The sequence below is a fragment of the Pseudophryne corroboree genome, chromosome 2 (assembly GCF_028390025.1).
Source record: "Pseudophryne corroboree isolate aPseCor3 chromosome 2, aPseCor3.hap2, whole genome shotgun sequence".
In the NCBI taxonomy this organism is placed as follows: Eukaryota; Metazoa; Chordata; class Amphibia; order Anura; family Myobatrachidae; genus Pseudophryne; species Pseudophryne corroboree.
The window spans coordinates 892,574,672-892,718,850 of NC_086445.1; positions in this window are offsets into that span (position 1 = coordinate 892,574,672).

The window sequence follows — 144,179 nt, forward strand, 5'->3', positions numbered from 1 at the left end:
AGAAGGGAAGGGAGGGGACGGGGGAAATGGGGATCAGGTTGGCTGGGTTCTGAATGCGTGTGGGTAGTCTGGAAATTTGGGTGGCGGGTGATCTAGCAGTGAGGATTGGTATGGGACAGGATCGAGGAGCCATAATTCCTGCTCAGTAGTGTTGTTCTGAGGAAAAGTATTGAATGGAGTGGCTGTAATAAATGTCCCCTGACTTTTGGAACAGTTGGGCCACACAACAGGTCCAAAACTCTGCCTACCTTAACACACACACACAACACCTTGCCAGTCTGCCCCATCATCTTCCTCGCATTAGTCGGAACTGGGGCAGACTGATTGTTCAGGTTGGCAGAATAGCAACTTCAATGGAGCAGATCAGGGCGGACAACACTCAAATGTTAGCAAACTTGACAAGAATAATCGATGAGCAACAGCGGCAGCAACAAACACTAATACAAGTAATACTGCATAACCAAGTGGTGAATGAAAGTTTGTCGCGAATTATTGCCAGCCACACTGCCACAAATATCCAACTTAACGCGAGTATACACAACCTCAGCCAAAGTATTACTGTGATGGCAGCCCAACAAGTCAGCTCAAGCTCCGGAACGACTACCCCAAGCCAGACCCCAGTTACCTCCCCTGTTCGACGCTCAAGCAGAACACGGGCCAACGACCCTGGTCAAACCTCTGCACCCAGCACACACAAAAAAAAATGAAGGCTGCATGAAATATTTGGAACACAATAAATTTTAGGCAATTGTATTCCCAGAAATCCCTGTGTCCGTGCAAATCATTTTAAAAGACGCAATGTATGGTTTAATGGGGTAATGAGTGACACTGTAAGTAATTCAAATTACAGTATAAATGTGCAGACCAGTATAAAGAACAAACAGTAACGCAACAAAAAAAAAACACAAATACAATACATTTAATAAAAGTGGTTAGTCAAGGTTAGTTAAAAATAAACAATACTTACCGGAAAAATAACGCAAAATAACTTCTTGCCTTACCTGCCTCCCTACATCTGTACTCACACTGTCACCAGATGTTTCTAACTCCTCTGCTTGCTGGCTGTTTTCTTCAGCAACATGTGGAAGATGTTGGTTCAAACAGAGATTATGAAGAAAACAGCAGCAGAACACAATCCTAGTCACCTTTGAGGGACTATACAACAAAAGCCCAGCAGATTTATCCAGACACCGAAACCTAGATTTCAGCACCCCAAAACATCTTTCTATCACATTCCGCGTAGACTTATGTGCATGATTGTAACTGTGTTCAGCAGGAGAATCAGGTTGGGACAATGGAGTAAGGAGCCAAGAGTAGCAGCCATAACCACCATCACCTGAAATACAGATATATGCAACATTAGTACATGTGTATGATGATTAATTACCTAAATAAAAAATAGGAGTTTGAAGTTAACACACATACACACAACACACTTGGAACATACCCAGCAGCAAGCCATCAGGCATTTGTCCGTCTTCAAATTTATCAAAGAGGGATGACTGACTGAGGATGAAGGAGTCATGGCAGCCGCCAGGGTAACCTGCAACCACACTCATAATTTTTAGATTTGCATCACAAACCACCTGGACATTAGTTGATTGGCTAGAATGCCGATTGGTAAATATATATTGCCTGCCCCTAGGTGGTCTCAGCTCAACGTGTGTGCAATCTATGGCACCCAGCACTTTGGGCATGCCAGCAAGCTCATAGAAAGCTACCCTGACTGCATGCCACTCCGACTCCTGGGTAGGGAAGCAGATAGAGGCATCTATATGGGGTTCCAAGACATCCAAAACCTGAGTGGACATTAATAAATATAAGGTGAGTGTCATGATCTGTAATCAATACAATACTGTGTTGTAAGACCTAACAGAAGCAACACTTAGACATAGACGTGTATGTATATTTCAACTCACCTGAGTCAAATATTTGGAAAAGGTGGGCTGGGAGATACCAATGACGTCGCCTGTCACAGCCTGGAAGCTCCCAGTAGCCATAAAGTGCAACACAGCCAGGAGTTTGTGCAGGCCTGAGACAGAGCGAGAGCGTGCTGTCTCAGGGTCTAGGCCCAGTTTGACAAGGTCATACAGACAGAAAATGTTGTTTCTATTTAGCCGAAACATCTGTATGACCCTATCATCAGACAATGCGTTTAAGTTTAAACGCCCCCTAAAAAAACGTGGCTAGCGCAGCCTCCGCGGCACCTGTTCAACCTGCTGACCATGTTGACTTACCTGGCCCAGATTACTTGAAGACTCATGGAGCAGTCTCAGGTATCCACCAGCAACCAGAAAATCTGTAGCACACACAACAGCAGCCATTTCAGAGTGAGAGATTTTCAAAATGTGCTTGGGACTGTTTTATAGAGATGAGCGCCTGAAATTTTTCGGGTTTTGTGTTTTGGTTTTGGGTTCGGTTCCGCGGCCGTGTTTTGGGTTCGAACGCGTTTTGGCAAAACCTCACCGAATTTTTTTTGTCGGATTCGGGTGTGTTTTGGATTCGGGTGTTTTTTTCAAAAAACACTAAAAAACAGCTTAAATCATAGAATTTGGGGGTCATTTTGATCCCAAAGTTATATTAACCTCAAAAACCATAATTTACACTCATTTTCAGTCTATTCTGAATACCTCACACCTCACAATATTATTTTTAGTCCTAAAATTTGCACCGAGGTCGCTGTGTGAGTAAGATAAGCGACCCTAGTGGCCGACACAAACACCGGGCCCATCTAGGAGTGGCACTGCAGTGTCACGCAGGATGTCCCTTCCAAAAAACCCTCCCCAAACAGCACATGACGCAAAGAAAAAAAGAGGCGCAATGAGGTAGCTGTGTGAGTAAGATTAGCGACCCTAGTGGCCGACACAAACACCGGGCCCATCTAGGAGTGGCACTGCAGTGTCACGCAGGATGGCCCTTCCAAAAAACCCTCCCCAAACAGCACATGACGCAAAGAAAAAAAGAGGCGCAATGAGGTAGCTGTGTGAGTAAGATTAGCGACCCTAGTGGCCGACACAAACACCGGGCCCATCTAGGAGTGGCACTGCAGTGTCACGCAGGATGTCCCTTCCAAAAAACCCTCCCCAAACAGCACATGACGCAAAGAAAAAAAGAGGCGCAATGAGGTAGCTGACTGTGTGAGTAAGATTAGCGACCCTAGTGGCCGACACAAACACCGGGCCCATCTAGGAGTGGCACTGCAGTGTCACGCAGGATGTCCCTTCCAAAAAACCCTCCCCAATCAGCACATGATGCAAAGAAAAAGAAAAGAAAAAAGAGGTGCAAGATGGAATTGTCCTTGGGCCCTCCCACCCACCCTTATGTTGTATAAACAAAACAGGACATGCACACTTTAACCAACCCATCATTTCAGTGACAGGGTCTGCCACACGACTGTGACTGATATGACGGGTTGGTTTGGACCCCCCCCAAAAAAGAAGCAATTAATCTCTCCTTGCACAAACTGGCTCTACAGAGGCAAGATGTCCACCTCATCTTCACCCTCCGATATATCACCGTGTACATCCCCCTCCTCACAGATTATCAATTCGTCCCCACTGGAATCCACCATCTCAGCTCCCTGTGTACTTTGTGGAGGCAATTGCTGCTGGTCAATGTCTCCGCGGAGGAATTGATTATAATTCATTTTAATGAACATCATCTTCTCCACATTTTCTGGATGTAACCTCGTACGCCGATTGCTGACAAGGTGAGCGGCGGCACTAAACACTCTTTCGGAGTACACACTTGTGGGAGGGCAACTTAGGTAGAATAAAGCCAGTTTGTGCAAGGGCCTCCAAATTGCCTCTTTTTCCTGCCAGTATAAGTACGGACTGTGTGACGTGCCTACTTGGATGCGGTCACTCATATAATCCTCCACCATTCTATCAATGTTGAGAGAATCATATGCAGTGACAGTAGACGACATGTCCGTAATCGTTGTCAGGTCCTTCAGTCCGGACCAGATGTCAGCATCAGCAGTCGCTCCAGACTGCCCTGCATCACCGCCAGCGGGTGGGCTCGGAATTCTGAGCCTTTTCCTCGCACCCCCAGTTGCGGGAGAATGTGAAGGAGGAGATGTTGACAGGTCGCGTTCCGCTTGACTTGACAATTTTGTCACCAGCAGGTCTTTCAACCCCAGCAGACTTGTGTCTGCCGGAAAGAGAGATCCAAGGTAGGCTTTAAATCTAGGATCGAGCACGGTGGCCAAAATGTAGTGCTCTGATTTCAACAGATTGACCACCCGTGAATCCTTGTTAAGCGAATTAAGGGCTGCATCCACAAGTCCCACATGCCTAGCGGAATCGCTCCGTGTTAGCTCCTCCTTCAATGTCTCCAGCTTCTTCTGCAAAAGCCTGATGAGGGGAATGACCTGACTCAGGCTGGCAGTGTCTGAACTGACTTCACGTGTGGCAAGTTCAAAGGGCATCAGAACCTTGCACAACGTTGAAATCATTCTCCACTGCACTTGAGACAGGTGCATTCCACCTCCTATATCGTGCTCAATTGTATAGGCTTGAATGGCCTTTTGCTGCTCCTCCAACCTCTGAAGCATATAGAGGGTTGAATTCCACCTCGTTACCACTTCTTGCTTCAGATGATGGCAGGGCAGGTTCAGTAGTTTTTGGTGGTGCTCCAGTCTTCTGTACGTGGTGCCTGTACGCCGAAAGTGTCCCGCAATTTTTCTGGCCACCGACAGCATCTCTTGCACGCCCCTGTCGTTTTTTAAAAAATTCTGCACCACCAAATTCAAGGTATGTGCAAAACATGGGACGTGCTGGAATTTGCCCATATTTAATGCACACACAATATTGCTGGCGTTGTCCGATGCCACAAATCCACAGGAGAGTCCAATTGGGGTAAGCCATTCCGCGATGATCTTCCTCAGTTGCCGTAAGAGGTTTTCAGCTGTGTGCGTATTCTGGAAACCGGTGATACAAAGCGTAGCCTGCCTAGGAAAGAGTTGGCGTTTGCGAGATGCTGCTACTGGTGCCGCCGCTGCTGTTCTTGCGGCGGGAGTCCATACATCTACCCAGTGGGCTGTCACAGTCATATAGTCCTGACCCTGCCCTGCTTCACTTGTCCACATGTCCGTGGTTAAGTGGACATTGGGTACAGCTGCATTTTTTAGGACACTGGTGACTCTTTTTCTGAGGTCTGTGTACATTTTCGGTATCGCCTGCCTAGAGAAATGGAACCTAGATGGTATTTGGTACCGGGGACACAGTAGCTCCAACAAGTCTCTAGTTGGCTCTGCAGTAATGATGGATACCGGAACCACGTTTCTCACCACCCAGGATGCCAAGGCCTCAGTTATCCGCTTTGCAGTAGGATGACTGCTGTGATATTTCAGCTTCCTCGCAAAGGACTGTTGAACAGTCAATTGCTTACTGGAAGTAGTACAAGTGGGCTTACGACTTCCCCTCTGGGATGACCATCGACTCCCAGCGGCAACAACAGCAGCGCCAGCAGCAGTAGGCGTTACACGCAAGGATGCATCGGAGGAATCCCAGGCAGGAGAGGACTCGTCAGAATTGCCAGTGACATGGCCTGCAGGACTATTGGCATTCCTGGGGAAGGAGGAAATTGACACTGAGGGAGTTGGTGGGGTGGTTTGTGTGAGCTTGGTTACAAGAGGAAGGGATTTACTGGTCAGTGGACTGCTTCCGCTGTCACCCAAAGTTTTTGAACTTGTCACTGACTTATTATGAATGCGCTGCAGGTGACGTATAAGGGAGGATGTTCCGAGGTGGTTAACGTCCTTACCCCTACTTATTACAGCTTGACAAAGGGAACACACGGCTTGACACCTGTTGTCCGCATTTCTGGTGAAATACCTCCACACCGAAGAGCTGATTTTTTTGGTATTTTCACCTGGCATGTCAACGGCCATATTCCTCCCACGGACAACAGGTGTCTCCCCGGGTGCCTGACTTAAACAAACCACCTCACCATCAGAATCCTCCTGGTCAATTTCCTCCCCAGCGCCAGCAACACCCATATCCTCCTCATCCTGGTGTACTTCAACACTGACATCTTCAATCTGACTATCAGGAACTGGACTGCGGGTGCTCCTTCCAGCACTTGCAGGGGGCGTGCAAATGGTGGAAGGCGCATGCTCTTCACGTCCAGTGTTGGGAAGGTCAGGCATCGCAACCGACACAATTGGACTCTCCTTGTGGATTTGGGATTTCGAAGAATGCACAGTTCTTTGCTGTGCTGCTTTTGCCAGCTTGAGTCTTTTCATTTTTCTAGCGAGAGGCTGAGTGCTTCCATCCTCATGTGAAGCTGAACCACTAGCCATGAACATAGGCCAGGGCCTCAGCCGTTCCTTGCCACTCTGTGTGGTAAATGGCATATTGGCAAGTTTACGCTTCTCCTCCGACAATTTTATTTTAGGTTTTGGAGTCCTTTTTTTTCTGATATTTGGTGTTTTGGATTTGACATGCTCTGTACTATGACATTGGGCATCGGCCTTGGCAGACGACGTTGCTGGCATTTCATCGTCTCGGCCATGACTAGTGGCAGCAGCTTCAGCACGAGGTGGAAGTGGATCTTGATCTTTCCCTAATTTTGGAACCTCAACATTTTTGTTCTCCATATTTTAATAGGCACAACTAAAAGGCACCTCAGGTAAACAATGGAGATGGATACTAGTATACAATTATGGACTGCCTGCCGACTGCAGACACAGAGGTAGCCACAGCCGTGAACTACCATACTGTACTGTGTCTGCAGCTAATATAGACTGGTTGATAAAGAGAAGATGTCTATGTAACTATGTATGTATAAAGAAGACTGAAAAAAATCCACGGTTAGGTGGTATACAATTATGGACGGACTGCCTGCCGAGTGCAGACACAGAGGTAGCCACAGCCGTGAACTACCGTACTGTACTGTGTCTGCAGCTAATATAGACTGGTTGATAAAGAGAAGATGTCTATGTAACTATGTATGTATAAAGAAGAATGAAAAAAATCCACGGTTAGGTGGTATACAATTATGGACGGACTGCCTGCCGAGTGCAGACACAGAGGTAGCCACAGCCGTGAACTACCGTACTGTACTGTGTCTGCAGCTAATATAGACTGGTTGATAAAGAGAAGATGTCTATGTAACTATGTATGTATAAAGAAGAATGAAAAAAATCCACGGTTAGGTGGTATTACAATTATGGACGGACTGCCTGCCGAGTGCAGAGACACAGAGGTAGCCACAGCCGTGAACTACCGTACTGTGTCTGCTGCGACTGGATGATAAATGATATAAAAAATATATATATATCACTACTGCAGCCGGACAGGTATATATTATATATTATATAATGACGGACCTGCTGGACACTGTCTGTCAGCAGAATCAGTTTTATTTTTATAGAATAAAAAAAAAAAAAACACACAAGTGAAGTCACACGACGAGTGTTTAACTTTTTCAGGCAATCACAATATAAGTATACTACTAACTATACTGGTGGTCAGTGTGGTCAGGTCACTGGTCAGTCACACTGGCAGTGGCACTCCTGCAGCAAAAGTGTGCACTGTTTAATTTTAATATAATATGTACTCCTGGCTCCTGCTATAACCTATAACTGGCACTGCAGTAGTGCTCCCCAGTCTCCCCCACAATTATAAGCTGTGTGAGCTGAGCAGTCAGACAGATATATAATATATATAGATGATGCAGCACACTGGCCTGAGCCTGAGCAGTGCACACAGATATGGTATGTGACTGACTGAGTCACTGTGTGTATCGCTTTTTTCAGGCAGAGAACGGATATATTAAATAAACTGCACTGTGTGTCTGGTGGTCACTCACTATATAATATATTATGTACTCCTGGCTCCTGCTATAACCTATAACTGGCACTGCAGTAGTGCTCCCCAGTCTCCCCCACAATTATAAGCTGTGTGAGCTGAGCAGTCAGACAGATATATATAATATTATATATAGATAATAGATGATGCAGCACACTGGCCTGAGCCTGAGCAGTGCACACAGATATGGTATGTGACTGACTGAGTCACTGTGTGTATCGCTTTTTTCAGGCAGAGAACGGATATATTAAATAAACTGCACTGTGTGTCTGGTGGTCACTCACTATATAATATATTATGTACTCCTGGCTCCTGCTATAACCTATAACTGGCACTGCAGTAGTGCTCCCCAGTCTCCCCCACAATTATAAGCTGTGTGAGCTGAGCAGTCAGACAGATATATATATAATATTATATATAGATAATAGATGATGCAGCACACTGGCCTGAGCCTGAGCAGTGCACACAGATATGGTATGTGACTGACTGAGTCACTGTGTGTATCGCTTTTTTCAGGCAGAGAACGGATATATTAAATAAACTGCACTGTGTGTCTGGTGGTCACTCACTATATAATATATTATGTACTCCTGGCTCCTGCTATAACCTATAACTGGCACTGCAGTAGTGCTCCCCAGTCTCCCCCACAATTATAAGCTGTGTGAGCTGAGCAGTCAGACAGATATATATAATATTATATATAGATAATAGATGATGCAGCACACTGGCCTGAGCCTGAGCAGTGCACACAGATATGGTATGTGACTGAGTCACTGTGTGCTGTGTATCGCTTTTTTCAGGCAGAGAACGGATTATAAAGTAAACTGCACTGTCCTCACTAGTAAACTCTCTCCACTCAGTCTCTACACTTCTACAGTAACAGTACTCCTCCTAGTCAGCTCCAGTAAATCTCTCTCAGTCTCTTATAATCTAAATGGAGAGGACGCCAGCCACGTCCTCTCCCTATCAATCTCGATGCACGTGTGAAAATGGCGGCGACGCGCGGCTCCTTATATAGAATCCGAGTCTCGCGATAGAATCCGAGCCTCGCGAGAATCCGACAGCGTCATGATGACGTTCGGGCGCGCTCGGGTTAACCGAGCAAGGCGGGAAGATCCGAGTCGCTCGGACCCGTGAAAAAAAACATGAAGTTCTGGCGGGTTCGGATTCAGAGAAACCGAACCCGCTCATCTCTACTGTTTTATAGGGCCAAACATTCAGGTGTGACTAATGGATAATTGAATACACATGTAAACACGCTTATCAAAAGCAGGTCTACTTTTTTTTAGCACTTTTTTACGATTTGTAATTTTTCACGACCGCAAAGGCATTTTCACGGTACACAATACAAATACGAATGGTTAGTAAATGACCGAGATTCATACCTAAACAGCCGCGTTTGACCGATGGTGTATTGATTTGTATTTTTTTACTAGAACTTCCAAACAAATACGAATGACCTCATCACTACCGTAATTTGTGCTTAGTAAATGCCCGAGATGACACTTTGAAGAAAAAACGGCATCTCGGTCAAAATCGGGACCTTAGTAAATATACCCCATTGTTAAAATCTGCACTACTAGAATTTACTTACAGGCACATCTTTGATTTGGTGTTTCTCTTTTTCTCACATTGTTGCTTCCTTGTAAATGACTGTTATCATACTCTGTACATTCAATAAATAAAATAAGATAATAAAACTCAGCCATTGTGTTCCTTTTCCCCGGGTCACTGCTGATTGGCTGGCTCAAAAACACTTGGAGATGATGTAATATCCAGGCGTAGTGTGTAAGCAGCAATGACCCAGGTACTGGTGGTAGTGTGAAAGGGGTAAGTATATCTGAAGCCCCGGTTCTAACTCCTGTTCAGTATCCCAAGACAAGCATGGGTTGTAGCCGGGGCTTCAGTATGAAAAGGATATAAATGATATTAGACAATTTAAAAATATATTATCAGCCTCCTAAGGCAACTCTCAGTTATCAAGTTGAGATGTGTTCCCAATTAATGCTTAGTGACTATGACATTTGTAGTTGTTATGTGACATTGCCAGTAAGCCATTACTACTATAACAGAGTTTCTAGTTAGCTTTGTAACAACATCTCATTTCTTTGCTCTTTACTGTTTAAAACATAGCAGGGAATCACAACAATTGCTTCACTACTAATTTTTTTATTTAGGCGGCAGCCGTTGCTTGTCTCCTAATTAAAGGCACAGAATATTCACAATGTATATTATCAAGCAGCGTTATTCACATTGCACCAATGTCTAATGTTTTCATGCTGTGGAATGTTATCCTTAAGATTGCAATATAAGAAACAGAGAAAATGCGGGTTGATAGCCTTTCGCACACCTAATTCATCTATTCATTAAAAAGCATTTTAAAAATAATTATATGACATTTCCCAGTAATGTCTGAAGTTATAAAGGTGTTTGTTGCAAAGATGAATGCTGAAGAATGATCAAGAAAAGCCTTTACCAGCACTGATTGGTGCCAATTTCATCATTATGATTCATTAAAATAAATATTGCTAGTGATAAGATTTTCCCAGACAATCCCCCTTTTTCCTGCAAAACTGTCAGTGTTTTATTTATCCCATAAGTCAAACTCTTGCTGCACTAACACAGGATAATTATGGATATATTCCTATGTTTATTTGACTTTGTCTCCCAGAAGGAAGAATTGAGAGGATTTGTTAACTTGAGTTAACTTGATCTCACATACGTGTCCTTATTGTTCATTTTAAAATTATGGCATCCCTACAAAATACTATAACCATTGAAATATAATGGCACTAATTTCTGTTTCATGTGAAGACACGAAATTACCTGGACATTTCATGACAATTGCATTGTCTACATATTATTCATACCTGTGCCTTTTTCCAATTTTTTTTTACATAATATAAGGTGCAAACTCCATTTTACACTGTTCTATGACTTTCCATTTGTATAATGATTTTGTTGTAATTGTTTTCAAAACAGTAACATATCAAAAAGTTAGAAACAAGAGACCAGGTCCACCATACAACCACTGGAATGATAATAAACTGTACCAGAAATTATATCCAAGGTTCTTGGCATAAAATTGGCCAATATTGTGAGCCTACCCACTAATCTTTATAATTACTGTATATAGCAAGTCAGTTGAGGGGTGAACTTTTGGGGCATGGGGCTCATTTGTTTACTCTGGCTTGACCGCTTTGGGGCCTCACCATTTCAAAAAAAATGTTAATACCTATAGCACTATGTGTTTGTTTTTTTTAACACTTTTTAACATCGATCAGCTAACCTCGCCTTTTTAACACTCTGATATTTTACTGTTGTCCTCTTTCTAACACTCAGCAGCTACTTTAACTTACATAACACTCTGATTTTGACTGCCATCCTTTATTTGTGTGGTGCAGTGGTAGGGTTTGGCTGGGGTGGTTTGGGCGTGCCCTGTACCCCAGAGGTGAACCCCTATAATGTTAGGGATCTGTCCGATGAGGTCATTCTGATGATTGGTGGGCAGGCTCATAATATTGGCCAATTTTATGCCAAGAAGAACCTTGGATATAATGTATGCTCCAGTTTATTATAATTTCAATGGTGCACCTCTTCTCTTGTTTCTATGGTGTGGTACTAAGTGCCAGCTAGGTAGCACATACCATTATAAGTAGCCAGTAGCCAGGGTGTACAGTCCAGGCCATGGCTACTTATATTTTTTTTATATATATTTTTTATTTATTTATTTAAGGAGATTCATAAACTATGAACCCTTGATAAGCAGTTTCAACATGGTTCCACGTCTTCTTTCACTCCTTCCCAGGCACCGATCAGTAATTTAAAAAAAACAATTAGATAAAGAATAAAATATAAAACTATTAAGTAGAAAAAAGAATAAAAAAAGTAATATACTGTATGTATTTTTGGACAAACCATAAACCTAACCATCAGAAACGTGGACCTGTGTAGTATCTGTTTAAAAATCAGAAGTCAGGGAACAAAAGAAGATTTTGAAGAAAAAAACTAAGTATGAAAAAGAGCATTTTATTAATTTTATCTTTTTTTGCAAATGTATTTCCCATAAATAAAAAATGTATCTGTCTCATGAATGGCAGTTACGAATGTGTGCTCATACACTGTCTCTTCAGTCATGCCAAACAACCCCTCTTGGCACACCAGGTACCGCACAGAGCGTCTTTCTCTCTCAAACTGTGCATCTTATTTGCATACATAAAACAACTGGAAGCTACAAAACTACAATGATCAATTTTAAGTGTCGCATTTGTACATATGTGTGCGAATGAGTCTGAATCTTGTCTCATCTGAATGAAGTGCTAAAATGTAGAGGCAGCAGTATTTTCTCTCACCAAGCTGTGTTGAGCTTTGTACCGAATGTGTTTAAACAAATTCCTGTGCAGTTAAAGTCGCAGTCCAACATCTCTAGATCACTGTGAGTGGTGTTTCGCTGCATCTGCACAAGACACTTTCTTCAGGCTGCACCCACTCTGTGGAATGCCCTACCACGCACAATAAGACTCTATTCTAGTCTCCAAACCTTCAAAAGTTCCCTGAAAACTCAACTATTCAGACAAGCTTATCAAATTCCAGAACCACTCACATTACTGTACCTTCATAAGCTTTTCTATCCAATTATATACCCACTGTACAGTCCACACATATCCTCACATATTTACTCTATCTTTACTTTCCCTTCCTCCCGACCCTGATTCATTATTGCTGTGATGTGATATCATGCAGCCCACCAAGAACCTTTGCAATCTGGTGGACAACTATGCAATAGATAGCACCTATCCTCGTGTATCAATGCCTATTTCCCCATAGATTGTAAGCTTGCAAGCAGGGTCTTCCTACCTCTATGACTGTTTGTTATTAACCAGTTTTGTCTTATCATTGTATCCAGTTGTAGAGTGCAATGGAATTTGCTGCGCTATATAAGAAACTGTTAATAAATAAACTAAATAAATCTGCGATGACAATAAGATGCAAAATTTATCTTGCACCAGATATCTTGTGCCGTATGGTGGAAAAGACTCTAATTGTACGATGACATATCTATTTGTGGCTCTTCCTAGTCACACAAAATGGTTGCAAGAATTCACAATCCTTTAATTAGGGAGTCAATGACTATAAATGCTAGACCTACCTGTGGCACATTTCATATAGGTACTCTAATGCATCTATTAGCATAACCACAGGCTTGTAAAAAGAATTTTATCAAAAGTCCTGGCATACAGTACTACAAAGGAACCTGTCAAGTCTTATAAAACATAGTACCATAACTTTCTAAAGTCATACATGAAAACATATTGAAAACACAAATCACCCAAATTCTCTTTTTGTCTGCAAAATTTTGTATTTTGTCCACTATTAATGTTCTTGACAACTGACCTAGACAGATGCATATGTCATGCAAACAGAGGGTTGCATTATATACTGCCACCGATCAGTATAAAACACTAAAACTATCAATAACTAATTAAATTGTATCAAGGCAATATACAAAATGTTAATTATCTAATATTAAAATTGTTACAAAGGACTTTGTTTACTTTATGTAACACATTTTCACACACATCTAGATAAGAAATAGACTTTTCTTCTCTTCAAAGTGGTAAACATATTTTAAAAACTGTAGATCTTCATTTCTTATATATATGATAAAATGTGGGTGTGGTAAGCAATATTTGGCCTGCACAATCCACATGTTGCATACCATTTTCATGGAACATTGGAGAAATATGAACAAAGGAATAATAACACATCTGCTATTAATTCATGTTACACAATGTAAAAATTCCTCTCTGAAAAAGATTTCTGTAACAGGACTAGAACAGATTAAAGATAAAGGATATACTGGTGCCGGCTGTTGATCCAAATAATTGGGACTGTAAAACAGTTTAATAAAATATTCAACAATTTATTACACATATAAGAAATAAGATAAAAAGCTGTCGTGACTCTCCAACTGTACTAAAAACAGTATTTTTTTAGTACAGTTGGAGAGTCACGACACCTTTTTATCTTATTTCTTATTTGTGTAATAAATTGTTGAATATTTTATTTAAACTGTTTTACTGTCCCATTTAATTGGATCAACAGCCGGCGCCAGTATATCTTTGGGCTTTCCAGGGGTTGACCTCCCCTATACAGGCTGCCGTTGACCGCGCACTCATAAAATTTATTTTCTTGTACTAGCACAGATTAAACCCACACCCAGAGGTGGAGATAGGTTTTGGGTGCTATACCGCAGGGAGGCATACTGGATCTATCGGCTAGGCTCCCTATTCCCAAATGGCATGAATGATACAATTGAGTTAAACAATATAGAGTTGCTTTTCCTCATATTATTGATACGTTGTGCTCAATTTTGGATTTGAAGTTATATAAGTCATCTCTCTACTCAGATTGATGCATCATTAGAGTATCTTCTTGGCTGCATTAAAAAAGTAGAAAGCTAATGACTCAATAAATTTTGAAAATCAAAAGATAAGAGAGAGTTCTCTAACTTTCTTTATGTATTGTGTTCCAAGTAGAATTTGGACATATGTATATGGGTGGAAATGATCCACCTATTTCTTATGCCAACAACCTCTCTAATATCATCCTTTAAATAATATAACAAACTGTATATGGTTATATTCTATGACTGTTTTACAAAGTATTCTTAGCAAAATAGGAATATGATGGTGGGCGGAATCTATCCACCTAAGATTTATGTCTATGTCCTTTTGGATATCTCCCTTGAGAATGGAGTCTGAAATCACTGGAGGTTCGGAATGCTGGCCGATTTCAGAATTTTTTTTAAAAGGCCAATCACTTACAAGGCATGGTTTTGCCTTGTAAGTGATTGTCCCTTTAAAAAAATACTCCAAGATCGTATGGAATCTTTTTCTAATCTCTTGTTTGTATTTAATTTATTTTTTATGATTTAATATATTTGTGTGATATATGTACTCTGATTAATGTATGTTTTCATTTCCATGAATATATAAGGTAGCGCTGAATTGAAGAAGTATGGCAGCGTTAAAGTATGCTTCTGCATACAAAAAATAAATATCATGACAGTTTTATAAAGTTTTTTGCATTTACTGTATGTACATTATACAAATAATTATTTAAAAATACTAAGAAAGCTGCTACTGAGAATATGGAATACATACCACTAACCATGAAGAGTGGTGAACCACAAATTGGGCTTTGGAATACAAAATGGGCAACTGCACATGTGTAGACCACAAAGAATGAATAAGAGGCTTGAACGGATCCCAAAATGCACATGTGCAAACCGCAATACAATGGAATAAAGAGCCTTCAATAGGAAATGGAGATGTGCATTCTGAGGGCGCCGCTGAAAAGCTGTGGAGGCAGAGAAATGCATTCTTACCAATTTTGAACACCAGGTGGATCCTGTATATAACACATTCCTGAGGAGTCTCTGCAGTAAGTTTGGACCTTGTTCCCCCAGAGATGGCTGTAAATTAAAGACTGCACCAGCAGCCGGGAGGTTATTTTTGCTACAATACTCTGACTCCATTCAAGGGGATGTGGTAAATTAAATCTTTCATTCCATTTGCACTAAGATTGCTATTTTGTTTATTCATCATGACCATGATGGACTTTTTACATCAAAATAAGTAAATATATTTTACACTAAACCACCACTATAACAACCTAATTACTATGAATGGGAGACTCTTGCTTCTATAATACTTACTCCTGCTAGAATACAAATAGTAGTCAGCCATTTGTTTCTGCAAACAAATGAAATCCACATTTTACATTCAGTTTACATTCAGTCTGTGCATGAAAGACTCATATCGCTATTACTGCTGCTAGTATATTATTATCAGCTTGTCTTTTATTTGCATCTTTAAATAAGAAGGACTTACAGTCTACGCATTCAGTTTTTGCTATGAGTACACAACTGATATTTTCATATGAATTTTTATGCCAGTTGGTGTTATAATATTATATTTTGTATGATTTTTAGATTGTGTAAAAACATTTTTTCTTAAAATGTATGATTGCCAGCGCCATCTCTTGTATTTCTTAAAAGTTTTTTTCTAATGTGGGTTGAGTAATCCCTCTAATTGGAAAGCAGCAGGCAATCAGGTGATTGCACTGAGTAACTGGCGCCAGGCCTTTGGTGTGTTTTTTTAAGATATATTTACAAAGCCTTCCTGGTCGGTTGGAGGTGAAAACTTTAAATAGCACTGGCAGTCAGAGTAAAGACCAATGTGCTTTATACTCACTGTGAGTGCTGGTTTAAATTTCACCTCCAACTTGTCAGGAAATGGTAGCTTGCAAAGCCAATGCTTCATAAATAAATCCAAAGATGTTAGTGAATTAATTGTTTATACAATTTTATATATATATATATATATATATATATATATACTCCTCACGCTGATCCAGCACTCTCCTCCCCCACTGGGTACTGGCTCCGGTGCCCTCCTCAGGGAATGGGTACCCTTCTATATCCTCAACAATCAGGCGGCACTCAGAGGCTGAATAAATGGTGAAAACGTCCAGTGCTTTATTACAACGTTTCAGGGGTCAAGCCCCCATCTTCAGAAAAACACACTACAACAGTGACAATACATGTGACAACCTTTAAATAACTCACCCCTCCAAGAAACGCCAGCCTCCGGGGCGAAGGCGCCGCCCGCGGCTCCGGGTCCCGAACTTCCGGCTCCGGCTCCCTCTCGTCACAGGAAGTCGCCCCCGCCGGAAGTCACTCACCACGCAGTCCGGCGGCGCCCCGCAGTGGCTGTTGGCAAGACAACAATTTACACGTCACTATGGTAACCATATACAAAAACAAAACATCACCCTGAGAAACAACGGGATCCCGCCTGCGGGCATCCCTGGTGCAATTTAAGACAAATGTATAATAAAACACATTTGAGTACGTATGATGTGCTAATTAACTATTAAGACACACCTGAACCTACTTTGTTTATAAATAACAGATGTGATACATAGTGAATAAAAGACATAAAAATGCATCCATTTCAAGTCCAACCTGTATATCTTGACATCTAACTAATAATATGCTAAAAAACCACTTGGGCACACTACTAACTACTGTGCTAAATTCAAAAAATTCTTAATACACTGAATAATATATTCTACGGAACCTCTTATGGAACCCTCCACGTCAAGCAGTATCTCATGATCAATGAGCCTCACGCCATCTACTTTACTACAAAGCCATCTAGGCATGTCATCTAAACTGCATATATGACAAACCTATAAAAAACAGTTCAACCCCAGACTATCATTTAATCCTTTCGGGTAAATGGTATTTAGTTTGTAAATCCACCTGGATTACAATTGTAGGAGCTTTTTAGCTCTATTGCCCCTACATAGTGATGCTGGGACCTGATCCACTATTTTGTAGTGCAGAGAGGACACAGCATGCTTGTTCAGAGCGAAATGGAGTGCAACAGGTTGCTCACTATTACCCGATTGCAGCGCCGCCCGGCTGGCCGAACGATGTTGGGCCATCCTCTCCTTGAACTGGCATTGTGTTTTTCCAATGTAATAAAGACTACATGGACAAATGAGCACATAGATTACATATGTTGAGTGACAAGTGAGTGGCCATCTTATGGGAATCTTTTTCCCTGTATGTGGATGGGAAATGTGATTCCCTGTAAGCATAAAGCTGCAGGTCGTACAACCAAGGCATTTAAAACACCCTGGTTTACGACTCAAAAAATGTGAGACTGCTGGGCTGCTTTTAATTCCCGTTATGTCACTTTTAACCAAAAGATCTTTTAAATTGGCACTACGGGTGTAGCAAGGCATGATTTTACTCTGACACAAGGTGGGTAGACTAGAGTCAGAAGAAACCAACGGCCACCATTGTTTCATCTGTGTGCATGTCCTCTTACTAGAGGTGTTGAATTCATTGATCCAATGGACCCTGTTCTCTCTGGGCCTTACAGTCTTGCTCTCCAATAGTTCCAGCCTACTCTTCATTAAAGCCTTTTTCCTCGCTGTCTGTAATAGCTTAAGGGGGTAACCCCGCTGCAAAAATTTCTCGGTCATACCATTAAGTTGTAATTCCAACTCCTCAGGTTTGCTAGTGATTCTACGAACCCTGAGGAATTGTGAGAATGGTAGACCCCTAGTAGTGGCCGGGGAATGGAAGCTGTCAAACCGCAGCAACGTGTTGCGGTCTGTGGGTTTAGTATACAGGGTTGTCTGAATGCTACCATCTTTAATCATGATTTTAATATCCAGGAAACAAATTTCCTGTGGCTGGATGGATAAGGTTAACTGCGTTACAAAATAGTGGATTAGGTCCCAGCATCACTACGTAGGGGCAATAGAGCTAAATTGGAATCCAGGAGGATTTACAAACTAAACACCATTTACCCGAAAGGATTAAATGATAGTCTGGGGTTGAACTGTTTTTTATAGGTTTGTCATATATGCAGTTTAGATGACATGCCTAGATGGCTTTGCAGTAAAGTAGATGGCGTGAGGCTCATTGATCATGAGATACTGCTTGACGTGGAGGGTTCCATAAGAGGTTCCGTAGAATATATTATTCAGTGTATTAAGAATTTTTTGAATTTAGCACAGTAGTTAGTAGTGTGCCCAAGTGCTTTATAGCATATTATTAGTTAGATGTCAAGATATACAGGTAGGACTTGAAATGGATGCATTCTTATGTCTTTTATTAACTATGTATCACATCTGTTATTTATAAACAAAGTAGGTTCAGGTGTGTCTTAATAGTTAATTAGCACATCATACGTACTCAAATGTGTTTTATTATACATTTGTCTTAAATTGCACCAGGGATGCCCGCAGGCGGGGTCCCGTTGTTTCTCAGGGTGATGTTTTGTTTTTGTATATGGTTACCAAAGTGACATGTAAATTGTTGTCTTGCCAACAGCCGCTGCGGGGCGCTGCCGGACAGCGTGGTGACGTGACTTCCGGCGGGGCGACTTCCTATGATGAGAGGGAGCCGGAAGTTTGGGACCCGGAGCCGCGGGCGGCGCCTTCGCCCCGGAGGCTGGCGTTTCTTGGAGGAGTGAGTTATTTAAAGGTTGTCACATGTATTGTCACTGTTGTAGTGTGTTTTCCTGAAGACGGGGGCTTGACCCCCGAAACTTTGAAATAAAGCACTGGACGTTTTCACCATTTATTCAGCCTCTGAGTGCCACCTGATTGTGGAGGATATATATATATATATATATAATCCAGAGATGGCACTCCGTAAATAATCAAACATCCGATTGGTTAAGCAAAGATTCAGAGCTTTAATGCGCTTTTGTCAAGCATAAAGAACAAACAGTAACTTACCAATTATAAAGACAGTCCTGTCCTGCCACCATTACAGCGTCAATTCCTGTTTCCGGTCACTGGCAAGTTGGACCGCAGGAGATGATGTCTCTGGCATTTTTAATTACTTGTGTAACCACTTTGAAATGTCCTATTCATAATATTGATCATGTTATATGGACTCCATATTGATGACCTAGATTTGCTACAGTGTATTGTTGCACTTTAATTCTTTTTGACACTTTGTACGTCTGAACACTAAATTTTGCTTGTTCTATTGTTATGTATGTGTGTGACGTCAGAAACTCCCGTGCAAAGAATGGGTAGAACAGCTAGTAAAATATATTAGTTACGCAAGCAAATCATGCAAAGAATGCAGCTATGCTACAGTGATGCAATTTTAGTAAAATTAAGAATTACAACTTTTGGAAAAATATACTGAACAATAGATATACCTCAAGCATATCAAGTGTATATAAGCATTGTGGATTATGTCCCATGGGTATCCTAAGAACACATTCTTGCTTTCCAATGAATACTAGTCTCATTTCCTTCTCTTGAAACCAATTACTCAAGTCCTCCTTACGCCACTATCCACATCTCCAAACTTCAAGTGGAGGGGTCCTTTCTCAAACATATGGTTAAGGCTCTTAAACTTTGGAAATTAGATACAGGGCAATCATGTGTCCCAAAACCTACTCCAGCAAAAAAATCTACCCATATTGCCAGTTCGGTGCCAAATAAAAGTTTTAGAAGCAAATTCTAACCTATCATTAAGTTCAAGAGGAGTAGGAATTACTGCTTGAGAAAACAACTATTAAGAGTTACATATTTGCAGGAAAAGTACTGGCTTTTGTTGCCACAGTGCGCTGGATCCCGGAGCTCACTTACCAAGCAGAGACAGTGGGGGTTAATTCAGAGTTGATCACATCAGCAAATTTGTTAGCAGTTGGGAAAACCCATGTGCACTGCAGGTGTGGCAGATATAACATTTGCAGAGAGAGTTAGATTTGGGTGGGGTTTTATTTTTGTTTCTTTGCAGGGTAAATACTGGCTGCTTTATTTTTACACTGCAATTTAGATTTCAGTTTGAACACACCCAACCCAAATCTAACCTTCTCTGCTAATGTTATATCTGCCCCCCCCCCCCCCCCCCCCTGCAGTGCACATGGTTTGGCCAACTGCTAACAAATTTGCTGCTGCGATCAACTCTGAATTAGGCCCAGTGTGATTTTAAGCATAATTGCCCAAAAATTACTATGCTGTGTCTTAGTGAGCTGCAGCTCAAAGAAGACATCTTTCTTTAAGTCTTTTATTTCAATTTAGATCATATTTCAAGAGAAGACTGTGTTTTTGAGAGCAGTGTATATTACTATACTTATTGGGTCTAGTGTCCCAGTCAGCTGCATCCCAAAATAAAAACGTGCAAAAAACCCCCCACCTTTTTTTTTTAGTTAAAAATAAATATAAAGTCTTTTACTAAAACTGCACAGTCCCTCATTTCCCTATCTCATTATATGTTCACTTGGTGTGATGGCAGTTAGATACAAGTTCAAGTACAGTAGGTACTGTTTTACTTTCCACAATTATCCAATTCTATTGGCCAGAGGCCTGTGATTTGCTGGTTGGAGAAGTGTATTAGCTTATTAATTATCAATTTCTACTTTTTACAATTATCAATTTTTATTGGCCTGAAGGTCTCTGATTAAAGAAGTTTTTTATTAACTTATTTAATTAATTAGAAATTTCTACTAGGCTGTTATTCTGGTTTAAATAATTTGTATTGTCTTAAGGCTTGTAATTTGCATTAAAAAACTCACATTTGGAAGCTTGGTTTTTAATATATTGTTACATGTTTCCATGTTACTTTTGTTTATAATAATCAATGATTTAACTACCATTAAATACTATACAGTTCCTCCAGTTTGCTGTACGGGCCTTGAGCCTGTCATTTGTAGTTTGGCATACATTTGATGGTGATGTACTGTAGTTTTCCACTAGACTTTACTTTTGCAGCAATCACCTGTACTGGTCTGAGACCTGTGTTTGCTGTTTTGAGAAGTGTGCTGGTAATATAATATATTTTCTACTAGGTTTTCACTTTTAGGCTATTAGTTCTTGAATAATGAAAACATCCTATAGGTTTGTGTAGTTTATTTACCTGCCATCCTGCTGTTACTGCTGTACCACTATGTTTCATAGATATGCTATATTTTTCTAAACTGCCATGTGTTACTGCTGCAGATCTGTGAGTTAGTTTAGCTAACCAGCTTGCTGCAGACTTTTGTCAAAATTAGTGTGAGGTGGTCTGGGAAAGTATGGAAACAGTGTCTGACTGAGGCATGTAGGGCCCACCGGGGGAATGCAGTGGTAGGGGCCCATGTTTAGGGGTGTGGCCAGTCCACAAAGGGGGTGTGGCCTGCCACCTCATTGGTTTGACTAACCATTAGAAAGTTCAATGTCTGGGCCCCGTCATAAATATATACAGTACATTCGTCTGCTGCATGCATGATAATGTGCCAGATTAATAACAGATTAATAACAGCAATACACCATAGTACAGTATAAAGTAACATATGCATTTTTCATAATTCAAGTGCAAAGTCTGGAACCTGATCCTTAGAGCAGGAGGTGGGCCCCCAGGCAGTGGGGCCCACCAGTGGTTTCCTCTGTACCCCTGTGGGCCAGTCCAAGCCTGTATGGAAATGAATGCTTTTGATGTTAGTAATACTGTAGGAACAATAGAGTTCCAAATTTCATGATTTAGAACCAAAATTAAAACACGGGGGTCTGCGCACACCTCTATTAATAAATTAATTTAATGCTTGTGATTTGAAACTCAGCATCAGCCCCATCCAGCCTTTCCCCCACAAATCAGACCATTGGAATGCCAGATGCAATAAATAACATTATACAAGTTAAAGGAAAGTATGGGCATATGTAATAGGGTTCAAGTTTGCCAGTTGTGCGGGATGCCAACTTAAGACTTTTTTTAAGCAGAAATCATTTGCAAGGAAAACCATGCATTGTAAATGATTGTCGCTTTAAAAAAAAGTCTGAGATCGACTGGCATCCCGCACATCCAGCAAACTCAGACCCTATTACATATGCCCCTATATGTTTTATGTGAACTAAATATCTTGAATGTGGACAGGAGTAGCTGGGCTAAGGGCAGGTTCGCCATGAGCTGGTCCAATTCTAAACATCTTAAACTGTTACCAGGTACAGTATTTTTACATTACCTGCTGTCACTTGGATAAACTGTGGATTTTTATATATTATAAAAGCTGAGCCTCCTTGTAATACATCCCCCTTATCTTGCTTTCCAAGTGGAGGCTGTGCTTTAAATGTTCTCATTAAATAAAGGGAGCAAACCAGAAACATCAGCAACAAGTAAGAAGATGTGTAACGGTAGGAGTGAATGTAATTGAGTGAATTGAATCTTGAGGTTCGCAAGGTTAAGCATGCAATTACATTTAGTGGCAATCAGCAATAATGCATAAGGGTTTTCAAGTTTTTTCCCATCCATTTGGTCTATAATGGATCTAGAAAGAAGAACATTTTATTATATTTTATTTTCAATAATTAATAAAGTGATTAACATATGTTCAGGGAATTTTTAATTAATGTTTATTTAAAAAAAACAATTCTTGTCTTAATTTTTTGGTATAGTAACCAAGTGTTACGGACAACAGGCCATAATCTGATAAAGCTAAATATTTATCTTACTTAAAACCCTTTAAGAGGTCAGAGAACACAGTACGCTATTGACGTATGGAATACCGTAAGGGTACGCACGTTGCGTAACAATCGCTTAGCCGTAGTCGAGACGCTCAAGCGTCACGTTCGCTCACGGCCAAGAGATCGCAGGCAGGCACGCTATTGGCTGCCGACTAACGTAATGTTTCGCTATAGCGTAGCGGACGCTCGGGACCACGAGGAGATCACCAGCGGCGCTAACGCTCACAATGTTAAACCTTTATATGTAAACCATGAACAATGTATTATACAGGAAAACCTTAGTGTAGCGATAGAGTGTAGATGCAACACAGTGTAACCTTATTAACTTAAAAGCTGTTCGAGCGTCACCGGCGCTCTGAGAATACTTAACACTATAAGAAATACACAAATACCGGGCTTAGGGTCTAACGCCTTATATGAATGTTATACTTGAAAAAGAATAATACAATACAAGTCATACACTACAATATAACATAGACTAACTAACCAGATAACTACACAGGAAATACAATACAATACAATTATGTTTAAGGGAAAATGAGAGAGAAAGAGGAGGAGAGAGAGAGAGAGAGAGAGAGAGAGAGAGAGAGAGAGAGATATGGCTCACAATAACAATAAAGACAATATGATTGCGGAGAAAACTTACGCACAAAGGGAACGATCGCATGCGCCTTTCTGAATATCCAGCTCCCGATTATCAGTGATGAGAACCGTTGAAGAGAGTGAGCTGGATCAGGTCGGCTTGTCTATTTATGCCCCACACACAATACAATTCAATGGTCCCTACAATCTCATTGTTCATTGGACACAGGAATTCGTCTTTGCATTATAACAAAAGGTCATAGGTTGATTCATACAGGTGGGCTGAGTCTATTTCCAACTGCTCAGGTGGGTGGGAAACTAGGTTTCCCGCCGCATGGATAAGTAAGTGCAAATAATAGTAAATGGACATAAACTTCTTATGTCCATAACTATTCGCACGAGCGATTAATCCGCTTCAAACCAACACCGGAATATTGCTAATTAAATACTCTTCCGATGGATACTAAACACCACTGTATGACCCATGTCTGACCCTTCGTATCAAACAAAGAGGGATCTCTTTGTCCACGAACATGCTATATTAACTAAACTTTCAGAATCTATCAAGGGGACCATGATCTACAAAATACATTATATAGTTAAATATGTAACGAACGAGTCGCCCGCTAGACGCACATAAACTTTACCGTAAATGCGCACACCGTGCGCCTGCGGGTGCCCGCAGCGGCGAGTATGCGCACGCACGGCAGGGCTCATGAACGTGCAACAGGCACTCCATGAGGTGCAAATATGGCAGTGTGTAGCGTGATATTTTTCTGACTTTGACAGTCCACCCTTTGGCAGTCAACAATAACTGCCACTTCCTAAAACATTTCAAAACGAGAAAAATATATGTCAAGTGTAAATACATTTCCATGATTGGGTAAGGGAGGAGAGAAGAAGGTGTGAAAAGGGTATGACCTAGTGAGATAGCAGAAGCATGTGTGTATGAATCCATGTTTTGGGGGGTCATGTATCATCGTGCCGTACGTGTTCTAGATCAAGCTTTGAGGTATTGCGAAGTATACATTTAAATTCCTTCTTATCCCGCGGTACGGGTCTGTGGATGGGCTGTCAAACTTTACCGAGCTCTTTTCGGATTTTGGTTGCAACAAAATGGGGGAGCACATTTTAGTTGATGATACATGAATGGGGGGATATGTGATTGCTGATATCTGTGCCTGTATTCCCTATCGACTATGTGTGTCATTACCTGAAGGTTGTAGAGATGAAGATAAAGAACAATTATGGTAAATGCAGTGGTATTCTATGTCAGGTTAATGTACATTTGTCGGTTGAAGTCTTGTTCGGTGTCTGTTGAATGCAGTCTTCTTTGGGCTTTTGCCAAAAAGTGTGGGCAAAAGCTTTGTCAATGTCCATAGACTTACAAAAGTGTTGGGCTAGCGTAATTTTAAAATTTCTAGGGAAACTGGGGGTCTATGGCATAGTTCATCAAATATCTGTGTATAAGGTTGTCAAAACTTCTTCTTTAATCCATCAGTTGTCTGTATACAGGATCATCAAATTCCTTGTCCAAGTGGGTCTTTTTACCTTGGAGAAAACGGAAAAACAGGTGAAAGAAACGGACCGTATAATCGCATTTTCATCACATCATTGTTTCTACCGTTGGGTCATAAATCAAATCCATTGGAATTACAATTTCCTCACTCCTTAGACTCATTACCCTGGTACTACGTTTGCACTTCGTTAAAGCCTGAACGCATCTAAATATCAAGCCAATCGTTATGACAACACCTAAGATACATAGGAGAAACTTCCCTACATCCATTATGATTCCTTGAGCCCATTCTCCTAAACCAGAGAACCAATTTCGCGGGTTCAACCATGACACCCAACCAGTCAGCTCATTACCCACAGCAGCAAGGGTTAGATTGTGTCTCCTGCGAAATTCCCACTTTAATTGGAGAATATCGTCCATCTTTTGGTCTATGACCTCGACCGGGTCCTCGGTGCTATTCGTAATATATGTGCAGCATTTCACGCCGTACTGCGTTGCCAGTGTGGCACAATATCCACCTGTTACTGCCGTGAGATAATTAAGAACCATTCTATGCTGAACCAGTTCTGTTTTATAAGCTTGAAGCTCTCTTCCAGTATACCTAAAAGTGTCATCATACATTTCTGTGATATTGTCTAACAAATTTGCAAGCGCAGATATGTAGCTATAGTTCAGCACTCCTCTAGCGGTGCGAGTGAAATCTAGCGCAAGTAGAACCTGAATCCCGGTGGATTCATGGATCATGTCAGAGGCCGAATGCTCTGTCCTTTCTGTCAGTTGCCTTTTAACTACGTGCTCGTAGTGGGTTTGAGTATAAGGAGCTGGGGCACCACGGTGTATATCTTTCATTTTGGCATGTGATACAGTCATTACTTCAGGCAGTACTTTTCCAATATAACACAATCCTTCAGAGTTTGGGGCAAGCCACTTATACGCCTTCCTCCCGCATATGAAATATGCATCATCGGGGAGGACATATGGGACAGAGTAGGACATAACCATATTACACATCCTCCATGTGAAATCTCCTACCCCTAATTCTCCCATCTGTCTAGTACACGTATCAGTTTGTACGATGTGTGCACAGTATCCTGGTGATACCTCTCCAACTCTCGTAATCCTACTTCCTAGGGTATACCTATATCGGAAAGATTTTTCACTACTGGCTATGTGGCGTATAAGCTCTGTATCTGTAGGCATTCTATCTGCTCTATATGAAAAGGTCATGGTTTGGTTACTCCATGACACTTCCCAATTTCCCGGCTTTCGGGGATTGGTAATGTTAAAACATATTAGGGATCTATCCACATGATATTGGTGGAGCTTCAAACTAGGAGGACTGGAGATATTAAACCTCCTGTCCACCGGTCTCCCACCCTTTAGCTCAAGTACCTCCCCTACCGTTAAAGGAAATGGTACTAGTCCTGATTTGCTATGACCTTGAGGTACTTGAGAGCATACCCAACAATCTGTTTGATTTAACACACTACCCACTAAGGAGTGATAGTCACTCAAGGGATGCCGGTCCATGTGGATATTAAAACTGGATTGGCATTTCTTAATGCACCCATCCTCAACTACATTGTCACAGATACAGTTTTCTTCAGCTAACAATCCTTCACAATTCCTTCTATTGTCAATGCTATCGGATCGTTTTCTGATACTCGCCTTTACTTGTTGATTAAGTTGTTCTTGGAAAACTACGCCTCCATCTTTGTCATCAGAACCCATTCCAGAACCTCTCTCGACCTCCATGGTACTCTCGCCGGAACAGACTGCTCTGGTCAACATCATGGTCAACAGGAAAATCCGGATTACAGTCTCTTGGGGCAAGTCCATCTTATAGGAGGAAACTGAGAAGAATGAGAAGGGGGAAAAAAAATAATTGAGGGAGAGGGGATGGGAAGTGGAGAAAAACAATAAAAGGGAACAGGGAATCGACAACTGCTTTTGATCTTATGATTTTCAATGCTCAGGTGCCGCCTCAGTCCTCTTGGAACAGACACTCCAGTGATACAACTTCCTCTACCGTCTGTTCCTTATCACGGGACCTCTCTGGCAACCTTCCTACAGTGGGATGAATGAACCCAAGTCTCTCTCTCGGCAACCTTCAATGCTGTAGTGCTAGTCAATAAGACTTGGTATGGTCCTTCCCATCTGTCAATAAGGCAACCTGAGCGTAGAAAATTCCGTATCATTACATAATCCCCAGGTTCAATGTCATGACAATTACTATCTGGTAAATCAGGAATCACCAACTTCAAATTATCATTTTGGTTCCTTAGCTGTTTACTCATGTTAATCAAGTATTTTACAGTCACTTCATTGTTACACTTCAAATCATCCTGAGGGTTAATCATAACATGCGGTTGTCGACCAAACAAGATTTCAAAGGGAGACAGATTAAGAGGGGACCTGGGAGTGGTTCTGATGCTGTATAGTACAATGGGTAAAGCTTCTGGCAATGTCAATCCTGTCTCTGCCATAACTTTGCTCAGTTTATTTTTAATAGTGCTGTTCACTCTTTCCACCTTCGCACTCGCCTGGGGACGGTATGGAGTGTGCAGCTTACTATCAATTCCCATCAACTTACACATTCCTTGAAAGACATCACCTGTAAAATGGGTACCCCTATCACTTTCAATTATTCTAGGGATACCATATCTACATACAAATTCCTGCACAATTTTCTTAGCAGTAAACATAGCGGTGTTTGTGGCCGCAGGAAATGCTTCGACCCAATTTGAGAATACATCTATACAAACAAGTACATATTTCAAATTTCGACAAGGAGGTAATTGAATAAAGTCAATCTGTATTACCTGAAAAGGGCCGCCTGTAGGTGGGATATGAGATGGTTCTGTTGGTATTGCCTTTCCGATATTCTTTCTCAAGCAGGTAAGGCATGACATTGCTCTCTGACTCGCATGAGATGAAAATCCTGGGGCGCACCAATATGCTCTTACCAACTTGCACATTCCCTCCTTGCCCAGATGAGTCAGCCCGTGTGCTGCCTCAGCTAAACATGGAAGATATGCTCTGGGGGCCACTGGTTTACCTTGTCCATCCGTCCAGAGTCCTGAGGACTCCTGGCCATATCCCTTTGCCTTCCAGACTGCCTTTTCCTGTGTGGAACACAAATTTTGCATTTCACACAGCTTCTGTGTGTTGATGGTATTAAATACCATCAGTTGTGTGGTGTCTGTCTGTCTGGGTGTACCAGCTGCTAGCTTAGCAGCTTCGTCTGCTCGGCTGTTACCAAGTGATACTGAGTCCTGGCTATATGTGTGTGCTTTACACTTGATAACAGCCACTCTGTCGGGTTCCTGTATCGCTGTTAGAAGCCTTTTGATGTGAGCTGCGTGCGCTACCGGTGTACCAGCTGCCGTCATGAAATTTCTGAGGCGCCATAGGGCTCCGAAATCATGGACTACCCCGAATGCGTATCTAGAGTCGGTGTAGATAATGGCTGACTTGCCCTTAGCCAATTCACATGCTCTGGTTAGGGCGACCAGTTCAGCAACCTGGGCTGAGTGAGGTGGGCCTAGCGGTTCAGCTTCTATGGTGCCTTGGTCATCTACGACTGCGTATCCAGTACACAAGTCTCCCGAGTCTGACTGTCTGTGACAACTACCGTCCGTGTAGAAAGTAAGATCTACCTCTTCCAGTGGGTTGTCACTGATGTCAGGCCTTGCCGTGAAATTTTGGTTCAAATATTCCATACAATCATGTGTGTCCTCCTTTGTATTAAATCCTCCTTCCCCACCACTCTCATCCTCCACCCTTTGTGCCTGTCCAGGCACACCTGGGAGATATGTTGCAGGATTTAATGCACTGCATCTCCTTATGGTGATGTTTACGGGGGCCATTAGTGCCAATTCCCATTTGTAAACCGCGCTGATGAGACGTGCCTGGTTTGGGCAGAATTTAGCAAGGCTGACACTGCATGTGGTGTATGAATTGTGAGGTTGTGACCTAGCACTACATCTTCGCTTTTTGTTACTAGCAATGCTATCGCAGCAACGCTTCGCAAGCATGTGGGGAGGGATCGCGCTACCGTATCTAGCTGAGCGCTGTAGTATGCTACCGGCCTGCTGGCATCACCATGCTTTTGGGTTAGGATGCCTGCCGCGCAACCAGCACTTTCTGTTCCGTACAACTCAAAGGGTTTCCCATAGTCTGGCATACCTAATGCTGGCGCCTGCGTTAGGCACTGTTTAAGTCTCTCAAATGCCATTTCGGACTCGTCTGTATGCGAAATCCGATCAGGTTTGTTTGAGGAGACCATCTCCTGCAAAGGTAACGCTAGAATGGAAAATCCTGGGATCCAGTTACGGCAATACCCACACATTCCTAAAAACGTTCTGATCTGTTGCTGGGTTTGAGGCAGAGTCATGTCTCTAATTGCTTGAATTCTATCAGCTGTCAGGTGTCTCAGTCCTTGTGTTAGACAGTGTCCCAAATATTTTACTTTAGTTTGGCATAATTGTAACTTGTCTTTGGAAACCTTGTGTCCTGTGTCTGAAAGATGAAACAGGAGCTGTTTCGTATCCTTCAGGGATGCTTCCAATGAATCTGAACACAGTAGTAAATCATCCACGTACTGTATCAATATTGATCCACTCTCTGGTTGGAAAGACTGTAAACAATCATGCAAAGCCTGGGAAAATATACTTGGACTGTCTATGAAACCTTGTGGTAATCGAGTCCATGTGTATTGGACTCCTCTGTATGTAAATGCAAACAAATATTGACTGTCAGGATGTAGGGGTACCGAAAAGAAAGCGGAGCAGAGGTCAATAACAGTGAAAAATTTCGCAGTGGGAGGGATCTGCATAAGGATGACAGCTGGATTTGGCACTACGGGGAACTGGCTCTCAACTATTTTGTTAATCCCCCTTAGATCCTGCACTAGCCGGTAACCCCTCCCCCCACTCTTTTTCACAGGGAAGATGGGACTATTGGCAGTGCTGGATGTTCTTACCAGAATGCCCTGTTGTAGCAAGCGCTCTATTACGGGATACACTCCTAACTCCACCTCTGGCTTCAGAGGGTACTGTGGGATTTTTGGAGCTATCCTACCATCTTTTACTTGTACAACTACCGGAGCTACGTTTGCCATTAATCCAGTGTCCTGTCCATCTTTAGTCCAAAGTGACTCTGGTATCTGGGATGTCATTTCTTCTACCTGGGAGGGAGTCCTATTTGTCATAATGGTATGTGACATTAATTTTGATGGGGAGTCTAACATGTCTCGCACTTCCTGAGCGTGATTCTCAGGTATGTCCAAGAATACACCTTCAGGAGTACAATAAATGACGCACCCCATTTTATACAATAAGTCTCTTCCCAGGAGATTAGTCGGTGCCGATGCAGCCAGCAAAAAGGAATGCTTGGTATGTAAATGCCCTATTGTAATCTCGGCTGGTTTGCTAACAGGGTAATGCTGGACTACTCCCGTTACTCCCATGGCTGGAATTGTCTTACCAGTGGTTCTCATGCCCACTGTCGAATTTATCACTGATTTGGCTGCCCCCGTATCTACAAGAAAGTTTAATGATTTACCAGCTACATTAATTGCAATTTCGGGTTCACTTCCAAGACTTGCAATCAATTTTACTGGCTGCAGATTACAGGTATGGCCACACCCCTATTGGGTATGGTGACCTCCCTGAATCCCGCTGGCAGCAACTACTTGAGAAGGGGTTAACTGGGAACTGCCAGAAGCTTGCCAGCCTCCTTTTGGGGGATATCTTTTTGTTTCCCCTGTATGTGGCTCATAACTCCGTCTCTGTGGACCCTGATCCCAATGTCGTGTGTCATGTCGTGGTCTAGGGGGTTGGTATGAGTTTTGTGAATTTTTCACTCTACAGTCTCGTGCCATGTGTCCCTGTCTATGACAAGAATAACAAGTTACCACATTTGACTTACCCACAGGGTTTGGTGATTTATACAAAGGCTGCCTTGTGGTCAGGGCCTGTATACTTACGGCCATTAATTTATCACCTTGTAATTCCCTGTGTCTGGTGATATTCCGATCGTGATCAATAGCTGCCTCTCTCAAAGTAGCCACCGACAGACCTCGCCAACATGGTTGCGTGGTCTGTACCCTTGTCTTTAATGCTTCTTTTAAACCATCCATTAGTACAGATACTGCTACTTCTCGATGGTTTATGTTTGTTTTAATGTCCTCTATGCCTGTGTATTTAGCCATATCTAGTAATGCCCTGTGAAAATACTCTGCAGCTGTTTCTGACTTCTTTTGTTTAATGGAGAATATCTTGTTCCATTTAACTACAGCTGGGAAATACTCCTTTAACTGTAAACTTATCCTTTTTACATTATCTTTGTTGTACACATCTGTAAGAGGTACATCCTGATCCAATTCACAGTCAGCTAAAAATTGAGCTGAGTCGACATTGGAGGGTAAACAAGCTCTCAGCAATACCTGCCAGTCTTTGTTATTGGGCTCTAAAGTGTTCCCTAGGTCTCTGATGTATTTCTGGCTAGCAACCAAGTCTTTCCTAGGGTCAGGGAATTCAGACACTATGGTTCTTAATTCCATTCGGGAAAATGGGCTATACATGGCAATGTTCCTAATGGGAGTGACTCCTGTGGTGTCTGTTTTCCCATTTGGAACAGCTATCACCCTAACAGGATTAAGTCTAGCAACATCATTCTGTGTAGATTCTACAGCCTGTGGTGAAATGGTTTCAGCATAGTGTATGGTGCCGTATTTACCCGTAGATACGACCTCACCTGTCCCTCCGCTAGGGGCCTTTGTTACTAATCTTAAGGGTTGGGCCGTGCCTACTGTAGTTTCTGATATGGTGGCTGCTAGAGAGAGCGCCGATATTGTTGCCGATTCGTCCTCTTGATCACACTCCTGGGGAAAGTTCAAAACAGGGTACAACTTGCACGGGTTAATACTTGCATTGGTTAACTTATTAACATTTACACAGTTGCTAAGTGTTTGTTTGTTACACCCTAGTGCGTCATTCTCCGCAACCAATTTCTCTCCCGTTATGTAAGGTGGCGGTGGTGCCGTGGCTACCAGTTTCCTGATAGGATTAGATCCCGCCGCCTGAGCCAATCCTCTCTGTATTTCACCCTCCTGTTGCCATAACTGCAAATAATCATAATGTTTGATCCGTCTCTTTGTTGATTTAATGAGACATATCCTCCTCCTTAGATTTTGTAACACTTCTGGGCTAAAGCTGCCTACTCTTGGGAACTTCTCCCCGTCATGTACCGTCATTCTCTCCCATTCATCACATAAAACTTCTGTGTGTGACCCGTATTTCTCACACATTACATACCTTGCCGACCCGATTGGTCGGTTTACTGAATCAACCTGAACCGAGGTTGATCGCCCCCTACCTGAACAATTGGCCCCCATAGTTTGAAGGTGTTGCTTTCTTCAGCCAACCCTTACAAAAACCAAAAATGTTCACGATAGGCTGACGGTGGTGGTTTACCGAGTACCCCACTCACTCGCCCACGCCGACCAATACGACCTACACACTGTCCTAGTGCTGGCGTACTCGACCCAGGGCCCCTGCGACCTGAACCGCTATTTACTGGAACATGTGAGGGTGATCCGCAGAGCACTTACTCTTTCCAGTAACTATTGGTTGCTGGATAGTTCCCAAGTGACTGGCGAACCTCCCTTAAAATAAAAAAAAATTACACAAATCACGTTAGAATGTACAAATAGCGTTTATGACCCGTTTCGTACACAAATGGCACTGGTCAGATTACTAACTAATGCACACAATTACGTGCGGTACAATCGTTCTGCACATAAGCAACTAATCTTATGTGCGGAGCGACCAGTGGAATCGAAAATTTCGGCTGCGAATTCCTTCAGCCAGAGCTTTATGGCCTATATGGGTTCCGCACCAACTCTTCTTGGTGTTGTGCTACTTTTCTCTATAGCGGACATCTTAGTCTGCTGTACCTAGACCTCCTGGTCTGTTCCGGACCTCCTGGTCTGTGCTACAGTAGACCTCCTGGTCTGCTACACTCTAATGCTCAAATTTTATGTTTAACAAGGGATGCCTCCCTAGCCACCATGTACGTCACTTACATGTATGTACCTCACGAGAACTCGACTTCTTTGTGGTTCAACCTCAAAAATTGTATAAACTTATATATGTAAAACACTCACTCACCACATGTACACTTTTGTTTCTATTTCTATTTCTGCGCAGAAATTTCTTTCCTTTAGACCAGATGTGTTGTAAATTTGGAGAAGGATCTGTTAGTCTAAATTTCGGACACTAAAATAGACTTGCGCTATTTATCGCGTTGCCACCTTTTCGCCTGTTAAAAATAACACTAGCGTGTGATTTGAGTTACGTGGGCGTACCCGGACGCTCCGTTGCGTAATATACGCTGCGTGCGTCGGCCTTTGAGTTGCGTACGCGAGTCTCAGTCTTTTGTTAGAGACACGTGCACGCAAAGCAGAAAGTCACCGTAACACAATTAACACGTTTATCAATGTAGATGATCCTCGATCATCTACCGAACACCACACCAATCTCTCCTTGTATCTTTAGGTAGAGCTGCGTGCGTGCTTTGCAATTTATCCCTTAATGTATTACTTTTACACTTTAACTATGAAATAGCGACAAATCTCTCTTAGCACGTTTATCAATTATAAAATGGCAAACAGGAGAGTGATATATGAAAATACACGAATAAAAGAAATGCAGATATGCGTGTGTGCGTACGCAAGACAGAAATAAACAGTTTTAAAAGACACTAGCGTGTTGTTCTTACCACCGGTTCCGGATTCCCTCAGCACCCTTTACTAAGCGAAGCAGACGCTTATCCAGACAGCACTACGAGGAATATGATCTCCCGCCCTTTGCTAATGGATAATGTCTGCTGAAATTACCTAGCAGAGATATGTGAAGGACGGACGAGCCGCCAATTGATAAAGCTAAATATTTATCTTACTTAAAACCCTTTAAGAGGTCAGAGAACACAGTACGCTATTGACGTATGGAATACCGTAAGGGTACGCACGTTGCGTAACAATCGCTTAGCCGTAGTCGAGACGCTCAAGCGTCACGTTCGCTCACGGCCAAGAGATCGCAGGCAGGCACGCTATTGGCTGCCGACTAACGTAATGTTTCGCTATAGCGTAGCGGACGCTCGGGACCACGAGGAGATCACCAGCGGCGCTAACGCTCACAATGTTAAACCTTTATATGTAAACCATGAACAATGTATTATACAGGAAAACCTTAGTGTAGCGATAGAGTGTAGATGCAACACAGTGTAACCTTATTAACTTAAAAGCTGTTCGAGCGTCACCGGCGCTCTGAGAATACTTAACACTATAAGAAATACACAAATACCGGGCTTAGGGTCTAACGCCTTATATAAATGTTTTACTTGAAAAAGAATAATACAATACAAGTCATACACTACAATATAACATAGACTAACTAACCAGATAACTACACAGGAAATACAATACAATACAATTATGTTTAAGGGAAAATGAGAGAGAAAGAGGAGGAGAGAGAGAGAGAGAGATATGGCTCACAATAACAATAAAGACAATATGATTGCGGAGAGAACTTACGCACAAAGGGAACGATCGCATGCGCCTTTCTGAATATCCAGCTCCCGATTATCAGTGATGAGAACCGTTGAAGAGAGTGAGCTGGATCAGGTCGGCTTGTCTATTTATGCCCCACACACAATACAATTCAATGGTCCCTACAATCTCATTGTTCATTGGACACAGGAATTCGTCTTTGCATTATAACAAAAGGTCATAGGTTGATTCATACAGGTGGGCTGAGTCTATTTCCAACTGCTCAGGTGGGTGGGAAACTAGGTTTCCCGCCGCATGGATAAGTAAGTGCAAATAATAGTAAATGGACATAAACTTCTTATGTCCATAACTATTCGCACGAGCGATTAATCCGCTTCAAACCAACACCGGAATATTGCTAATTAAATACTCTTCCGATGGATACTAAACACCACTGTATGACCCATGTCTGACCCTTCGTATCAAACAAAGAGGGATCTCTTTGTCCACGAACATGCTATATTAACTAAACTTTCAGAATCTATCAAGGGGACCATGATCTACAAAATACATTATATAGTTAAATATGTAACGAACGAGTCGCCCGCTAGACGCACATAAACTTTACCGTAAATGCGCACACCGTGCGCCTGCGGGTGCCCGCAGCGGCGAGTATGCGCACGCACGGCAGGGCTCATGAACGTGCAACAGGCACTCCATGAGGTGCAAATATGGCAGTGTGTAGCGTGATATTTTTCTGACTTTGACAAATCATTATATTGAAATTAATAGGGTGGCAAATCCTGATTGTGATGATGACACTGTTCCCCACAGTTTACAGAATCTAAGGAGAACATAAGTGCTTTCAGTGTAGATCTGGTAGCCTCTGAGGAAAGAATATAATTGCATGCTCCTAGAGAACACACTACTATGTCGGCACATAGAGAGACATCAGTCCTGCAATGACCAGCGGAAACAGCTAAGGGGGGACCACAGTAACATTTGTAATCATTATTAGTATTTTCTTACACAGTGTGATGTATATGGGAATTGTTTTTAACATGATTTATTTACTTTATACACTGTCAACTCACATAATTATGATCAACTCCTACATTTGATGTTGGCAGCACATAGCACATAAATGATGTCATGTGTCATGAACTGGCTTGGTGGTTATATAAGGTGTGCGATAGGCAATCTGCACACATATCACTCGTTGCTGTCATAGGTAATATGGGCAATTTATCTGAGCTGTAAAAGGGATGATTATCGGCTTTTGGGCCAAGAGTGGCAGTACTTCTGAAACAGCTGTGAACTGTTTGTGTGCTGCTGTGGTGAAGGTGTATCATGACTGGACAATTGGCACCATTGTGAATAACCAATGTGGAAACTCCGAAGCAACACGTGCCAATGATGTGAGAGGTGAATGCCGCTATGAAGGTGCGTGAGGGATGACTAACATGCTACAGTGGAGCAGCTCAGCCTGTCTAACTGCTGCCATGCTGTGAACGGCGATTACTCTGGCTATTGTCTGGTGTTCTTAATAAGGTGACTCGATCGTGTATTTTGTAGGTCTTGTGAGGTGTCAGTGGTAAGGAGGCTTTTCAATGCAGGTTAGGGATTAATGAAAAAGCAGAAGTGTTCCAGTGATAAACAACGATCTTTTGTTAATTGGAATTAGTTTGTCACAAATTACAATGGGTGTTATTTATTTGCATAGTATATCATTACAGCCCTATTGTCAATGACAGTGGTACCAACAGGAAGGGTGAGGGTAAAGTAGCCTAAAAATTTTATAATATTATAATAGAGATGAGCAGGGCACATCTGAACTTCCAGAATCTGAGGGAATCCAAGCCGTGGCTTGAGTTTTCCTGCCAGGCTCGGATTCCAAAACAGAGCAAAACATCATCTTCCCAGCATCAGATCTCATGTGCTTTGGATTCAATATAAGTCCGTTTCACGGTGATTCAGGCACCATTTCACACAGGACTGCTGGAGAGGATGAACCTTTAAAAGGTTAAAGCGCGGAGTCACTTTTTGATGGGCGCCCACATGTCTCTAGTTAACCTAAAATTCTGGCCAAGCTAGACAGTTTTAGGCAGTTAATAAAACATTCTTTTTTATATAGAGCAGGAAGTAACATATATGTGTTACTTGCATTTTGGCTAAGTGTGTCACACTGGTGCTCTAACTTAACTGCAGCACCTGGGTGCACAGCACACTGTGGAAGTTTTTTTGTCACTGCCAGGTCCTCCTAATACAGAGGCAACATTAATCCTTGGTGCACAGTGCACACTGGTGTTTTGTTTGTCACTGCCTGCAGTACAGCATTATTGGTGCACACTGATGCATGCTACCATTATTATAATGACATAAGTGCAGTAATTCGCAGAAGTGTATAAAAAAAATTTAAGCACTGTGAGTCCGCAATGTGAATGAATCATTTGTGAAAAAATAAAAAAAGATAATTTTTTTGTACAGCTGATGATTACATAATAAAAATTGAGGATGCTACTGTGGAATTGGAACAGGATAAGGGGGATATTTGTGTACTATCTAACAGTAATGAGGATGATGTGGATAAGGATGTTGATGATGTTCATGTTAGTCAGCCACCAGTGGCAGCAGTTCTAGTCCATAACAAAAAGAAAGCCATTGTGATACCTGGGGATAAGACCAAAACATCCATCCTCTTGGAAGTGGGATTATTTTTACTCAAATCCTGACAATCTTTGTGAAGGTATCTGCTACATTTGTGAGGCTAAAGCTAGCAGAGATAAGGATGTTAACTATCTAGGCATCTTCCTCTATGTGATGTCATTTACAGTGAGTTCATTAAATTTATTTTACAAAATCATAATAATAACAAGCAGTCCAGTATCAGCTACCCTTTGTGCCAGCCCAAATATCCTCATCATCAACCTCCTCATTAGTGATCAGTGATACAGTAGACCTTCCAAAAAATTGGTTTGTGGGAACCCGAATAAACAAAGCACTTCAGCCACAAAAGTGGCAGTCCCTCTTGCTGAAATGCTTGATTTGCTAAACTGTGCATGTCATTTTTAAAACCAACATAAGGATGGGTCAGAATATCCAAAGCAATTCCATCTTGCACTGTTTTCTTTTCTGTTACTGCTGTGTATTACTTATACCGCTTTCAGATCGCCAATAGTGGGTCATACCTGGGACTTGTACACGGGTCCTTCCCAGGTGCAACCCACTTGAGACCCCTTCCAGACTGGCGGCCATGATTCATTGCCATGTCGATGATGTCACTGCATCACGTGCGGAGGTGGCACTTGGAGATCAGATGATCTCAAAGCGTAGCCTGCTTCCATACAGTGAATGGGTAGTGGATCGGCAACTTGTTCACACTGCACTTCAATCTAGGTCATACCCATGTAAAACCCTGCGCTAATCGCGGGTTGAAATACCGGGTTGCTAGACCTGGATTATTTCCCTTGGCCCCTTTTACACTGTGCAAAAACCCAGGTTGCTGAGTATACACATGCAATAACCCGGGTTATTTTTGGAAGTGTGAAAGGGGTATTAGTAGCTAGCCAGCTTGCTGCAGGGTTTGGCCAATATTGATTAATAATGGTACTTGATTTGTAATGGTACTTATTGCGAGATCTGACCCAACACAAATTCGCCAAAGAAAATGTTTATTAAGCGTGTCAGATACAACAAGAACTATACAGTCATATACTAAGTTAGTATAAATCCGAATGAATGAAAAAAGAGTAAGCAAACAAGTACAAACAATAAAACATATTTTGCTGAAAAGCTACTGGAAAACTCATAAGGAATTCCAATAATGCTAGGGCAGTGAAAAGGATCAGCCAACAAATCATTCCTCATTGTAAATGGTAATTTCGATATTATAGCAGATATATAAGTGGTCAAATTCCCTCCAGCACAGGTCCCATTCCTTGAGAATGAAAACATTGTCCTATTGTATGCTTATCTCATCTGACTGATCTGTTATTTTTTATTTGACCGTTCCTTTCTTTATTTGAAAAAAAAAATTCCTTTAGTTTTTTATTGTCCTGGATTCCAGACATAGGGCTTAATTCTGAGTTGATCGCAGCATCAAGTTTGTTAGCAATTGGGCAAAACCATGTGCACTGCAGGGGGGACAGATATAACATGTGCAGAGAGAGTTAGATTTGGGTGGGGTGTATTCAAACTGAAATCTAAATTGCAGTGTAAAAATAAAGCAGCCAGTATTTACCCTGCACAGAAACAATATAACCCAGCCAAATCTAACTCTCACTGCACGTTATATCTGGCCCCCCCTGCAGTGCACATAGTTTTTCCCAATTGCTAACAAACTTGCTGCTGCGATCAACTTGGAATTACCCCCATAGAACAGTTGTTTTGCCTGATTTGTTACTTTCCAACCATGCACCAATTTCTATATATCTGGATTTTTCTATGCAACACAATGCAAATTGCCTTTGGCACCTCCCCAATTCTCTTTCCGCCTTGGATGACTTTAAAAACTTTTTGAAAGTAATATAAAGTTAGGTGAATATTGTAGCTGATGATCTAGAAGGCTGGTACACCCTGCTTCTTTTTGGGATTCGTAAAAGGTGGTCAAGCCATGTACAGTATATGTACTAGAAAAAGAGAGAGGCTGAGTCTTCTTATTATTCCCTTCATGACTCTCTGAGTCCTGCCTCTGAGACTGTTATGATTCCAGCACTCTGGTCTGAGGAGATCTTATTGCGAGGACTGGAGCACTGGAACGAGATGCTGGGAAAGGGAACGGGAATGGAAAATAGCCCCTTGCGCCCTAACTCCGTTGTCTCACCCGTGCTGTCAGAAATCCCCTGCGAGACTATGGTTGCTTGAGCCCTTGGCAGCCGCGTTTGAAGGGCGGATTATGTCTGCCCAACTCCGATGCCCCCCAGTCTTAGTGAGAGACAAAGGGAAATCCGAGACAGGGAGATAACAAGGGGCCCTCTGACTAAACAACCAGGCCAGAGGCTACAAGCTAACTCAAAACTAGAATATGTGCGGAAAAACCGCCAGAAAAAAGGACAACCAAAATATCCACTTGTCCACTTCTCCTACCCGGCACCGCCGAGTTCCAGAGAGGACTTGTGGAAGCGGAACCCTCCGCAAATGCTCCGACAACAGAAGATATAAAGATAAAGCGGCTGAGCCGCAACACACGGCAGAGCCGCAACTCACGAAACACCACTCGATGTTAAACGGTGATCAGTCAGGACTCCAGGGAACAAAACGACTTCCTGGGATGAGATGACAACTCCCGAATACTGGACTTCTGAGGACAGGAATGACCGGATACAGCAGGACTGGAAACTCAGCAAACCAAAGCAGCATGCAGGAAGCTATTACCGGCGTCTGTGAGAAGCCCTGGGAAGATACTTAACAGGGAGTCCTCCAATCAGCTGCTTAGAGCCTGATTGGAATAAATGCCGTGCAGCTGCCTTGCTGCACGGCCGGAGGACAGGTGTATGTGTTAGTTCATTAAGCCCAGCAACGGGGAACGCGGTCCGCCAGTGGCGTCCCCGTTGCTAGGGTCCGTGCGGCTCAGCGCGCCTGGTGTCTAGCGTTGCTAGGGAGCCGGCGGCTGAACGCGCACAGCGTCCCTAGTTGCTAGGCGCCGGGCTGCGCGGACAAGCGGACCCCGGCGCCTAACAGTACCCCCCCTTGAGGAGGGGTCAATGAACCCCTAAAGCCAGGTTTCTGAGGAAATTCCCGAAAAAATGCCCTCTTGAGCCTAGGGGCATGAAGATCCTTATCCAGGACCCAAGACCTTTCCTCCGGACCATAGCCTTTCCAGTGAACTAAAAAATAAAGCCGACCCCGGGATAATTTGGAATCGAGAACCTTCTCTACCAAGAACTCCTGCTGTCCCTGTACATCCACTGGAGATCTACCCTGAGAGATCCTCCGAGGAAACCTACTGGAAGAAACGTATTGTTTCAACAGGGAACAATGAAACGTATTTCCAATCCTGAGAGATCTTGGTAAACGTAGCCGAAAGGCAACTGGGTTGACTCTTTTAATAATAAGAAATTGCCCAATAAATTTGGGTCCCAGTCTAGCCGAGGATTGTCGAAGCCTGATGTTGCGAGTCGACAACCATACCCTATCTCCCACCTTAAAAGTGCAAGGACGTCGAAGCCTGTCGGAAAATTTCTTCTCTCGAAAGGCCGCTTTTCCGAGAGCGAGGTGCACTTTTTTCCAAGTTGCTCTGAGATGGGAGGTCAATGCCAGCGAGGAGACTGGAAAATGATGAAAAAAAGAATTAGCTCTGGGGTGAAAACCAAAAGCTGAAAAGAATGGAGTCTCTTTAGTGGAGGAATGACAGGAATTATTGTAAGCAAATTCAGCCAAAGGAAGAAACTCGGACCAATCATTCTGGAGCTTGGCCGAATACAAGCGCAGATATTGTTTCAATGACTGGTTAACTTGTTCGGTTTGCCCGTTGGATTGTGGGTGATAACCGGATGTTAATGACAGTTTCATCTTTAATGAAGCACAAAAACATCTCCAGAATTGTGCGATAAATTGTGGACCCCGATCAGAAACAATATCAGTGGGTAACCCATGAAGCCTAAACACATGGCGGAGGAACAAAACTGCCAACCCTTGAGCAGAAGGCAATCGGGGAAGAGCAATAAAATGAGCCATTTTACTAAAACGGTCCACTATCACCCATATGACTCGGAATCCGGCTGAAAGGGGAAGGTCAACCACAAAATCCATGGAAATATGAGACCATGGCCTGAGAGGAACACTTAAGGGCATAAGTTGCCCGATAGGCAAGGAACGGGGAACCTTATGCTGTGCACAAACCGGACATGAAAAAACAAATTCCCTAACGTCTTTGGACATACTAGGCCACCATACTGAGCGAGAGACTAACTCCAATGTCTTAATGATTCCCGGATGCCCTGAAACCTTGTTGTCATGGAATTCAGTTAAAACAGTAGCTCTCAAAAATTCAGGAACGAAAAGACGACCAGCAGGAGTAAATCTAGGAGCTTGGTGTTGAAGCTGGTTTAACTGGGTAAATAAATCCTGTGTGAGGCCTGCCCGGATGACCGAAGATGGAAGTATTGGAGTAACAACAGGATTGTTATTGTGAACCGTAAGAAAACTATGTGACAGGGCATCAGCTTTAGTATTCTTGGAACCAGGCCTGAAAGTGATAATAAATTTGAAACGAGTAAAAAATAATGCCCAACGTGCCTGCCGAGCATTAAGCCATTTAGCTGATTCAATGTATTGCAGGTTCTTATGGTCAGTCAATACCGAAATAGTATGCTTAGCTCCTTCCAGCCAATGCCTCCACTCCTCAAAAGCCCACTTTACCGCCAGTAACTCCCGATTACCAACGTCATAATTGGATTCAGCGGAGGAGAACTTCCTGGACATAAAGGCACAAGGATGTAGCTCCAAAGACTCCGGATCCTTTTGAGAAAGGACAGCCCCCACTCCAACCTCTGAGGCATCAACCTCCACAACAAAGGGCAATTCCGGATTGGGATGTCTGAGGACTGGAGCTGAGACAAAGGCTTGTTTGAGGGCCCGGAAGGACAACTCAGCTTCATGCGACCAGTCAGTAGGATCCGCTCCTTTCTTAGTCAGAGCCACAATGGGAGCTACCAGGTCAGAAAAAGAATGAATGAACCTCCTATAATAATTTGCAAACCCTAAAAAGCGCTGAATTGCTTTTAAATTGGTGGGTTGCGCCCAATTAAGGATGGCCTGAAGCTTCTTGGGTTCCATGGAAAATCCCTGAGGGGAAATTATGTACCCTAAAAAAGATACTTCCGTGATGTGAAATTCACACTTCTCCAGCTTGGCATATAAATGATTCTCACGTAACTTTTGAAGAACCAGACGCACCTGGGTGATATGTTGTTCCATCGATTCAGAAAAAATCAAGATGTCGTCTAAATAAACGACCACGAATTTCCCTAGGAAGTCACGGAGCACATCATTTATGAGGTCCTGAAAAACTGCTGGAGCATTAGACAGGCCGAACGGCATCACCAGGTATTCGTAGTGACCCGACTGAGTACTGAAAGCCGTCTTCCACTCATCTCCAGATTTAATTCGGATGAGGTTGTAAGCTCCTCTCAGGTCAATCTTAGAAAAAATCACAGCAGAACGTAACTGATCAAAGAGTACAGAAATCAACGGCAAAGGATAGGTGTTTTTGACTGAGATCTGATTCAGGGCTCTAAAATCAATGCATGGTCTAAGCGAGCCATCCTTCTTCTCCACAAAGAAAAAAACAGCACTTAAAGGAGATTTTGATGGTCTAATAAACCCTTTCTGTAAGCTCTCCTGAATATAGTCATTCATAGCCGAAGTTTCTGGCCCGGACAATGCATACAATCTTCCCTTTGGCAATGCGGCACCAGGAATTAGCTCAATAGCACAATCATAAGGCTGATGGGGAGGCAGAATGTCCGCATTGCCTTTGGAGAAAACATCGGCAAACTCCAGGTATTCCACAGGAATGAGTTCTGGAATGATAGCTGCTACTCTGACTGGAAACGAAATACATTCCTTAGCACAAAAAGTACCCCATTGTGAAATCTCCCCGGACCGCCAATCAATGGTGGGATTATGAAAGGCCAACCAAGGGTGACCCAGAACAACTGGAACTGCTGGGCAATGTGTAAGATAGAACTCAATTTTTTCGGAATGTAAAGCTCCTACTGTAAGTAGCACGGGAGGTGTACGGTGAGAAATAACCCCATTGGAAAGCGGACTCCCATCTAAGCCATGTATGGTGACACACCTACCCAATGGTAACTGAGGAATGCCTAAGGCCTTAGCCCAAGTTAAATCCATAACGTTTCCTGCAGCTCCACTGTCGACAAAAGCCGACACCAAAGAACTGAGGCTGCCAAAGGAAACTTTAACTGGGACTAAAAGAGAGTTATTCGAGGAGATAAGCTGCAGACCTAGGTGAACCCCCTCACAATTCACCTGGTCAAGGCGTTTCCCGACTTGTTCGGACAGTTACGAGCAAAATGTCCATTACCACCACAGTACAAACAAAGACCGGAATTTTGCCTTCTGGCTCTTTCCTCAGGAGACAGCTGGGAGAGACCCATCTGCATGGGCTCCTCTACGTCTTCTGGAATGGAGTAAACACACGGACTTGACCTTACAAGTGTTCCTCTTTCAGCCCTCCGCTCTCTGAGACGACGATCAATCTTAATAGAAAGCTCCATGAGTCTATCGAGAGTCTCAGGAGCGGGGTACTGGAGGAGACTGTCTTTTATTGACTCTGATAAGCCAAGGCGAAACTGACTGCGTAGGGCTGGGTCATTCCAGCCACAGTCGTTCGACCAACGGCGAAACTCAGTACAATAAACCTCTGCAGGATTTCTACCCTGTTTGAGAGCGCGCAGCTGACTTTCAGCGGACGCCTCTCTATCAGGGTCATCATACAAAAGCCCTAAAGACTTAAAAAAAGCGTCTACTGACAACAATGCAGGATCCTCTGCCCTTAAACCGAATGCCCAGGTCTGAGGATCCCCCTGGAGTAAAGAAATAATAATCCCAACCCGCTGAGATTCAGTACCAGAGGAAGTGGGTCTTAAACGGAAATAAAGTTTACAGGATTCCTTAAAATTAAAAAATTATTTTCTATCGCCAGAAAAACGGTCAGGCAAATGCATCTTTGGTTCAGGGACTACCCTTGGGGAGGCTCGCAAAAGATCTTCCTGCGACTTCACCCGAAGCGAAAGATCCTGAACCATCTGAGTAAGTTCTTGAATCTGATTGACTAAGAACTGGCCAGGATTTGGCCCTACACCTGTCGGATTCATGGGGCCAAAAAATTTTAAACAAAAACTGAAAGAGAGGGAAAAAATTAAAGCCCTGTTTAATTTTAATTTTTTGGTATGGCCGGTAATAATGTTATGATTCCAGCACTCTGGTCTGAGGAGATCTTATTGCGAGGACCGGAGCACTGGAACGAGATGCTGGGAAAGGGAACGGGAATGGAAAATAGCCCCTGGCGCCCTAACTCCGTTGTCTCACCCATGCTGTCAGAAATCCCCTGCGAGACTATGGTTGCTTGAGCCCTTGGCAGCCGCGTTTGAAGGGCGGATTATGTCTGCCCAACTCCGATGCCCCCCGGTCTTAGTGAGAGACAAAGGGAAATCCGAGACAGGGAGATAACAAGGGGCCCTCTGACTAAACAACCAGGCCAGAGGCTACAAGCTAACTCAAAACTAGAATATGTGCGGAAAAACCGCCAGAGAAAAGGACAACCAAAATATCCACTTGTCCACTTCACCTACCCGGCACCGCCGAGTTCCAGAGAGGACTTGTGGAAGCGGAACCCTCCGCAAATGCTCCGACAACAGAAGATATAAAGATAAAGCGGCTGAGCCGCAACACACGGCAGAGCCACAACTCACGAAACACCACTCGATGTTAAACGGTGATCAGTCAGGACTCCAAGGAACAAAACAACTTCCTGGGATGAGATGACAACTCCCGAATACTGGACTTCTGAGGACAGGAATGACCGGATACAGCAGGACTGGAAACAGACTCTCAGCAAACCAAAGCAGCATGCAGGAAGCTATTACCAGCGTCTGTGAGAAGCCCTGGGAAGATACTTAACAGGGAGTCCTCCAATCAGCTGCTTAGAGCCTGATTGGAATAAATGCCGTGCAGCTGCCTTGCTGCACGGCCGGAGGACAGGTGTATGTGTTAGTTCATTAAGCCCAGCAACGGGGAACGCGGTCCGCCAGTGGCGTCCCCGTTGCTAGGGTCCATGCGGCTCAGCGCGCCCGACGTCTAGCGTTGCTAGGGAGCCGGCGGCTGAACGCGCACAGCGTCCCTAGTTGCTAGGCGCCGGGCCGCGCGGACAAGCGGACCCCGGCGCCTAACAGAGACATACTGTACATGATACTACTGAAGAGAAACAAATTCTTTATGGATGGAAAGAAATATCTCCTTTTTCAAGAATGTAATAATATGGCCATAATGAAGTATGAATACTATACGGTAGGTGGGACAATAAGTCTGAACAGTGGAAATAGAGCCATAGTGGTCCTATTTAAAACATTGATACACAGGCCTTTTCTCTCTCCTACAAAGCTATCTTGCATCTCTTCCATTCTTACTGCACAAATTTCTTTATAGATTCCCCAGTAGATGTTGACCTTAAATCTCGACCATTTCAAATCTTTTCAGGAGACTCATCTTACCATACTGACTCCAGATAGGATATGGTTGCAGATGACATAAGGAGATCATATTAAAGGTCTGCTTCTCAAAAAAATCCCCAATTTCAGATGGTCTCAAATATAATTATTATAAAATACTCCAGTATAACATGTTAATGTATACCACCATTCAGTCCAAACTTCCCTTCCATTAATTAGTCATTTACAATTATGCTTCTTAAACCTAAAAAGAAAATTTAACAATTAAAGTCTTATCACTTGATCAACTTATTTAATACTGGCTATATTGATACACTCCAAACAATGTAGCAGATTTGCCTATTTTTATTCACAGGTCATCCAATTGGATTTGTTAGGCGATGCCAACAAGTTAGTGCCATCCACACATCTCTTGCGGTTGTGTTGGTAAAGTTATTGAGTCTAGATAAGGAGCTAGACACCAGGAGCAGGCTCAGCAGGGATATTTCCTTTGACATAGATTCCCCCTTAAATTCTGATTCCCAACTGCACTGCTCCTATGAGATCAGGACATTTATAAGTTTATCAAAATAATATATTATCCCAATTTTCCTCCTTGCGTTGGCTTCCTGGAAATGTGATCTTACCATGTGCTCTTTTTTTTTTCTTACAGCATACTTCAGCCCTACTGTGTGCTAGTCCTGTAATGTATACCTCTAATGATTGCACACCCTGCCAACAGCAACTTACTCAATGCACCCCAGATGGTTGCTTCTGATGGTTCCTCCACAGGCAGGAAGTACTTCACCTGGATCTTTCCATACAGGGTATATCATACTACTATACAAATGTAAATTTTCCCACAAATGCATTGGGCCCTTGTATGGCTCACCTATCACAGTGTAACCTTCGTAGTGCACCCAACATGGCTGCCTCATCTGGTACACTTGTGGATGAGATGAAAAACATATGGACCTGATGGTTTTGTTGGCACCCTACTTTGAGAGTTAGGACACTGCAATCACCACATTTTGTGTAATCTCTTCTAGGGTTGGGATATTCCACCCAGGGTAAACCTACTCAGTGCACCCAAGATGGCTGCCTCACCTGGTACCTTGTGAGTGTAGAATACACAACCCGTGGAAGTTATTATCCAAAATAGCTACACCAATCCTGCTGTATGCTTACTCTGTGCGCTCTAAGTTTTCTTTTTACTGTCTGTGTGGCTTGTCTATTGCTGTATTACTTAAATATTCTGTATTACGTGCATTGTTTTTGATGTCTGTAAATCGCCTTGAGTCCTGTTGGAGAAAGAATGCTATATAAATAAAATAATAATAATGATAATAATAATAATAATAATAATAATAATAAGTATTATTATTATTATTATTATTATTACTTTTTTCTAATTTTCTTATGTTTGCAGACTTGAAGCTAAGGGCATTTGTTTACAGTTTTATTTATTTGATACAATATTTTTACTCATTTCCAACCCCATTGTCCCTGCTAAACTGATTTTGGGATGATATTTAAATTGACATCCAACCCACTGAATGGCCTGTCCAACGTTGGTCCATTTTTCAGGAATCAGCATTTCCCAAAGAAAATGTCAGTTCTGATGATCTTCTTAATATAATTATCCATATTGCAAATGTTACATAAACTTGAACTATCCATATTGCAAATATTATATAAACTTGAATTATGCAGCCAGAGCTCTGGAATCCAAATTAATATGAAAAAATCTATTTCCAACTCTGAATAAACTTGCCCTTCCAGGGATGGTTCTCTTCAGCTACTATGGACTGCTTGGGTATCCAGTTCGCTTAAATTTGAAAGACTTTATTTACTCAGGGGCATATTTAGGGGAGTGGGCACTCCTAGGCACAACAGTAATTGGCCCCAGCCCTTCTTAATTTTATTATTTTTATTTATTAGTGAAAAACGCTCATTTGATGATAGTCAATTTAATAGAATAATAAAAAAAAGCTACTAACTATTTATTAACATTTTTAAGTATGCATACAGTACATATTTACTAATTAGGACCACTTTGAGAGCATTATTATTATTATTATTATTATTATTATTAACAGTTTCTTATATAGCACAGCAAATTCCATTGCGCTTTACAATGGAAACAATGATAACATACTGTAAATAAAAAAAAATGGAAACAACAGTGTAAAAACAAGAGTGGGTAGTAACAGACAGTCAAAAAGGTTGAAAGACCCGTCTCACAAGCTTACAAACTATAGGGAGGTAAGCATTGATACAAAAGGATTTTGCTATGGCTCTGACTTTTCAACCGTCTTTGGATTTGGATTTGCCGAACCATCGTGACTGGCTTTGAATATGGATTTGGATTTTTTTTTTCAAAAATAGACAAAAAAAGCTAAAATCACATAATGTGTGTTTTTTTTTTTTGTTCCTATACTATTATTAACCTCAATAACATTACTTTCAGTCATTTCAGCTAACAATATTGTTTTCCCCATACTGGCCAAAGGGTGCAGTGAGCTGGCTGGTTACTAAGTGACAGAACAGCAGCACAAACACACAGCATTTTATAGCACATCTATGAAACATTGCCACACACTGCGTGGATCACAGGGTTTATAGATGCATGTGAAAAAAATGCACTTGAGTAAAGCGCACCAACCAACCATTTCAAAAGCACTCACTATATTAACTAACAATAATAAACAGTGGAGTTTTAGTTCATGTATTGATCAATGCAATGTTAGTTATTATAGTGAGTGCAGAGCCCCTGTGATTTCTGTGTAAACAATGTAGTCACAAACCATGTTGCACCCTAAATCTAGGAATAGGTGAGTGCCATGGAACAGTGCTTTTTGTTTACTAGATTAATTTGTAGTTAATCTTTTTGTGATCACATTTTCTCATGCACCCTTTTTTAACTTAATTATAGCTTATGTCAGCTGCTCTCCTAGGTGCTTTACAACAGGTGTGTTGGTCACTGTCTCACCTACAGTATATAAGCAAAGTTGCTGTGAGCTTTAGACCAGATAGCATACCTAAAATGTAACATTAATGTGATAGCTGTTTTCATGTTAATTATTTTAAGCAATAGCGTAGGACCTGAAGTATAGTGGGGTCCCTTTGCCGATGGCTGCAGGCTTAAATGCACTAATCAATACATGAACTAAAACTCCACTGTTATTTATTGTTCATTAACATAGCGAGTGCAGAGACCCTGTGATTTCTGTCTATCTATCTATCTATCTATCTATCTATCTTTCTATCTATCTATGCAGAATCCATTGCCCTTCACTGTATCCTGCATAGCTGTAACAATACTCAATCTCCGTGTGGCATATGATGCAGCAATTCCCGGCACTCAAATCAGCAGACAGCAACAGCCACGGTGCCCTCCTCAACAGGTATTGATATAGATAGCAATAGAGGCGGCACTCTCTGGACTTGTAACCACAAAAGGACACTGTACCACCACGTACAGTACTAACGTTTCGGATAATTTAATCCTTCATCAGAGTCCAAAAACTAATAAGGATGCTTTTCCATTTGTGAGCACGTTCTCCACAGCCAGTAGGGATATTGTGGGAACAGCTAAAAGACACTGGCCTTTGATCAGTCAGGACCCTGATCTATCCTCTCTAAAGAATAGTACCATTATGCCTTGTTACCGCCGTGGACGGAATATTAGAGACCGTATTGTCCGTACAGACATTACATCATTTTCAAAACCTGCTAGCCAACATTTTCTCTCAAAAAAGCCTGGCATTTACCGCTGCACAGGATGTGTAACCTGCAATTATTTGGAAAGGGGTAGTACTTTTGCACATCCACATTCCGGAAGGATATATCATATACGACACATCTTTTCATGTAATAGTCGGTATGTTATCTATTTTATCAGATGCCCTTGCGGGCTACTATATGTCGGAAAGACATCCCGACAATTTAAAGAGAGGATGGCGGCCCATCGTTGCACTATAAGACAAGCGCTGGAAGGACAAGCCTGTGACCAGCCGGTTGCAAGTCACTTTCGAGAACATAAGCATCCGTTGGCTTCAATGCAATACAAGATGATAGACCATGTACCAGCATCTATCAGAGGAGGAAATAGGGATAAAGCCCTATTAAAATTAGAAGCAAGATGGATCTTCAATCTGGGCACCATTGCCACAGCAGGATTAAATGAACATTTCTCTCTGACATGTTTTCTTTAGATATTTCTCTATCTATTTACCATCATGATGCTCTGATTGTTCTCTGTTTCTTGTCTGCTATTTCTAGGTCTCCAGTCTAATTTGATCATGTGATAAGGGTTATTTAGAATATGCCTCCATTATTTAGATCGTGGATATATTTTACAGCCTTCTATGAAATCCTACTTGTTGGTATTTGAATTATATAGTTGCAGTACCGCATTAATTTTGTGGGTGTTGTTAAAAAAAATCTGCATTTTAGAATAATATGTCTTAATTATAAGCTATTATGGGAGGCACATTCTGATAACCTCTATCTATTTACAAAGAATATCCTATATAGCAAGTGTAACTACGAAAGTGTTACTATGTATTGGTGCTTGGGATTATATGGGCAAATGTCTTTGCTACACTGTTTCCTAGGTAACCTGGACGGCTGCAGGGAGCCTGACGCCGGGCGCTGTGCAATGACGTCACGGCAACTGCACGCTGCCGGGGAGCCGCGCTTTGGGTGTATTCAGTTCACTGGTGATCGGTATCTATTTAGGTAAGTGCATTTACTGTGTTTTTTGTACTCTGATGAAGGATTAAATTATCCGAAACGTTATTACTGTACGTGGTGGTACAGTGTCCTTTTGTGGTTACAAGTCCAGAGAGTGCCTCCTCTATTGCTATATATATATATATATATATATATATATATATATATACACATGAACAAAATGCACTTACGTAAAGTGCACAGACCAAGCAGTACAAAAATAGATATATTATACATTTTTTTATTTTTTTAAAACCTACAGCTCGGTTCCAACTGTATGGATCACAGGGCTTTATGAGTGCACCAACCAACCAGCACAAAACAATAGATATATATATATATATTATTTTTCTATTTTTAAACTTGCAGCTCAGTTTGAAATGTGTGGATCACAAAGCTTATAGATGCACGTGACCAAAGCGCGCTAAACAGTACCAACAACAGAAATATATATTTTGTTTTTATTTTTCTGTTTTTTAACTTTCAGCTCAGTTCAAACTGCATGTATCACAGGGCTTATAGACGCACATGAACAAAGCGCACCAAACAGTACAATTTACTGTGCCCCCATACATAGTCACTATGCAGCATAGTCACTTGTGAGTCTGGACACAGCACAGCCAGTATAGCAGAGTATTGTGCAGCACACAGCAGCATCCAGCACTATACACAGTCACTCACTATACAGTACAGCCACTTGTGAGTCTGGACACATCACAGCCATTATAGCAGAGTTATTGCAGCATGCATCAGCGTGCAGTGTGCCCTCTATGCACAGTTATTATCCAGCACAGCCAATATACAGTACAGCCACTACACACTACAGCAAACGGCAGCGTGCATTCCAGTGAAATGTTGCCGAGTCCTGGTCCTGTGCTTTATACATACTCCAAGTACCCCAAGAATCTGACGCCAGGAAGATAACGTTCAGCATCGATTGGGAATCCAAGTCTGGCAGGAACACCCCCATTGCTCACTGGGACTCGAATCCTAATGTTCGGAGTGGTTCGGACTCTGAACCCCTCATCTCTAGTGTTATCTATTGCATAAAGGTCCACCAGATTGCAAAGGTTCTTGGTGGGCTGTATGATATGGTCACACAGCAACGCTGGCCTGGAGTCAGGAGGATGGGAAAGTGAAGAATAGAAAAATATGTGAGGATATGTTTATGTTCTAACTGTTTACACTCCATTCAAGATGGTATATGGTACATTACAGTAGAAATATTTAGCAGTTACGTTTAAGTTTTGGGCTGACAGTACCAACACAAGGACCAAGAGCTGCTCCCAAACAAGTGCCGCCCCTAGACACATGGCTCATGTGCCTAATGGGAAAATCACCACTGTACATACTGTAGATTAAATGTGTTCAAGCCATTAAACACTTAAAGGAGGAAATACATATTATATATATTACATATAACAAATTAAATCATTTCCCTTATATATGCAGCAATCTTCATATTAATACAATTTGTTTTAGATTTTTTTTTTTATTGAAGCAAATAACTGGTGTACAATTTTACAAGACACATGATTTAAGTATAAGAGACATTACACGTAGTGATAAGCATCAACAATATACCATATCCTAGCAAATTTCCAGGGACAATACATAGGCATTCATATAGCTCAAGACTTATTTAAAATTCAGACATGTACATATAGTAATGCTTGGGTACAGTATGTTTTAACTGTACATGAGCCCCACCTCGTAAAGAATTAGCAGATATCAGAGCTCTATGACAGGCCCCATTTTTTAAAAAGTGACCAACTGTCAAATGTATTTTTTCTTATTCTTTGCGTTGCCTTTTATTCCTTGTCTTATTCTCTTACTATTTTTTCTATTCTGTTACCGTATGTAATATGGTGGTCTCACTCACTATCTGTTATTTCATGAATTTTATTTTCTTGTGGAGATAGTTGAATAAAAAAAACAAATAATATAAAAGAATAATAATAAAAAAGCCATGTATTGTTAAAATATTCACTCATTTCTGTGGTCTCACTCTATGTGTCAACACATTTGCAAAATCCATTGCTGTAATTTCATTTCTTGATCTCTTCTTATTTAATAAAGCAGGCTGTTATTGCATAAAGGTCTTGCTGTTTTAATATTTTATAGTGTGAATCCTGTCTGTAGCTGAATACAGGAGGAAAATAGTATTTTAAAATAATGTATTATTTAAGCCAAGTAATCTTGCTTTCCTATTTCCATTTTCCAATGCTCATTGACTGCAATTTTCAATAATAAAACACTGTTCGGGCTTTATAATGTTCTGACTTTTTCTTTCCATCCATAAGTATTTTTATTCTGTTGACAAAGTTTTTCACGTTGAAATTGTTATTAACCAGTTAAAAGTTGCATATTGTAAATTATATCTATATATAATTACTGTAATTCAAGATTGCTGTTTCTAATAAGAAATAATTCTTGGTAATAAGCTGTACCTTAACCTTTCTTACTTGTTATCCTTCGTTCCCTGTTTAATTACTTCAGTAGCTCCAGTATATACGGTATATGAGAGCTGGTGCACATATTCATTAGTCTTATAATTAGAGATGAGAGGTCCGTATTCCAAGAAATCTGACTACTCTGAACACTGGGAATCCAAGTCCATCGGGGTTGCGGTTCAGGTGTTCCTACCGGACTCGGATCTCACGTCAAGGCCGAACGTCATCCTTCTGGCGTAAGATTTTCATGGGACTTGGATTCTATATAAGTTGCCATGGCTGGGACTTGTCACCATTTCACAGCACACTGCAGGTTGCTGTACTTATAAGTGACTGTGTATAGGGGGGCACACTGCTGTATGCTGTGCTATACTCTGCTGTACTGACTGTGCAGTAGATTGCAACACCTGCAAGAAGAGTTAAATTTGCCCTGCCATCAACTGAAGCAAGAGGTGATAACAAGGTGTAACTCCACCCATTATATGCTTCAGCAGATAGAGGAATAGCAAAAAGCTATTCAGAGCTATACAACAAGCCACAACATTGGGAGAGATGGGAGAATGTACCTTAGTCCAGTGCAGTGGTGAATACGTTCTTGTGGAAGGGGCTCAAACCCTTCGAAGTAGTCACATGAGTTTAGACACTGCTAGCTTGAGTTAGGTGATTCCCCAAATTAGGCTTTTGGGAAATCAGCTGGAGAAATTGAAGGATATGAAACAAACTAATTGCACAAAGTATGAGTAACTTGCAGATCAAGTCCTTTATTCTCTTCGCAAGGATCCAAGGGTTGCCAATATCTTGAAATCAGACCACTACAGTTTGGCAATAATGCTTGATTTTAGGTTTAAGTCATATGTCTTGTCTTTCTTTCCAACTGGTCCAGATCTTCAGATATGCAGGGAGCACCTTTTGAGTAAGTTGGCAGCTTAATTGACATATGGCACTATGACATCTTCTCTTTCAGTTTCTTTGGCAGCAGCCAGAAAAAACTCAGCTTCCCTAATAAACCCAGTGGTGCACAGGTAAGTCAACACAACATTTTGATAACTGGCCAGGTCTATAAAAATTGTCCAACATTAGTGACACCTCTACCGTAACTCCATGTGATATGGCCTTGTCAGTGAAAAGTGCATGAGGTTTTCTTTCTCAAAATATGGAAAAGAAGATGTTCATCAAAATGAACAGGAAATTACTTGAAGAATAACTCTCCTAGCAATTGCATCAAAGCACAGATACTTCTGTAATGGTGGATTCCGGAAAAGATGAATTAATATTTTGTAAGGATGATGTACACACTGATGAGGATGAGAATGGCAATGTTGATTATATCTTGCCACTGTAGAGCTGTTAGCTTAGATGCCTTAAGCCCATTGGTAGCTTGTTTTGTGGGGACTCAGACAACCCAAGCACCTGGGCCACAAAAGTAGAAGTCCTTGTCTCTGAAGTGCTTGGTTTGTCAAAGTGTGCATGTCCTTTTTAATATCCAACATAAGGATGGATGGGAGGGCCAAAGGACAATTCCATCTTACACCACTTTCTTTTCTGTCACTGCTGTGTGGCAAGGTTTCAAAGATGTGCTACAGTATAAACTGCCATGTGTTTTTGCTGCTACTCTGCCGCTTAGTAAAAAGCCAGCTTGCTGTAGCCTTTGGCAAATAATGTGAGCTGTGAGGTTGTCAGAATTGAATTGAAATGACTGAAAATAATTGTTATTGAAGTTAATAACACACTAGGAACAAAATAAAAGGCCCAACTTATGTGATTTTTAGCTTTTGTTGGTACATTTTGAAAAAAGTACAAATATAGCAAAATGGTCTGGTGCACTCCCTCACCTGCCATAGATTTTTTTCTCCAGAATTTTGATTATAAAAATTAGTAGAATAATACAAAGAAGATATTTATAATATATTCTTTGGATTTTCATATACATTCTATAGTCAAAACTCTGGCACATACTGGAGTATTACAGAAAAGTGGCAAAGGGGGTACTTGATGTCCAGAACAGTACTTGTTCCCAAAGAAAAGGCAGATAGAGTTAGGGATCCCCCTGTTACCTGCAGGAAGGGTGCTACACACAGCTGCACTACTTGGTCATGATTGGTTTGGGATGTTTGTAAAGGATAAAAGGACTGTGGGATCTGGTGGGCTGGCTCCTGACGTTGAATAGCAGCCGAACGATAGCTAGGGCGGGTTGGTTCAGCTAGTTTCAGGAAGCTGTGGAATGTTTGTCACAATGTATCTGTGATGAAATAAAGGATCAATCTGACTAAGCAGACCGGAATGAGGAGTCATTTGTAAGCAGGTTTCTACAAAGTTATATTATATGTGTGATCATCTGGCAGATCTGTTCCACAGGGCAGAAACGAGGACCTACCCTGCTATGTGGGTGAGTGAAACTGTAAAATTTTGTTTATTTGCAAGTTTGTTACAGAAAATAAAAAGTGTTTTTATTTCTCTCTTTTCCCTGCCTTGTTAAGCCTGTGTGTGGTGCAGTTACCTATGCACAAGACAGCTAAGAAGAAGTTGGTCCTGTTTGTAGTCTGTGTAAACTCTAGAGATGTGCACTTGAAATTTTTCGGGTTTTGTGTTTTGGTTTTGGGTTCGGTTCCGCGGCCGTGTTTTGGGTTCGACCGCGTTTTGGCAAAACCTCACCGAATTTTTTTTGTCGGATTCGGGTGTGTTTTGGATTCGGGTGTTTTTTTTAAAAAACACTAAAAAACAGCTTAAATCATAGAATTTGGGGGTCATTTTGATCCCAAAGTATTATTAACCTCAAAAACCATAATTTCCACTCATTTTCAGTCTATTCTGAATACCTCACACCTCACAATATTATTTTTAGTCCTAAAATTTGCACCTAGGTCGCTGGATGACTAAGCTAAGCGACCCTAGTGGCCGACACAAACACTGTGCCCATCTAGGAGTGGCACTGCAGTGTCACGCAGGATGGCCCTTCCAAAAAACACTCCCCAAACAGCACATGACGCAAAGAAAAAAAGAGGCGCAATGAGGTAGCTGTGTGAGTAAGATAAGCGACCCTAGTGGCCGACACAAACACCGGGCCCATCTAGGAGTGGCACTGCAGTGTCACGCAGGATGGCCCTTCCAAAAAACCCTCCCCAAACAGCACATGACGCAAAGAAAAAAAGAGGCGCAATGAGGTAGCTGTGTGAGTAAGATAAGCGACCCTAGTGGCCGACACAAACACCGGGCCCATCTAGGAGTGGCACTGCAGTGTCACGCAGGATGGCCCTTCCAAAAAACCCTCCCCAAACAGCACATGACGCAAAGAAAAAAAGAGGCGCAATGAGGTAGCTGTGTGAGTAAGATAAGCGACCCTAGTGGCCGACACAAACACCGTGCCCATCTAGGAGTGGCACTGCAGTGTCACGCAGGATGGCCCTTCCAAAAAACCCTCCCCAAACAGCACATGACGCAAAGAAAAAAAGAGGCGCAATGAGGTAGCTGTGTGAGTAAGATAAGCGACCCTAGTGGCCGACACAAACACCATGCCCATCTAGGAGTGGCACTGCAGTGTCACGCAGGATGGCCCTTCCAAAAAACCCTCCCCAAACAGCACATGACGCAAAGAAAAAAAGAGGCACAATGAGGTAGCTGTGTGAGTAAGATAAGCGACCCCAGTGGCCGACACAAACACCGTGCCCATCTAGGAGTGGCACTGCAGTGTCACGCAGGATGGCCCTTCCAAAAAACCCTCCCCAAACAGCACATGACGCAAAGAAAAAAAGAGGCGCAATGAGGTAGCTGTGTGAGTAAGATAAGCGACCCTAGTGGCCGACACAAACACCGTGCCTATCTAGGAGTGGCACTGCAGTGTCACGCAGGATGGCCCTTCCAAAAAACCCTCCCCAAACAGCACATGACGCAAAGAAAAAAAGAGGCGCAATGAGGTAGCTGTGTGAGTAAGATAAGCGACCCTAGTTGCCGACACAAACACCGTGCCCATCTAGGAGTGGCACTGCAGTGTCACGCAGGATGGCCCTTCCAAAAAACACTCCCCAAACAGCACATGACGCAAAGAAAAAAAGAGGCGCAATGAGGTAGCTGTGTGAGTAAGATAAGCGACCCTAGTGGCCGACACAAACACCGGGCCCATCTAGGAGTGGCACTGCAGTGTCACGCAGGATGGCCCTTCCAAAAAACATTCCACAAACAGCACATGACGCAAAGAAAAATTAAAGAAAAAAGAGGTGCAAGATGGAATTGTCCTTGGGCCCTCCCACCCACCCTTATGTTGTATAAACAGGACATGCACACTTTAACCAACCCATCATTTCAGTGACAGGGTCTGCCACACGACTGTGACTGAAATGACGGGTTGGTTTGGACCCCCACCAAAAAAGAAGCAATTAATCTCTCCTTGCACAAACTGGCTCTACAGAGGCAAGATGTCCACCTCATCATCATCCTCCGATATATCACCGTGTACATCCTCCTCCTCACAGATTATCAATTCGTCCCCACTGGAATCCACCATCTCAGCTCCCTGTGTACTTTGTGGAGGCAATTGCTGCTGGTCAATGTCTCCACGGAGGAATTGATTATAATTCATTTTAATGAACATCATCTTCTCCACATTTTCTGGATGTAACCTCGTACGCCGATTGCTGACAAGGTGAGCGGCGGCACTAAACACTCTTTCGGAGTACACACTTGTGGGAGGGCAACTTAGGTAGAATAAAGCCAGTTTGTGCAAGGGCCTCCAAATTGCCTCTTTTTCCTGCCAGTATAAGTACGGACTGTGTGACGTGCCTACTTGGATGCGGTCACTCATATAATCCTCCACCATTCTTTCAATGGTGAGAGAATCATATGCAGTGACAGTAGACGACATGTCCGTAATTGTTGTCAGGTCCTTCAGTCCGGACCAGATGTCAGCATCAGCAGTCGCTCCAGACTGCCCTGCATCACCGCCAGCGGGTGGGCTCGGAATTCTGAGCCTTTTCCTCGCACCCCCAGTTGCGGGAGAATGTGAAGGAGGAGATGTTGACAGGTCGCGTTCCGCTTGACTTGACAATTTTGTCACCAGCAGGTCTTTCAACCCCAGCAGACTTGTGTCTGCCGGAAAGAGAGATCCAAGGTAGGCTTTAAATCTAGGATCGAGCACGGTGGCCAAAATGTAGTGCTCTGATTTCAACAGATTGACCACCCGTGAATCCTTGTTAAGCGAATTAAGGGCTCCATCCACAAGTCCCACATGCCTAGCGGAATCGCTCCATGTTAGCTCCTCCTTCAATGTCTCCAGCTTCTTCTGCAAAAGCCTGATGAGGGGAATGACCTGACTCAGGCTGGCAGTGTCTGAACTGACTTCACGTGTGGCAAGTTCAAAGGGCATCAGAACCTTGCACAACGTTGAAATCATTCTCCACTGCGCTTGAGACAGGTGCATTCCACCTCCTATATCGTGCTCAATTGTGTAGGCTTGAATGGCCTTTTGCTGCTCCTCCAACCTCTGAAGCATATAGAGGGTTGAATTCCACCTCGTTACCACTTCTTGCTTCAGATGATGGCAGGGCAGGTTCAGTAGTTTTTGGTGGTGCTCCAGTCTTCTGTACGTGGTGCCTGTACGCCGAAAGTGTCCCGCAATTCTTCTGGCAACCGACAGCATCTCTTGCACGCCCCTGTCGTTTTTTAAAAAAATTCTGCACTACCAAATTCAAGGAATGTGCAAAACATGGGACGTGCTGGAATTTGCCCATATTTAATGCACACACAATATTGCTGGCGTTGTCCGATGCCACAAATCCACAGGAGAGTCCAATTGGGGTAAGCCATTCCGCGATGATCTTCCTCAGTTGCCGTAAGAGGTTTTCAGCTGTGTGCGTATTCTGGAAAGCGGTGATACAAAGCGTAGCCTGCCTAGGAAAGAGTTGGCGTTTGCGAGATGCTGCCACTGGTGCCGCCGCTGCTGTTCTTGCGGCGGGAGTCCATACATCTACCCAGTGGGCTGTCACAGTCATATAGTCCTGACCCTGCCCTGCTCCACTTGTCCACATGTCCGTGGTTAAGTGGACATTGGGTACAACTGCATTTTTTAGGACACTGGTGAGTCTTTTTCTGACGTCCGTGTACATTCTCGGTATCGCCTGCCTAGAGAAGTGGAACCTAGATGGTATTTGGTAACGGGGGCACACTGCCTCAATAAATTGTCTAGTTCCCTGTGAACTAACGGCGGATACCGGACGCACGTCTAACACCAACATAGTTGTCAAGGCCTCAGTTATCCGCTTTGCAGCAGGATGACTGCTGTGATATTTCATCTTCCTCGCAAAGGACTGTTGGACAGTCAATTGCTTACTGGAAGTAGTACAAGTGGGCTTACGACTTCCCCTCTGGGATGACCATCGACTCCCAGCAGCAACAACAGCAGCGCCAGCAGCAGTAGGCGTTAAACGCAAGGATGCATCGGAGGAATCCCAGGCAGGAGAGGACTCGTCAGAATTGCCAGTGACATGGCCTGCAGGACTATTGGCATTCCTGGGGAAGGAGGAAATTGACACTGAGGGAGTTGGTGGGGTGGTTTGCGTGAGCTTGGTTACAAGAGGAAGGGATTTACTGGTCAGTGGACTGCTTCCGCTGTCGCCCAAAGTTTTTGAACTTGTCACTGACTTATTATGAATGCGCTGCAGGTGACGTATAAGGGAGGATGTTCCGAGGTGGTTAACGTCCTTACCCCTACTTATTACAGCTTGACAAAGGCAACACACGGCTTGACACCTGTTGCCCGCTTTTCTGTTGAAATACCTCCACACTGAAGAGCTGATTTTTTTGGTATTTTCACCAGGCATGTCAACGGCCATATTCCTCCCACGGACAACAGGTGTCTCCCCGGGTGCCTGACTTAAACAAACCACCTCACCATCAGAATCCTCCTGGTCAATTTCCTCCCCAGCGCCAGCAACACCCATATCCTCCTCATCCTGGTGTACTTCAACACTGACATCTTCAATCTGACTATCAGGAACTGGACTGCGGGTGCTCCTTCCAGCACTTGCAGGGGGCGTGCAAATGGTGGAAGGCGCATGCTCTTCACGTCCAGTGTTGGGAAGGTCAGGCATCGCAACCGACACAATTGGACTCTCCTTGTGGATTTGGGATTTCGAAGAACGCACAGTTCATTGCGGTGCTTTTGCCAGCTTGAGTCTTTTCAGTTTTCTAGCGAGAGGCTGAGTGCTTCCATCCTCATGTGAAGCTGAACCACTAGCCATGAACATAGGCCAGGGCCTCAGCCGTTCCTTGCCACTCCGTGTGGTAAATGGCATATTGGCAAGTTTACGCTTCTCCTCCGACAATTTTATTTTAGGTTTTGGAGTCCTTTTTTTACTGATATTTGGTGTTTTGGATTTGACATGCTCTGTACTATGACATTGGGCATCGGCCTTGGCAGACGACGTTGCTGGCATTTCATCGTCTCGGCCAAAAGTAGTGGCAGCAGCTTCAGCACGAGGTGGAAGTGGATCTTGATCTTTCCCTAATTTTGGAACCTCAACATTTTTGTTCTCCATATTTTAATAGGCACAACTAAAAGGCACTTCAGGTAAACAATGGAGATGGATGGATACTAGTATACTTATGGATGGACTGCCGAGTGCCGACACAGAGGTAGCTACAGCCGTGGACTACCGTACTGTGTCTGCTGCTAATATAGACTGGATGATAATGAGATGAAATCAATATATATATATATGTATGTATATATAATATCACTAGTACTGCAGCCGGACAGGTAGATAATATATTTATTAGGTAATGATGACTGATGACGGACCTGCTGGACACTGTCAGCTCAGCAGCACCGCAGACTGCTACAGTAAGCTACTATAGTCTATAGTAGTATGTACAAAGAAGAAAGAAAAAAAAAACCACGGGTAGGTGGTATACAATTATGGATGGACTGCCGAGTGCCGACACAGAGGTAGCTACAGCCGTGGACTAACGTACTGTGTCTGCTGCTAATATAGACTGGATGATTGATAATGAGATGAAATCAATATATATATATGTATGTATATATAATATCACTAGTACTGCAGCCGGACAGGTAGATAATATATTTATTAGGTAATGATGACTGATGACGGACCTGCTGGACACTGTCAGCTCAGCAGCACCGCAGACTGCTACAGTAAGCTACTATACTATAGTAGTATGTACAAAGAAGAAAGAAAAAAAAAAAACCACGGGTAGGTGGTATACAATTATGGATGGACTGCCGAGTGCCGACACAGAGGTAGCTACAGCCGTGGACTAATGTACTGTGTCTGCTGCTAATATAGACTGGATGATTGATAATGAGATGAAATCAATATATATATATATGTATGTATATATAATATCACTAGTACTGCAGCCGGACAGGTAGATAATATATTTATTAGGTAATGATGACTGATGACGGACCTGCTGGACACTGTCAGCTCAGCAGCACCGCAGACTGCTACAGTAAGCTACTATACTCTATAGTAGTATGTACAAAGAAGAAAGAAAAAAAAAAAACCACGGGTAGGTGGTATACAATTATGGATGGACTGCCGAGTGCCGACACAGAGGTAGCTACAGCCGTGGACTAACGTACTGTGTCTGCTGCTAATATAGAGTCTAGACTGGATGATAAATTATTGATAATGAGATGAAATCAATATAATATCACTAGTACTGCAGCCGGACAGGTACTATATATATTTATTATGTAATGACTGATGACGGACCTGCTGGACACTGTCAGGTCAGCACAGCACCGCAGACTGCTACAGTAAGCTACTATAGTAGTATGTATAAAGAAGAATGAAAAAAAAAAAAACACGGGTAGGTGGTATACAATATTATATATATGTATATATATATATATATATATTATATACAATTATATATATATATATATATATATATATATATATATTAAACTGGTGGTGATTGATTATTAAACTGGTGGTCACTTCAGGTCACGTTGCAACTTGCAACTAGTACTCCGAGGCCTAAGCAGACAATCACAAAATATATTATTATACTGGTGGTCAGTGTGGTCACAACAATGACAGTGTGGCACTGACTCTGGCAGCAAAAGTGTGCACTGTACGTTATATGTACTCCTGAGTCCTGCTCTCAGACTCTAACTGCTCCCCACTGTCAGTGTCTCCCCCACAAGTCAGATAATACACTTACAGTCACACTATCTATTATCTAATCTAGTATAAAATATCACTTCAGCAGCAAGTAGTATAGTAGTATACAGTATAGTAGTACTCCTCCTAATAATGCTCCCCAAAATACTGTGTCTCTCTCTTCTCTAAACGGAGAGGACGCCAGCCACGTCCTCTCCCTATGACTATCAATGCACGTGTGAAAATGGCGGCGACGCGCGGCTCCTTATATAGAATCCGAGTCTCGCGATAGAATCCGAGCCTCGCGAGAATCCGACAGCGTGATGATGACGTTCGGGCGCGCTCGGGTTAGCCGAGCAAGGCGGGAAGTTCCGAGCCTGCTCGGACCCGTGTAAAAAACCTGAAGTTCGGGCGGGTTCGGATTCAGAGGAACCGAACCCGCTCATCTCTAGTAAACTCAGTGGGAAATTTTTGTTTGGTGTGTTGTTTTGTTGTTCCTCCCCAGGAGAAAATACGCTGCAGCCGAGGGCAGCTAAGACTCTACAAGTGTAAGAAAAAGGGCTTATTGGTGCATGATAAAGGAAGCCCAATTTTACTTTTCCACTGGCTCAGCTAGTAACATTGAGTATGTTCTCTGGGTCTCCGTAGAGCCAAATGTTGTCCATCACCGAGGGCCAGGTGAAGAGTAACAGACTGTTGTGAGCAAGGTTCAGCCAGCTCTGGCAAGGTGAGCATGGGCCTGCTGTCATGCAAAAGATGACACCTTCAGATGACGATACATTTCTGTTGTCATTTGAGAGGATGCCAACTTGGCTTAAATGGCCAACAGAGAAGTGAGTGCAAAATTGGCTCCTTATTTGAGAAGCAAAGCACAGTGGAATATAACCACATCTTTCTTCCTGTTGCTGTGAGGATACAAATGATGCAAGTGTTGGCAGCAAGAGCACCAAGGCTGTCATACGGAGAGAAATCCCCTGTTCTGGGAAATTCTAATCGACCGGATTGGTACGGACATGCTGGCAACTGAGTCACCAGCCGGACTGCTGACCATACTTGATTCTGTTACTCCTATCCCGGAACTGGAGGGAGAGACCAAGAAGCAGCAATATTTGGTGCCTGGGTACCAGGCTTCGGCTGTAAATAGATCAGCATCACATTCCAGAAAATAGGAGGAAAAAGTCCTGGCCGGCGAAAGATGGGAAGAAACAAAAACCTTGCAAGCTGGTGGAGAAGATTGGTCCCTAGTATCCAGGACTGTTTCACTCCAGTACTTTGCTCAAGACCTGCTTAATGATTAACAGATATGTGGTGAAAGAGAATGGAGTGTGGAAGAGTGAGAGACCAGCCGAGGGAGAACCATACTGTATAGTAGTAGGGGACTTGTGATATACGGTAGCAGTGGTACAGGAGAAAATAATTAATCAGCTTTTGGTACCACAGGTACACCTCTCTTTGATACACTCCTTATGCGGTGCATTTGGAATAAGATAAGACTCTAAATTGGGTGTTTCAGAGAATTTACTGAATGGGAATCCGCATTTGATCAAGAGATACTGCCAAACCTGTGCAGTCTGCCAGCGGACTGCCCCTAAACCAAATTACCAAGTTCAACTGGTACCTCTTCCTATAATGCCAGTTCCATTCTAATGGGCTGCCATGGATCTAGAGGGCCCCTTAGAGAAATTGGCTCGATGACATCAATATGTACTGGTAGTTCTGAATTATGCTACACAATATCCTGAGGCAATACCGCTACAGAATTTTAAAACAAGTGCAACTGCAAAAGAGTTACTACTGATGTACAATCAAATAGGAATCCCAAAAGAAATCCTAATGTATCAGGGCACTCCCTTCATGTTGGGCTTAATGAAGGAGTTGTATAAATTGGTAGATGTACAGAGGCTACAAACCTTGGCCTATAAACTGCAAACTTATGGATTGTTTGAGCAGTTTAATAGCACCCCTTAGCAAATGATTAGGCAAGCTGTGGCTCAAGATAAGAGAGACTGGGATACCCTGTTGTGTTACATATGTGTGAAAATTTGGCAAAGGGGTACTTTGCCACATTCTGAACAGGACTTGTCCCTTAAGAAAAGGGGCAGACAGGGATAAGAATCTTGTTACCTGCAGGAATGGTTCTACACACAGCTGCACTACATAGGCATGATTGTTTTGGAATGTGTGAAGGGGATAAAAGGACTGTGGGACCCGGTGAGTGGGGCTTCAAACATTGAATAGCAGCCAGGTGATAGCTAGGGCTTGTGGATTCAGCCAGTGTCAGGAAGCCGTGCAGTGTATCAAGTGCCATCGCAATGTTGTTATGCACACCAGTGCCTGCTGGAAAGTACTGGTGTCAGGACTGTTATGCACTCCAGTGCCTGCAGGAATGTACTGGTGTTTGAACTGTTATGCAAAACAAATGGACTCACAGACAGACTAGGGAATATGACATAACGTACACAGAAGGTGGTAGGGTAACAAAATACACACAACGTGAACAGAGAAGCCCAGAGGCTAAGGAACTGGGTATCTCCCTTGTATTAGAACTGCTCAGATGTGAAAAGCAAGATGTTGTGTTTTAATACATAGAAAACCCGAAATGCTGTTGCTAAGGGCAACAGCAAAACCCTAAAGGGTTACCAACGGGTGTGGCAGTAAACTCCTTGGTCAGAGATGGAATGATAGACACAAGGAGATTCTCCACAATCCTAATTCTCACTTGCAGTGCACAGGTTCGGTTTACTGCCACTAAACTGACCCCTGACACCTAGCACAGTGAGACAGGATTAGACAGGCAAGTCTTAGAATACAGCCGCAAACTTGCTAAGTTCACAGAGTAGTAACAGAACCCCAGCAAGCTAAACGACTGACTCCAGTCTTACTGCTAGGTCTGGATTGGCAGAGTGTAATACCAAATCCCCAGGCCTATTTGCAGTAAGCAACAAACAAATACAAAGCTACACAGTACTGGCTAACTTTCAGAAACTGACTAACCAACAAAGATTCAGCAGCATCTGCTTACCCTGAAAAGAGGCCTTATAAAGCAGGTGCTGTCCACGCCCCACTCAGACCTCACAGACTGTGAGCACAAAAACCAGCACCGGATCCCCTGCCATGCACAGAGCCTATAACCACTGCTCAGCAAAAGACCCGAACCGGAGTATCAGCTGCGCTCAGGTTACTCCGCTACCACTTGTCTCCCGGTTGCCATGACGACGTGGCAGCACAGGGCAGGAGACCCTAACAGTACCCCCCCTCTGACGAGGGGTCAAAGAACCCCTACCACCGGGTTTATCGGGGAACTGCGAGAAGAAAGAGCGTATCAGTCTGGGGGCATGAAGATCACAACTGCGCACCCACGACCGCTCCTCCGGGCCATACCCCTTCCAGTGCACCAAAAATGACAGCCGACCCCGAACCACCTTGGAGTCAAGAATCCTTTCAACAACAAACTCCCTCTGGCCACGTATCAGAAGAGGGGAAGGTCTTCCACTGGAAGAAGGATTACTAATCGCCCGTTTTAAAAGGGAACAATGAAATGTTTTATTGATACCCAAAGAACGGGGCAGATCTAACTGAAATGCCACCGGATTGATAACCCTGGTGATCTTATAAGGGCCGATGAACTGGGGGCCTAACTTATGAGATGGCTGTCTCAACTTCAAATTCTTGGTAGACAACCAGACGAAGTCTCCTAATTTGAAGCTGCAGGGTCTTTTCCGCTTATCAAAAACCCTTTTGGTCACTAATGACACAGACACAAGGGCTTTCTTCACTTTCCGCCAAATACCTCTAAGGACCGAAACCACAGAGGAACCACCAGGCGTGGAGTCCAGGGGGTCAAAAGAATTGGCCTTAGGATGATGCCCATACACACAAAGGAAGGGAGAGATCCCTGTAGCAGAGTGAGCCGCGTTGTTATAGGCAAACTCCGCCATGGACAGATGAGCAACCCAGTCAGTCTGACACTTGGAGACATAACACCTGAGGAACTGCTCCAAGGACTGGTTCACCCTTTCAGTCTGCCCATTAGACTGCGGATGGTAGCCCGACGACAAGCTGACAGAAATCTGGAGATCGGAACAAAATGCCCTCCAGAATTTGGCCACAAACTGGGATCCGCGGTCAGAGACCACATCAAGTGGCAACCCATGGAGACGCACAACATGCAGCATAAATAATTCAGACAGGCGTCTGGCCGATGGCAGCCCAACCAGTGGAACGAAGTGCGCCATCTTCGAAAACCTGTCAACGACAACCCAGATGGCTGTCATCCCCGAGGATTTGGGCAAGTCCACCACAAAATCCATTGAAATGTGGGTCCATGGCTTAGATGGGATAGAGAGTGGATGTAGTGGGCCAACAGGAACCCCTCTAGGAGTCTTATTTCGGGCACAGATGTCACATGCCCGAACCCACTGATCCACATCCTTAGCCACCGAGGGCCACCACACCGCCCTAGATAGCAACTCCCGAGTTCTGGCAATACCCGGGTGACCTGCAGACTTCTTGGCATGGAATTCCAGGAACACTCGCTGTCTTAACCTAGGAGGCACAAACAAAAGACCTACCGGAAGGTCTGGAGGAGCCTGCTCCTGTGCTCTAAGGACTAATGATAAGAGGTCCTGGGTAATGCCCACTTTAATACATGATGGGGAAACAATGGGCAACGGCTCCTCGGTGGTCTCCTGGATTGGAGCTAAACTCCGCGAGAGCGCATCAGCCTTGATATTTTTTGACCCAGGGCGATATGTTATCAAAAAATTAAAGCGAGCAAAAAACAAAGCCCATCGTGCCTGCCTGGCATTGAGATGCTTCGCTGACTCTAAATATGCCAGATTCTTATGGTCAGTGAGAATTGAGACCACAAACTTAGCCCCCTCAAGCCAGTGTCTCCACTCCTCGAGTGCATCCTTAATAGCCAACAATTCCCGGTTACCCACGTCATAATTCATCTCGGCAGGCGAAAATTTACGGGAAAAGTAAGCACAGGGATGAAGGCGATTATCTGACACTCCCATCTGAGAAAGCACTGCCCCAATACCCATCTCAGAGGCATCCACCTCCACCACAAAAGGACGCTCTGGATCTGGGTGTCGCAGCACCTTGGCCGAAACAAATGCCCTTTTGAGACGGGCAAAAGCCGCTTTAGCCTCACAAGACCAGTGAGCAACATCCGCCCCTTTCTTAGTGAGTGCCACCAAGGGCGCCACTATAGACGAAAATCCAGCGATAAATCGTCTATAAAAATTCGCAAAGCCCAGGAAACGCTGAAGCGCCTTCAAACTAGTGGGCTGCACCCAATCCAGGACTGCCTGTACCTTGGAACCCTCCATTTGGAAACCTTCTGGGGAGATAATATATCCTAGAAATGCGATTTGCTGAACTTCAAATTCGCACTTCTCCAGCTTCGCCCCAAGCCGGTGGTCTCTGAGTTTCTGGAGGACTAAGCGTACATGCTTCCGATGTTCCTCCAGGGAATGGGAGAAGATTAGGATGTCATCTAAGTATACAACTAAGAATCTATCCAAATATTCCCTGAGCACATCATTCATGAAATCCTGGAAGACTGCCGGGGCATTACAGAGCCCAAAAGGCATCACCAAATATTCATAATGTCCCGAGTGGGTATTAAAGGCAGTCTTCCATTCATCCCCCTCTCTTATTCGGATTAGATTGTACGCACCGCGTAGGTCAATCTTAGAAAAAATGGTGGCAGTACGAAGCTGGTCAAACAAGACCGAAATGAGAGGCAGTGGGTATGAGTTTTTAATCGTGATACGGTTCAATTCCCTGAAGTCGATGCAGGGTCGCAACGAACCGTCCTTTTTACCCACGAAGAAGAACCCCGACCCAACTGGAGACTGTGAAGGTCTGATAAATCCCTTAGCCAAGTTCTCCTGAATGTACTCTGCCATAGCCTGAGTCTCAGGACGTGACAGGGAGTACAACCTGCTCTTGGGAAGCTTAGCATTTGGCAACAAATCAATGGCACAGTCATAGGAGCGATGGGGAGGTAGTACCTCTGCAACTTTTTTGGAGAACACGTCCGCAAAATCTGCATAACACCCTGGCAATCCTGGCAAACATAGCTGCGAGAACCTGACTGGAAGGCTCAAGCAACTCCTGAAACAATCAGTACTCCAACTAAGAATCTCCCCAGAGACCCAGTCAAATTGAGGATTGTGGGCCCTTAACCAGGGTAACCCCAACACCAATGGGGCAAAAGTACAGACAGTCACATAAAAGGACAATTTTTCAGAGTGTGTGGCTCCAATAAACAAAGAAATCTGGCTAGTGCAAGAGGTAATTTTACCTTGGGATAATGGTTCCCCGTTTAACCCACAAATCTCAATTTCCGATGCCAAGGGTACTAAGGGAACAGAGTGTTTCAGGGCGAATTGGCGGTCCATAAAAACCCCGTCGGCCCCACTGTCCACAAAGGCCTCAGTCTTGACAGTTTGACCGAGGATCTTCAAAGTCACCGGATGATAAAAGTCTTCTTGGGAAATTCTGACTTCTGGCCTGACAGGATATTTCCCATCACCCTCAGGCCCTGAAGTTTTCCGGCTTTTCTGGGCATGATACTACCACATGACCTTTATTCCCACAGTACAAACACAACCCCTGCTGTCTCCTCCGCATCTTCTCACGCGAGGAGAGGCGGGTAGCCCCAATCTGCATAGGCTCCTCGGAAAATTCCTCAGAGTCTGAGGTTCCCTTGGGAAGGAAGGAAATCTCAGTCTCCCTTTCAAGCCTACGCTCTCTCAGCCGTCTATCCACCCGGATGGATAACTGCATGAGCTGATCCAAGCTATCAGGCAAGGGATGTTGTACCAGTTGGTCCTTTATCTGGTTAGAAAGACCTCTTCGGTACTGGTGTCTCAGGGCTGGGTCATTCCACTGGGTATCATGGGCCAACCTCCGAAACTCCGTACAGTAAACCTCAACTGGCCTTCGCCCTTGCTTAAGGATCGAAATCTGAGCCTCGGCTGAGGCCGTCTTGTCAGGGTCATCATACAACATGCCCAGTGCCGTAAAAAAAGCATCAACACTTTTAAGCGACGGACAGTCAGGCTGCAACCCATATGCCCAGACCTGTGGGTCTCCTTGTAGCAAGGAAATCACTATGCCCACCCGCTGAATCTCCGACCCAGAAGACTGAGGCCTAAGCCGGAAGTATAGCTTGCAGCTCTCCTTGAAACAAAAGAACTGCGAGCGATCTCCAGAAAAACGATCCGGGAGATTTACTTTCGGCTCCTTAACCCCTGCAGGTGCTGCTGCTGCGGGAGCTCCGCCAGCAGCCTGGGAGGTGTGCATTTTAATGGACAAATCATTACATTTTTGAGTCAGGACCTGCACCTGATCAACCACCTGTTGCAACGTATTTTGAGGGGTATGCTCCATATTCCCACAAAATTTCAACAGGAGTATTGGGCTGCTGAATATGTTATGCACACCAGTGCCTGCAGGAAAGTACTGGTGTCAGGACTGTTATGCACTCCAGTGCCTGCAGGAATGTACTGGTGTTTGAACTGTTATGCAAAACAAATGGACTCACAGACAGACTAGGGAATATGACATAACGTACACAGAAGGTGGTAGGGTAACAAAATACACACAACGTGAACAGAGAAGCCCAGAGGCTAAGGAACTGGGTATCTCCCTTGTATTAGAACTGCTCAGATGTGAAAAGCAAGATGTTGTGTTTTAATACATAGAAAACCCGAAATGCTGTTGCTAAGGGGAACAGCAAAACCCTAAAGGGTTACCAACGGGTGTGGCAGTAAACTCCTTGGTCAGAGATGGAATGATAGACACAAGGAGATTCTCCACAATCCTAATTCTCACTTGCAGTGCACAGGTTCGGTTTACTGCCACTAAACTGACCCCTGACACCTTGCACAGTGAGACAGGATTAGACAGGCAAGTCTTAGAATACAGCCGCAAACTTGCTAAGTTCACAGAGTAGTAACAGAACCCCAGCAAGCTAAACGACTGACTCCAGTCTTACTGCTAGGTCTGGATTGGCAGAGTGTAATACCAAATCCCCAGGCCTATTTGCAGTAAGCAACAAACAAATACAAAGCTACACAGTACTGGCTAACTTTCAGAAACTGACTAACCAACAAAGATTCAGCAGCATCTGCTTACCCTGAAAAGAGGCCTTATAAAGCAGGTGCTGTCCACGCCCCACTCAGACCTCACAGACTGTGAGCACAAAAACCAGCACCGGATCCCCTGCCATGCACAGAGCCTATAACCACTGCTCAGCAAAAGACCCGAACCGGAGTATCAGCTGCGCTCAGGTTACTCCGCTAGCACTTGTCTCCCGGTTGCCATGACGACGTGGCAGCACAGGGCAGGAGACCCTAACAAATGTATATGAAATAAAGTAGTTGTCTGACTAAGCAGATCAGTGAGGAGACATTTATTAGCAGGTCTCTACAATATATATATATATATATATATATATATATATACACACACACCAACGGGCGGCACTCACAAGACTTGTTGTTAAGAATAATCAGACGGACAGCGTCCCTGCGTTCAACGTTTCAGTCGTGAGACTTTTATCAAGAACGTTCTTGATAAAAGTCTCACGACTGAAACGTTGAACGCAGGGACGCTGTCCGTCTGATTATTCTTAACAACAAGTCTTGTGAGTGCCGCCCGTTGGTGTGTGTATGGCTGAGTCTTCACGGTCTCATGGAGGGCACCCGAGCAGAATGTTTCATTGGTCAGTGAAGTGAGTGCCGGCATAACGATTCTGCTATATATATATAAATATATATATACACAGTATATATTCACTGTCAAAAACTGACACTTAAGTTGAAGTAGAAGCAAAAGTCTCTTTAATTACTCACAAACCATAAAGAAAGTGCAAATGTGCATAATTGTCGACGTAGCATTTCAGTCCATAAAGGAACTTCATCAGGACCATCAACGATGCATCCTGTCACCAGAGCAGCAAAAGAGCAGAATGAAGCACCATCACCACCAACACACATATATATACCAGAATGCATTACCCAGAATGCCCCATCTCAGAACTGCTGCACATTGCTGACACGCCGGGACACTTCCGGGTTCAGACGCTTCCAGTCCCGGGATATTTTTTCTGGTTGTTCTTACTAGTATATATCCTGCGCTATATCATGCACATCAGCAAAAGCATATTGATAGAGTTGAGTTGTATTTAAGTGTCTATCTGATGTTATGTTGTATTTAATTACCCACGATGCAGCAGTTCTGAGATTGGGCATTCTGGGTAATGCATTCTGGTATATATGTGTGTGTTGGTGGTGATGGTGCTTCATTCTGCTCTTTTGCTGCCCTGGTGACAGGATGCATCGTTGCTGGTCCTGATGATGGTCTTTTATGGACCGAAACGTTATGTCGACATTTATGCACATTTGCACTTTCTTTATAGTTTGTGAGTAAATAAAGAGACTTTTGCTTCTAATTTAACTTAAATGTCATTTTTTGACAATGAGTGCCTATTCCTAACTATTTTATATTGGCTGATCCTTGGATCTTAAATGGAGCACCACACCGCTGTTTGTCAATTTATATGGGTGCGGATATTTTGATATATATATATATATATTCTATCTATCTATCTATCTATCTATCTATCTATCTATCTATCTATCTATCTATCTATCTATCTATCTATCTAATGTTCTTGTATAATCCGCACTCACATCCGCTCTATTTCATCTGTAGGGTGCTCCACTATGGCAACAATGGTATGTTCCACATATACAAGTCCAGATTGGTCAATTTGACCGGAGAGAGGGCACTCACCAAATAAAAAGTCCAATGTAGTTTATTAAATCAATTTTGTCATCGATATAGTCAACGTTTCGACCCTCACAGGGGTCTTTTTCAAGACAGACATCAGAGATATCATATCACCAGGCAGACCAGGGGTATACTGACTCTGCCTCCCAGGCACCCATAAATACCTCACATCAATTAGACTAGTTAATTAATTAGTCTCCCAGCTGAGTTGCATGCATAAATGCATACTAGTCACGGGGTTATTTGACATACAGGTATATACACATACATATAACATATTCTGACTAATAATATTAAGTGGCAGCGTATTAGCATATTACATAACCTCATTGACCTACCCATAGTAACATATTATAAACTTTTTATTCACTGTAACTTGCTAATGAGTGTTAGTTCTGTGCTCTGTATATTTAACAACAGGCACTGTCAGGAGGATGCTGCTGTCAGCTGCACAGCCCAGACCCGGAAGTGACCGGGAATGTGTCATTGTGATGTGTATACACGCCCCCATACATTGCAGTCAATACAGAAAGGGACGGCGTGGCAGCTAGCTAAAGGGGAGATAAACAGCACCGTCATCAGCAGGTGTATAGCTGAAGGGGATAGCATGGCAGCTGGCTAAAGGGTAACTAGTATTAAGAGTCTAACAGAGGGTGATAACATGGCAGGTGGTTAAAGGGGGAATAGGCAGCGCCGGAAACAGCGGGTATCGTGACGGGTATCGTGTCACGGGTGCAAATAAAGAGAACCTACCAAGTGGTAATTTTCTCCAGGCGCTGATTGGGGAGGTTCAGCACAGCAGCTATATACAGAGGTTGGTCAGACCTCACACACAATAAACATTCGAATAAGATAGCGCTAATAGGTCATAGATGAGATACGTAGGTCAAATTGCATATTTAATACATAATAAAAATCAATATAGCATCTATATGGAATAACATGAACAATAATAATTGTTAAAAAAAAACCTAATAAATGGATTTTGAAATAAAAAAAACTGCCTTCCTGCATCACTCCCTGGACATTTACCATCTGGAGATTGGACGACCTGAACCAAGTTCCCCCCATCCACCGTGATTCTAGAGACCCTGATTGGAGGTAAACCAATTGAACTGTGGATATTGTTCAACCGCTTATCCTACCAAGGAACTGCAATACTGCGGATTGCCGAGCCGCTTAAATTAACCTTGGATACATCTGCGGTAACTATTAATGTCGACCTTCCACTACTAATTGGGTCCACGGACTTTTGAAGGGGACTATATTATAGGAACAGGTCCTATTTTCTCCACCATTGCTTGATCTATAAATAAGGGAGTTTTTATTTCAAAATCCATTTATTAGGTGTTTTTTTAACAATTATTATTGTTCATGTTATTCCATATGGATGCTATATTGATTTTTATTATGTATTAAATATGCATTTTGACCTACGTATCTCATCTATGACCTATTAGCGCTATCTTATTCGAATGTTTATCGTGTCACGGGTGCCTGCGTTCCATGTAAGCCCTGTGCATTCCATATCGCCCGCTGCTTCTGGGTACATCAAAACTGATTACCTAGAAAACTAGAATTACCAGTGAATTACCAATGGCTGTCAGGTTAGTTATGTCAATATTGGACATCAGAGCAAAGCGGTATTATAGGAGCCCTGGCAGCAGTATTAAGACAATAGCATATTATCATAACACAGATGATGCAGATAACTACATACCACCCGCCCTCAGTGGGATAAGGTGGTAGATACCACCATATTATCCCACCAGGCGGATGTCAGTGGGTACAAATTATAACATTATACAATAAACATTATCAATAAAATAAATATTGAAAATGGGAGCACCACATATCATCACACCATTGAAGACAAGTCTATTCATGGATCATTATGTTATATTATAACATTTCATGACATCATGACATCAAAATATGTGTACATAGCAGGGAAGGATGATGCTGATCACTATTAAACCCTATTTGAGAAATATGCCCAATGGATTATTATCATTTAGTCCACATGGTGCAATAGTGTCCAATCGGTAGATCCAATGAGATTCCTATTTTTTAAGCAAAAGTTCACAATTGCCACCCCTTAGTGGTTTGGGTACATGGTCAATTACCATGCACCAAATGGTGGATACTTGATGGCCATGCGTTAGATAGTGTTTAGCCACAGGTTTGTCAGTGGTTCCAGAGCTTACTGCAGTTCTTATCGAGTATCTGTGGTTGGCTATACGGTCATGGAATGACCGTGTTGTCATCCCAACATAATATAGCCCACATGGGCATATCAGGATATAAACAACATATTGGCTGGTACACGTTAGACAATGTTTAATGGTTATCTTCTGGCCACTGTGTGGATATGAAAACTGCTTACCACTCACCATAGAATGACATGTCACACAGCCCAGACAGTGATAGCACCCAGGTCTAGTCAACCTTAACCAATGTCTATTTTGTTCACTAGGTTGCATCGTAGGTCTCATCAATAGCTGATGTAAATTAGGGCTTCTTTTGTATGTAATCCTGGATCTGATGTAAGTAATGGCTAATATTTTATGTACACACTTTGGACCATATTCAATGAGTGGTCAAACGTACTCACTCTGACCATTCTGCCTATGGTGTCCTTTTTGGCAAAATTCATAATAGGGTTCTGGAATTGATACAGTATTCTGCTTTCTGCAGACATCTTTCAATGGTTTGTGGTGAGTACCCCCTCACTAGGAATCTGTTTTTCATCTCGTTCAATTGGATAGAAGCTGTGGTTTCAGAGGAGTTAGTTCGAAGGACCCGAAGAAATTGAGATATTGGTAGGTTCTCCTTCAAACGGCCCGGCTGTTGACTATTCGCCTGTAGTAATGTGTTACAGTCTGTGGGTTTATGATAAAGAGTATAGCCCACTCCTTTAGGTTCTCTAAATACAGACACATCCAACAAGTTTATCATGTCTTGTTCAATGGTGTATGTAAAGCAAATTGGTTCACTCAATGAATTGAGGTACTCAACCATCTTCAAAAAATAATCCTTGGTGCCAGACCATACCAGAAATATATTGTCTATAAACCGAAAATATAACAATATCTTTGATCCAAATATTCTATGTGTGTGCTCATCTTCGTATAGTGCCATATATAAATTAGCATAAGCAGGCGCTAAATTTGAACGCATAGCAGTTCCATTAGTTTGCGCATAATTTGAGCCATACATAAAATAATTTTTTTTAAGGACAAGATCAACAAGGTTCAACAAAAATTCAATTGGTGGATTAGTATGAGCTACAGCCCAAAGTTTTGTTTTAATGGCTTCAATGCCACCTTCATGTGGTATTACTGTATACAATGATTGTATGTCCAAGGTTACTAACCAGGACTCAGACAAGTGAAAAACAAAATCCTTAATTTTCTGTAGAAAGCCACAAGTGTCACAAACATAACTACTCGTCTGTTAAACTAATGGCTGTAGAAATTGATCCACATATATAGCCAGTGGCAATTTCTTTCTTGATGGAAACAGTGGGATTACATTCAAGTTTTTTTGTATGTATTGGTGTCAGACAACTGCCGATGAATTTCTTGGTCATTCTCCTGCACAACCACCACCCCGCCTTTATCGGCTGGAAATATAACAATCGATTGGTTATTCTTTAAAGTTTTTAGTGCATCCCTTTGCTCAGTAGTTAGATTGTAGTATTTAGGCCTAATAGTTGCCTTACTATTAATCAAAGCTTCTGTAATGTGAACATAAGACTTAATACTCACATTTTGTGACATTGGATCAAAAGCACTGGGATTAGCACATTTCTTAGTACTTGTAACATTTTTGCCACTGCTTTCAAAAGATTCACAAAGGCAAAGTTTCCGCCCAAATTTGAAGTTATCAACAGAAAAATCAAATGGATCATGTTTGCCAGTGGGGATGTAGGACAAACCAAGAGACAGTAGCGATGTTTCCACTGAACTAAGTTGATATGTAGACAGATTGAAGACAGAATTTATTTTCTTATCCTGCACCCCCCTTTTCTTCCTCCACTCGCCCCCCTCCTCTGGTAGCTCCTGACCCGCCTCCTCATTGGAACAGGGGGTAAGGTCTCATGCCATGATCTAAAAAAGAAACACTCTCACCACTAAAATTAATGGAATCCATAGTTTCACCATCAGAGGAGGATGGCGAACTAGAGAAGTCAGCCCTGGCTGCTGTTCAAAATCTTCTAAATCTGTGGGGGAGGGTTGGTGTGTGCCACATCTATCTGATGAATCACCACTCAACCATCTGTATACCACATGTGTTTTGTAATCATTATTAACCGTTTCTAATTTTTTTCTCTTAAATGACAATAATTCCTGATGATATATTTCCACTTGGTTCTTGATCTTGTCCAACCATGCCTCCGTTTTATCACTAGATAGTCTCTTTAGGTGAAAGCCTTTGAATACCTCTAGCTAATGTCTAACCTTCTTCAGTTCAGAGCTGACTTCCTCAGTTACGAGGAGAATCAGATCTGAAGAGCATTTGTTCAAGACTCCACACCATGTTGAACAAAAATATGGATTGTTTCTGCCTATTGTGGACACATTATGCATCCTGAAACCCCTAGGAATTTTTTATTACGATGGTATTCTCTCAAAAATTGACCATGTAATAATAGATCGGTTTCCCGTTTTCCTAGTCTTAACAATTTGTAGTATAAGCCAATCGGAGTTTCAGCAGGTAGCTCTGAAAACTCAATTTGTTCAAAATATATCTTATCTGCATCATCATCTGTTAGCGAGACAAAATTATTTTGAGCTGCACTGATGAGATCATCATCTAACACTAATCCCAGACTGAGACATATTAGTGAAGAATGGAAGCAAATACACCAATAACCAATAGAAAATAACCAATAATCTGGCAGGTCTGGCAACAAGTATTTAAAATCACAAAAAAAACTTTATTATAGATTATGTTGAAAAATCGATTATATGAAATTGGCAAAACCAGTCACAACCTCATAATCTGCCTAAAGGGTGTGTCCTGTTTATAATTTTTTTTAAGTATCCATAGCATGAAAAATGGTTAAAAAAATAATAATGTGTGTATATATATATATATATATATATATATATATATATATATTTGTCTTATAGTGTGCGTGTGCAAATAACAATTGCTTTAATAATAGTCATAACCAACACAATGCAGAAACTGGAAACCTGAAGACAGCTTACAGTATTAGAAAGATGTATTTTTAAACTTAACAATACTAAATTATTTTGTATTTAAGTGTTACATTAGTAGCAAATGAATGTTGATCAATCCTCTAAATTAATAAAACTTTTTCTGAAACAAAACTTATACTATCATACAGTTCAGCATGTGGTTAAACAACGCAGCTAGGAGTCAATATACTTAGAAGGAAAATGCTGTGTTGAAAGCTATAGAACGAGAATTAATGTGCAGAACATTGCTATATTAATGAATACACTAATCTCAAAAGTGCCAGTAAATGCTCTGCTGTCATAGTATTGTTTATTGTTGCTGAAGGGTATATCAGTTCTAGGGAGTGCTGTAATGCCGAAGCAAGATAGCAGAGAACCAGGGACAGAATTCAGGCACTCTATAATTGGTTTCTATTACAAAGAAGCCGCTCAGCACCAAGTGAAATGTATGAAAAGAGACAAAGCCACAAAGCTGTCTCTGGGAAGGACAGAATGATTATGTTTAATGCATGTGTTTTGCTTGTAATACACTCCTCTAGGAAAGTCCAGATGGTGTGGTTGTCTTATGCTTTGGGAGACAAAAAACATAAGATTGTGCATCATTCATCTCAAATCTCAAGAGATTATTTTGTTATAGAGAGAGGTGCCCAGATTTTACAGAGATGTCAGCAGCATCTGTGCTCGCACAGTGCAACCTTCACAGAATGTGAAATGCTAAAGTGAACCTGGGATTTTACTTGTGAATTGTGTACAGTATGATGACTTTTACACTTCCTATAGAATACTCCTCACCTCTACAGGAGGAATTCAAGTGTTTTGTGTGCTGGTGGCCACTAGATGGTGCCCAACGAAGAAAAAAAATGTGTTGTTCCATTCAGGTACACACAGCCGCCGGTGCTGACATTACTGTTATGTTCTTCCATCATTTTGACGGGCTGGTAACTAGTGAAAACACATTATTATTGTAGGAAGCTTAAGCTGGGTACACAGTAGGCGACATATTGCCTGTTAGAGTAAATGGCAGATATATCATAATTCCATCAATATGGTGTGCAGGCCGGATATGTCTTGAAACTACATTGTTCACAGACATATTGCGCCCGCAGTGTTGCAGCACAGTTGATGGCTGATATATCTTAAGATATATCGGTGAGTCTGGCTCTGTGTGTAGGTGGTTGGCCAACCGACCATACACTTGTTTCAGGGGCGGACGTCACAGTTGGGTGGGCAAATTCACATACTGTACCTGCCCAGCTGGATGTCCTGACTGACACATTGAGCGGATGATTGGTAACTGTGTATACTTACTTCAATCGACCGCACTGTCGTCGCGATGTTGGGTTAGCTGACGTATCTATTTTTTACAGTCAGAAGCAAATCCAGCTATAAGGGCTGATGCTCAGTTGCTTGGAAGTCACTTTTACGGATGGATCTCACAATCTGTTGCACTACAAATGCTATGTAGCCATTTGTATGCATCTTTGGCCGATTCCAAGTAATACGCATCTCCACTTACACCTCAGTGGATGTAACTGGATGATAATGAGGTCTTTGCATGTAGGCTAACTTTAGTGAGGCTGTCTGGAGTGGGCAGGAGAGAAATGTTATGGGAAGGTCGCCGCTACCCCCTAGATCTGTTACTAGCAGAGTTTCATACACACTAGTGCAATAGTCCTGTATAGCTACTTGTTACTGATAGTAGGGTTTGGTAGAATGGAAATGTGAAAGGTTAATTCATCTGCTGGCAACATGGACCAGCTTTGAGCACATATTGACTGACAGTAGCCTGGGATATAGAAGTGACCTGAGGAAAGGGAGAGAAAAATGACCACAAGACGGTCATCTACCAAAGAAGGCTTACTTTGTGGTGCACTCTTTTGTTTAAATCGAATATGTAATGGTTATAAAATTAAAACTTAACATTTATTGAATATTTTTATAATATTGTGGCCAAAGTCAGACATAAACAACATGTATCGGTCAATATTGACCTACAATAATCCCAGAAAAGGGGATTCGTATCACTATGTAATGGAGATATGTATAAGCGGTTAGGGTTCACTGATATAAATAGTGATATCAGGTTAAAATTCCTTTTGTATATAGCCACACTTATACTATAGCAGTGAGAAATGTAAAACAAAAAGTGAAAATATAATACAAATCAATTTTTTAACGGGTTGTTATACATTTTCAGAGATCCTTCCAAGTAAATCACTGGGTCTCTATTGAATTACCTGATTAGCGGTCCTCGTTATCTCAGCTGATGCACTCCTCCTTTAGTTAGGTAAAATGGAGAGTAATGTCCTCTAAGAAGGCAGGAGTAGTGGGTATTCATTAAATCACAATAAGTGATAATTACCAACACACCGTAGAGCCTTAGAGTATTGATCAAATCACTAGATCATGATGTAGCATCCCAGATATAAGTCGTAGATGTGAATGCACCATGTTCATCATTCCCAAATGATATAAACGTTTATCAGTATGGACACTGTGTTCTTTTTTCCTGCATGTACTTTAAAACAATATTAAGCAAACATATGTCACTGTGATAAATGACTGATAGTAGATACAGAGGGCTAGTAAAAATCAGTGCCAATTAGATCACTGGCCACAATGTAATACCCTCTAAAGATATTTAAACATTTGTCAGCATAAACATTGTACCCTTTTGTTTAAATGTATCAGCCTATATAAAATCAGTCCCTAATTGAGTCAGGCTGCAAGAGTACAGTACAAAAAAACATACAAGTCAGTGATCCACACAGCATATATATAGATGACATGAACTATGCATATTGTAATGACTATAGATATAGGCGGCAAACGTATATCTAAATTTCTTTGAGAAGATGAAGGTATCCCAGCAATTATCGGTCAATTCCCCTTTCTGCTGTCGTCCCATATGAATTAAATCAATGAATGGGAACGATGAGAGTTCGGGTAATACCAGTTGCTGGGACAGAAGGAAGAAGTGCGAGTTGCTTCTGCTGTCCACAAGCCGGACTCCCACTCCCCTGTTGTGTCGCCACAGTGCAGAGGCAGCGGGAGACCTATCGTGGATGAGAGAGCCGCTCTGAGTCACATAGAGAGCGGGTGTGTATCACCATTTGTGTATGCACGCTGAGTGCGGAGAACCGCTCACGTGACCAGACGCCGGGTCGGGTTTGAAGATTCCACGCTCCCGGAAACTGTGTGCGTCTGGTTTACCGGTCGATGACGTACGTTTCACTACAGGCTTGTTTTGACCGATGTGAACAAGCCTGTGTGATTCCTAAGGCTGGTTTCTGAATGAATATACTTTTTTCCTATTATTGTCTACATTAATTAAGCCTGTGCATAGCCTTATAGACTATATGTCTTCCCCCGTTTAGATATAGAAGTGACCTACCTGATTTGCCTTCCCCCCTGTTTGTTGTATAAGTAATATTGCTGCACTGTCAGATCTATCTATACCAACACAGTTCTTACCCTGGATGCACAGCCTGTCTTGTTGTGTCAGTAGTCCTGCATTGTTGTCTGAATCTGTGAGTTGGGAGGGAGTGCCAATGTCCTGGAGTGATGCTTTACTCCCTGTGGGCCTGATTCAAAGATGGATGCAAACCCGATTTTTATGTAGTTGAGCAGTTTATGGACGAAGTGTACATGCATATTATTGCGCACAGTGCACGTGTATGATGGTCTTCTGACAGCGGTCGTGGAAAGGAATTATTCGATTGACAATCGGGGACCGTTTGAGGGTGGTTACAGGAAGTGATGGCAAAAATGCAGGGATCTCAGGACATTTTTTGGGAGGTGTTTCAGCCTGCGACTGCGAGCTCATGCAATGGCTCCAGCGAATTACTTCCTGCGGACAGGCTGTGGAACCATAAGTCTACTCAGTAAATTGAGATCTGAGACAGATGCTGCATTTTTGTAAGCAGCCATTGAGATTTGCAAAGCTACCAGTGGGTGTCTCAACACAAATCCAGGTGGCAGCAACATACTGTATGCATTTTTTGCACAGCTGCTGCATACATCCCTGAATCATGCCCTGTGTGTATGGCTTGGTCTGCTTCATTACTTTTGTGCCTTGATGTGCGTGTGGTCCACTGTGTGGTTTGCTCCTGTTTCTGTTGTTGCATGTATCACTCACTTAATACAGTGTAGCTACTGTATTGGTGGATTTGGTTAGTAGTGGGGGGTCTCCAATGTGTTTAACCAACTAGTGTCCCATGAGGTCAATTTGACCTTTTATTAAGGGATGTGGTTAAGATACTGGGTATTGGTATCCCGGCTTTACTGATGCTGAAATTCCATCTGCCATCAGAATGCCTCGCCAAAATCCCAACAGGGTCAGGAGACTGATGCCAGAATCCCGACAGCTGGCATCCCAACTGTAAGGTTAGGATTAGGTGTCACACTGGGGGGATAGAGTTAGGCAGCTGGGGGGGTTTAGGGTTAGCACCACGGAGGGGGGGGGGTTAGGCACTACTAAGGGGGGAGGGTTAGGCTTAGACTGTGGAGGAGTAAGATTTAGGCAACATCGGGGGGGTTAGCGTTAGGGACTATGGGGGGAGGTTAGGATTAGGCTACGGGAAGGGAGGGTTCAGATGTAAGGGAGAGGGGCTAGCATACTTACCTTGTCCCTGTCTGAATTTTCAAGATCGGGATGCCAGTGTCGGTATTGTGACCACCGGAATCCCTTCCTTTGGTCACTCATACAGAACCCATTTTTAATTTTGATTGAAAAGACTGCAGGTTTACAGTTGAAAGGTCCAATCCGGCTTGTGATTACCAGAATTGTTCCATAAAAATTATCTTTGACTTTAGTATTATAAAATTTTGAAGGTGGATAAGAAGAACCACTTGGTCTATCTAGTCTGCTGTAAACACATGTACACACACTCTAGTGATATTTTTTATTTAACTTAACAGTACATTTTTGGAATGTGGGAGGAGACTGGAGTACCTGGAGCCCACACAAACATTGGGAGAATATACAATATACAAACTCTGTGGTTGGAATTGAACCTATGACCTCAATGCTTTAAGGCAGTAATGCTAACCATTACACCATCTGTACTGCCCTTACAACATCCGTACTAAAATTGATCAATCTCTGCATCATTCATTTGGAAACAAATCTTTATGTACATGCATGTAATAGAGATGTGCTGCGGACACTTTTCAGGTTTTGTGTTTTGGATTTGAATCTGGATCCCCACTTATGTTTTGGATCTCAATTGGTTTGCCAAAACCACCTTTTTGGGTTTTGGTTTTGGATCTGGATGATTTTTTTAAAAAATTTTAAAACAGCTAAAATCACAAAATTTGGGGGTAATTTTGATCATATGGTATTATTAACCTCAATAACATTAATTTCCACTCATGTCCACCTCACCTCACTATTGTTTTTAGGCCAAAAGGTTGCAACAAGGTCGCTGGATGACTAAGCTAAGAGACACATGTGGGCGGCACAAACACCTGGCCCATCTAGGAGCGGTACTGCAGTGGTAGACAGGATGGCAGTTTTAAAAAATAGGACATAATGCAAAGAAAAATAAGAGGTGCAAGATGGAATTGGCTTGGGCACTCCCATCCACCCTTATGTTGTTTAAACAGGACATATACAGTTTAATAAATCCATAATTTCAGCGACAGGTGGTCCTCTTGGAAAAAGCTTGCCAAGTTCTCAGAATCATAGCTAGCTATAAACATACCACCTCAATATTTGATGACTTTTCACATTATGAGAAGAGGCAAGAGGAAGAGGACAGTGTCAAGAAGGTGATTAAAAATTAGAGAGTCACATGCAATCAGGTACAACACAGTCTTTTACCTCCACTCCTATATTGGTGTGGAACAGAAAGGACTTCAACCAAGCAAATATTTAATTATTAATTACCACATTACTGGACAAACTGAAAAACTAGCGGCCAAAGCCTCCAAAATTGTACTCCCGTCTCCATTTCAGGGATTAAGATAATCTCGGATTTAATATTGGGCTGCCAATAAACTGGTGTATACCACAGGATCAAGATAGGATATTTTCCCCTTCACGGAATCTGGAGAATTATTTTGTGAAGTCTCGTGGGTTTCTTTTTTTCCTCATTTTTTATTGCATTTTTATTTACATATTTTGGGGCAGTTACCTTATTTTTGTTTTTCATAGCTCCCAGTTACACGCATGAGAGCCTACCTGTGTGTCCCAGTTACATGCATGTGAGCATACCTGTTTGTCTTGTTTATTTTACTCATATTTTATTTTTAAATAAAGCAGCCCCTTAGATGTTTTAGCAGCCCCACCTGAGCCCCCACAGCAGCCCCGGATGTGGCAAGTTGAGTTCGGGTGGGATCGGTAAAGTACTAAGCACGACTGTGCAGTAATTGTTTTTGTTATTTTGCCCCTGCCGTAGTGGAGCTTACCACTCTACAGTCCAAACTCATTTCATACTATAAGTAGGACTGTGGGAGGAAGCAATGCTAACCTCTATGCCCACAGCATGCCTCAGCCTGGCAAGCCAGACATCTTCCTGTCTGTAAGCCACCATGAGACTCCATACTGGGCCTTATTCAGTAACTGTTTGTGCCTCACAGGAGCTCCTGGCCCATCTAGTGCTGCAGTGAAATGGAAAGCTGATGCAAGATCACTGAAACTCTGTTCTTCTAACACCGCAAGGTCTTGCGATAACCATACGCAGCCCTTAGTAAAAGAAGATCCCTGTACAACAAATGCGTATCTTCTAAATAAATAATCCCAAAATGTGGAACATCAATAATAAATCAAAATTATGGTTGATATTGGAGCCATTCATTATAGCGAGTCCCTAACATGAAAAAATTGATAAGAACCTCTCTCTAATGCTCCTGCAGAAAACATCATGTTCACCTCTCCAGCAGTTGCGCTGGATTATGATTCAGTCTCTTCCTAGTCAAACTGACTTTGGCCACAAATGTGGTCTCTCCCCACTTTATTTAAAAACACTTTGGCAATTTCCATTTTCAACTTTTTGGCTAGTTTTCACTAGTGATGAACGGGTTCGGTTCCTCGGAATCCGAACCCCCCCGAACTTCACCCATTTTACACGGTTCCGAGGCAGACTCGGATCCTCCCGCCTTGCTCGGTTAACCCGAGCACGCCCAAACGTCATCATCCCGCTGTTGGATTCTCGCGAGATTCGTATTTTATATAAGGAGCCGCGCATCGCCGCCATTTTCACTCGTGCATTGGAGATGATAGGGAGAGGACGTATAGCGTTCTCTCAGTTTCTGTGTTCAGTGTGCTGCAAATATCTGTGCTCAGTGTGCTGCAAATATCTGTGCACAGTGTGCTTGCAAATATCTGTGCTCAGTGTGCTGAAAATATCTACGTTCTCTGCCTGAAAAACGCTCCATATCTGTGCTGCATTGTAGTATATAGTAGGAGGACAGTGCAGAGTTTTGCTGACCAGTGATCACAAGTATTATATAGCAGTACGGTACAGTAGTCCACTGCTCTACCTACCTCTGTGTCATCGAGTATACTATCCATCCATACCTGTGGTGCATTTTAGTTGTGCGCAGTTTATATAATAGGAGGACAGTGCAGAATTTCGCTGACCACCAGTATATAATATATAGCAGTACGGTACAGTAGGCCACTGCTCTACCTACCTCTGTGTCATCAAGTATACTATCCATCCATACCTGTGGTACATTTTAGTTGTGCGCAGTATATATAGTAGGAGGACAGTGCAGAATTTTGCTGACCACCAGTATATAATATATAGCAGTACGGTACAGTAGTCCACTGCTCTACTTACTTCTGTGTCGTCAAGTATACTATCCATCCATACTTGTGGTGCATTTTAGTTGTGCGCAGTATTTATAGTAGGAGGACAGTGCAGAATTTCGCTGTCCACCAGTATATAATATATATAGCAGTACGGTACAGTAGGCCACTGCTCTACCTACCTCTGTGTCGTCAAGTATACTATCCATCCATACCTGTGGTGCATTTTAGTTGTGCGCAGTATATATAGTAGGAGGACAGTGCAGAATTTTGCTGACCACCAGTTTATAATATATGGCAGTACGGTACAGTAGTCCACTGCTCTACCTACCTCTGTGTCGTCAAGTATACTATCCATCCATACCTGTGGTGCATTTTAGTTGTGCGCAGTATATATAGTAGGAGGACAGTGCAGAATTTTGCTGACCACCAGTATATAATATATAGCAGTATGGTACAGTAGGCCACTGCTCTACTTACCTCTGTGTCATCAAGTATACTATCCATCCATACCTGTGGTGCATTTTAGTTGTGCGCAGTATATATAGTAGGAGGACAGTGCAGAATTTTGCTGACCACCAGTATATAATATATAGCAGTACGGTACAGTAGGCCACTGCTCTACCTACCTCTGTGTCGTCAAGTATACTATCCATCCATACCTGTGGTGCATTTTAGTTGTGCGCAGTATATAGTAGGAGGGGACAGTGCGGAAGGTTGATGTGACCACTAGTATATATATAGCAGTACGGTACAGTAGTCCACTGCTCTACCTACCTCTGTGTCGTCAAGTATACTATCCATCCATACCTGTGCTGCATTTTAGTTGTGCGCAGTATATAGTAGGAGGGGACAGTGCAGAATGTTGCTGTGACCACCAGTATATATATAGCAGTACGGTACATTAGTCCACTGCTCTACCTCTGTGTCATCAAGTATACTACAAAAGTTCAGTAAAATGACCCAAAAATCAAAATTAAAAGCATCTGATGAGAAGCATAAACTTGCCAATATGCCATTTACGACACGGAGTGGCAAGGAACGGCTGAGGTCCTGGCCTATGTTCATGGCTAGTGGTTCAGATTCACATGAGGATGGAAGCACTCATCCTCTCGCTAGAAAACTGCAGTGCCACTCCTAGATGGGCCAGGTGTTTGTGTCGGCCACTTGGGTCGCTTAGCTTAGTCACACAGCTAACTCATTGCACCTCTTTTTTTCTTTGCATCATGTGCTGTTTGGGGACTATATTTTAAATCTGCCATCCTGTCTGACACTGCAGTGCCACTCCTAGATGGGCCAGGTGTTTGTGTCGGCCACTTGGGTCGCTTAGCTTAGTCACACAGCTACCTCATTGCACCTATTTTTTTCTTTGCATCATGTGCTATTTGGGGACTATTTTTTACTGCCATCCTGTCTGACACTGCAGTGCCACTCCTAGATGGGCCAGGTGTTTGTGTCGGCCACTTGGGTCGCTTAGCTTAGTCACACAGCTACCTCATTGCACCTCTTTTTTTCTTTGCATCATGTGCTGTTTGGGGACTATTTTTTAAATCTGCCATCCTGTCTGACACTGCAGTGCCACTCCTAGATGGGCCAGGTGTTTGTGTCGGCCACTTGGGTCGCTTAGCTTAGTCACACAGCTACCTCATTGTACCTCTTTTTTTCTTTGCATCATGTGCTGTTTGGGGACTATTTTTTAAATCTGCTATCCTGTCTGACACTGCAGTGCCACTCCTAGATGGGCCAGGTGTTTGTGTCGGCTACTTGGGTTGCTTAGCTTAGTCACACAGTTACCTCATTGCACCTCTTTTTTTCTTTGCATCATGTGCTGTTTGGGGACTATTTTTTAAATCTGCCATCCTGTCTGACACTGCAGTGCCACTCCTAGATGGGCCAGGTGTTCGTGTTGGCCACTTGGGTCACTTAGCTTAGCCATCCAGCGACCTCGGTGCAAATTTTAGGACTAAAAATATTATTGTGAGGTGTTCAGAAAAGACTGGAAATGAGTGGAAATTATGGTTATTGGGGTTAATAATACTATGGGATCAAAATGACCCCCAAATTCTAGGATTTAGGCTGTTTTTGAGGGGTTTTTGTAAAAAAACACCCGAATCCAAAACACACCCGAATCCGACAAAAAAATTTCAGGGAGGTTTTGCCAAAACGCGTCTGAATCCAAAACACGGCCGTGGAACCCAATCCAAAACCAAAACACAAAACCCGAAAAATTTCCGGTGCACATCACTAGTTTTCACAAATCTGTTAGTGATGTTGAAGATTGTTTCATATCTGCTCTAGGCTTTCATTTAAATCTATGATCAAGTACAGCAGCACCCCTGGATTTATACAGCTTTGGCAGCACCCCTGGAGAATTACACAGCACATCAGACAGGCAACAGCACCCATAGAATTAAATGGCAGTGCGGCAGCACCGCTGGAATGATAGGGCAGAGGGGCAGCACCCCATATAGGGCATCACCCCTGGAATGATGTGGCAAGGTAAAGACGTGCAAGATGGAATTGTCCTTGGGCCCTCCCACCCTTATAACAGGACATGCACACTTTAACAAGCCAATCATTTCAGTGACAGGGTCTGCCACATGACTGTGGCTGAAATGATTGGTTTGTTTGGGCCCCCACCAAAAAAGAAGCAAATAATCTCTCCCTGCACAAACTGGCTCTACAGTGGCAAGATGTCGACCTCATCCTCAGATTCCCCCCCTTCAGTGTTTACATCCTCTTCCTCACAGGGAAATAATATTCAAACAAACAAACAAACAAACCACATCATTTAGGTGTCAGTGAACTGCTTACACTATTACCCAAAGTTTCTGAACTTGACAATGACTTATGATGAATGTGATGCAGGTGACGTATAAGTGAGGATGTTCCAAGGTGGTTGACATCCTTACATTTACTTATTATGGATTGACAAAGGCAAATGATGGCTTGACACCTGTTATTTGGATTTGTGGAGAAATAATTCCACACCGAAGAGGTGGATTTTTTTTGTATACTGCTTAGGTATGACAATGGGCTTTTTCATCCCATGGCCAACAACTGTCTTCACTGGTGCCTTATTCAAACAAACCACATCACCATCAGAATCCTCACCGTCAACTTCCTCCATAGTGCCAGCTACACCCATATCCTCCTCATCCTGGTGTACTTCTACAGTGACATCCTCAATCTCAATATTAGCAACTGGACTGGCGTTGCTCCTCCCAGCACTTGCAGGGGGCATGAAAATGGTGGTAGAAGCCTCCTCTTCCCATACAGTGTTGTGAATGAAGGTCAGGCCTAGACATTTCAGCCACAGACAGTGCCAGCACCCCTGTAGTTTCACAACACCCCTGTAATTTTACAGCATACAAGACAGGACCAGTGTACATTGATTTTCACTGCACCCCTGAATTTATATAGCATACAGGGCCAGTGTAATATTATTTGAACAGCAACACCCCTATATCTTACAACATACAGCAGTGTGCTTTTAATTTTTAACAACTGCACCCCTGAATTTTTATAGCATAGAGGGCCATTGTAATGTTATTAGATCAGCAACACCCCTATATTTTGCAGCATACAGCAGTGTGTTTTTAATTTTTAACAACTGCACCCCTGAATTTTTATAGCATACAGGGCCAGTGTAATGTTATTTAAACAGCAGCAACCCTATATTTTACAACATACAGCAGTGTGCTTTTAATTTTCAACAAATGTGCCCCTGAATTTTTACAACATACAGGGCCTATATTGTACAGCATACAGGAGGACAGTGCCCCTGCACCCTGTACAACACACTAACAGCCAGAACAGCAACACCCATGTACAGCTGCAGCCCCCGGCCGTAACAGCACATGAAACACCAGTGACAGCCAGAACAGCCAGGACAGCACCCCTAACACATCACAGGTACACCACAGTGACTGCAGCAGCACCCCTACAGAGCACACACTGACCCTACCCGACGCCACCACCACAGAGAGAGACAGAGGTCTATCTCCCTCATTTTCCAAGTCTGGAGTGAAAATGGTGGCAATGCGCAGCTGTTTATATGGGTATCAATATACCCACAAGAATCCGATAGCAGGATGATGACGTTTTGCCTCGTTCTGGTTTCTGAGTCCCGGGCTGGACTCGGATCTGGGCTCGGGTTGGGATGTTCGGGGGAATTCAGTTCTCAGGGAACCAAACCCACTCATATCTAGGATGTAAATGTATAGGAATCAGCAGAGAATAGCAGAAATGTAATGTTGTGTAATACATTACTGTAACTTATATAGCTATCCTGTAAATGGTGTAACACTATGTGAAATCAGTCCTGGTAATATGATTGACTGATTGCAGATTGACCTCTGCAGCTGGTTCATTTACACTGTAGCTACAAAACATTCAGTATGTCTGTTTGTATTTATCACATGTTACTTGTAAGCTTTGCAACCATCAATGTAAAGAAGACTTCTCTTACACTTGTACTGTGGTAATGTGACAGCTGTGGGGGTGTTTCTAAATTAATTATAATTGTAATGCTTAAAAGCGTAGGTACATTTTCTTCCTAACACTATAAGCACACACAATAGAAACGTTAGTTTTTCTTTAATGTGAATAAATCTCAGGAAATAACATTGTGGGGGTTTATTTCGTGTTTCTACAATAGATGTACTTTTTACTAAAAACAGTGAGTACACACTATACTGTATACTGTTTTATGATTATGAATAATTTGTATAATTCATTTTTTATCTATTCTTTAACAATGTATTTTTCATTTAAGAAATCGATCCATAGTAGAACTATTTTCTAACAGTCAAGCATAATTAGTTAATATTCTCTATCTGTTTATTTGCAATGAAAGAGTAAATGGTTTAAAAACTACTGTACAGTACCTAAGTGATCCTAAAAATATCTTTAGTTTCAAAATCTTACAAATACTATGTCATTTTATTTTTAATTATGCATACATACAGTAGGGTCGGCTTTTCGTATGAGCTCAGTGGGCTCTTTCCCAAGGGCCCCAGAAGTCTAAGGGCCCTAGCCTGATAGCTGAGGGTCCCCTTTTTCCAGGGGTACCGGATTTTCTAAAATCGGCCCTGTGGAACTGGAGATATCTGACTTCTAAGCAATGGTTCCCATCCGAGCCTGCTAATTGCTTTTCCCAGCCAAATATCTCAGGTTCTGTCTGACCTAGAGTTTTTCTGAGTATATACACCAAAAGCTGTGACTCTCCCTTTTGGTGGACACTGGCAGCTTATCTACTATGCCCAGAACCAGATATATCTGCCTTCCAGCAGCCAGTCCCTGCTCCAGCTCCACATGCCTGGTATACAATTTTATATTTTTGTCGGTGGATTTCTGTGGCTCCTGAACTTTAATCCCCAAGTCCTCAGTACCTCCTGAAAGGTGTGACTCTCTAGTTTTTTATCTAATTGAAAGATAAGAAATCTATATCCAGGAACTGGAGATATCTGTAGTCAAGCAAGCTGCCCTGCCACAAGAAAATGAGGAATAATAAGCCCCCTCCACTATCCATCACTTCAATGCATATTAAACACTCCCTACTACCCTGGAAGCCATGTACAGTACCAGGGCTCCTTCATTCAGCCCAATGCCCTCTTCTACAGTTTAGTGTTCTACCTCCTACCCCTTCTCCCACCATCTGTGCAGTAAAGGAGTAATTAGCAGAAATTACTGCTCCAGGTCCTACAGGCTGAGTGGAATATAGAACAACCCCTTCCACCTGTGGGACATCAAAGTTGCTGCTGATAGTACCCCCCCATCCCTACCACTGCAGAATGGATAGGGGCCCCAGTGCACTGCTTTGGTCAGGGGTCTACACTGCTGTTAAGGTGGCCCTGTGTATACATATTTTACTAAGTGGGACAGCTTACAGGGGCAGTCTGTGCATGTTCTACCCATTTACACTCCATTCAAGATGGAATATGGTACAGTACAGTGGAAATATTTTGTAGTTACTGGTGCTTTTTGTGCTATTAGTACCAACACAAGCATCCAATTGCTGCCCCCAAACAAGTGCCACTCCTAGGCACGTGCCTCACATGCCTAATGGGGAATTTGACACTGCTCCCGGTGCTCTACACAGCCGCCCAGAATACAGAGTCACCAGGGCGTGCCTGTGAATTGTGTCAGGATCCTTCTCATGCACATGCAGCCACTAGACTGCCAGGGCTATTTCAGTGTCACAGTCTGTCCTTAGCTGCACTCCAGAGGTTCATAATACCTACAGCATAACATGGTTGTTTAGGATCATATCACTAATATGCATTTTTAATGACTGACCTGTCAAACCTGCAAGGCTACAGTTTGATTCTTAGAAATCTTTGGCAGGAGTGGGGGTAGTGTCTCTGATAATAGTGCTTCAAGGTCCATCATTAAAGATGATGGTGATGATTGTTCTTTCTCAACATGGACTATTTAGTAGCTACTGTCATATTTATGCTGTACAGTATGTCCACGAATTTGTTAAGCAGAGACTAAACCTATTGGAAACCTATTTTTTTCCTTTGTGCTTAGCTGGAGGGAGCAGACTGGGTGGCAGGAACTGATTGGCTTTCTTGCATTAACAATTGTGTTCTTCATTGTGTTAATTTTAGTTGCATCCAAAATAATATTGATAAGTGTTATCTCTTTACAAGTTTTTTTTTCCTGCAAGAGGGATAGAGCTAAACAAGTTTAAGCTGTTTGATTATCCACTAAATTAAATATATTTTTTTATTATTTAAAATAATTTTTTCAGAACATCATATAAAAAAGTGGACATTTTAGAGTAACAACAATAGTATCCAAATTCACCTTGATACTGCTTAATTAATAAACAAATTGTATTCCGGATAGTGTGTAACTGAAGCCCATTGATCAATGATGACCATTAGAGCCTCAGTCTGTTTTAATAAGAAATAAATTCCTTATCTGCCACCATTAAAGGTGCTTAATGATATAGGTGCAGGTGAGGGCGCAACTTCAGTTAACATCCATGCGCTATGCTCGACCCTGGTATAATTATATGCTCTTAACTTACAGACTTGAAGCCATATAGAGACAGAACCGGAGGGTCATTATTTACGCACGGCCGCCGAAATCGGACTTCATTATATTCCAACCTTTGTGTCCAGCGCACATTTGTCTACTCTCCCAAAACATCCAGGAGATTCCCAAATCTTGTGTGTCTCTCCCAGATGCCTGCAAAGTAGGCAAATCTCCCAGAGCACAAGCCCCCACATATAGGCACTTGCTGATGCTCACTTCACTCACCATTCACATTGAATCACATTATCATGGCCCCACCCAAATCTTTACAATGCATTCCCTTCTCAATGAGCCCTGTGTGATCTTTTGGCTCAGGGTTGTATCATTTATTTATTTATTAACATTTAGCTACTGCATATATCGCCAGCAATTTACAATTGGAACAAAATCAAGTTCAGTACCGGTACTCACTTAGGGATAGATGCAAGTTTACAAAAGTGAACTTGCAGCATAAAACTTGCATACTGTACATCATGGCAAAGCGCAGACCTCAAGTAGAAATGAGCATACATGGGAATTGTAGCAATGTTGTACAATTTTTCGACTAAAAGTAACCAAGGAGAAAAAGTGGGGAAATCATCTCGAATCCCCCAAAAAATAGAAACTAAGGTCTCAGAACCATATAGAAGTCTGTTAGTGGCTAAGTATGGAAGTTCTTTTAAAGAACCTTACTAATGGTAAAAAAAAATCTAGCCAGCAAATGTTTTTTCAGCAAATTAAAGTTTTTAGGAGTGTGTTAATGTGCATTTTAAAAGTTTTTATTCACATCGTGCTGTGTGCTGACCGGGGGAGAGATGTGTGCTGAGTGTTCTGTGCTAGATCGCTCAGCACACATCTCTTCCCGTGTGTACGGGGCTTAACTTTTCACTTGCTCAGAATGGATTGCAAATTTGAATTGAATTGCAAATTAAATTTCTCTTGTGAGTTTGCCATGAAAACACATTGCAAGACCCAGTTTGCTACTCATTGATTCAACCTCTGAGAGTTACAAATTGATAGTAACTTGGACAGAGTCTTCAGGGGCTTATTTTATTGAGTTGTGATATCATTTTATTGATTTCTTCCTGTTTCCAGAAGATTACCGTATACTGTATATGTTACCTGGGTTTCTGGCTGTATACATGTGGGGAATCCAAGTTAGTGCAACTGCACTTATTAAAGTAATGGAATTATTTTAAGTAAAGGCATTGGGAGGTACAGAATGCAGAAATGTAGATGAGAAGCCACCCTGGTTATTATTAATACCAACAGTGTTCTCTAATTACATTTAAACCAAAAGATGCAAGTTACTTAACTGGGCAAAAATATGTGGAATCTGTGTACAATGACATGTTATTGTTTTTAATATATTGATTCAATTCATCATTGAGCTTACAGTATGTGCTTATTTTTTTCTGAAAATGCCAATGGAAGACAATATTTAATACAGTGGCATCTTTTACCACAGTCTAATCAGTCGTTATTAACATGCTTACGATATGCATCTCTTTGACAATGTAAAAGATGGAAAGTTCTAAGTTGCCTACTCATTCAGGATTTACGTAGTTAATGAGTAACTGGGAAAAACATTCTGTGCTTGCCAAACTTATATGCTTCCCACTGTGTCATGTCACTTCTGCCCACCATTTGATTAATAATACAGTAACTTATCCAAGTACTTATTTGAAAATTATCATTAAATGCATGGACAATGGAAATTTACAGTAACTGTACTAATAGTAGACATATCAGAATACATATAGACTAATTGATAATATTTTTAGTAATAACAGTAATAATGTCTAATACCTGTGTGACCCCATACTCAATGTTGCTGTTATAATGACAAATAAATATATGATATGAAAAAAGGAAGATGGTGATGCCATGGAGAGGGTGACAGATATATATATATATATATATATATATATATATGAGAGAGAGAGAGAGAGAGATTATACCTGTTTCTTAGGTACTGTACAGTACATCAGAGGCATGCTCCATTGAGACAAAAAGTCCATTAATAAAGTTCCAGAAATACATCTATCTATCACCAGTCTGTGATAAGATGAAGCGATGCAAACTACAGTACTTGTCTGTGGTTGTCTTGACAAAGATCCCTGCGTGGACGGAAATGTCGACAGACAGGCTTTTATCATTTTTGATGAAATAAAGTTGTGAGGTATCTGATTATCAGAAGACTGGTGAGTGCTCTCTACTGCTCCTTTTGTATATATATATGGTGACGGCCAGGCTGTTGGACGCTCCTGAGTTAATGCACCCCCTCATCAAGACGAATTATGTGAGTGCGGCTCATCAATATGAGATATATATATATATTGTGTGCGAATGGGATGGCACTCCTGGAGTCTGTCAGCTTGCATAAAAAAAGATCTGAGCTTCCAGTATCAGTGTCTTTTTTATGCAAGCTGACAGACTCCAGGAGTGCCATCCCATTCACACACACAATATCATGTTTTGAGGAGGACGGGCACCGGAGCAAGTTTGCGGTTTTCATAGACACATGAGTGCCAAACATTACAGCAAGTGTATAAATATATATATATATATATATTAGAGATGAGCGGGTTCGGTTCCTCGGAATCCGAACCCCCCCGAACTTCAGCCTTTTTACACGGGTCCGAGGCAGACTCGGATCTTCCCGCCTTGCTCGGTTAACCCGAGCGCGCCCGAACGTCATCAACCCGCTGTCGGATTCTCGCGAGGCTCGTATTCTATCGCGAGACTCGGATTCTATATAAGGAGCCGCGCGTCGCCGCCATTTTCACACGTGCATTGAGATTGATAGGGAGAGGACGTGGCTGGCGTCCTCTCCGTTAGAATAGATAGAGACACTTGAGTTGATTTACTACTAACTTAGTAATTTTGGGGAGCATTAGGAGTACTCAGAGTGCAGAGTTTTGCTGATAGTTACTAGTGACCACCACCAGTTTTATTTATTATTTAATATAATCCGTTCTCTGCCTGAAAAAAAACGATACACAGTCACATACCATATCTGTGCTCATCCTCAGTGTGCTGCATGATAATATCATCTATGTATATCTGACTGTGCTGAGTGCTCACTGCTCACACAGCTGAATTGTGGGGGAGACTGGGGTGCAGTTATAGCAGGAGTACAGTGCACACTTTTGCTGCCAGTGTGACTGACCAGTGACCACCAGTATATTGTCTGCCTGAAAAAGTTAAACACTCCTGTGGTGTTTTTTTATTTTATTCTATAAACGCATTCTGCTGACAGTGTCCAGCAGGTCCGTCATTCATTATATTATATAAATATTTACCTGCAGTAGTGTTATATTTGTTTTGTTCATCTCTATCATCTTTATCATCTCTATATTAGCAGACGCAGTACGGTAGTCCACGGCTGTGGCTACCTCTGTGTCGTCAGTGCTCGTCCATAATTGTATACCTACCTGTGGTGGGTTTTTTTTTTCTATCTTCTTCATACTAGTAGTTTAGGAGTCTGCTGACAGTGTCCAGCAGGTCCGTCATTATATTATATATACCTGCAGTAGTGATATATATATATTTTTTATATCATTATCATCTCTATACTAGCAGACGCAGTACGGTAGTCCACGGCTGTAGCTACCTCTGTGTCGTCAGTGCTCGTCCATAATTGTATACCTACCTGTGGTGGGTTTTTTTTTTCTATCTTCTTCATACTAGTAGTTTAGGAGTCTGCTGACAGTGTCCAGCAGGTCCGTCATTATATTATATATACCTGCAGTAGTGATATATATATATTTTTTATATCATTATCATCTCTATACTAGCAGACGCAGTACGGTAGTCCACGGCTGTAGCTACCTCTGTGTCATCAGTGCTCGTCCATAATTGTATACCTACCTGTGGTGGGGTTTTTTTTTCTATCTTCTTCATACTAGTAGTTTAGGAGTCTGCTGACAGTGTCCAGCAGGTCCGTCATTATATTATATATACCTGCAGTAGTGATATATATATATTTTTTATATCATTATCATCTCTATACTAGCAGACGCAGTACGGTAGTCCACGGCTGTAGCTACCTCTGTGTCGTCAGTGCTCGTCCATAATTGTATACCTACCTGTGGTGGGTTTTTTTTTTCTATCTTCTTCATACTAGTAGTTTAGGAGTCTGCTGACAGTGTCCAGCAGGTCCGTCATTATATTATATATACCTGCAGTAGTGATATATATATATTTTTTTATATCATTATCATCTCTATACTAGCAGACGCAGTACGGTAGTCCACGGCTGTAGCTACCTCTGTGTCGTCAGTGCTCGTCCATAATTGTATACCTACCTGTGGTGGGGTTTTTTTTCTATCTTCTTCATACTAGTAGTTTAGGAGTCTGCTGACAGTGTCCAGCAGGTCCGTCATTATATTATATATACCTGCAGTAGTGATATATATATATTTTTTATATCATTATCATCTCTATACTAGCAGACGCAGTATGGTAGTCCACGGCTGTAGCTACCTCTGTGTCGTCAGTGCTCGTCCATAATTGTATACCTACCTTTGGTGGGGTTTTTTTTTCTATCTTCTTCATACTAGTAGTTTAGGAGTCTGCTGACAGTGTCCAGCAGGTCCATCATTATATTAGATATACCTGCAGTAGTGATATATATATATTTTTTATATCATTATCATCTCTATACTAGCAGACGCAGTACGGTAGTCCACGGCTGTAGCTACCTCTGTGTCGTCAGTGCTCGTCCATAATTGTATACCTACCTGTGGTGGGGTTTTTTTTTCTATCTTCTTCATACTAGTAGTTTAGGAGTCTGCTGACAGTGTCCAGCAGGTCCGTCATTATATTACATATACCTGCAGTAGTGATATATATATTTTTTTTATATCATTATCATCTCTATACTAGCAGACGCAGTACGGTAGTCCACGGCTGTAGCTACCTCTGTGTCGTCAGTGCTCGTCCATAATTGTATACCTACCTGTGGTGGTTTTTTTTTTATCTTCTTCATACAAGTAGTTTAGGAGTCTGCTGACAGTGTCCAGCAGGTCCGTCATTATATTATATATACCTGCAGTAGTGATATATATATATATTTTATATCATTATCATCTCTATACTAGCAGACGCAGTACGGTAGTCCACGGCTGTAGCTACCTCTGTGTCGTCAGTGCTCGTCCATAATTGTATACCTACCTGTGGTGGGTTTTTTTTTTCTATCTTCTTCATACTAGTAGTTTAGGAGTCTGCTGACAGTGTCCAGCAGGTCCGTCATTATATAATATATACCTGCAATAGTGATATATATATATTTTTTATATCATTATTATCTCTATACTAGCAGACGCAGTACGGTAGTCCACGGCTGTAGCTACCTCTGTGTCGTCAGTGCTCGTCCATAATTGTATACCTACCTGTGGTGGGGTTTTTTTTTTCTATCTTCTTCATACTAGTAGTTTAGGAGTCTGCTGACAGTGTCCAGCAGGTCCGTCATTATATTATATATACCTGCAGTAGTGATATATATATATTTGTTATATCATTATCATCTCTATACTAGCAGACGCAGTACGGTAGTCCACGGCTGTAGCTACCTCTGTGTAGTCAGTGCTCGTCCATAATTGTATACCTACCTGTGGTGGGTTTTTTTTTTCTATCTTCTTCATACTAGTAGTTTAGGAGTCTGCTGACAGTGTCCAGCAGGTCCGTCATTATATTATATATACCTGCAGTAGTGATATATATATATTTTTTATATCATTATCATCTCTATACTAGCAGATGCAGTACGGTAGTCCACGGCTGTAGCTACCTCTGTGTCGTCAGTGCTCGTCCATAATTGTATACCTACCTGTGGTGGGGTTTTTTTTCTATCTTCTTCATACTAGTAGTTTAGGAGTCTGCTGACAGTGTCCAGCAGGTCCGTCATTATATTATATATACCTGCAGTAGTGATATATATATTTTTTTTATATCATTATCATCTCTATACTAGCAGACGCAGTATGGTAGTCCACGGCTGTAGCTACCTCTGTGTCGTCAGTGCTCGTCCATAATTGTATACCTACCTGTGGTGGGTTTTTTTTTTCTATCTTCTTCATACTAGTAGTTTAGGAGTCTGCTGACAGTGTCCAGCAGGTCCGTCATTATATTATATATACCTGCAGTAGTGATATATATATATTTTTTATATCATTATCATCTCTATACTAGCAGACGCAGTACGGTAGTCCACGGCTGTAGCTACCTCTGTGTCGTCAGTCACTCGTCATCCATAAGTATACTAGTATCCATCCATCTCCATTGTTTACCTGAGGTGCCTTTTAGTTGTGCCTATTAAAATATGGAGAACAAAAATGTTGAGGTACCAAAAATAGGGAAAGATCAAGATCCACTTCCACCTCGTGCTGAAGCTGCTGCCACTAGTCATGGCCGAGACGATGAAATTCCATCAACGTCGTCTGCCAAGGCCGATGCCCAATGTCATAGTACAGAGCATGTAAAATCCAAAACACAAAATATCAGTAAAAAAAGGACTCAAAAATCTAAAATAAAATCGTCGGAGGAGAAGCGTAAACTTGCCAATATGCCATTTACCACACAGAGTGGCAAGGAACGGCTGAGGCCCTGGCCTATGTTCATGGCTAGTGGTTCAGCTTCACATGAGGATGGAAGCACTCAGCCTCTCGCTAGAAAAATGAAAAGACTTAAGCTGGCAAAAGCACAGCAAAGAACTGTGCGTTCTTCGAAATCACAAATCCACAAGGAGAGTCCAATTGTGTCGGTTGCGATGCCTGACCTTCCCAACACTGGACGTGAAGAGCATGCACCTTCCACCATTTGCACGCCCCCTGCAAGTGCTGGAAGGAGCACCCGCAGTCCAGTTCCTGATAGTCAGATTGAAGATGTCAGTGTTGAAGTACACCAGGATGAGGAGGATATGGGTGTTGCTGGCGCTGGGGAGGAAATTGACAAGGAGGATTCTGATGGTGAGGTGGTTTGTTTAAGTCAGGCACCCGGGGAGACACCTGTTGTCCGTGGGAGGAATATGGCCATTGACATGCCTGGTGAAAATACCAAAAAAATCAGCTCTTCGGTGTGGAAGTATTTCAACAGAAATGCGGACATCAGGTGTCAAGCCGTGTGTTGCCTTTGTCAAGCTGTAATAAGTAGGGGTAAGGACGTTAACCACCTCGGAACATCCTCTCTTATACGTCACCTGCAGCGCATTCATCATGTCAGTGACAAGTTCAAAAACTTTGGGCGACAGCGGAAGCAGTCCACTGACCAGTAAATCCCTTCCTCTTGTAACCAAGCTCACGCAAACCACCCCACCAACTCCCTCAGTGTCAATTTCCTCCTTCCCCAGGAATGCCAATAGTCCTGCAGGCCATGTCACTGGCAATTCTGACGAGTCCTCTCCTGCCTGGGATTCCTCCGATGCATCCTTGAGTGTAACGCCTACTGCTGCTGGAGCTGCTGTTGTTGCTGCTGGGAGTCGATGGTCATCCCAGAGGGGAAGTCGTAAGACCACTTTTACTACTTCCACCAAGCAATTGACTGTCCAACAGTCTTTTGCGAGGAAGATGAAATATCACAGCAGTTATCCTGCTGCAAAGCGGATAACTGAGGCCTTGGCATCCTGGGCGGTGAGAAACGTGGTTCCTGTATCCATCATTACTGCAGAGCCAACTATAGACTTGTTGGAGGTACTGTGTTCCCGGTACCAAATACCATCTAGGTTCCATTTCTCTAGGCAGGCGATACCGAAAATGTACACAGACTTCAGAAAAAGACTCACCAGTGTCCTAAAAAATGCAGTTGTACCCAATGTCCACTTAACCACGGACATGTGGACAAGTGGAGCAGGGCAGACTCAGGACTATATGACTGTGACAGCCCACTGGGTAGATGTATTGACTCCTGCCGCAAGAACAGCAGCGGCGGCACCAGTAGCAGCATCTCGCAAACGCCAACTCTTTCCTAGGCAGGCTACGCTTTGTATCACCGCTTTCCAGAATACGCACACAGCTGAAAACCTCTTACGGCAACTGAGGAAGATCATCGCAGAATGGCTTACCCCAATTGGACTCTCCTGTGGATTTGTGGCATCGGACAACGCCAGCAATATTGTGTGTGCATTAAATCTGGGCAAATTCCAGCACGTCCCATGTTTTGCACATACCTTGAATTTGGTGGTGCAGAATTATTTAAAAAACGAGAGGGGCGTGCAAGAGATGCTGTCGGTGGCCAGAAGAATTGCGGGACACTTTCGGCGTACAGGCACCACGTACAGAAGACTGGAGCAACACCAAAAACGCCTGAACCTGCCCTGCCATCATCTGAAGCAAGAAGTGGTAACGAGGTGGAATTCAACCCTCTATATGCTTCAGAGGTTGGAGGAGCAGCAAAAGGCCATTCAAGCCTATACAACTGACCACGATATAGGAGGTGGAATGCACCTGTCTCAAGCGCAGTGGAGAATGATTTCAACGTTGTGCAAGGTTCTGCAACCTTTTGAACTTGCCACACGTGAAGTCAGTTCAGACACTGCCAGCCTGAGTCAGGTCATTTCCCTCATCAGGCTTTTGCAGAAGAAGCTGGAGACATTGAAGGAGGAGCTAACACTGAGCGATTCCGCTAGGCATGTGGGACTTGTGGATGGAGCCCTTAATTCGCTTAACAAGGATTCACGGGTGGTCAATCTGTTGAAATCAGAGCACTACATTTTGGCCACCGTGCTCGATCCTAGATTTAAAACCTACGTTGTATCTCTCTTTCTGGCAGACACAAGTCTGCAGGGGTTCAAAGAACTGCTGGTGAGAAAATTGTCAAGTCAAGCGGAACGCGACCTGTCAACATCTCCTCCTTCACATTCTCCCGCAACTGGGGGTGCGAGGAAAAGGCTCAGAATTCCGAGCCCACCCGCTGGCGGTGATGCAGGGCAGTCTGGAGCGACTGCTGATGCTGACATCTGGTCCGGACTGAAGGACCTGCCAACGATTACGGACATGTCGTCTACTGTCACTGCATATGATTCTCTCACCATTGAAAGAATGGTGGAGGATTATATGAGTGACCGCATCCAAGTAGGCACGTCAGACAGTCCGTACGTATACTGGCAGGAAAAAGAGGCAATTTGGAGGCCCTTGCACAAACTGGCTTTATTCTACCTAAGTTGCCCTCCCACAAGTGTGTACTCCGAAAGAGTGTTTAGTGCCGCCGCTCACCTTGTCAGCAATCGGCGTACGAGGTTACTTCCAGAAAATGTGGAGAAGATGATGTTCATTAAAATGAATTATAATCAATTCCTCCATGGAGACATTCACCAGCAGCAATTGCCTCCACAAAGTACACAGGGAGCTGTGATGGTGGATTCCAGTGGGGACGAATTGATAATCTGTGAGGAGGGGGATGTACACGGTGATGAATCGGAGGATGATGATGAGGTGGACATCTTGCCTCTGTAGAGCCAGTTTGTGCAAGGAGAGATTAATTGCTTCTTTTTTGGTGGGGGTCCAAACCAACCTATCATTTCAGTCACAGTCGTGTGGCAGACCCTGTCACTGAAATGATGGGTTGGTTAAAGTGTGCATGTCCTGTTTATACAACATAAGGGTGGGTGGGAGGGCCCAAGGACAATTCCATCTTGCACCTCTTTTTTCTTTCATTTTTCTTTGCGTCATGTGCTGTTTGGGGAGTGTTTTTTGGAAGGGCCATCCTGCGTGACACTGCAGTGCCACTCCTAGATGGGCCAGGTGTTTGTGTCGGCCACTAGGGTCGCTTATCTTAGTCACACAGCTACCTCATTGCGCCTCTTTTTTTCTTCTTTGCGTCATTTGCTGTTTGGGGAGTATTTTTTGGAAGGGCCATCCTGCGTGACACTGCAGTGCCACTCCTAGATGGGCCAGGTGTTTGTGTCGGCCACTAGGGTCACTTATCTTAGTCACATAGCTACCTCATTGCGCCTCTTTTTTTTCTTCTTTGCGTCATGTGCTGTTTGGGGAGTATTTTTTGGAAGGGCCATCCGGCCTGACACTGCAGTGCCACTCCTAGATGGGCCAGGTGTTTGTGTCGGCCACTAGGGTCGCTTATCTTACTCACACAGCTACCTCATTGCGCCTCTTTTTTTCTTTGCGTCATGTGCTGTTTGGGGAGTGTTTTTTGGAAGGGCCATCCTGCGTGACACTGCAGTGCCACTCCTAGATGGGCCAGGTGTTTGTGTCGGCCACTTGGGTCGCTGAGCTTAGTCATCCAGCGACCTCGGTGCAAATTTTAGGACTAAAAATAATATTGTGAGGTGTGAGGTGTTCAGAATAGACTGAAAATGAGTGGAAATTATGGTTATTGAGGTTAATAATACTTTGGGATCAAAATGACCCCCAAATTCTATGATTTAAGCTGTTTTTTAGGGTTTTTTGAAAAAAACACCCGAATCCAAAACACACCCGAATCCGACAAAAAAAATTCGGTGAGGTTTTGCCAAAACGCGTTCGAACCCAAAACACGGCCACGGAACCGAACCCAAAACCAAAACACAAAACCCGAAAAATTTCCGGTGCACATCTCTAATATATATATATATATATATATATATATATATATACTGAATCACTACAGACACCCTATCTGAACCACTCTATCTATTCAGTATATATATATATATATATATATAAATATTTACTGCAGTGTTTAACATTATTTCAAGTGCTGCCAACTTGTCACACTATACATATTTATAGATATGCAGAAAGAAAGATATATATATATATATATATATATATATATATATATATACAATGTGGGTGTTTGCAGTGTTGGACGCCACAGTCCACTGGCCCCCTCTCAACAGAAACAGGCGGCACTCCACGGATTTGATGTGAAATAAAAATTTATGGAACAAACAGCATGACGAGTCCAACGTTTCAACACCGCGGCGGGTGTTTTTGTCAAGGACACATGGTGAAAACAAACATAGTGTACATAGTTCTTACCTTAAGTACCCCTCTCTATGTACACTATGTTTGTTTTCACCATGTGTCCTTGACAAAAACACCCGCTGCGGTGTTGAAACGTTGGACTCGTCATGCTGTTTGTTCCATAAATTTTTATTTCACATCAAATCCGTGGAGTGCCGCCTGTTTCTGTTGAGAGGGGGCCAGTGGACTGTGGCTTCCAACACTGCAAACACCCACATTGTGTATTGATCCAAGGAGGGCACCCCGGTCTGTATCTATGTGCTTCTGAGTGCCAACTATTCCCATTATATATATATATATATATATATATACACACACACATGGAATATACTGTAAGTAGTAAAGGGGAGAGCTTAGAGGGTGACCCCTTCTCCCCTCTGGACAGATGTCCATGTCAACAATGGAGGAGAAATTTAGAATAGAAAGGTGGATCAGGCACTGGCAATATTACTAAGTATAGGGGAAGGAGCTGAGAGGAGAGGGGAGGAGAGTGGAGAGCGGTCCATCCTCCTTCCCCGGCCAGGACCTGAATGCTGACTGACAGTTCCTTCCAGCAGCAGCTGTATTTTACTGTACAGACTCTGGGGCACTGGCGGCGGAAGGCCCAGTTTTGGTTGTGGCTTATAATGAGTCAATGTGAATCATTGCAATGCTGGCGGCTGTGGAATGCTGAGCAAACCATAAAACTCCATTGGGAGAAAAAATGGCTGGGAAAACTGAAACAGTGTTGTATGTTACAGCCACTATTTTAAATGATATGAGAGTTTTGGGAATCATAAAAAAATAGAGATGAGCAGGTTCGGTTCCATGAGAACCGAACCTCCCTGAAGTTTGCGATCCGAGCCCGTCCGGGGTTTTCCCACCTGCCTCGATTACATCATTGAGGCAAAATGTCATCATCATCACACAGTTGGATTCCCACGGGTTTTGGATTCTATATAAGTACACGTGCATCGGCTCCATCTTCACTCTGGCATTGGGCAGTGTACTGAACGGACGTGTCCATCTCAGTACTGTGTGGCGTGGCGTACAGCAGGTGGGGGTGCCCAATGTGCTGTATCTGAAAAAAGGGTGCTCTGTCTGTTGTATTTGAAAGGGGTGCTCTCTCTCTGTCAGCTGTATCTGTAAAGGGGTGCTTTCTCTCTGTCAGCTGTATCTGAAAAATGGGTGCTCTCTCTCTGTCAGCTGTATCTGAAAAATGGGTGCTCTCTCTCTGTCAGCTGTATCCGAAATAGGAGTGCTCTCTCTGTCTGCTGTATCTGAAAAATGGGTGCTCTCTCTCTGTCAGCTGTATCTGAAAAGTTGTGCTCTCTGTCTGTTGGCTTTGAAAGGGGTGCTCTCTATGTCAGCTGTATCTGTAAAGGGGTGCTCTGTGTCTGCTGTATTTAAAATGGGTGCTTTCTCTCTCATATGTATCTGAAAGTGGTGCTCTCTCTCTGTCAGCTGCAGCTGAAAAAGGTCTGCTCTCTCCGTTAGCTGTATCTGAAAAAGGGATGCTCTCTGTCTGCGGTATCTGAAAAAGAGGGGCTCTCTGTCTGCTGTATTTGAAAGGGGTAATCTGTCCATTCATCCAGGGGCTCTGCCCCAGTGTAAAATTAAAAAAATAAAAGCTAAAAAAAAGCCTTAAATTATAATGATAAAAATGATATATTTTTTTTGTTTGTGCTGTACCCCAGTGTACTATACAATTTTTATATTATTTCATAAGTACTGTGACATTGCTGGTCAGATCACAGTATATTATTTCCTACTATATTGTGCATCACTGTCTGAGAAGTCAACCGCAGTGTGTAATTATTATTATTATTATTATTATTATTATTATATACATTTCTGACTCATTTGTGCTACACTGTCGGTGAAGTCAACGGCTGTGTGTAATTATTTATTATATATTTTTCTAACTTACTGTACTTGTGCAATGCTGTCAGTGAAGGTAAACCCCACTTTGTGTTGATAATGGAGGCTACTTCTAGTGCTGAAGCTGCTGCCACTAGTCATGATATTGACAATACAAGTCCGTCAATGTCATCTGCTAAGGCAGATTGCCAGGGGCATAGAAGGCTTAGGCCAGGGTATGTAAAACCATCAGACATTCTTGAGGAACATTTAGGGGTGTCCACGTCAGCTATTTCTCACACTGTTCTAATAGAGAAGCCTCCTTCCACCTTTTCTGAACCATCTGAACATGTGAGGAGCAGTACAAGTAAGGATGCTGAGGATGAATCTGATGAGGACGACATAATACAAATTGAGGATTTGTGTGTGGAAGTGGGACAGAATTAGGGTGATATGTGTGTACTATTTGACAGTGAGGATGTTGCTGATGATGTTGTTTGTGTAAGTCAGCCACCAGTGGCTGCAGTTGTTGAATATTATAAAAAGAAAGCTATTGTGATGCCTGGGCATCAGACCAATCCTGACAATGTTTATGAAAGCATCTGCTCCATTTGTGAGGCCAAATTTAGTAGAGGTAGGAATGTTAGCCATCTAGGCACCTCCTCCATGTTACGTCAAATGCAGCGAAAACATGAAATTTATTGTAAAAGTTTATAATGTAATTACTGTAACACCTCATCATCAACATCCTCAGAGTAATTACTTAATGGAGGAAGTCCTTCTAAAAAACTGTTTTGTGGGGGCCCAAACAAACCAATCATTTCAGCCACAAGTGATGGTCCGTGTCGCTGAAATGATTGATTTGTTAAACTTTGCATGTCCTGTTTAATATACAGCATAAGGGTGGGAAGGAGGGCGCAAGGACAATTCCCACTTGCACCTTATTTCTTTGCGTTATGTGCTCTTTGGACCATTTTTTTAGAGATGAGCGGATTCGGTTCTCAGAGAACTGAAACCCCCCCCCCCCCCTCCCAAACTTCATACCTGAGCCCGGATCCGAACCTGGCTCAGGTTTTCCCACCTGACTCGGAATCAGAACGAGGCAAAAAGTCATCATCCTGCTATCGGATTCTCGCGGGTTTTGGATTCCATATAAGGACCCGAGCATTGCCACCATTTTCACTTCTGCATTGGAGAGTGTAGCAAGAGGACGTGTCTCCGTCCTAAGTGTCTGTGCAGGAGGGAAAGTGGGGTGGCGATTCCAGTGCTATCTTGTGCTGCTCAGTCCAGTGTAGTGTCTTATGCTGCATCAGTCCAGTCACAGTGGTGGTGTCCTCTGCTGCCATATGTCCAGTGTAGCTGTATAAGTCCAGTGCAGTGGTTCTGTGTTGTCCTGCATAAGTACAGTGGTAGTTTCTTGTGCTGCATCAGTCCAGTCACAGTGGTGGTGTCCTCTGTTGCCATATGTCCACTGCTGCTGTATAAGTCCAGTCTAGTGGTGCTGTGTTGTGCTGCATCAGTCCAGTGGTGGTTTCCCTGTGCTGCTGTATAAGTCCAGTGGTACTGCCGTATATGTCCCGTAATGTCCAGTAATACTGCTGTATATGTCCAGTGATACTGCCATATATGACCAGTGATACTGCCATATAAATCCAGCGATACTGCCATATAAATCCAGTGGTACTAGCGTATAAGTCCAGTCCAGTGAAACTGCCGTATATGTCCAGTGGTACTGCCGTATAAATCCAGTGATACTGCCATATATGTCCAGTGGTACTGCCATATAATTCCAGTGATACTGCTGTATATGTCCAGTGATACTGACGTATATGCCCAGTGATACTGCCATATAAGTCCAGTGATACTGCCTTATAAATCCAGTGGTGTTTGCATATAAATCCAGTCCAGTGATACTGCTGTATATGTCCAGTGGTACTGCCATATAAATCCAGTGATACTGCCGTATATGTCCAGTGGTACTGCCATATAATTCCAGTGATACTGCCTTATATGTCCAGTGATACTGCCGTATAAATCCAGTGGAACTGGTGTATAAATCCAGTCCAGTGAAACTGCCGTATATGTCCATTGATACTGCCGTATATGTCCAGTGGTACTGCAGTATAAATCCAGTTCAATGATGCTGCCATATATGTCCATTGGTACTGCCATATAATTCCAGTGATACTGCTGTATATGTCCAGTTGTACTGCTGTATAAATTCCGTGGTACTGGCGCATAAATCCAGTCCTGTGATACTGCCATATATATCCAATGGTACTGCCATATAAGTCCAGTGATACTGCCATATAAATCCAGTCCAGTGGTACTGCCGTATAAGTCCAGTGATACTGCCATATAATTCCAGTGGTACTGGCATATAAATCCAGTGATACTGCAGTATAAATCCAGTCCAGTGATACTGCTGTATACGTCCAGTGGTACTGCCCTATATTTCCAGTAATACTGCCGTATGATTCCAGTGGTACTGCCGTATAATTCCAGTGGTACTGCCGTAAAAGTCCAGTGGTACTGCCGTAAAAGTCCAGTGATACTGCCGTATAAGTCCAGTGATACTGCCGTATAAGTCCAGTGATATTGCCGTATAAGTCCAGTGGTACTGCCGTATAAGTCCAATGGTACTGGCATTTAAGTCCAGTGGTACGGCTGTATAATTCCAGTAATACAGCAATCTAATTCCAGTGATACTGACATATAAATTCAGTCCTGTGGTACTGCCGTATAAGTCCAGTGGTACTGTCCTGTGCTGTATATTTATTTACTCCAAATAAAGGGGTTATTAATTTTTAATCCAAATAATTTTTACAGGGTTTGCCCTGTGTGGTGTAGGGTATGTTCTCCTGTGCCGCATATTGTGTCATATAACTCCAGAAAAATAATGAGAACAAAAATTTGGAGGACAAAATAGGGAAAGACCAAGAACCACTTCCTCCTAGTGCCAAAGCTGCTGCCACTAGTCATGACATAGACGATGAAATGCCATCAACGTCGTCAAGGCCGATGCCCAATGTGATAGTAGAGGGCATGTAAAATCCAAAAAGCCAAAGTTCAGTAAAAAGACCCCAAAAAATACATTGAAATAGTGTGAGAAGAAACGTAAATTTGCCGATATGCCATTTATGACACGGAGTGGCAAGGAACGGCTAAGGCCCTGGCCTATGTTCATGACTAGTGGTTCAGCTTCACGTGACGATGGAAGCCCTCATCTTCCCACTAGAAAAATGATAAGAGCTAAGCTTGCAAAAGCACAGCAAAGAACTGTGCGTTCTAAGATGTTATCACAAATCCCCAAGGAGAGTCCAAGTGTGTCGGTTGTGATGCCTGACCTTCCCAACACTGGACAGGAAGAGGTGGCTCCTTCCACCATTTGCACATCCTCTGCAAGTGCTGGAAGGAGCACCCACAGTCCAGTTTCTGATATTCAAATTGAAGATGTCACTGTTGAAGTACACTAGGATGCGAATATAGGTGTTGCTGGTGCTGAGGAGGAAGTTGATGACGAGGATTCTGATGATGATGTGGTTTGTTTAAATGAGGCACCTGGGGAGACAGTTGTTGTCTGTGAGATGAATAAGCCCATTGTCATGCCTGGCTAAAATACCAAAAAAGACATCTCTTCGGTGTGGAATTGTTTCTCCACAAATCTGGACAACAAGTGTCAAGCCATGTGTTGCCTTTGTCAATCCGTAATAAGTAGGAGTAAGGATGTTAACCACCTAGGAACGTCCTCGCTTATACGTCACCTGCTGCACATTCATCAGAAGTCATTGTCAAGTTCAGAAACTTTGGGTAAGAGCATAAGCAGACTGCTGACACCTAAATCCCTTCTTTCTCTTGTACCAAGCTCCTGAAAGCAACACCACCAACTCCCTCAATGTCAACTTCCTCAGTCAGGAACGTCAGTAGTCCTGCAGGCCATGTCACTGGCAAGACGGAGGAGTCCTCTCCTAACCAGGATTCCACCAGAGGATCCTTGAGTGGTACACCTACTGCTGCCGCTGCTGTTGCTGCTGCTGTTGTTGCCGCTGGGAGTCTATCGACATCCCAGGGGGATAGTGGGAAGACCACTTGTACTACTTAAACTAAGCAATTCACTGTCCAACAGACCTTTGCGAGGAAGATGAAATATGACAGCAGTCATCCTGTTGCAAAGCGGATAACTGAGGCATTGATAGCTATGTTGATGTTAGACGTGCATCCGGTATCCGCCATTAGTTCAGTGGGACTTAGAGAATTGATGGAGGCAAGGTGTCACCGGTACCAAATCCCATCTAGGTTCCACTTCAATAGGCAGGCAATACCGAGAATGTACAGAGACGTCAGAAAAAGTGTACTCAGTGTCCTAAAAACTGCAGTTGTTCCCACTGTTTACTTAACCACGGACATGTGGATAAGTGGAACAGGGCAGACTAAGCACTATATGACTGTGACAGCCTACTGGGTAGATGTATTGCCTCCCACAGTAACAACAGCAGCGGCACCAGTAGCAGCATCTCGCAAACGCCAACTCGTTCCTATTCAGGCTACGCTATGTAGCACCACTTTCCATAAGAGGCACACCACTGACAACCTCTTATGGAAACTGAGGGACATCATCACACAATAGCTTACCCCACTTAGACTCTCCTGGGGATTTGTGATATCGGACAACGCCACCAATATTGTGCGTGTATTACATCTGGGCAAATTCCAGCATGTCCCATGTCTTGCACATACAAATAATTTGGTGGTGCAGAATTTTTTTTTTAAATGACAGGGGCATGCAGGAGTTGCTGTCAGTGGCTAAAAAAATTGCGGGCCACTTTCGACATTCAGCCACTGCGTGCCGAAGACTGGAGCACCAGCAAACACTCCTGAACCTGCCCTGCCATCACCAACACTTTATATGCTTCAGAGGATGGAGGAGCAGCAAAAGGCCATTCAAGCCTATTCATCCACCTATTATATAGGCAAAGTAGGGGGAATGCACCTGACTCAAGCGCAGTGGAGAATGATTTCTGTCTTGTGCAAGATTCTCCAACCCTTTGAACATGCCACACGTGAAGTCAGTTCAGACACTGCCAGCTTGAGTCAGGTCATTCCCCTCATCAGGCTTTTGCAGAAGCAGCTGGAGAAATTGAAGGAGGAGCTAAGACGCAGTGATTCCACTAAGTATGTGGGACTTGTGTGTTGAGCCCTTCATTCGCTTTGCCAGGATTCAAGGGTGGTCAATCTGTTGAAATCAGAGCACTACATTTTGGCCACCATGCTCAGTCTGCAGAGGTTCAAAGTCTTGCTGGTGAGAAAATTGTCAACTCAAGCATAACGTGACCCGTCAACTGCTCCTCCTTCATTTTCAAAGGGTTATTATTATACAAATTAATTTTACAGGCTTTGCCATGTGTGTGTGGTTTAGGGGTATGCTCTCCTGTGCCTCCAATATTGTGCTTCCAGCACGTCCCATGTTGTTTGTGCCGCACACTTGTGTCGCTTGGCTTGGCCATCCAGCTACCTCATTCCACCTCTTTTTCTTCTTTGCATGATGTGCTGTTTGTGGACTAGTTTTTTTTTAAGTGCCACTACAATGCCACTCCTAGATGGGCCAGGTGTTTGTGCCCCACACTTGTGTCACTTAGCTTAGTCATACAGCCACCTCGGTGCAACCTTTTGGCCCAAAAACAATATTTTGAGGTGTGATGTTTTCAGAATAGACTGGGAATGAGTGAAAATGAATGTTATTGAGGTTAGTAATACCATAGGATCAAAATTACCCCCAAATTCTGTAATTTTAGCTGTTTTTATGTTTTTTCAAAAATCATCCAGATCCAAAACCAAAACCCGAAAGGGTGGTTTTGGCAAAACCATTCCATATCCAAAACACGAGCATTGTACCAGAACCAAAACATAAAACACGAAAAGTGCCCACTGCACATCTCTTATTTTTGGGGCATAGTTTATAAAACTGCCATCCTGTTTGCTACTGCAGTGCCACTCCTAGATGTGCCAGGTGTTTGTGTTGCCCACTTCTGTCGCTTAGCTTAGTCATCCTGCTAACTCGGTGTAATCTTTTGGCCTAAACTGGATAAAAACAATATTTTGAGCTTTGAAGTGTACAAAATAGACTGGAAATTAGTGGAAATTAATATTATTGAGGCTAATAATACTGTGGGAACAAAAACACCTCCTAATTCTGTGGTTTTAGCTGTTTTATGATTTATTATTTTTAAATAGAACCAAAACCAAAACACTCAAGGGTGATTTTGCAAAACCAATACAAAACCAAAACACAAAAAACAAAAAACAAACAAAAACAAAACACGAAAAATAGCCAGATGCACATCTCTAATAAAAATAAGAACACAAACTTTCAGCTTTCCTTTAGAAAAACCAGGACTGCCCTAGAAAAACTGTGACATGGTAAACATCTGCACTGATCATTAACATTATCATATGATACTATAACACCCTATATTCTCCCTTAACACATTCACTGAGTTGCTGTTAACAAATTTAATCTCTACTTAAAAGTCAACAACCTCTACAGTATTTAATAATTTAATATGAAGAACTTGCAGCAGTGACAATAATCACAATGCATATCTTAAGGTCTGGTAAAGCATATATAAATGTCCTTTAACTATTCATAAGTAGAAAAAGCATTTCTAAATACCTTTTATTACAATACATTTGTAGATGCAATTGGAAGAAAAATGGAATGACCTTCATCAACCTGCAGTATCAAGATTTATTCCAAGCTGCCAGCAGAAATGTATCTATTAGTAGCAGATAACTAGCCTCTAAGAAACAATTGCATAACAAAAGAAATGTCAGCAACACTCTTAAAAATGAGTCAGACACAAATAAAACCTGTAAAATGATATCTGTATTTAAAATATTTCCCACACAATTCACCAATCAGTGTACCTTTCTGCAAACTGCAAGCCGCCCATCTCCTTGAAACAGAGGGGCTCATGAAGAGCTGTCATTACTGGCAGGAAAGGAAGAATCGGGCAAGGAAAAGTGACTGGGCTAGGCTTATATAGACTAAAGGGGATCAGGATGGCATGCCGGCGAACGGGATCCGGGCATTCATAATACTGACGCCGGGATCCCGATGTTTGAAATCCCGACAGGGATGAGTAGAGGCTATTTCCCCCAGTCCCCTACCCCCCAACCCTCTGTTCCTGCATCCTGAATAAAAGCCTATATACAGTAGGAAGTCAGGTGGAGGGGCTACCTGTAGAATTTTTTTTTTTAAATTGGTCAGTATAACAACAAAAAAAAGTAGACATTAAACAAAGGCAAAGAAGCTGTCCACCAGCAGATTCATTACAACTTCTTCAAAAATGTCCTCTGGATATAGTAGATGCATGCCTATTACAGCAGCGTGCTTATTACAGTGGCATGTGAAAGGTGAAACTCTCTAGTAAATTTAGAAGCATGAACATTTTCTGCCTGCTTCCAAGTAGTTTTCTCCAGAAAATAACCCTTCCTTTTCACAAGATGTTTTAGTCTACTTCTGTGAATGGGAAGTCAATAGTTTTGTGGATCCTGTAATTGCATATCACACGTCACTTTAGACAAGGCAATATTAAGTCGTTTGTTTTCGGTGCTGAGCACCTAATACTTTTTAGACTCATGAAGCCAAAACAGACCGGGTTTAGCTGATCAAAATGGCTAAACCCAACTAAAGTACTGGGCACAACGTGAAACTAGAATTTGGGTGTCCAAATAGTACACTTTTCTCACATTTCTGGCGGTGACTTCTGGAGGCTGTAAACAGAAATCATGCTAGTGGAGACAGAGTATTGAAACAGGGAAAATATGTGTTGGAATTGGTAACATGAGGAGGTAGCCCATATTCGTACCACCCATGCGTTATACTGTAACCTCAAGTATTTATACTGTACTGTAGATGTAACAAATAAACTGTTGGCAGAGTAACGAATGTAGCAAACCCACAGTAACGGGGAAAATAAATATATATATATATATATATATATATATACAAAAAGTATCTCCATGGAGCGCACTTTAACAAATTAGACAATTATTAGTCTAAATGGAAACATTTTTTTTCAAATATGTATAAAGAGAGGATGACCTTATATATTTAGACACCCATATTTTAAAACACATATATTTTTTTATTGTTAAGACAAATTTACATTTGCATTAAAACAATTATCATTTCTTTACAAAGTAATATTGATCATTAGAAATACATTTGTTGGTTCAATTTTAAAAATGATAGTAAAAATGCTTTCATCCAACGCGTTTCGTCTTATAGCAACTTCTTCAGCTGTGTTTTCTGAACAACATTTGTTTTCTTATTGAAAATAATCTCAAAGTTTGAGGAGCTGTTCCCTTCTTAAATGGTTATAGAATCTGATATTTTATCAAACAAATTATTATGCTAAATGTAAATCTGGATTAGATTAAAAAGTTTGAAATTTTGATAAAATAATTTCCACAGTTTGACAACATTTAGTGGGATTCTCTAATTAGGACCTTCTGATTGCTTATATTAGTATCCAAAACGAAGGCTTTTAACTGCTATCAAGCCACTTTTAATTTCCCAGCAGCAATCCTATATGTCTGTATGCATAGGAATCCAAATGTAGAAACTACATATTCTACATTTGGATTCCTATGCATACAGACATATAGGATTGCTGCTGGAAAATTAAAAGGGACTTGATAGTAGTTAAAAACCTTCGTTTTGTATCATATTCTATAACCATCAAATGTTGTTCAGAAAACACCTCTGAAGAAGTCTCTATAAGATGAAACGCGTTCGGTGAAAGCATTTTTATTATCATTTTTAAAATTGAACAAACAAATGTATTTCTAATGATCAATATTACTTTGTAAAGAAATGATCATTGTTTTAATGCAAATGTGAATTTGTCTTAACAATAAAAAGATATATGTGTTTTAAAATATGGGTGTCTAAATATATAAGGTCATCCTCTCTTTATACATATTCGTAAAAAAAAATTTCCATTTAGTCTACTAATTGTCTAATTTGTTAAAGAAGTGCGCTCCATGGAGATACTTTTTGTGTATCTATTTCTATGTTGATCTCTGTTGACAAGGGATCTTTTCTCTGTGTTGAAGCTTGCCTATAAAAAATAGTGTTAAAATAACTGCTATAGAACAAACTAACTGACATAGAATAAGTAAAAAAAAACAGTAGTTTTATATTAAGAGCGCATCAAGGAACTCTACTATTAAATATATATATAAATATTATATATATACACATGCACATTTTTAGAGGAACTCCAGTACAATATGTGTAAAATCCTTAGAGATCTGATAAAGCGTCTTTAAGCCTATAACAGCCCCACACTGTTCCCTTAGTACTTTATACGTACCCTGGTACTTAGGTTGCCACCAGGTCTTATTCCTCAGCAATATGGAATTACATCATTGATTGGAGACCTTAAATCATAAATATACAGAATAACTGGAGGATGCGAGGTTAGGTCCAAGTTGGTACTAGTTTCCAGCTGGGAGGAGAGGTTACACCATGAGATGGAGTGAGGCACCATGCAGTTGGAATATCACAAGTTGGACGTGGGCAACAATGAGGGTAACAAGAGATTGGTAGGCACAGGAACAAGACTGAGGTGCTGACAAGAGCTAAGCAGGACTCCTAACTGACAGAGAATCTGACAGAGTATCCACAGATTGAGCAGGGTATTTGAACACCAGTGAAATGGACCAGCAGTTTACACAGTAGTACAAACTATAACCAGCACTAAGGGAGTGGCAAACAGAGATTATAAAAGGTAGCTGAACCAATCAGCATAGGGACATAGAGAGAGAGACCCACTGATCACTAAGGGTGTACAGCTGCATTGCTGCATGTCCAGCACATCCTGGCTGTCAGTCGAAACAGGACAAATACTAAAGTCAGTGATTACCCTGCATCCTGGTTGTCTAGCAACTGGGAACACCGTCTACATCCAGTGTCCCAATTGCCAAATAGCCAGCAGTTACTGGCAGGCAGTTTGGCCACAACATCCTGGTTGCTAAGTGCCCAGTGGGGACCATCAGCCCTTGCGACCGGGAGAGACACAGCATCCTGGTTGCCTGGCAACAACCAGGGTCTGCGTCTGGTACGGGCTGCACGGTGAACCGTAATAGATATGCTCAACAGTATACAACCAATAAAGCAACACAAAGTTAGACAACCCATTAACTGCCAAACAGTCATCAAATACTCAGGACACAATGAAGGAAAAATACAAAATCTAACTGAATTCCTGTTTTCAAACAAAAGGCATACTAGCATTCTCTATCTATAGCTAGAGATGAGTGGGTCTGGTTCTAGGAGAACAGGACCCACCCGGACTTTGGCATCTGAGGCGAGATCCGTGTCTGGCTCGGGACTTCCCGCCTTACTTGGATCCCAAAGCAAGGCCAAATGTCATCTTCCTGCTGTCGGATTCTCACTGGTTTTGGCTCTATAAAGGCCCCAGTGATTGGCACCATCTTCACTCCAACTGTGGAGAGTGTACTGGACGGACTTGTCTTTCTCATTACTGTGTTGTCTGGCGTAGGGCGGGTGATGTCTGTTGTATCAGTCCACGGGTGCTCTGCTGTACCAGTCCTGGCAAGGTGCACTGTTGTATCAGTCCAGGTGGGGTGCTCCGTCAGCTGTATCTGAAAGGGGTGCTCTGTCTGCTATATATGGAAAAGGGGTGCACTGTCTACTGTATCTGAAAATGGGGTGCTCTGACTGCTGTATCTTAAAGGGGTGCTCTGCCGTATCAGTCCAGGCGGGATGGTCTATCTGATGTATTTGAAAGGGGTGCTTAGCTGTGTCAGTCCAGGCAGGAGTGCTCTGTTAGCTGTATCTGAAAAAGGGGTGCTCTGTCTGCTGTATCTGAAAAAAGGGGTGTTCTGTCTGCTGTATTTGAAAAAGGGGTGCTCTGTCTGCTGTATCTTAAAAAGGTGCTCTGCTGTATCAGTCCAGACTGGGTGTTTTGTTTGCTGTATATGAAAGGGGTGCTTTGCTGTATCAGTCTAGGCATGGTGCTATGTCTGTTGTATTTGAAAGGGGTGCTCTGCTGTATCAGTCCAGGCAAGGGTGCTTGTCTGTTGTTTCCTTAACGGGTGCTCTGCTGTATCAGCCCAGGCGGGGTGCTCTGTCTGCTGTATTTAAAAGGGGCACTGCACTGTATCAGTCCAGGCAGGTACGCTCTGTCTGCTGTATCTGAAAAAGGGGTGCTCTGTCTGCTGTATCTGAAGAAGGGGTGCTCTGTCTGCTGTATTTAAAAGGGGTGCTCTGCTGTATCAGTTCAGGCAGGGGTGCTTTTTCTGCTGTATCTGAAAAAGGGTTGCTCTTTCTGCTGTATCTGAAAAAGGGGTGCTCTGCCTGTTGTATCTGAAAAAGGGGTGCTCTGTCTGCTGTATATGGAAAAGGGGTGCTCTGACTGCTGTATCTTATAGGGTTGATCTGGCCGTCCATCCAGGGGCTCTGCCGCAGTGTAAAATTAAAATAATAAAAGCTAAAAAAGCCTAAAATTATAAGTATAACAAAATATATATTTTTTTGTTTGTGCAGTACAATTTTTATTTTCATAAGTACTGTGGCACTGCCAGTCAGACCACAGTATATTATTTCCTACTCATACACGTATTATTATGTGATGCTGTTGGTGAAGGTCAACCACAGTGTTTGACTACTATTTCTGACTCATACACATATTGTGCGATGCTGTTGATGAAGATAAACCACAGTGTGTAATAATATATATTTCTGACTCATTTGTGCGACACTGTAACCGCAGTGTGTTTTATAAAAATAATAATAAATTTATGACTCATTTGTGCAACACTGTAACTGCAGTGTGTGATATAAAAAATTATACATATTTCTGACTCATTTGTGCGATACTGTAACCGCAGAGTGTGATATAAAAAATATATATATGTCTGACTCATTTGTGCGATACTGTAACTGCAGTGTGGGATATAAAAAATAATATATTTTTTTTAATTTAAATTAATATTTTGTGCTGTGTCATCCCAGTATACATCCAGGGACTGCAGCTGCCTCGTTCCATCTAAGGATATTTTGTCAGTCCAACCAAAAAAAGGCATTTTTTTATATTTTGTGCTATATCCTTCCAGTATACATCCAAGCATGCTCCATCCTTTTCAGGGTGCTGAGTCCATAGCTCAAATTCTTATGTTATAACTACTGTAATTGTCATATTTTCATCATGCATCTTATCACAACATTGTGATTCATTTCAAATTAATATTATTAATATTAATTTAATTATAACTTAGTTACATTTAAATTAATATAACTAAACTCTCAACACTTGAATAGCAAACCTTCTTCATGTCAAATATATCTTTGAGGAACAGAAGAATTTAATCCTGATTTGAAAATAATTTTTAACAGATGATTAGTGAACCTTCTCCATGTATATATCTTTGAGGAACAGAAAAACGTAATCCTAATTTGAAAATAATTTTTAATGGATGATTAGCGAACCTTCTCAATGTCAAAGATATCTTTCAGGAACAGAAGAACTTGATCCTAATTTTAAAATAGTTTTAACAGATGCATTAAAAATATATTGTTAACTGCCACGTGTTTGCGGCCTGCTGCCATCACTTAGCTTAGTCATCCAACTACCTCAGTGCAACCTTTTGGTGAGGTGTTCAGTATAGACTGGAAATGAGTGGAAATTAATGTTATTGAGGTTAATAATACTGTAGGAACAAAAACACCCCCAAATTATGCTATTTTAGCTGTTGTTATGATTTAAAAAAAAATCCAGATCCAAAACTGAAACCAAAACCCACAAGAGTGGTTTTGCAAAACAAATTCAGAGTCAAAATAATAAAGAGATACAGATCCAAACCAAAACACAAAACCCAAAAAATGGCCCAGCGCATACCCCTATCTATATCAGGTATTCCCAACCTTGATCCTCAAGGCAAACTAAAAGTCCAGGTTTTGGTGATATCCATCCATCAACACAGATGGTTACATCAAAATAACCAAGGTACTAATGGAATCACCTGTGCTCAAGCATGGATATTACTAAAACCTTGACTGTTAGTGTGCCTTGAGGACCAAGGTTGGGAATTTCTGATCTATATTCTCAGCAGCCACAACTGTCGATGATACGTAAAAACATTATTTATCTGACCACTCAGTAGTAACTTAATACAATGTGTTGCACTTATACAGTACTTGTGTATTGATGACTACTGTAAGCTTGCAAGTCTGCCGTCTTACTGTGACTCTTTGTCTGTTATTCCCAGTCATGTTTTACTACTATTTTGATCCCAGTTTTAAAGTGCAATAGAATATACTGGTGCTACTCAAAAAAAAACATAACTGTTAATAATAATAATAACATAATATCACTATATGATACGCTATCAAAGGTAGTTCTTTCACAGCAAAAAAAGAAATTTTACAAGGGATCGTCATCTATAAAAAAAATCTCATGAGTTTGGAGAGTCATAAACCAAGCAATTTTTTCCAATTGTGCAGCCATCTTGTTTTGAACAGTTTGACCTCTGCATTTACATAATTATGAGAAGACCCCAGTTCCGCATTTTCAATTCAGGGAAGTCAGCGTGATCTTGCACCTAATTTTGGTTTTAATATATCTAAGTGAGGCTTTCATCTCAGATCTGGGGTATAATTTAGAGAGAGTATTTCCTGTAATTATGGGGCCACAAGACCCCCCAGGGGTTAAAATGTGGCTGAGAGGGGCAGTGCTCCACCTAGGGAGTGCAATATTGGCCAACAAGTAGATATGAACCTGCTTGCTTGAACATACGAGATCAGTTTTCTAAAGTGGTCTATTTACAAATCACCACAGGACTCTAATGAACTACAATAATGTGTCTTTACTACCTGCAAGTCATACTGAACATTGGCCCTCATTCCGAGTTGTTCGCTCGTTAGTGGTTTTCGCAATGGAGCGATTTGTCGCAAACTGCGCATGCGCAATGTTTGCAGAGCGCATGCGCTTAGTTATTTTACTCAAAAGTTAGGTATTTTACTCACGGCATAACGAGGAATTTTCATCATTCTGGTGATCGGAGTGTGATTGACAGGAAGTGGGTGTTTCTGGGCGGAAACTGTCCGTTTTGTGGGTGTGTGCTGAAAAACGCTGCCGTTTCTGGGAAAAACGCGGGAGTGGCTGGAGAAATGGGGGAGTGTCTGGGCGAACGCTGGGTGTGTTTGTGACGTCAAACCAGGAACGAAACTGACTGAACTGATCGCAGTGGCAGAGTAAGTCCCTAGCTACTCAGAAACGGCAAATAAATTTCTATTCGCAATTATGCAAATCTTTCGTTCGCAATTCTGCTAAGTTAAGATTCACTCCCAGTAGGCGGCGGCTTAGCATGTGCAAAGCTGCTAAAAGCAACTAGCGAGCGAACAACTCGGAATGAGGACCATTGTCAGCTGCAGCCCTTCCTGTACAACAAAAACTTAAAACTTATAATGGGAAATGCAATCTGATCAATTTTACAAAAAAGAAAAAAAAAATACCGCAATGAGCCCCCCGGCCAGTGTGATCAGTCACTGTATGTGTGTCCGATCACTGTGTAAAAAAAATCTATCTATATTTTTTTCAATATATTACAGCCACTTCCCCGGTGATTGGTGCTCTGATGCTTTCCTCCTACTCCCCGGTCATGTGATATCTGGCTCCTGCACTCTGACCCGGTCATCTGCTAAAAACTAGCATTTACACTAGAGATGAGCGCCTGAAATTTTTCGGGTTTTGTGTTTTGGTTTTGGGTTCGGTTCCGCGGCCGTGTTTTGGGTTCGAACGCGTTTTGGCAAAACCTCACCGAATTTTTTTTGTCGGATTCGGGTGTGTTTTGGATTCGGGTGTTTTTTTAAAAAAACACTAAAAAACAGCTTAAATCATAGAATTTGGGGGTCATTTTGATCCCAAAGTATTATTAACCTCAAAAACCATAATTTACACTCATTTTCAGTCTATTCTGAATACCTCACACCTCACAATATTATTTTTAGTCCTAAAATTTGCACCGAGGTCGCTGTGTGAGTAAGATAAGCGACCCTAGTGGCCGACACAAACACCGGGCCCATCTAGGAGTGGCACTGCAGTGTCACGCAGGATGTCCCTTCCAAAAAACCCTCCCCAAACAGCACATGACGCAAAGAAAAAAAGAGGCGCAATGAGGTAGCTGTGTGAGTAAGATTAGCGACCCTAGTGGCCGACACAAACACCGGGCCCATCTAGGAGTGGCACTGCAGTGTCACGCAGGATGGCCCTTCCAAAAAACCCTCCCCAAACAGCACATGACGCAAAGAAAAAAAGAGGCGCAATGAGGTAGCTGTGTGAGTAAGATTAGCGACCCTAGTGGCCGACACAAACACCGGGCCCATCTAGGAGTGGCACTGCAGTGTCACGCAGGATGTCCCTTCCAAAAAACCCTCCCCAAACAGCACATGACGCAAAGAAAAAAAGAGGCGCAATGAGGTAGCTGTGTGAGTAAGATTAGCGACCCTAGTGGCCGACACAAACACCGGGCCCATCTAGGAGTGGCACTGCAGTGTCACGCAGGATGTCCCTTCCAAAAAACCCTCCCCAAACAGCACATGACGCAAAGAAAAAAAGAGGCGCAATGAGGTAGCTGACTGTGTGAGTAAGATTAGCGACCCTAGTGGCCGACACAAACACCGGGCCCATTTAGGAGTGGCACTGCAGTGTCACGCAGGATGTCCCTTCCAAAAAACCCTCCCCAATCAGCACATGATGCAAAGAAAAAGAAAAGAAAAAAGAGGTGCAAGATGGAATTGTCCTTGGGCCCTCCCACCCACCCTTATGTTGTATAAACAAAACAGGACATGCACACTTTAACCAACCCATCATTTCAGTGACAGGGTCTGCCACACGACTGTGACTGATATGACGGGTTGGTTTGGACCCCCCCCAAAAAAGAAGCAATTAATCTCTCCTTGCACAAACTGGCTCTACAGAGGCAAGATGTCCACCTCATCATCACCCTCCGATATATCACCGTGTACATCCCCCTCCTCACAGATTATCAATTCGTCCCCACTGGAATCCACCATCTCAGCTCCCTGTGTACTTTGTGGAGGCAATTGCTGCTGGTCAATGTCTCCGCGGAGGAATTGATTATAATTCATTTTAATGAACATCATCTTCTCCACATTTTCTGGATGTAACCTCGTACGCCGATTGCTGACAAGGTGAGCGGCGGCACTAAACACTCTTTCGGAGTACACACTTGTGGGAGGGCAACTTAGGTAGAATAAAGCCAGTTTGTGCAAGGGCCTCCAAATTGCCTCTTTTTCCTGCCAGTATAAGTACGGACTGTGTGACGTGCCTACTTGGATGCGGTCACTCATATAATCCTCCACCATTCTATCAATGTTGAGAGAATCATATGCAGTGACAGTAGACGACATGTCCGTAATCGTTGTCAGGTCCTTCAGTCCGGACCAGATGTCAGCATCAGCAGTCGCTCCAGACTGCCCTGCATCACCGCCAGCGGGTGGGCTCGGAATTCTGAGCCTATTCCTCGCACCCCCAGTTGCGGGAGAATGTGAAGGAGGAGATGTTGACAGGTCGCGTTCCGCTTGACTTGACAATTTTGTCACCAGCAGGTCTTTCAACCCCAGCAGACTTGTGTCTGCCGGAAAGAGAGATCCAAGGTAGGCTTTAAATCTAGGATCGAGCACGGTGGCCAAAATGTAGTGCTCTGATTTCAACAGATTGACCAACCGTGAATCCTTGTTAAGCGAATTAAGGGCTCCATCCACAAGTCCCACATGCCTAGCGGAATCGCTCCGTGTTAGCTCCTCCTTCAATGTCTCCAGCTTCTTCTGCAAAAGCCTGATGAGGGGAATGACCTGACTCAGGCTGGCAGTGTCTGAACTGACTTCACGTGTGGCAAGTTCAAAGGGCATCAGAACCTTGCACAACGTTGAAATCATTCTCCACTGCGCTTGAGACAGGTGCATTCCACCTACTATATCGTGCTCAATTGTATAGGCTTGAATGGCCTTTTGCTGCTCCTCCAACCTCTGAAGCATATAGAGGGTTGAATTCCACCTCGTTACCACTTCTTGCTTCAGATGATGGCAGGGCAGGTTCAGTTGTTTTTGGTGGTGCTCCAGTCTTCTGTACGTGGTGCCTGTACGCCGAAAGTGTCCCGCAATTCTTCTGGCCACCGACAGCATCTCTTGCACGCCCATGTCGTTTTTTAAAAAATTCTGCACCACCAAATTCAAGGTATGTGCAAAACATGGGACGTGCTGGAATTTGCCCATATTTAATGCACACACAATATTGCTGGCGTTGTCCGATGCCACAAATCCACAGGAGAGTCCAATTGGGGTAAGCCATTCCGCGATGATCTTCCTCAGTTGCCGTAAGAGGTTTTCAGCTGTGTGCGTATTCTGGAAACCGGTGATACAAAGCGTAGCCTGCCTAGGAAAGATTTGGCGTTTGCGAGATGCTGCTACTGGTGCCGCCGCTGCTGTTCTTGCGGCGGGAGTCCATACATCTACCCAGTGGGCTGTCACAGTCATATAGTCCTGACCCTGCCCTGCTCCACTTGTCCACATGTCCGTGGTTAAGTGGACATTGGGTACAGCTGCATTTTTTAGGACACTGGTGACTCTTTTTCTGAGGTCTGTGTACATTTTCGGTATCGCCTGCCTAGAGAAATGGAACCTAGATGGTATTTGGTACCGGGGACACAGTACCTCCAACAAGTCTCTAGTTGGCTCTGCAGTAATGATGGATACCGGAACCACGTTTCTCACCACCCATGATGCCAAGGCCTCAGTTATCCGCTTTGCAGTAGGATGACTGCTGTGATATTTCATCTTCCTCGCAAAGGACTGTTGAACAGTCAATTGCTTACTGGAAGTAGTACAAGTGGGCTTACGACTTCCCCTCTGGGATGACCATCGACTCCCAGCGGCAACAACAGCAGCGCCAGCAGCAGTAGGCGTTACACGCAAGGATGCATCGGAGGAATCCCAGGCAGGAGAGGACTCGTCAGAATTGCCAGTGACATGGCCTGCAGGACTATTGGCATTCCTGGGGAAGGAGGAAATTGACACTGAGGGAGTTGGTGGGGTGGTTTGCGTGAGCTTGGTTACAAGAGGAAGGGATTTACTGGTCAGTGGACTGCTTCCGCTGTCACCCAAAGTTTTTGAACTTGTCACTGACTTATTATGAATGCGCTGCAGGTGACGTATAAGGGAGGATGTTCCGAGGTGGTTAACGTCCTTACCCCTACTTATTACAGCTTGACAAAGGGAACACACGGCTTGACACCTGTTGTCCGCATTTCTGGTGAAATACCTCCACACCGAAGAGCTGATTTTTTTGGTATTTTCACCTGGCATGTCAACGGCCATATTCCTCCCACGGACAACAGGTGTCTCCCCGGGTGCCTGACTTAAACAAACCACCTCACCATCAGAATCCTCCTGGTCAATTTCCTCCCCAGCGCCAGCAACACCCATATCCTCCTCATCCTGGTGTACTTCAACACTGACATCTTCAATCTGACTATCAGGAACTGGACTGCGGGTGCTCCTTCCAGCACTTGCAGGGGGCGTGCAAATGGTGGAAGGCGCATGCTCTTCACGTCCAGTGTTGGGAAGGTCAGGCATCGCAACCGACACAATTGGACTCTCCTTGTGGATTTGGGATTTCGAAGAATGCACAGTTCTTTGCTGTGCTGCTTTTGCCAGCTTGAGTCTTTTCATTTTTCTAGCGAGAGGCTGAGTGCTTCCATCCTCATGTGAAGCTGAACCACTAGCCATGAACATAGGCCAGGGCCTCAGCCGTTCCTTGCCACTCCGTGTCGTAAATGGCATATTGGCAAGTTTACGCTTCTCCTCCGACAATTTTATTTTAGGTTTTGGAGTCCTTTTTTTTCTGATATTTGGTGTTTTGGATTTGACATGCTCTGTACTATGACATTGGGCATCGGCCTTGGCAGACGACGTTGCTGGCATTTCATCGTCTCGGCCATGACTAGTGGCAGCAGCTTCAGCACGAGGTGGAAGTGGATCTTGATCTTTCCCTAATTTTGGATCCTCAACATTTTTGTTCTCCATATTTTAATAGGCACAACTAAAAGGCACCTCAGGTAAACAATGGAGATGGATACTAGTATACAATTATGGACTGCCTGCCGACTGCAGACACAGAGGTAGCCACAGCCGTGAACTACCGTACTGTATTGTGTCTGCTGCTAATATAGACTGGTTGATAAAGAGATGTCTATGTAACTATGTATGTATAAAGAAGAAAGAAAAAAAAACACGGTTAGGTGGTATACAATTATGGACGGACTGCCTGCCGAGTGCCGACACAGAGGTAGCCACAGCCATGAACTACCGCACTGTACTGTGTCTGCTGCTAATATATAGACTGGTTGATAAAGAGATAGTATACTCGTAACTAGTATGTATGTATAAAGAAAGAAAAAAAAACCACGGTTAGGTGGTATATACAATTATGGACGGGCTGCCGAGTGCCGACACAGAGGTAGCCACAGCCGTGAACTACCGCACTGTACTGTGTCTGCTGCTAATATATAGACTGGTTGATAAAGAGATAGTATACTCGTAACTAGTATGTATGTATAAAGAAAGAAAAAAAAACCACGGTTAGGTGGTATATACAATTATGGACGGGCTGCCGAGTGCCGACACAGAGGTAGCCACAGCCGTGAACTACCGCACTGTACTGTGTCTGCTGCTAATATAGACTGGTTGATAAAGAGATAGTATACTCGTAACTAGTATGTATGTATAAAGAAAGAAAAAAAAACCACGGTTAGGTGGTATATACAATTATGGACGGGCTGCCGAGTGCCGACACAGAGGTAGCCACAGCCGTGAACTACCGCACTGTACTGTGTCTGCTGCTAATATAGACTGGTTGATAAAGAGATAGTATACTCGTAACTAGTATGACTATAAAGAAAGAAAAAAAAAAACACGGTTAGGTGGTATATACAATTATGGACTGGCTGCCGAGTGCCGACACAGAGGTAGCCACAGCCGTGAACTACCGCACTGTACTGTGTCTGCTGCTAATATATAGACTGGTTGATAAAGAGATAGTATACTCGTAACTAGTATGTATGTATAAAGAAAGAAAAAAAAACCACGGTTAGGTGGTATATACAATTATGGACGGGCTGCCGAGTGCCGACACAGAGGTAGCCACAGCCGTGAACTACCGCACTGTACTGTGTCTGCTGCTAATATATAGACTGGTTGATAAAGAGATAGTATACTCGTAACTAGTATGTATGTATAAAGAAAGAAAAAAAAACCACGGTTAGGTGGTATATACAATTATGGACGGGCTGCCGAGTGCCGACACAGAGGTAGCCACAGCCGTGAACTACCGCACTGTACTGTGTCTGCTGCTAATATGTAGACTGGTTGATAAAGAGATAGTATACTCGTAACTAGTATGTATGTATAAAGAAAGAAAAAAAAAACACGGTTAGGTGGTATATACAATTATGGACGGGCTGCCGAGTGCCGACACAGAGGTAGCCACAGCCGTGAACTACCGCACTGTACTGTGTCTGCTGCTAATATATAGACTGGTTGATAAAGAGATAGTATACTCGTAACTAGTATGTATGTATAAAGAAAGAAAAAAAAACCACGGTTAGGTGGTATATACAATTATGGACGGGCTGCCGAGTGCCGACACAGAGGTAGCCACAGCCGTGAACTACCGCACTGTACTGTGTCTGCTGCTAATATAGACTGGTTGATAAAGAGATAGTATACTCGTAACTAGTATGTATGTATAAAGAAAGAAAAAAAAACCACGGTTAGGTGGTATATACAATTATGGACGGGCTGCCGAGTGCCGACACAGAGGTAGCCACAGCCATGAACTACCGCACTGTACTGTGTCTGCTGCTAATATATAGACTGGTTGATAAAGAGATAGTATACTCGTAACTAGTATGTATGTATAAAGAAAGAAAAAAAAACCACGGTTAGGTGGTATATACAATTATGGACGGGCTGCCGAGTGCCGACACAGAGGTAGCCACAGCCGTGAACTACCGCACTGTACTGTGTCTGCTGCTAATATATAGACTGGTTGATAAAGAGATAGTATACTCGTAACTAGTATGTATGTATAAAGAAAGAAAAAAAAACCACGGTTAGGTGGTATATACAATTATGGACGGGCTGCCGAGTGCCGACACAGAGGTAGCCACAGCCGTGAACTACCGCACTGTACTGTGTCTGCTGCTAATATAGACTGGTTGATAAAGAGATAGTATACTCGTAACTAGTATGTATGTATAAAGAAAGAAAAAAAAACCACGGTTAGGTGGTATATACAATTATGGACGGGCTGCCGAGTGCCGACACAGAGGTAGCCACAGCCGTGAACTACCGCACTGTACTGTGTCTGCTGCTAATATATAGACTGGTTGATAAAGAGATAGTATACTCGTAACTAGTATGTATGTATAAAGAAAGAAAAAAAAACCACGGTTAGGTGGTATATACAATTATGGACGGGCTGCCGAGTGCCGACACAGAGGTAGCCACAGCCGTGAACTACCGCACTGTACTGTGTCTGCTGCTAATATATAGACTGGTTGATAAAGAGATAGTATACTCGTAACTAGTATGTATGTATAAAGAAAGAAAAAAAAAACACGGTTAGGTGGTATATACAATTATGGACGGGCTGCCGAGTGCCGACACAGAGGTAGCCACAGCCGTGAACTACCGCACTGTACTGTGTCTGCTGCTAATATAGACTGGTTGATAAAGAGATAGTATACTCGTAACTAGTATGTATGTATAAAGAAAGAAAAAAAAACCACGGTTAGGTGGTATATACAAAGATGGACGGGCTGCCGAGTGCCGACACAGAGGTAGCCACAGCCGTGAACTACCGCACTGTACTGTGTCTGCTGCTAATATAGACTGGTTGATAAAGAGATAGTATACTCGTAACTAGTATGACTATAAAGAAAGAAAAAAAAAACACGGTTAGGTGGTATATACAATTATGGACGGGCTGCCGAGTGCCGACACAGAGGTAGCCACAGCCGTGAACTACCGCACTGTACTGTGTCTGCTGCTAATATAGACTGGTTGATAAAGAGATAGTATACTACTAATATTATATATACTGGTGGTCAGGTCACTGGTCACTAGTCACACTGGCAGTGGCACTCCTGCAGCAAAAGTGTGTACTGTTTAATTTTAATATAATATTATGTACTCCTGGCTCCTGCTATAACCTATAACTGGCACTGCAGTGCTCCCCAGTCTCCCCCACAATTATAAGCTGTGTGAGCTGAGCACAGTCAGATATATATATATATACATTGATGCAGCACACTGGGCTGAGCAGTGCACACAGATATGGTATGTGACTGAGTCACTGTGTGTATCGTTTTTTTCAGGCAGAGAACGGATATATTAAATAAAACAAACAACTGCACTGTCTGGTGGTCACTGTGGTCGTCAGTCACTAAACTCTGCACTCTCTTCTACAATATCACAGCCTCAGGTCAATCTCTCTCTCTCTCTCTCAACCCTAATCTAAATGGAGAGGACGCCAGCCACGTCCTCTCCCTATCAATCTCAATGCACGTGTGAAAATGGCGGCGACGCGCGGCTCCTTATATAGAATCCGAGTCTCGCGATAGAATCCGAGCCTCGCGAGAATCCGACAGCGTCATGATGACGTTCGGGCGCGCTCGGGTTAACCGAGCAAGGCGGGAAGATCCGAGTCGCTCGGACCCGTGAAAAAAAACATGAAGTTCGGGCGGGTTCGGATTCAGAGAAACCGAACCCGCTCATCTCTAATTTACACCAGTTTACAGCGTCAGATGACAGGGTCACGGTGCAGGAAGCTGATAATCACATGAGGTGCTCATATCGTGCTCAAGCTCACACCGGAGCTGGGGGAGTGCACTGGAGCACCGATCACTGAGTAAGTATGAGGGGAAGGGGGATAGCGGCACGGGGGTAGTAGTGATGGGGGTGGGTGCCCAGTGGCAGTAGTGTCGGCATCACATGCGCAGCTGTTACTCGGGTTACTTTTCACAAAAAAATTCCCTGATAATGCTGCAGTGTAGCATTGCAGGGACAGAGCTTTATTCAAAACCTAACCCCCAGGCCTTGTACTTACAGCTTCAAATTGTCAGCATTTCCACCTGTCAAGATCACACCATAGGTATTCTGGTGGTCGAGACTGTGACCATTGGGATACCAACAGCATCCAGGAGAAAGAGAGACAATCACTCTACTGATCATGTAGAGTGTGCTAGATAAGAAGTTGGAGGAGGGCCCTGAATACACCAGCTTACATAGAACAGTTATAGAATGAACTAGAAAGATAAATTGCAAGAGCTGGAGAAGTATCAATTTAAATAAGAGCTGGTATTGCATGTTTTAATAAACACTGTTTTAAGGGTATGTTTAAAACTGGGGAAAGTTGGTAGAAAGACTGATTAGATGAGTCAGCGAGATTCAGAGATGAGGCACCACTAGCAAAGTCTTGAAGGTGTAGGTAAGTGTGAGAGGAAGTGACCAGGGTGGAGGATGGTTCAGTCAGTGAGTAAAGGGGGCAAAGGGGGCAAAACATTTTTTAAGGTATATAAGTGAAAGGAGAAAAACAAAAGGTGGAATAATAAGACTAAAGACAAAGAGTGGGAATCTTTTGAGGGACCTGATTCAGAAATCAACGCAAATCGCTGCATACGCAGCAAGATCTGCATCCCTCTCCTCACATAGTGGGGACCACCCAGTACAGGGAAAAGCTACCCAGCATGGGTAGCACTGCCTCCCGATGCATCCGCAATTACATTTCGTACACATAGAATTTAGATTGACCCCGGGCAGCGCAGCCTGGCTATGCTGTCAGGCAGTCCACCACCATTTTTGTCATCAGAGAAGCTGTGTGTGATGTCATGCAGCTGCCCCTTGTGTCTGCAAGGTGTAGGGCCATGCACATGCACTACAGCAAGTGCACATGTGCAGACCACCCAATACAGCTGCTGCGTACAGACACGCAGCTGCGATCGGATCTGAATGATCCCCCATGTAATAGCAGATCATCTTAAAAATTATTTTTGCTGAAAAGTCACTCCTGAAAGAGAGACAAAGGAGCCATAATTAAGTTGTAGGCATATTCTGAAAAATGTAGTAGAAACAAGTATATTTACAGCAGTGAAGGTCCTAACAGAATTATTCAACCAGACCCTAGCTACAGGAGCAATTCCAGAGGACTGGGAAAGAGTTTCACTGCACAAAAGTGGAAGAAAGGAAGAGGCAAGTAAGTACCGACCAGTGAGCCTTAAATCAACAGTAGGGAAATTGATGGAAATACTCTTAAAAGAAAAATTTGTTTATTACCTCAACTGCAGCAATTTACAGGATCCCAAATCGCATGAATTTAATGTTTGAATGGATAAGATCTTGGTTGCAGGATAGAAAACAGAGAGTTCTAGTAAATGGAGTGCATCCACAGAAAGGAAATGTTACAGATGGAGTACCCCAGGAATCTCTACTTGGACCAGTTCTTTTAATATCTTTATTGGTGACATTGCAAATGGCATTGAAGGGAAAATATGCCCTTTTGCAGATGACACAAAGGTATGCAATAGGGTAGACACACCAGGAGGGGTAAAACAAACGATTGTTGATCTAGGTAGACAAGAAGAATGGTCAGAATAGTGGCAATTGCAGTTTACTGCCAAAAAATGTAAAATCATGCACTTCCAAAAATCCAAAGGCTAAATATAATATTACTGGCACTATACTGGAAACTACTGAGAAGGAAAGGGATCTAGGAGTCACTTAAAGGCAGGTAAGCAATGTAACAAAGCAATGATGAAGGCAAGTCAGATGCTTGGTTGCATAGGGAGTGGAATCAACAGCAGAAAGAAAGAAGTAATAATGCCACTGAAAAAGTCATTTGTATGGCCACATCTAGAATACTGTGTCCAGTTCCAGAGACTAAACCTTCAGAAGGATATTAATATATTAGAGACTGTACAAAGAAGAGCAACTAAAATGGTGCATTGCCTACATTACTAAGTATACCTGGATAGATTAGTACTGTATATTTTGGAGCAGAGAAGTGAAAGGGGGGACATGATAGAAAATTTCAAATATATCATTGGTCTTAACAAGGTACAAGAGGGAGACATTTTTCAAAGGAAGTGAAGTAATAGAACATGAGGACATGCACTGAAATTGGAGGGAGGTATGTTCAGGAGAAAACGACTTCACAGAAAGGATAGTGGATAGGTGAAATAGCCTCTAGCAGAGCTGGTAGAGGTTAAGACACTAGAATAATTTAAACATGTATGGGATAGATATAAATATATCTTTACAAAGAAATGTGGAACAAATAGGGTTTGAGGTAACAATATGGTTATAAAAGGTCAGTCAGTCAGTTCCTGGAGGGATTTGAACCCAGGACTCTATGCATTGTATGCACTTTACAAACCCTCTAAGCTATTGATGCTGCACGTGAGTGTAGAGGGTTTTATGTATGTTATAGTCTCCTGGTCAGTCTGTAATAAATTTTAAACTTTACTTTTGATATATTTTAAACATTAAACACTATTATTATAAGTTTAAAACATGTTACCACCAAAGAATCTAACACTAACCATCAGAAATTATTATGAATGATTGTTTTTTGTTTGTTTAAACATTCAAGCTCACGTATTATATTAGCTATGTGAACATTGCTAAACATCTGAGTGCAATTAATGTAATCAGTAGAATGATTGGCTGGATCTGCTTTAAAAGGAGCTGACAATTCAATCACACTATTCCTCTGATGAAACCGCTTGCCCTAACGGCGGAGAAACGCGTAAGGAGGGCATTTTTGCTGGGATTCTACTGCCCATAGTCCAACCTTCTTCCTTGTGACTGCACGGCGGGCCGTCGAGCCATTCTGATTGGGGAAACAGCTGAAGCGGTGCCTGGCTAAGGAGGTCCGCTCCCCTTGCAAGAGAAGCTAAAGCCGTGACAGCCGTGAACAACCGTGACAGCCGTGAGTAACAAGCTCTCCATATTACGGCTGCAAAAACAAGGGGTCATAGCATACCACTGTGGTTATTCAGGCCCGTGCTTGGATACAAATTTAAGTGGTACCACAGAGACTGTAAAAAACTGTTACATAAAGGGATTTGGTGTCCATTGGAGCGCTGAGACACAAGTCTGTTACAAACAGTCAGTTGGACTGGTACATATATAGCCTTTTGAGATGGCTTTTTAAGGAGATATGGACATGGACTTGAATCAAATTGCACAATTTTAAAGTATTTTTATTTTGTCTTATGAATGTATTTAAATAAAACTACTATTAAGAAATTGAATGAAATTTTTTCAGCGCTCCTATAAATTCTTTTTTGGTTATAAAAGGGGCAGACTAGATGGACCAAATGGTTCTTATCTGCCATCAAATGTTATGTTTCTATAAGGAGATGCCATTTTCAGAGGAGGAGCAGAGAGGGTAGATGGGAGTGTGGATAAAGATGAGGTTAGAAATGGATAGTAAGGATTTGTAGGTGAAGGTGATGAGTTTGAATTGGTTTCTGAGGAATATGGAGAGCCATAAGCAATGAAAATTAGACATGTCAAATTAAATATTGGATGGGAAAATGGAGCAAAATTATTTGTAGACACATAAGAATTAGAGGTACTAGGATTACATCTATAGGCTGTCACAGTCAGAGTTAATGTTCATGCCACTTCAGCATGTTTGCCAATATGGCAATTAAGTGTTTGGAGACACTGCCCGTAGGCTAAGAACTATTGCCACATGCAAGAAACTTATTTGTCTGTGTTCCACCTTTTAGCAATTATAATGAGACCTCACCTAGCAATCAGTACTAAGTGACTGGTCTAAGATCAAGCACTTTTGCACGCCACAAAAACTTTGAATGCAACGTTGTCTTTTGACTTTCTGGCTTGATTCTTGACTACTCTCTTGCTTGCTCCATTACTGGATTACTGTGTACTGATCCGACGTGTTACTTTACCCTGCTTTGCTTAAACCCATGTCTGATATAATCACTCTTGTGTACCAAAAAATGGATTCAATTTATACCTCATTCCTGCCTGCTACTAATCCTTACCCATGTTCCCATCTTTGGGCTTTGGTTTTTTTAACTTTTGTCTGCTAATCACTTTTATCAATGTTCCAACCCTGGAATGTTTGAAAACAGATAATTGGATGCCTGATATTTCAGGTGAGCAACACCTTTAAAGGAATACACAGGATATCCTGACTTTTGGGTTGCTGGCTTTCAATTACCAACATCAGCATCTCGAAGTTTAAAATTTCAATGCCACTCGATAAGCTAACCTAGCCCTGATCTCCAACCTCCATAACCCTAACCCTTCTTTTTTGCAGACTGACCTAAACCCTCTTCCCCCTGCCCGCAGCCTAACCCTAACCATCACCGGTGGTGCCTAACCCTAACTCTCCTCCCTGCAACTTAAACCTAACCTTCCCTTCCCTGCAGCTTAACTCTAACCCTCCCCAGGGATGCCTAACCTTCACCCCCCTCCGCCGCAGCATAACCCTAACCTCCCCTCCTCATGGCCTAGCCTTAACTACCCTCAACCCCGCAGCTTACCTCTGTGGAGTTCCAGCGGTGACTCAATTGGGATACTGGCATTCGGGTTCCCGGTGCCAGCATTGTGATCCATGTCAGATGTTGGCATAGGCATTTCGAGCAGTGTTGGTATTGCACCGTCAGCATTCTGACTGCCGCGATGATTGCCAGTATCTTGACTGCATCCCCCTTAAAATACCTGTATCAGTGTAGATCCTCAATATATATTACCATATCTAAGTGTCACGATCCGGGTATCTGGCCGCCATTTCTTACCCATCAGATGTCTCCTAAGGCTGGCTCAGCGCTCCAGGACCGGATCCCATCTGTTATCCTGATATTTACATTCCTGTATCCTCTCCTGTCACTCTGAGACGCTGTCACAGTAAACGCCATATTACACCTGGCATGGCATCTCCCGCGGCCTCCGCCGCCGTCCCTGAGCTTCAGCATGCAGAGTGTCTGAGTGGCGATTACGTCAGCCGCGGCCTCCGCTGTGTCCGCGTGGTTGGATGTGCACCTGTCAGCTTGGCGCCTCCTGTCTCCGGTGGCCGGCGCCGCCATTACTGTTTTCATTACCACATGGATTACAAACCAAACTTCCCTCCAAGTGTCTGCATGGGCGCAGCCATCTTGGATTCTGTCAGCTGATCATTTCCACCAATCTGTTCTCAGTGTTGATAATCTGCATAATTGCCTAGCCAATCCCTTCCTTGCTGCAGGTATAAGTACACTGTGCCTGAGCAAGGAAGGCGTCAGTGCTTTGGTTGTCAAACCTAGTTCCTGTTTGTCTCTCTCCTGTGATTGTCTTCCAGGTTCCAGCTCCTGTCTCAAGACTTCCATCATAGAGACCCGCACCAGCATTCCACCTGCGGTGTAGCCTGACTCTCCGATCCATTGTGGATTCATCTGTTTCCATCTACAACATTACCTGCTTCCTGCCCAGCTTCCAGCAGTGTACAGCTTCTCTTAAAGGGCCGGTGTCCTTTCTACAGTTTACCACTCTCCACCGGTATTATTATTTCTCCGCTCTCAAACTCTACATTTCATTCATATTGCATCGCTCTCAAGCTTCATTTATTATTTAACTGGTTCCAGCCAGTATCCACTCCGTGCCAAACATCTGTCTGGTTCCAACCAGAACCCACAGCAGCTATTTTATTTACAGCAGTCCAGCTTTCCCTGGAACACCAGCTGGTACGATCCTGGGCTTTCTTCATTGCTACAGTCGGGCCTGGTAAGGACTTTCCAACTCGCAGATAATAAGAACTGTCTCATACTACCAGAGCTCTGTGGCCCCTGCCACCCTGTAGTACCCAGGAACTGTATTATTTCTCTGCTGATTTTATGTTTCTTTTACTGCTACTGTGATGCATGGAGTTTGTCATAAATAAACATCATTGACTTTTATTCAAGTTGTCGTGGTCACGCCTTCGGGCGGTTATTCTTCATGTTACTTACATGTCCAGGGGTCTGATACAACCTCCCAGGTTCCGGTACATCTCAGCCCCTACAACTGAGGCTGCCTCCCGTCAGCTCAGGCCCTCAGTTGTGACACTAAGTAAGTGTCCATGCCATTGAGTTAAAACATGACATGAGGAAGATGATAATGATACATAGTTTCCTGATACATAGTTGCCTGTACTTTCAGTGATAATTTGGGGATCGTCCTGAGCTTATCCAGTCATTTCCATTTCTGCCATTAAACTTGGCTCTATACATTTACAGTATCTGCCAGGGCTTGACCTACAGTAGAGTAGAGGATGCCCTACGTGTACTTAGTGTCCTTTGATCAGCTTTACTGGTGAAACAATAAATTAAGGCCATGCCTGTGGCTCTGCTCCAATTCTTTACGCATTCAGCATAAAAACATTGGCCATGCCAATGCTACAAGAAGCCACTCTTTTGGTCCAGAGTTGCTGACAAACATGGTCATTTTGCCAAGTGGAGGTTGCAACCTAGTGTACACCGCTCATGATCAGTCAGCACAACCATTTCACCTGCAGCTTAGATTAAGTGGCCAGTGTCTGCCACATGCTGCATTCTGATAGTTGCTTACTGTTTCACCAGGACCTCCAGGGATCATTACATCCACCTACTGGATAGAGCAGTCACATACTACAAACTCTTCCGGGGTCAAGTGTCTACCACAATCTAGGTTCTTGTAATTTTCTGGTGTAGACTGGGTAGCTTTTCGGATGTCCACCTATATATCCTGATGTCCTAACATTATGTTTCCTTTGTTGCTCCCTCAAAGGCCACAAGCTGCTGCATTTGTGTCCAGTTTACTGCTACAGGAGGTACTGTACTACTTCTGGCCAGCATCTGTACTACGCCACAATGCTGCTAGTGTTAGCACCAAGAGGCGCGCATCCGGGCCATTGCTTAAGAGCCGGGATGCTGCACCTCCCACTGACCTCCGCCCGGCACCTAGCAACAGGCAGATGCTGGGTGCAAGCTCTCCTGGTCCCCGCCCGGCGCCTAGCAATAGGCTGATGCCAGGCACTGGGGCTGCTGCACTCCTTGGCAATGGGGATGCCAGAAGCAGATGGCGTTCCTTGTTGCTTAAGTTCTTTGTACATGCAGCAGGGTAGCTGCACTTAGTTATTAATTAAGGTTCTTGTAGTGATTGGTGCAGCACCATTTATATTCTTCCCCAGTACACTCCCAAAATGCTGGTGATAGTTCCTGCCTGTCAGCTCCTGTGAGAACCTGTCAGACTGTATAACATCCATGTTCAGAGACCTTGCCTGATTGATTCCTGATCTGATCCAGCTAGCCGTGATCTCAGGTTTTGGTGTGGAATTTCCACACAGGCACTGTCTTGTCAACATTTCTTTATTATATCCATCCTGTGCATTGTTGCATTACAAATCATTAGTATTTACAGTCTTGTTGTTCATAACAACCTGTGCATTGTTGTATGTACATAGTTATTGTGTTAATTTTATATTCCAACCTGTGCATTGTTGCAATCACGTGCATTAGGTTATCTCTCTCTGTCCACAAATAGTGCAGCGGCATCTAGCCAGGGTTCTGTGTATGTCTCACTGTACTGCAACCTACTCTTGCCCAGCCTCCAATAGCCACCTTGTCTATACGTAAAACTTGGGGTCATCTGAGTACGGGCGGATATAATATGCCCTGGAAAGGCGGCTGCTATAGGTGAAGTATTTGGCTGCAGGAAGCTAAAAGACTGCTGGGCAAGGGTAATTGCATGAGCGTCACCAAGAACCATCGGATAGCCCATAGCACACGTAACAGCTAGAGGATATAGGATTAAGCAAGCTACAATTTTTGCCTCGTTACTATCTGTGGCTTCTTGTCATCCATACCTCTACACCTCATTAGCCTTATCATCATCTAGGCCTCATCTCCATCAAGGTCTCCATCATCACATCTACGCAGCCTCCTGCTCTGAGTATATTTTACTGCATCTCAGACTTTCCAGGTTCTGCCTCCTCAGCAGCAGTCAAGGCCTTGCTCTGCTGATTACTTACATTCTATCTTTACTCCTGGTCCTCTATGACCTAGTCCAGGCCTCTGCAACTTACAGACCCCTGCACCACAGTTGATCTTAATAAGTTGCCTATTGCTCCTTTTGTGCCATTATCCACTCCCTTTAGAATGCAATATTTCATGTCAGAGTCCTCCACCTTACATATCATGTCTGTCCACTCTTTGTTACATTTTCCTCACTTGTTTAATGCTGAAATGATTTTATTTGATATTGCATGCATTATGCTTAAACTGCATCACAATCATTTTATTCTGCATATGCTCATGTCTATCTAGCATGTCGTCCAAGTCTTTTGACAAATTATTCAATGTACCATGATCATTTTATTCAGTGACTGAAGGGGGTTTGGGTTATTTTCCAGTTGTGGGCTAATTGATAACTTGTTGTGAAGGCCACATGGGAGATTAGTTTATTAGTAATCTGCAGAGCAAAGTTAGAGGTAAGGATTAAGGGCACAATTCAGATCTGATTGCAGCAGCAAAATTTTTCTCTAATGGGCAAAACCATGTGCACTGCAAGGGGGGGGGGGCAGATATAACGTGCAGAGAAATTTAGATTTGGGTGTGTTATTTTGTTTCTGTGCAGGGCAAATACTGTCTGCTTTATTTTTGCACTGCGATTTAGATTTCAGTTTAAACACACCCCACCCAAATCTTACTCTTTCTGCACATGTTATATTTGCCCCACCTGCACTGCACATAGTTTTGCCCATTAGAGAACAATATTGCTGCTGCGATCAGGTCTGAATTAGGCCCTAAGTGATACAGGCCATAACATCTTCTCAGTTCTGAGCATCACAATTGAATTTCAAAAGGTTACACACTTTGGCAGGTCCACCAGATATTAAAGAATGCGTTCACCTGGAGTCCTAAGCTGCTGTACACACTATAGGAGAATTGTATATTTTTTCTCTCTGCATAAGGAGCATTAGTAGTTCCAAATTTTTTTGCAGAAGTATTATTAGAGAGAAAGGAGATTCTGAGAAGGAACAGCAATTAGCAACGTTTGAAAAAGATTTAAAGTCAGGGGAGCACGTATTGAGTTTAATTATGTTAAATCAAGTTAATACATCCTATCCAACAAATGTAATGTTTCTCACAGTTTAATAACTCATGTGCAATCTGAATAATTAAAGGGGATAATTGGCTTTGTAAAACTGTTCATACATATTAGTAATATTTACCAATTATTTCTGAAACTTAGATTATAAATGAAAGTAAAAGTTACATTTTTGAAGCCTCTGAAAGTGGTTCTATAGGTGGAAAAGCCAACCCTCAGTTTTGCTGTGATTCATTTTTACACCTCAAGATGCTACTACACTAAAATGGGAAAGTTATTTTTAGAAACAATTCTAAGGGTCAGGGGCACATCATTGTCTCAAGAGAATTTTTTTTTCTGAAGTTTGGACATTATAGCCTGAGATGTCTGCTTTAGACATTATCCTGGTGGCTCTATAACAAGATGAAGGGGAGATAGGAAACCCTACTTAGTGCCATTAGATGTACAATATTGGTCCAAGAGTTGACCACTGCAAAGGATGGTTGTATTGATATTAAAGTAAATAACTTTAATGGTTTGGAGAAATGTTATTTTGAAGCCAAATTTGAGTAATGTTTGAGTGATGAATGTATGTGAGACCCCATAGAAGGCATTTTCTGCATTCAGAGCAAGCACCAGATAAGGATTTTTTAACTTGTTAATATAATGGATAAGATTAATGTTGAGTTGTTTGCTATCAGGTACTTTCTTGGATGGGAGAGAGCTGATGGGACAGAGCCCACGTGATCTTGATGGATCAATTCAGGTAGGATAAAGTTAAGATCATTAGCAAGAATTTTGGTGTAAAGTTTCAGGTCAGTGTTAAGCAATGATGTTATATGGTAATTAAAGTGCATTTGCTAGGCTTGCCATGCTTGGGTATTACTGTTATTGTGGCTCTAGTAGTATTTGACTGAAATATATTATCATCAAGAATATTGTTAAATATATATTTCAGAAGGTGAAATAGAACAGATTTGAAGGTCTGATAGTAGGGCATTTACGAATTTTCAATGTGTCTTGAATTTATCCATCAGTGAAGGGAGAATTCAAATTGAAAGAAGTAAGATGGCCTACATGGGGCGGACTACAGCAGTAAAGATACATAAAGGGTAGGGACACCCATGTGGAGTCAGGCACAGGAATATTGTCCTCACAATAATATTGATGAAATATTGATGAATCATTAATTGCTTTCTTTAGTCAATAGAATAGTATATGAAGATATTTTCATTTGAAGGCATAAAAAATGTCCACCTTGTTGCTTTTTTCATAATAACATTGGTTGAGCCAGAACATAACTCCTTTGGAAAGTGTGTTTCTAATTTATTTCCTAAACGAAGATCCGTTTTTGATAATTTGCCCAGTGGGGTGTCACTTGTACTCATCCTTCAATTGCTGGAGAATCATTTAATTATTTGATCCTGAACAACAGCATTATGCCCTTGCCATACAAAAAGGGAGGAGGAACTGTCAGAAATGTTAATAGAATACAGTGCCTGCGGATATCCTTTTTGAAAGGGAATTTTTTTTTTAGGAGGGTTTCCTATAGTCTGTATGTAGGAATTGAGGGGATAGAGCAGGAAAACAGAAGGGATGGGACTCACTGCACGTGGAACAAGGAAGGGTCAGGCATGGGCAAGGTGGAAAGGGAAGAAAAGAAGGAGTAGTGCCAGCAATTCCTAGGTACAGTATATGGAAAATGGACAAGTGACCATATGGGTTGGTGGAGTGGGTGTGTTAGGAAAGTCAAGCATCAGGCCCAAAAAGCTGGTCTATGGCGAGGCTCCATTTCCTGACAAATGTACTGAGAAAGGGTGGTGTGGTAAAATGATATGTATGCTCACAGTCCACATAGAGTACATGAAGAATATAATTAAATAACATACCAACAAAACAAATAACACCTGAAAAAGGTTGGTGTTTGACTCATTCTGTACAAGATTGGTTTCCCCGTGAGAAAGGAGCTGCTGGAAGAAGGCACATAAACAAACACAAGGATCAAATATCTAAGAGACATCCACCACAAATAACATTCTTAATAGCTAAATAGACTTGCCACAAGGTCCAGTCCTTATGTGGTTGTTAGTGAGAAATAAACAGATCTATGCCTTCTCTAAAGTCTTTAATGATGACTGTCTTGCCCTCAGTTCGATAGGCAATGTTTCCCTGGTCACATGCTTAAGAATCAGTCAGGGAAGCTACACTACATTGAAGAGTTTTCTGTTTACTCAGCCCAGGTTGCCTTATTTGAGGCTGAGAAGAATCTACCCTCAATCAAGTGGGTTATTTTAATAATCATCGGCCACATAATTCATAGAGTATGGCTGACATTATAGCAAGTTTGCTGATACCTTATATCATATGATAGTTCAGTATTAGGGCACAATAAAAATCCATAGTAAGTCTTTTTGGATTGAGTATACAGAGTTTTCTGACTTTACCAGAAAAACAAAGTTCCCTTCGTCTGATGTCCTGCCATCACATACTGTAGCTCACCAGGAACTTTGCACAGAAACTATTGTACAGTCTCACCATGCAACATGAGTCAGCTTTCCCAGCAACTTTGCACAGAATCCACCAGCCACATATTGTAGCAGAGACTTTGACCAACTAGAGTCAGACCCAAGTGACAGTCTAGTCTTTATACTGTATAATTAATAGGATTTGCTGTACTCTTTGAAAGGGAAACGGGATCTTGCATAATAGTTACAGTAGCTATGTCTGCTATCTTCCTGGAACCTTTATGTAATAAAGGAACAGATAATGTTGAGGCTTTAATTACTCATTACGGACAGTATTTTTCTTCATTATACATTTAAACAGAGATGATAAACCCTGGTGCTCCACAAAAGCAGACACAGTAAGGCTCATGCTGAGTTTTAAAACATCTGAATGAAAAATCTAAAAATTAAGTAAACTCATTAATAAATACAGTATGCAATTGCGGGAAAAGTTTAACAATTGCAATACTCGTGCAGCTCTGCATAATAATATGAACCAGCATGAAGGCAGGTATACACCAAACAAACATACCAGAATTATTTTAACTTTTTTCTTTTATCATGAAACACATGTTCAATATTTTATGATCAATTAAATAAGCACATATCAGCTTTAAGGGAGAATCCACAATCAGAAGCTTTTGCGACCATTAGGGTGTATATTCCAAGCGACCTCACTTAGTATGTCGTTGACAGTTATACTGTCTCTTTGCAGGTCTGCATCTGTTCAGAATTATGCTCCCATACCCTACGTGACCTAGATTAGACCATTCTTTCCTGCCACCTTCCTGCCTCTCTTGTAGCAAGCAGGTGCATGGATCAGATGTATGCAAACTATTTTATGGCTTTCACAGATCCATCTCACCTAGTTTTACGCTATATAATCTGTTGTACGTCTAACTCAGCATCAGACACAAAGGGGCATATTTATTAAAGTGTGCATTTAAAGAAGTGGAGAAGAGGCCCATGGCAACCAATCAGATTCTACCTATTATCTTCTAAAAGGTGCTAGATAAATGATAAGTCGAATTTGGGCAATAATCTATATTTGTAAAAACGTTAGTAAATATACCCCATAGTGCGTGGAGGTGTTGAATAAAATACAAACACCACAAATGGAACCACTGGGCTACCAACCCCATTCCATTTCATTGTGGAGGAATTGTGAATACTTACATACAGGCATACTGTATATGCTAGCCATTAATTGTGCTTGGTCAACATACAGTAGTCCTTTTCAGGCACTGGTTGCTGCATATTTTTTGTAAGTATCCCGTCGTTTGTGAACCCAGCAGTCAGAATACCGATGCCGGAATCCCAACACTGCTCGTAATGCTGACAACGGCATCCTGACTTGGGTTAAAATGACGATGCAGGGATCCTGAATGCTGGAAACCCAATCGAGGTCTGTTGGGACTCCGCACTGGCAAGACGTGGGGGTGAGGAGGTTAGATTTAGACTGAGGGAGGGGGAGGTTAGGGCTAGGCTGTAGGGGGGGTGGTTAGGGATAGGCTGTGGGGAGGGACGGTTAGGCTGCAGGGGAGAGAGGGTTAGGTTTAGGCTGTGGGATGGGGAGATTAGGGTTAGGCACCACTGGGAAGGGTTAGGGTTAGGCTGCAGGTAGGGAAGGTTAGGGTTAGGCTGCAGGTGAGGGAGGCTTAGGTTTAGGCTGTGGGAAGGAAAGATTAGGGTTAGGCACCACAGGGGAGGGTTATGGTTAGGCTGCGGTGGAGGGAGGGGGGGGGGTTAGGATTAGGCTGCTGGAAAGAATAAGGATAATGAGGTTTGGGGTTAGGGGTAGTTTACTTACCAAAAAGCTGTTGGAATCCTGAGTGACAGAATGCTGCTGTCAGTATTTTTGGAATCCTGAGTGGCAGAATGCTGCTGTCAGTATTTTTGGAATCCTGAGTGACAGAATGCTGCTGTCAGTATTTTGACTGCCAGGGTCCCGATACCATCCCGTTTTCTACCAGTAATCAGTCAAGCACTAATCTTACCCTTTTGCTCAACATTGCATTAATAAAAGTCTTGTTAAGCATAGTTTTAGTTTAATGAACAAATATAACAATAAAAAAAAAATCGAGAATGTCCAATTGCTATGGACATTGGTTTAAATGATATCTATTTTGTTGGACTAATTCCCTGAACTCTTCCCATTTTTTTCAATAAGTGCTCTTAAATGTACATAGCTGAACATTTTTAAGATGTAGAGTTATATATTTTGTTATGTTTCCAGTTTCGAGTTAGTTAATCATGAAGTTCTTCAGCTGGCTTCGAACCAGCAACATTACTTGGTAAATGCATTAGACTCAAATGTAATTATTTTTTCATAGGGAAAGTAAGTTTATTTAGAGGACTTTGTGAAAATGTTCTTAACCCATTCAGGCAAAATGACAACATAGTTTTAATAGCAAGAATAAAAGTTACCTTTAATATCTTTAATACTGCTTTCACAAACTTTAATGTATTATCATGTTAGTATCCTTTCTTCAATCATAGCTACTATAACGTCTCTACTAAACTAGGCATTAGAAAAAGACATTGAAGTTGGAAATTACATTATAGGAGTGCCATTTTGTGGTACTGCAGGTTGGTGACATTATCAGGAGCTGCAGGCTAATTTGTTTTACAGGCTGTATTTTTTAAAAGTTTGGGCATTGCACAATGAATTTAAAGCAAATTAATTTCTCTGCATATGTATACTATATCGAATGTTATTGTATTAATACCTGTGGCTGGAAAATCTGTCTCGGCATTCAATGGAAAACTGACAAAATACATTCTCTAAGTGGACATCAGCAATCATTCTCACTATTGCTGCTATCACAGTAGATACTTAACCAAGGGGGTCATTCCGAGTTGTTCGCTCTTTATTTTTTTCTCGCAACGGAGCGATTAGTCGCTAATGCGCATGCGCAATGTCCGCAGTGCGACTGCGCCAAGTAAATTTGCTATGCAGTTAGGTATTTTACTCACGGCATTACAAGGTTTTTTCTTCGTTCTGGTGATCGTAATATGATTGACAGGAAGTGGGTGTTTCTGGGCGGAAACTGTCCGTTTTATGGGAGTGCGTGAAAAAACGCTGCCGTTTCTGGGAAAAACGCGGGAGTGGCTGGAGAAACGGAGGAGTGTCTGGGCGAACGCTGGGTGTGTTTGTGACGTCAAACCAGGAACGACAAGCACTGAACTGATCGCACTGGCAGAGTAAGTCTCGAGCTACTCAGAAACTGCACAGAGAAGTCTTTTCGCAATATTGCGAATCTTTCGTTCGCAATTTTGATAAGCTAAGATTCACTCCCAGTAGGCGGCGGCTTAGCGTCTGCAAAGCTGCTAAAAGCAGCTTGCGAGCGAACAACTCGGAATGACCCCCCAAATACAGAAACCAGCAATGACTATGCACAAGGGGGGTCATTCCGAGTTGATCGCACGCTGACGATTTTCGCTGCGCTGCGATCAGGTTTCTACTGCGCATGCATATGCACCGCAATGCGCACGCGTGTCGTATGGGTACTGGGGGTAATTCCAAGTTGATCGTAGCAGGAATTCTGTTAGCAACTGGGCAAATCCATGTGCACTGCAGGGGAGGCAGATATAACATGTGCAGAGAGAGTTAGATTTGGGTGTGGTGTGTTCAATCTGCAATCTAATTTGCAGTGTAAAAATAAAGCAGCCAGTATTTACCCTGCACAGAAATAAAATAACCCACCCAAATCTAACTCTCTCTGCAAATGTTATATCTGCCTCCCCTGCAGTGCACATGGTTTTGCCCAACCGCTAAAAAATTTCCTGCTGCGATCAACTTGGAATTACCCCCACAATGCGGATCGTTGCCGAGCTATGAATTTAACAAAGAATCCATACGCACAGCCAATCGCAAGAATATTGACAGAAAGAGGGCGTTTATAGGTGGCAACTGACCGTTTTCTGGGAGCGGTAAGGAAAACGCAGGCATGTCCGGGCGTTTGGAGGGCGGGTGTGTAACGTCAATTCCGTCACCAAAAAGACTGAAGTGATCGCAAGGGCTGAGTAAGTTCAGACCTACTCTGAAACTGCACAAAATGTTTTTGCAGAGCTCGGCTGCACAGGCGTTCGCACACTTGCAAAGCGAAAATACACTCCCCCGTGGGCGGCGACTATGCATTTGCACGGCTGTTAAAAACAGCTAGCGTGAGATCAACTTGGAATGACCCCCAATATAACCAAAGTATGGGCCTAACTCAGAACTGATTGCAGCAGCAAATTTGTTAGCAAATGGGCAAAACCTTGAGGGTCATTCAGACTCGATCACATGCTGCATTTTTTCGCAACTGTGCAATCGGGTCTGAACTGGCAGGCAGCAACGAATCCTACGAAGAAAGCAATCGCACCGGCGATCGCAAGAAGATTGACAGACAGAAGGCGTTCGTGGGCGGCAACTCACCGTTTTCTGGGAGTGCCTGGAAAACCGCAGGCATGCCTGGCCGTTTCCAGGGAGGGTTCCTGACGTCAGTAACATCCCGGATCGTCGCAGCGGCTGAGTAAGTCCTGGGCTGTGCAGAAACTGCACAAACTTTTGTTTGTGCAGCTGACTGCACAGCCGATCGCACCCCTGAAGGCGACAATTACCTGGTCGCAGCAGTGCAAAAAATAGCCTGCGTGCGACCAGGTCTGAATCAGGCCCCATGTGCACTGCAGGGGGGGCAGAGATAACATGTGCAGAGAGAGTTAGATTTGGGTGGGGTGTGTTCAAACTGAAATCTAAATTGTAGCGTAAAAATAAAGCAGCCAGTATTTACCATGCACAGAAACATCACACCCCACCCAAATCTAACTCTCTCTGCACATGTTATATCTCCCCCCCTGCA